Below are 116713 nucleotides of genomic sequence, written 5' to 3'. Positions count from 1 at the left end.
ATTTCCACACAGGGAAAACACCTGGCCATTCACCTTCAAATCTATCTGGAAACAGCTCCCCAACAGGTCCGAACCGTCATCAGTCAGTCCAAACTTTCAAAGCCTAATGCCATGAACATCCACTGAGATCAGGAAAAATGTACAAGTCAGTGACAACCACACATCCTAACATCCACACAGGACATGTATATATGTATATGACGACATCCTAGGTATGATTCAGTGATGAACAATTATGTTGAATAACATGGCGATACTAGCCGCCATGCTCATGAGAATCTTGCAGGATATCACCAACACATGAACAAGCGTAAAGGTTTGAAGTCATGTTTAGTGTCCGGAGGCGTCTGTGAAATGAAGCTAAGGGCTGCAATATGTGACGTTCTTCCAACAGCTAAATGCAATATTCTTAAAGATTCCAGTCCATGGATGGGACAATGGATCGCCAAAGTCACAAAGATTAAAGTGTCCTGAGTCAATAAAAAGTTCAAGTTCAAAAATGTAACTTGACACAATCCTATAACATTCATGGTTTGTGGAACACGTGTAACTTCATGACAACATCAATGTTGTTTCAAAAAGCTGAGCGTCTGAGGCAGTTTGAGTTTAGTTACATGATGTTGTTCAGAATCTGAGAGTATTCTCAAACAATGATTTGTGAAGCGTATAAGATTCAACATCTGTGGTATGAGTAATCTTCCTTTAAGCATCTTGTGAGTTATCTCCCTTGATACCAGTCTCTCATAAGAGTTCTTCATAACGATGTGTGCTAGCTCCCTCTACAGGAGTGGCAGCACTTGCTTCCGTAGAACTCATGCCCACAGATCTTGTGTATAGGAACTCTGTAACACCATGTGAACTCATCCTGACAGGCAGGGTCTGAAACAAGGCATATGATGTAAATCATGGTGTTTGTTGGATGCATCATAATTATGTTTTCATGATATTTGAAACCACATGCATCTATATATGTCTCACTCACACACACACACACACACACACACACACACACACACACACACACACACACACACACACACACACACACACACACACACACACACACACACACACACACACACACACACACACACACACACACACACACACACACACACACACACACACACACACACACACACACACACACACACACACACACACCTAATGAAACATTCTAGCCATATCATGGTGGAAAGTCAATAAATTGAGGCTGGACCATACAAACTCGTGACTTAAATTAACAGCAACAAAACACTCCATCAAGGCACAATGGCACACAATCAGCTGAGTTACCATGCCTCAGCATCTGATTCTCTTTAGTCATGCTCTGGGTTCTGATGTGATATGAAAAGTGAAACAGTACCTGGTGTTGGGCAGGGATGTTTGTGACACTGCCTCCTGACCAACGGTTTCTGGCCAGTGTCGCATCCGGTCGACAGTTTCCTGAGGTGGCGGTTGATGCAGTGCACCAGTCGAGTCTCCTCCCCGCTACCACAAGTCACCGAGCACTGAAACATGCCACCAGTATGTTTAAGAAGATCCCAAATTGATGACTTTCATGGTTTCAGTCTGTATTGCTCAAAGGCAATCATGGATTATCAGATTTATCTGCCCCTACCTGTGACCATGACGATGAGTGCCACTCTGGCGAGGATTGTCGTACACAGTCCCCCACCTGACAGTCGTTGTGCAGGGTGATGTTGGGGCGGGCAAGGTGTCGGCACTGGTGGAAGTCTACAGTGTGGAACCTCCCGACCCTATTACTCTTGCTGCAGCGCAGTTCTCGACGCTTTGTGCCGCTACCGCACGTCACCGAACACTGCAAGAGGAGAGACTCTGGGATAACAATCTTGAAACATAAAATACTTCTGGTTTTTGATAGTTAGTCTTCGTCATGTGATCTTCACCCTTATTACTCTTGATACTGCTACTGTTCTGGACTGTCCTGTATGAGAATTAAGGGCGGTCGGGTAGCCAAGTGGTTAAAGCATTCGCTTGTCACACCGAAGACCCGGGTTTGATTCCCGACATGGGTACAATGTGTGAAGCCCATTCCTGGTGTCCCCCGCCGTGATGTTGCTGGAATATGGCTAAAAGCAGCGTTAAACAATACTCACTCACTCACTCACTGTATGAGAATTATATAATTATAAAAAGTAGGGTCAATTTCAATGAATATTTTCTTATATTATCCACTGGCAACAAGATCAGTTTTTGATACTGTTAATACTAGTTAAATCTAGATATTTTTATATTTGTATACTTATCCTGCATTACTCCTTAATGCATTGACAGCTCATCTTTGACAATATAGTGAAAGCTGTGATTGATCCTGCTTGAAGAAATAAAGATGTTGTTCCGAAGCTGGACCCCCCAATCACTAGCTGCCACATCATACCAGAAGTGGTAGACATATGATGATTTCATATTACTGTTGGCCCCAGTAAATTGACTGAGGATATTCTAGTGGGGAGGCAGGTCTGTGACAGGTGGACCCTTAGACGTAGTAATGCAGGATAAGTATACAAATATAAAAAATGTCTAGATTTTTTTAACTTATCCTGCATTACTCCTTAATGCATCTGTATCCAATGGTATAGAGGCAGGAATACCTTCAGATCTATACTCGATAAAACTCTCGACTAAATGCCGTGTCAGCCGTAATTGCAATTCTTCTGCGCAGATCGGGAACTGATCGGCCAATCCTGTCCATGGACAGGTAACGAGAGTATGACTACGTCGGGGTAAACAAACAGTAAAAGCCAATAGCGTGCCCTAGGGTCTGGAACTGAGTCACCAAGCCATGATAGTGGTACAATTATCCAAACAAACGAGTGGACATATACTGGCTCTGGACATGATTCAACTGTTTTTATGGCGTCGTGAATGGGAAAATCATCCCTTCTAAATCTTGGCGCCTTAAAAGCTGGAGAGAGGGTTGAGAGAAATCCTTGTCCAGCGCTCTGACCATATCCTTTAACATCCGGTCAGGTGGGATGGATGTAGGGTGCGACCAGATCGTATCCCTCTTGTCGACATCTGAAACAGGGGACGGTGCTACCGCTGAGAGTCGGCCAGCCATTCAATCTGGCATCTGATTGAGGCCTAAGTGTGTACTGCACTCCGAGGGGTTGTCAAGCGACTCAGCTGTTGACACTTTGGAGGAGTCAGAACGGTGGACAGGCAAATGGCTCTTGGACCACCGGAGGTATTTAGACGCTCTGGATAGTCCTGCCAAGAGACAATGAGTCCCGTGACGTGGCCCCAGACCCAAGCTCATCCCTGGCATTGCCCTATCCATTGATGGGACCTTAAGAGTCACCGAAGATGCTATCAGTGCTTAGGGTATCGTACGAGCTTGGGTCAATGTATTCGTCTGAAGCTTAGGTGGTGCATAAGCCACCGAAGACGCTAAGACATTGTGCTTGATAAGCATGCGCAGGCGTCTGAACAAAGGGAGGCCTATGCACCTGTTGATACATGTATGATGTGGCAGCTAGTGATTGAGGGTCCTGCTACGGAACAACATCTTTATTTCTTCAAGCAGGATCAATCACAGCTTTCACTACTGTCAAAGGTGAGCAGTGAATGCATGAAAGAGTAATGCAGGATAAGTTAAAAAATTTAACCCATATGGTTGACTATGAACATGACCTGTCCCCATTGATCAACTATTTCAATACCAAATTATGAGAAAAGCCATGTATAATTGTGACAAGAACTGTCCAGATCTACTCATGTTGACTGATTTAACGGATATGTGAGATTTTCAGAAAACAATTTTTGTTTACACCAATTGTACAGAAAACAATGTGTAATTATAGAAAACCCAAATATCATAATCATTTGAACAAATATTGGTTCATATTGGTCTCAATTCTAATTGAAAAAAGAATCTGACATCTGTGACAACTAACCTGACCCCATGACGTGACAGCCCACTGAAGTTGAGGCACCACTGGACATTCAGAACGACGACACCTTTTGGAGCTCCGTGGCCGAGGGTTCTGCTGACACATACTGTCTGGCAGTAGCACCTGGCCTTGTAGTGTCTTGCTGCGACAAGTTATCTCCCTCTTCTTGACACCAATGCCACAAGTCGCTGAACACTGTGGACAAAATATGATCACCTCATTGACATGATGCCTGCTTCTATGGTGCATCAGTAAACTAATGCCAGCACTCAAGCGAGTGAATGTCAGCAATGTGGCGATTTCACGGTGATATGTAAGTGGCAAGTCTACACCAAACTTTCACGTATAGGGTACTGGGGACCCAATTTGCCCTGTATTCCCCACAGGAAATAAGCATTGGGTACTGGGGGCCTATTTTGCCCTGGAATCCCCACAGGGAGAAAAGCATGGGGTACTGGGGACCCAATTTGCCCTGTATTCCCCACAGGAAATAAGCATTGGGTACTGGGGGCCTATTCTGCCCTTGAATCCCCACAGAGAGAAAAGCATGGGGTACTGGGGACAGACATGTCTGGTTATGGTCACATCTATGTGTGAATAATTTGAAACATTTGAGTCTAAAGATTGGTTTCCATGCTATAACCTCAATGAAGTGGTAGGATGTGTTTAAGATTAAAATTATCCACAAGGATTTTACACAAATGTGTCAATATGTTTTTTATCTCAAACCTATTTTGATCAATGCGTCATACTGCAAAGCAAAACAATGTTGGAATATACACTTACAAAGGACCACTTGCCCTTCTTCCATTTTGGAGGACATTCCTGAGTATTACAACGCTGTCTGCGGGCTGGTTTAGAGGACCGAGTACAGAGACGGGGTTTGATCTTCTTGTCCAGGGTAGCAGACATCTTCTGTTTACAGACAACCTTCCTCTTGTGAACTCCACCACCACAGCTCTTGCTGCACTTGCCCCATGGGCCGTCTTCCCACCTAGGACAACACATTCATTTAGTATACTATTACTACATGACAAGCATAGGTTGGGGCGCCTATTCCAACCTGGAGACACCACAAGATTTGGCAGTTTTGTAAGTGAATGATGTTTTATGCTGCTGTCAAAAATTTTAGCAGCTATGTCTGTCTAACCAGTGGTTCCTGATTGATCATAAACAGCGTCAAGAATAATCCTTGCTTTCAGCATATGATGAAAAAATCACACATTGCAACTCACATTGACAAACACAGGTTCAACTAAATCTGCTGGATGAGTCCATGGATATTTCTGTGGTAACCTACACAACAATGATCCCTCCAGGACCACAAGCAAGAGTACCTTGGTGCACGTGGCTGGGAGTTGTGGGGGACAATAACATGAACAGACTGACAGTACCTTGGTGCACACGGCTGGGTGTTGTGGGGGACAATATCATGAACAGACTGACAGTACCTTGGCGCACACAGCTGGGTGTTGTGGGGGACAATAACATGAACAGACTGACAGTACCTTGGTGCACACGGCTGGGTGTTGTGGGGGACAATATCATGAACAGACTGACAGTACCTTGGTGCACACGGCTGGGTGTTGTGGGGGACAATATCATGAACAGACTGACAGTACCTTGGTGCACACGGCTGGGTGTTGTGGGGGACAATAACATGAACAGACTGACAGTACCTTGGTGCACACGGCTGGGTGTTGTGGGGGACAATATCATGAACAGACTGACAGTACCTTGGTGCACACGGCTGGGTGTTGTGGGGGACAATAACATGAACAGACTGACAGTACCTTGGTGCACACGGCTGGGTGTTGTGGGGGACAATAACATGAACAGACTGACAGTACCTTGGTGCACACGGCTGGGTGTTGTGGGGGACAATAACATGAACAGACTGACAGTACCTTGGTGCACACGGCTGGGTGTTGTGGGGGACAATATCATGAACAGACTGACAGTACCTTGGTGCACACGGCTGGGTGTTGTGGGGGACAATAACATGAACAGACTGACAGTACCTTGGTGCACACGGCTGGGTGTTGTGGGGGACAATAACATGAACAGACTGACAGTACCTTGGTGCACACGGCTGGGTGTTGTGGGGGACAATATCATGAACAGACTGACAGTACCTTGGTGCACACAGCTGGGAGTTGTGGGGGACAATAACATGAACAGACTGACAGTACCTTGGTGCACACGGCTGGGAGTTGTGGGGGACAATAACATGAACAGACTGACAGTACCTTGGCGCACACAGCTGGGAGTTGTGGGGGACAATATCATGAACAGACTGACAGTACCTTGGTGCACACGGCTGGGTGTTGTGGGGGACAATATCATGAACAGACTGACAGTACCTTGGCGCACACAGCTGGGTGTTGTGGGGGACAATATCATGAACAGACTGACAGTACCTTGGCGCACACAGCTGGGAGTTGTGGGGGACAATAACATGAACAGACTGACGGTACCTTGGCGCACACAGCTGGGAGTTGTGGGGGACAATATCATGAACAGACTGACAGTACCTTGGCGCACACAGCTGGGAGTTGTGGGGGACAATATCATGAACAGACTGACAGTACCTTGGCGCACACAGCTGGGTGTTGTGGGGGACAATATCATGAACAGACTGACAGTACCTTGGCGCACACGGCTGGGAGTTGTGGGGGACAATAACATGAACAGACTGACAGTACCTTGGCGCACACAGCTGGGAGTTGTGGGGGACAATAACATGAACAGACTGACGGTACCTTGGCGCACACAGCTGGGAGTTGTGGGGGACAATATCATGAACAGACTGACAGTACCTTGGCGCACACAGCTGGGAGTTGTGGGGGACAATATCATGAACAGACTGACAGTACCTTGGCGCACACAGCTGGGAGTTGTGGGGGACAATAACATGAACAGACTGACGGTACCTTGGCGCACACAGCTGGGAGTTGTGGGGGACAATATCATGAACAGACTGACAGTACCTTGGCGCACACAGCTGGGAGTTGTGGGGGACAATATCATGAACAGACTGACAGTACCTTGGCGCACACGGCTGGGTGTTGCAGGGGAAGGTTCCTGTGCGGGGTTTCCCCCGAGTGTCACAGTATCGAGGGTTCACTTCTTCCTGATCATTGCGGTTGCACTTGGCTGATGCAGTCTGCTCACCTTAGAACAAATGTACACGTGAAAAAAGAAAAAAGGCACTGTGTTTAACCAGAGCTGGATGTTTTATTTAGTAATTTTCATCTCAACCTAAGTAAGTGTGGCTAGATAAAATAGTCTTGTTGATGTGAGAGGACACAAGAATCTCAGTGTAATATGTTTGTTCTTCTTATGGCTGCTAGACTCATTCTTGATCAGTTTACTATCGAAATGTACCCTGGGTTCAAAACAATCTATCAAGTTAAACCTAGATTTCCATTGCCGTATCATTTTGTACTCAGATCAGTTTACCCCGATTTTTGTTACGACATCAAATGATTTTTCACCATTAGAGGAGATAACATTTTACACAAGGTCAATGTTGTTCACATAGACATAAATGATATTAAACACATCAGTAGACCTATGCCAAACTATATATTGTCTCCTGTGCAGAAAGCCATAATAATTGTATCTTGTGTCGAATGAACTAGTCAGTGACATTACATTGTTTAATAGAAAGTTCTCTTTGGGAAATTCTGGTGGCCATGTTGTTGAATGCCGTAAACCAATCATGGATTCATTTACGACATAGATTATAGCGAGATTTCCAAAATCAGGATACGCATAGATATAGTCTGGGTACAAAATGATACAGCAATGAAAATCTGGATACAACTTTGGCCTGTGACGGGTAACTCAGTTCTCAGGTTGGATGGGTACTGACTAGGATCTGTGTATCCACAGGACTACCCGGCCCGTGGTTAGTCACATGATATATTGTTTAATGACCAAAATTGACCATAACTTCAAGGTTACACTGCAAGCCACTAATGTTCCCATTTCTTTCTGACTATGCACATATACTGCTCAAAACAAACTAAGGACCACCCAAGTCTTGCATATTATTGTAGTTAATCTATCATGGCATGGCATTAAATATAGTAATATGAAAGAATGGGATGGTCCTTAACTTTCTTTGAGTAGTATATTCCTTCTGATATGTTCAACTTCAGCATATGCATGACCAGATTGTTTTATATGTGAGTCTAACTACTTCTTGCCAGGGCTCCATTATAACAATTCCCAATCGGGGCTTTTTCACCCAACTCTTGAGACCTACAGAGGGTACTGGGTAGTAAACATCTGTTTAGTACCAACGATACATTTTGATGGTAAACTGATCAAGAGTGACCCAAACTGGTTTATTATGCGGCACCAAGCAGTCACGGATTAGTGTCACTGCATTTGATGAAGCAGTTTCTGCTGTTGTGGTTTTGAATAACAGTACCTCCTGCACACTGCTGGTTGCAGTACGTCAGCACCACGGTCCAAGTGTAGTTGTGGGAGGGGGGTGCTGGGGTGGGCCGCGCCACCTTCTTGGGCATGGTGTACTCATACCGCACTCCTGTGTTTTGACCCTGCACCAGGATCTGAAATAAGGAGACAGGCTTAATATTCCTTTTCTAAATTGTTTTTCCAGCTACAACCTATTGTTTGCTTTTGGATATTCATATTGCAATGAAAAATGTGCTTCCTAAGGTTGTGAATTTACCTTTTACTATGAAAAAGAATGAGTGACATGTGTTTAGCAATAGTAATATCACATTTATGGTGCCTTCTTCAGATGCAAACCTAAGAGCCAGATAATAATTTTGCTTCATGTTACAGGTACATATGAAACATCAATTTTACTACATGTATTCGTACTTCAGACTATGTATATCTATTTCATGTGGAGTTTCCCTTGTGACTTGGGTCCAGGGCTGAATGTTCTACATACAGATGGCAAACCATATCACCTTGACATCAAAAAGCAGGATGAGGTGTTTCCTCCCCTCCCCTCCCCTACAACCTACCTCCAGTACAGAGAACACCCTACCCTCCCCTACAGCCTGCCTCCAGCACAGAGAACACCCTACCCTACCCTACCATACCCTCCCCTACAACCTACATCCAGTACAGAGAACACCCTACCCTACCCTACCCTACAACCTACATCCAGTACAGAGAACACCCTACCCTACCCTACCATACCCTCCCCTACAACCTACATCCAGTACAGAGAACACCCTACCCTACCCTACCCTCCCCTACAACCTACATCCAGTACAGAGGACACCCTACCCTCCCCTACAACCTACCTCCAGCACAGAGAACACCCTACCCTACCCTACCATACCCTCCCCTACAACCTACATCCAGTACAGAGAACACCCTACCCTCCCCTACAGCCTACCTCCAGCACAGAGAACACCCTACCCTCCCCTACAACCTACCTCCAGTAGAGAGAACACCCTACCCTCCCCTACAGCCTGCCTCCAGCACAGAGAACACCCTACCCTACCCTACCCTACCCTCCCCTACAGCCTACCTCCAGCACAGAGAACACCCTACCCTCCCCTACAGCCTACCTCCAGTACAGAGAACACCCTACCCTCCCCTACAGCCTACCTCCAGTACAGAGAACACCCTACCCTCCCCTTCAGCCTACCTCCAGCACAGAGAACACCCTACCCTCCCCTACAACCTACCTCCAGTACAGAGAACACCCTACCCTCCCCTACAGCCTACCTCCAGTACAGAGAACACCCTACGTTCCCCTACAGCCTACCTCCAGCACCTGATTCTCCCTACCCTCCGCTACAGCCTGCCTCCAGCACAGAGAACACCCTACCCTCCGCTACAGCCTGCCTCCAGCACAGAGAACACCCTACCCTCCCCTACAGCCTACCCCCAGCAACATATTCCCCCTACCCTCCCCTACAACCAACCTCCAACACCAGATCCTCTTGGAGCGGTCCCTGGCTGTAGAGACTTTCTGGGCGGTCATAGGGTCGTTTGTAGGTGAAGCGTGTTCCACCAATCTTGTGTATCCCAGCCCAGTCCAGCTTCCACTTGCCATTGAGGTAGTATCGGCCATAGATGTTCTTCAGAGAAAGGTAGTTGGGGGAGACCTCCTCCTCCTGGATGCTGATGCTCCGGGCCCCTTTAGGGAGAACCACGATCGGGTAGTAGGCTGAGGGAACAATTCAGGGGCGTTACAAATGATAGAATTGTTGAAGCACCAAACATCAATTAATAATATCAACACCATCCTACAACTAATTATCTAGTTTTCAGGTCATATTTATCCAAAATACACTTGTTTCAAGGGACATATTGATATCCACACCTTCATAACTCTACAAAAACTAACCAGTGGTAAAATGCAAACTTTGATAAAAAAAATATATTTGCAATCAGCAATGAGCACTTATTGAAGCATTTACAAATATCAAGAACAAAAGTTATGCAGTGAAAATTCTTAAATTATTTGGTTGGGTAGTTGATGAATAAAAAAGGCATCCTTACTATTGTGTTTTGGCTGCTCCTTGAATGATCCAGTCATGAGTTCACAAGTTGAGTTATCTCCCTTGCACACACCACATCGGTCCAACCTGGCTGGCGACTTGACAACCAGATCACAACCTACCGGCTGAAGTTATACATTGTGATGTTAATGTGCAATATCTAACTTCAGTGTTGCAAATATGATAAACACAGTGACATGACTCCTTAGGTCACCAGGTAACATAAAATTACATATTCTACAACAGCCAACAATGGCAACATATCACAAACATAAGTTTACAATGTGTAATTATTTTAAGGTAATTAATTTCACACAATAAGGCTTTACTGCATATGGCCATTTTCTTATTACCAAATACAAGTGGGTACATTTCATTATATCGATATCAAAATGATACTGACGAATAAGAAATCTTCTGTTGGCTCAGTACACAGATGAACAACGTGAACATCACTGACCTGGCAGCTGCCCTTGACACAGATGTCGTCGGTGTCGTCGCTGCATGGGGTGCCGTCCTTCACCTCATCACTCATGGCAAAGAAGAAGTTGTAATCCTTGGCCTGGCAGTAGAGCTTGCACTGGTCATCAACTGTGTACAGACAGACACACAGTTTGACTATATTGCTCATTAACTGTGTACAGATATACCACATACCATAGGTGGGTCCAGAAGGGGGTGCAGTATTCTTTCCCCCCTCCCCCCCAACATTCTTTAAACAGCAAGATTGAATTTCATGTTGTTTATTTTCAGAGTAAACGTATGACCATTAGAGCAATGTCTTGCCTTGTAACTCTGAACAGTGGGAACACTCCCACCTCAAATTTAAGAATTGAGATTTTTAATCATCCATTGAACTGCTCCCTTCCAGGCACACAGGAATCCAACTCACTGTTCTTGACGTCCTTGTAGGGCACCCACTGGTAGTAGTGTCCGCGGAACAACTCATGGTTGTACACCTCACACTGCTCTGTGCGGAAGTCTTTGCTGCCACGCCCACACGCCTGCAGACTGCACATCTTGGACATCTCCCGCTCACCACCACATGTCTTCCCACCATACTGGGGCCTGAGGAGGATAGAAGCTGTGGTTAGTGTCTTACCACCATACTGGGGCCTGAGGAGGATAGACGCTGTGGTTAGTGTCTTACCACCATACTGGGGCCTGAGGGGGATAGAAGCTGTGGTTAGTGTCTTACCACCATACTGGGGCCTGAGGAGGATAGAAGCTGTGGGTTAGTGTCTTACCACCATACTGGGGCCTGAGGGGGATAGAAGCTGTGGGTTAGTGTCTTACCACCATACTGGGGCCTGAGGAGGATAGAAGCTGTGGTTAGTGTCTTACCACCATACTGCGGCCTGAGGGGGATAGAAGCTGTGGGTTAGTGTCTTACCACCATACTGGGGCCTGAGGGGGATAGAAGCTGTGGGTTAGTGTCTTACCACCATACTGGGGCCTGAGGAGGATAGACGCTGTGGTTAGTGTCTTACCACCATACTGGGGCCTGAGGAGGATAGAAGCTGTGGGTTAGTGTCTTACCACCATACTGGGGCCTGAGGAGGATAGACGCTGTGGTTAGTGTCTTACCACCATACTGCGGCCTGAGGGGGATAGAAGCTGTGGGTTAGTGTCTTACCACCATACTGGGGCCTGAGGGGGATAGAAGCTGTGGGTTAGTGTCTTACCACCATACTGGGGCCTGAGGAGGATAGAAGCTGTGGTTAGTGTCTTACCACCATACTGCGGCCTGAGGGGGATAGAAGCTGTGGGTTAGTGTCTTACCACCATACTGGGGCCTGAGGGGGATAGAAGCTGTGGGTTAGTGTCTTACCACCATACTGCGGCCTGAGGGGGATAGAAGCTGTGGTTAGTGTCTTACCACCATACTGCGGCCTGAGGGGGATAGAAGCTGTGGTTAGTGTCTTACCACCATACTGGGGCCTGAGGAGGATAGAAGCTGTGGGTTAGTGTCTTACCACCATACTGGGGCCTGAGGAGGATAGAAGCTGTGGGTTAGTGTCTTACAACCATACTGGGGCCTGAGGGGGATAGAAGCTGTGGGTTAGTGTCTTACCACCATACTGGGGCCTGAGGAGGATAGAAGCTGTGGGTTAGTGTCTTACCACCATACTGGGGCCTGAGGGGGATAGAAGCTGTGGTTAGTGTCTTACCACCATACTGGGGCCTGAGGAGGATAGACGCTGTGGTTAGTGTCTTCCCACCATACTGGGGCCTGAGGGGGATAGAAGCTGTGGGTTAGTGTCTTCCCACCATACTGCGGCCTGAGGAGGATAGAAGCTGTGGTGAGTGTCTTACCACCATACTGGGGCCTGAAGGGGATAGAAGCTGTGGGTGAGTGTCTTACCACCATACTGGGGCCTGAGGGGGATAGAAGCTGTGGGTTAGTGTCTTACCACCATACTGGGGCCTGAGGGGGATACAAGCTGTGGTTAGTGTCTTCCCACCATACTGGGGCCTGAGGGGGATACAAGCTGTGGGTTAGTGTCTTACCACCATACTGGGGCCTGAAGGGGATACAAGCTGTGGTTAGTGTCTTACCACCATACTGGGGCCTGAGGGGGATAGAAGCTGTGGGTTATTGTCTTCCCACCATACTGCGGCCTGAGGGGGATAGAAGCTGTGGGTGAGTGTCTTACCACCATACTGGGGCCTGAGGGGGATAGACGCTGTGGGTTAGTGTCTTACCACCATACTGGGGCCTGAGGGGGATAGAAGCTGTGGTTAGTGTCTTCCCACCATACTGGGGCCTGAGGGGCATAGAAGCTGTGGGTTAGTGTCTTACCACCATACTGGGGCCTGAGGGGGATAGAAGCTGTGGTTAGTGTCTTACCACCATACGGGGGCCTGAGGGGGATAGAAGCTGTGGGTGAGTGTCTCCCACCATACTGGGGCCTGAGGGGGATACAAGCTGTGGGTGAGTGTCTCCCACCATACTGGGGCCTGAGGGGGATAGAAGCTGTGGGTTAGTGTCTTACCACCATACGGGGGCCTGAGGGGGATAGAAGCTGTGGGTGAGTGTCTCCCACCATACTGGGGCCTGAGGGGATACAAGCTGTGGGTGAGTGTCTCCCATCCTACTGGGGCCTGAGGGCAAGGCTAGCTGTATATTAGTGTTTTGCACCTTATTGTGGTATAGGGAAGCTGTAGCTTAGTGTCCAAGTCAGAGCAGGGAGATCCCTTGCACAGTCCATTTCTTGCCTCCAAACTGGAGACAAGGGGGCAAGGGCGACCACTGAACATTTTGGCCTGGGTAGTAGGGTAGTTGTGACATAGGTAATGAAGAGTGATGGTCAACACTTCCCATTCTAGTCTGCAGTACATTTGCTCGTCAGGACACAACACATATGTCCATAGTATCTGAATATAGATATATCAAATCCAAAACACAGATATCAGTTTTGTATAAAACACTATGGATTCTCAGGCAATCAACATTTAAAAACTGGTGCAAATGGGACAATTTAGGGAGAAAATGAATGTGTACAGTTTTATCCAAACATGCTTCTTCTGATCAGCATTTTCAACACCTGAAACCTGATCCATCACCTACTCACAGAGGATTATTACACTGCCTGGACCGATGCTTGATGCCACCCCCACAGCTGCGAGTACATGTAGTCCACTCACTCCATGTTGACCAGTCGCCATCAACCTGCTGCGGCCCTTCATTGCCATACTTCACACACTTGCCATGGCGGCACCACTAGATACACAACAGAGGCATGTCTCAACACAAGGACAACATCTCGCCAGTAAACAGACTCATTAAGTCATCATCATCCTTGTTACAACACAAAGTGAACCTTATTAATCAGTCTGACATATTGTTGCAGACAATCCTTATCGGTGCATTAGTCTAAAACCAGTTTTCCACTTGTTATATACACTGATACAGGTAATTCAATATATCTTCAATGTTCCTTGGACGTCAAGTTAGTGAGATTTCACTTTATCATCCAAAACTGGCTCCCACAGGAGATATCGCTTGGGAGAGATCATGCGATATCTACACTGTAGATATCGCTGCAATGAAATTGGATCACAATGCTTTGCAGACCATTGTGACATCATTGGTTACTATGACGTCACAATCAAATGACATCACTAATGGCTCTGCTACTGAAGCTGTAAGCATTACTTTTTACACTGAAGACACTGCTTATTACTGTCTACAAACTGAAAAAGTTGGAAAAATGATGTTGGATGATGAACAAAATCTCACCCTCTTGTCTTTTGATATCAACTATATCAACACTCGTTGATAAAAGTAGAAAACCTCCTCGTCAAGCCTTGGTGTTTTTTCACTTTTATCAACTCGTGTTGATGTATTTGATATGAAAAGACAAGAGGGTGAGATTCTCTATGTATATATGAATTGTAACTTTAATATTAATTACATTGATATGAGGAACAAGTTCCTCAGGGCAAGATTATCTTAATTTCCACTGCTTATGTAAAATGTTTTTTGGGGCTTGTAGACATACCTTTTCAGAGCCACATGATGTTCCTTCAGCAGCAGGAAGGAACTTGGTCTCACACAGGGTATCGCCCTTGAAGCACCACAGGCTCTTGCAGATCTCTCTCTGAAATGCAAAAGAGTGGTTAATGTATGTTACCTTTTCAGACTGAATACTTACAGGTGGGAGAATGAAAATATTATTTCCAGCAACATGTTAACTCTTCCCAACGAGTGTACAATCATTCAGTTATTGATCGTGTAGATGATACAGTCAATTCAGTATATACTTCTCAACTTCAGACAGGGATAATCAGATGTCATTTAATTATACACTTGACACTTGAGAATAATTATTGTGCATCATGGAAAGACAGAAATAACCCTATCAAAAGTGGAGTAGTATAATTAATTTCAAAGATATAATACTGTTTTTAAAAAAGAACAATTTGTTTTGAGCTTAATAATTTCAGTTGATATACTATATACATGTATAAATTGAGAAGAAAACAAAATTAAAGTGTTGGCTTTAATTAGACGAAAAACAGTCAAGCTGCCCAGAGGCTTATCACTTAAGGTGTTAGATTTGAAAGACATTTCAGTAGGAACAGAACGCCCTCACCTTGCCAAAGTCAAATGTGCATACTCGGGCACTGAGACCAAACTGCCACTTGCACTGGATGTCTGCGTTGAACAGCTGACCAGGCAATTTTTCTGGGAATTTGAGCTCTGCTACTCGCTGAGGTTCATTAGTCAGACACTGTGACTGAACTGTGCTACCAACAAACAACACAACATCATCAGTTGACATACACTTGGGCAGCAGGATATATGAGATATATTGAAACAGTGTATATCTCTGGCATGGACTAGGCCATAGAAGGACATCTCTGGGTTGGGCCCTAGGACATGGGACATCTCTCGGTTGGGCCCTGGGACACAAGGCATCTCTGGGTTGGGCCCTAGGACATGGGACATCTCTGGGTTGGGCCCTGGGATGTGGGGCTTCTCTGGGTTGGGCCCTGGGACGTGGGGCATCTCTGGGTTGGGCCCTGGGACATAGGACATCTGTTTTTTGGGCCCTAGGACATTGGGCATCTCTCGGTTGGGCCCTGGGACATGGAACATCTCTGGGTTGGTCCCTGGGAAAACCCTGGGTTGGGCCCTAGGACATGGGGCATCTCTGGGTTGGGGCCTGGGACGTGGGGCATCTCTGGGTTGGGCCCTGAGACACAGGACATATCTGGGTTGGGCCCTAGGACATGGGGCATCTCTGGGTTGGGCCCTGGGACATGGGGCATCTCTGGGTTGGGCCCTGGGATGTGGGGCTTCTCTGGGTTGGGCCCTAGGACATGGGGCATCTCTGGGTTGGGCCCTGGGACATGGGGCATCTCTGGGTTGGGCCCTGGGACATGGGGCATCTCTGGGTTGGGCCCTGGGACATGGGGCATCTCTGGGTTGGGCCCTGGGACATGGGGCATCTCTGGGTTGGGCCCTGGGACATGGGGCATCTCTGGGTTGGGCCCTTGGACATGGGGCATCTCTGGGTTGGGCCCTGGGACATGGGGCATCTCTGGGTTGGGCCCTGGGACATGGGGCATCTCTGGGTTGGGCCCTGGGACATGGGGCATCTCTGGGTTGGGCCCTAGGACATGGGGCATCTCTGGGTTGGGCCCTGGGACATGGGGCATCTCTGGGTTGGGCCCTGGGGCATCTCTGGGTTGGGCCCTGGGACATGGGGCATCTCTGGGTTGGGCCCTAGGACATGGGGCATCTCTGGGTTGGGCCCTGGGACATGGGGCATCTCTGGGTTGGGCCCATGGACATGGGGCATCTCTGGGTTGGGCCCTGGGACATGGGGCATCTCTGGGTTGGGCCCTTGGACATGGGGCATCTCTGGGTTGGGCCCTGGGACATGGGGCATCTCTGGGTTGGGCCCTGGGACATGGGGCATCTCTGGGTTGGGCCCTGGGACATGGGGCATCTCTGGGTTGGGCCCTAGGACATGGGGCATCTCTGGGTTGGGCCCTGGGACATGGGGCATCTCTGGGTTGGGCCCTGGGGCATCTCTGGGTTGGGCCCTGGGACATGGGGCATCTCTGGGTTGGGCCCTGGGACATGGGGCATCTCTGGGTTGGGCCCTGGGACATGGGGCATCTCTGGGTTGGGCCCTGGGACATGGGGCATCTCTGGGTTGGGCCCATGGACATGGGGCATCTCTGGGTTGGGCCCTGGGACATGGGGCATCTCTGGGTTGGGCCCTAGGACATGGGGCATCTCTGGGTTGGGCCCTGGGACATGGGGCATCTCTGGGTTGGGCCCTAGGACATGGGGCATCTCTGGGTTGGGCCCTGGGACATGGGGCATCACTGGGTTGGGCCCTAGGACATGGGGCATCTCTGGGTTGGGCCCTGGGACATGGGGCATCTCTGGGTTGGGCCCTGGGACATGGGGCATCTCTGGGTTGGGCCCTGGGACATGGGGCATCTCTGGGTTGGGCCCTGGGATGTGGGGCTTCTCTGGGTTTGGCCTTGGGACATGGGGCATCTCTGGGTTGGGCCCTAGGACATGGGACATCTCTGGGTTGGGCCCTGGGACATTTGGCATCTCTCGGTTGGGCCCTAGGACATGGAACATCTCTGGGTTGGTCCCTGGGAAAACCCTGGGTTGGGCCCTAGGACATGGGGCATCTCTGGGTTGGGCCCTGGGACGTGGGGCATCTCTGGGTTGGGCCCTGGGACATGGGACATCTCTGGGTTGGTCCCTGGGACATGGGGCATCTCTGGGTTGGTCCCAGTATCCCAGCAGGGACAAAAAGACTAGGGGTGTCAAGATAAATCGAAATATCAATATATTGCTATTGATAAGCACTTAAAGTTAATAAATCGATTGTTAAATCAGTTTCCGATCAATAGTATCGATTTCAGTTAGGAATATCAATAGTTTAGATTGTATTTACCATATCAATAAAATACATACATGTTCAAATTTGTTTTTCTTTTGATCATGAGTGGTAGTTATTTACACATGGTAATGTGGAAGTTCCTTTTTCTTAAATTATTTGGGTAAAGAAAAAACAAATCAGTCATATCTCAAACGTTACTTTTTATTTGTTGTTATGGTTATCACATTCAAAGGAAGCTTCAGTTCCAAGGTTTAATTCAACTCTAAAATCCATCTAAAATGATACACTGAAAACTATCGATATTTATCGCAATAGTTGCTTGCAATATCAATAGTTATCGCAATAGTTGCTTGCAATATCAATAGTTATCGCAATAGTTTCTTTCATTATCAATAGTTATCGCAATAGCGATTTCCAGACCAATAGTCACCCCTAAAAAAGACCAGTATTTCATTGGTTGCCACCACTTCCTCAGGTAGGTGGGCTCTCGCTGTAATATCATGCAATAATCAAGGCAATTCTGGGATTTGAAACCACAATCACACACAGCTGATGGGTACAAGGTATATAATAGGTATATCCTACTTTAGGAATTTATGGAGATAACCTCTGCTACAAGATGACCATTGGAAGAGTCCATTCTGACCAGTGAGGGTGGGAGACATGATGTTACCAGCTGTCCTCTTGCAGAAGTTGCCCTCCCCATCATGGAACATTCCAAAGCTATAAAATATAATAAAAATGTAAGAAGCAGAGAAAAGAAGATTTATATTCTTTGTTGTTTCCTGTTAATATGCTTTCAATAACTTTCCAACCAGAGACACACCAATGCTCAGCTCTTGAATAGCAGTGACATGATAACAATTAACAACCTCTCAATCTTAGTGCTTGTTATTGATATGCAAAGAGTGAGTGAGTATGGTGTTACGCCGCTTTTAGCAATATTCCAGCAATATCACGGCGAGGGACACCAGAAATGGGCTTCACACATTGTACCCATGTGGGAAATCGAACCCGGGTCTTCAGCGTGATGACTGAATGCTTTAACCACAAAGCTACCCGACCGCCCCGATATGCATAATAGTCATGCAGTTGTAAAGATGTCTGCCACCTTGGGGAAACCTACAAACACTGGTATGGTACTGACAAACCTGGAAACAATCAACCAGTATTGGAAGCAATCATAGGTTTCCAGCATACCTAATTGCAACTATGCACAGTGAATTGCGTCGCCTAAGACTGCTCCGACACAGAAATATGAATACGCTATTCACATTTGCATAAATAATAACACTTACAGGGTTTTAATTCAAATGAAAAGCTATGCTATTGAAGCTATATTTTCCCCACAAACAAAGAGCAAGGTAATAGCTGTTGGTGAAACTACCACCACTTAAAGACCCACTCGAGCTGTTTATAACAATTTGTCTAAAAGTATGACCTGCTAGAGAGCGGCATGTTCAAAGAGTTCACATTCTGAAGCGGCCACAAGAAAGGAGAAGGGAGGTCTCGTATAAGGAAAAACTTAAAGATACTTTATTATTTTTTATCATATGCCCCAGGGAATGATAAATAGAAAGGCACTCTATGTTCAATACCTCACACACACAGCTGTAGTCCACATTAAACAGTTCCAAGGAGCATGTCAGTAGCTGTCAACCATTACTATAACAGGTCAGATAAACTAAGGGGACAGGTGCTCACTTAATGCTTTTATTTGCATAGGCATCCAACACTTCATGACAGCAAATACCTGACACTGTGGGTAGTAACAGTGGTAGTAACAGTACAACCAAGCGAATGAGCCCCTTGAAGTAGTCACATAACAGACTGCATGGTTGTTATACTACGTACCACATATAACTGATATTGCAGATGTGTTCGGTTAGTATTGGTTACATTATTTATCACATACCTATCAAAGATATGAGGCAATTTGCATGTGTGATAGAGCCAACATAGAGACGGTCATATCACTGGGGGTGTAATAACCACACCCATATCACTCTCTACTGGACTGATATGGCTTGTTTATATTGGATTTTATTGGAGTTTCTTCCCTTTGTGTGTTGTCTACTTGTCTGCTCGGCTAGCTTCCCTTTGACAATATCTTCCAAACAAGGTGAAAATGTATCGCATTCACTTGCAAATAGATACATTTCATAATTTGAGTTTATGGTATATGACAAAATGTTTATTATGCGCCAGTTTTTAAATCATACCAGATATCAGCCTCTGGCCTTCAACACTTGGGCTGATCTGGGGGTCTCAGATTGATATGGAAACCGCAGTAAAATAACCTCTAAATATCACATACAGATGATATTGCATACTTGTATATATATTATTTATGTGCCACTGGCCTAAAGTGGAAATAAGAACTGAATATATATTATGTATTACACAAAATCATTTAAATTTTTTTTGAATTGCTAATGGACCTACTTGTGTCCAATCTCATGTGCAATGGTGAAGGCTGTGGCAAGTCCTGTGTCTTCATTGACCACACAGCTACGCAAGGGGTTACACATCCCTTTGATAGGAGCAAAACCTGTTGGAAAAGAATATCACAATATAAAGTCGTGGTTTAAAATTGAACCACAGCCACTATATCAATTGTTTTTCAGTAACATGAAATCACTTGGAGCCCTTGCAAGGGACACCACACAGAGCATAACCCTGCTAAGGAGACACCAACCCCAGCAACACATGGAGCCCCTGCTAAGGACACCTACCCCAGTAACACATGGAGCTCCTGCTGAAGGACACCTACCCCAGTAACACATGGAACCGCTGCTAAGGACACCTACCCCAGTAACACATGGAGCTCCTGCTGAAGGACACCTACCCCAGTAACACATGGAGCCCCTGCTAAGGAGATACCAACCCCAGTATTATATGGAGCCCCTGCTAAGGACACCTACCCCAGCAACACATGGAGCCCCTGCTAAGGAGATACCAACCCCAGTAATATATGGAGCCCCTGCTAAGGACACCTACCCCAGTAACACATGGAGCTCCTGCTGAAGGACACCTACCCCAGTAACACATGGAACCGCTGCTGAGGTGACACCAACCCCTTTATGACATGGGGCCCCTGCTAAGGAGAAACCTACCCCAGTAACACATGGAGCCCCTGCTGAAAGACACCTACCCCAGTAACACATGGAGCCCCTGCTGAAAGACACCTACCCCAGTAACACATTGAACCCCTGCTGAAGGACACCTACCCCAGTAACACATTGAACCCCTGCTGAAGGACACCTACCCCAGCAACACATGGAGCCCCTGCTAAGGAGACACCTACCCCAGTAACACATGGAGCCCCTGCTGAAAGACACCTACCCCAGTAACACATTGAACCCCTGCTGAAGGACACCTACCCCAGTAACACATTGAACCCCTGCTGAAGGACACCTACCCCAGTAACCCATTGAACCCCTGCTGAAGGACACCTACCCCAGCAACACATGGAACCACTGCTAAAGGACACCTACCCCGGTAACACATGGAACCCCTGCTAAAAGACACCTACCCCAGCAACACATGAAGCTCCTGCTAAGGAGACACCAATCCCTTTATGACATGGGGCCCCTACTAAGGAGACACCTACCCCTTTATAACATGGGGCCCCTGCTAAGGAGACACCTACCCCTTTATAACATGGGGCCCCTGCTAGGGAGACACCTACCCCTTTATGACATGGGGTCCCTGCTAGGGAGACACCTACCCCAGTAACACATTGAACCCCTGCTGAAGGACACCTACCCCAGTAACCCATTGAACCCCTGCTGAAGGACACCTACCCCAGCAACACATGGAACCACTGCTAAAGGACACCTACCCCGGTAACACATGGAACCCCTGCTAAAAGACACCTACCCTAGCAACACATGAAGCTCCTGCTAAGGAGACACCAATCCCTTTATGACATGGGGCCCCTACTAAGGAGACACCTACCCCTTTATGACATGGGGACCCTGCTAGGGAGACACCTACCCCAGTAACATATGGGGCCCCTGCTAGGGAGACACCTACCCCTTTATGACATGGGGACCCTGCTAGGGAGACACCTACCCCAGTAACATATGGGGCCCCTGCTAGGGAGACACCTACCCCTTTATAACATGGGGCCCCTGCTAGGGAGACACCTACCCCTTTATGACATGGGGACCCTGCTAGGAAGACACCTATCCCTTTATGACATGGGGCCCCTGCTAGGAAGACACCTACCCCAGTAACATATGGGGCCCCTGCTAGGGAGACACCTACCCCTTTATGACATGGGGACCCTGCTAGGGAGACACCTACCCCTTTATGACATGGGGACCCTGCTAGGGAGACACCTACCCCTTTATGACATGGGGACCCTGCTAAGGAGACACCTACCCCTTTATGACATGGGGCCCCTGCTAGGGAGGCACCTACCCCTTTATGACATGGGGACCCTGCTAAGGAGACACCTACCCCTTTATGACATGGGGCCCCTGCTAGGGAGGCACCTACCCCTTTATGACATGGGGACCCTGCTAGGGAGACACCTACCCCTTTATGACATGGGGACCCTGCTAGGGAGACACCTACCCCTTTATGACATGGGGACCCTGCTAGGGAGACACCTACCCCTTTATGACATGGGGTCCCTGCTAAGGAGACACCTACCCCTTTATGACATGGGGACCCTGCTAAGGAGACACCTACCCCTTTATGACATGGGGTCCCTGCTAAGGAGACACCTACCCCTTTATGACATGGGGCCCCTGCTAGGGAGACACCTACCCCTTTATGACATGGGGCCCCTGCTAGGGAGACACCTACCCCTTTATGACATGGGGACCCTGCTAGGGAGACACCTACCCCTTTATGACATGGGGACCCTGCTAAGGAGACACCTACCCCTTTATGACATGGGGACCCTGCTAGGGAGACACCTACCCCTTTATGACATGGGGACCCTGCTAAGGAGACACCTACCCCTTTATGACATGGGGACCCTGCTAAGGAGACACCTACCCCTTTATGACATGGAGCCCCTGCTAAGGAGACACCTACCCCTTTATGACATGGGGACCCTGCTAGGGAGACACCTACCCCAGTAACATAGATACCTACCAAGAGTATCACATGGAGCATTCTTGTAGGAGCAGATATCCATGCCAGTGAGGAGAATGGCATGGTCGTGATTACTACCGCTGGAGCTGATGAGAACTGACTGCCACTGACAGAAGCTGTTAAGGGTGTGGTCAGCATGGAAGTTGACTTGCAGGCCAGGCTAGATGGAGGGAATAGAATTAAATATCAATGTGAAAGACAATTGTGAAAAACATGAGTTAGGTGAGGTGAAATGGGGTTTTCATGTCTCTCAAGTATATTGCACTTATATAGTGACGTGGTTGCATATGTGTGTTTGGCTGCTTGTGTAAGTCAGGACTTAGGCTGGTTTTATAGTGCCAGCGGCCTAAGACATCCAACTCAGACACAGTATATAATGACCCTGAGTCGACAAGTCCTCATTCCCATATAATACTGCACGCCCAGCGGGATATATTCATGGACCATCTTTTAGTGTCTTTTGGTATGACACGGCCAGAGGATCAAACTACTGGCCTTATGCTCTCCAGGCAGATGCTCTATCCACTAGACCACAGAGGTGGTCCTCTTCAATGAAAAACAGAAGTAGCAGAATTTGTTCAGATAAATGGATGAAGCACTTGTAAAATATTACATGACTCCACTGGATGTTCAGTGATCTTGCATCGTAACAATGCCAAACAATCAGCTACATTGTTTGATACCTTTCTTACATATTACAATAAAGAACATTGTTTGATGCATGTCATTCATGATATAACAATAAAGAACATTGTTTTATGAATTTCCTCACATATTACAATAAACAACTTTGTTTGATGCATGTCATTCATGATATAACAATAAAGAACATTGTTTTATGAATTTCCTCACATATTACAATAAACAACATTGTTTGATGCATGTCATTCATGATATAATGTCATCCTTGATATAACAATCAAGAACATTGTTTTATGCCTTTCCTCACATATTACAATAAGCAACATTGTCATATCATGGATGACATGCATCAAACAATCAAGAACATTATTTTATATCTTTCGTCACATTCTACAATAAGCAACATTGCTTGATGCTTGTTATCGCTGTTATATCAAGAACATTGTAGAATGTGAGGAAAGGCACAAAGCAATCAGCAACACCGAGTTACGTACCTCATCCCCCTCCAGCAGTACTAGGCCGACCAGCACGATGTCCACCTGGTTGCCGATACTGGTGTCCTGGAACAACTCTGACACCTGCGGAGGGGAGCTTAGATAAATACATAATATTCACATGCATCTCATCCTGCCACGCGTATGTGTTATTATTTGGATTTTCTGATCCTGTAGAGGTTGTATGTAGTGAAGAAATTACCTACAATTTCAAACATATAGTCAGCAAAGAAAATGTAGGATGTACCATATATCATGGGGTACATATCAAGGTGTAAAGACCAAACTTCCAACAGAGAAGAAGAGGCATATGCCCCATACAAAAATTCACCAATATTCACTGTGTTTCTTTTTGTTAATGTGACATAAACATCTACCATGACAAATTATCACAATGATTCAGAGGGGCGGTCGGGTAGACTAGTGGTTAAAGCATTCACTTGTCACGCTGAAGACCTGTTTTTGATTCCTGACATGGGTACTATGTGTGAAGCCCATTTCTGGTGTCCCCTGCGGGGATATTGCTGGAATATTGCTAAAAGCGGCGTAAAACCATACTCACTCGCTCTCTCCCCGAACGCCTGCCCGCCCGCCCGCCCACCCGCCCGCCCACCCACTCACCTACTCACTCACACTGTTTCAGGCTTTGAACACAATAACAATCTCAGCCACTCAAAACAAACAATAAGTTTTTGGGTGGCCTTGGCAGAAGTATGTCTTAGGTCACATCTCAAGAGTGGGTCTTTCTCTTACTTCATTAATAATGACCATCATGGCCACCCAATCAACAATTACATTGGCTCTTATGTCAAAAATGGGGTTATTGGGAACCTGAGGACAAATTTTTCCAGTTTTTTGAGAAACAGATTAATCCCAAATGGTCAGCCGTTCATATCCAAAGATGACTGTATTCTTTGTCCATGACACACTTACAATATTGAAGATGCTGAGGACGTAGGTAGTGATGTTGTCTCGGCCATGCTTCCAGAACATGGCCTTGTCCACCACCACCAGGGTCTCCACCGTTCGGTCATGTGGGCTGCCGTACACATGGTGGGGGGAGCGACGTTCACGATGCTGCTGTTTCTCGGGGTCTTGTCTAGAGAATGGGTAGAAGTCAGCAATGTCATCTATGGAATCTGTGTCTGCATAAACAAGTTTGAACAGTCACATGATGAAATGACAGCTTGACTGACAATGTTAGAAGAAATATTAACTCAAGATATTTTAAACCATTGGGTTTTCTTAAATGTGTTCCTGACAAGCAGCAATAGATAGGTATCTGTGACTGACCTGCTACATCATAAATTGCAAAATACTTTCTTCATGGTTTATCCTTAAATTTGAGATTTCATTTGCTGTGTTAAACAACTGACAATCTATTCTTACTTCTTAAATATATACAATAACCTTAGCTGCACCAAATGATCTAGTCTGTCTCACAGTCCCTGAGCCATATTATTTTCCCCTCTGCCAAGCCCCTACTGTAATGCTGTAGCTTTAAATGAAGCAAGTCTAGATTTTCCACAGGCTCTGAATCTCCTATGTTACTAGGCCTCTTTACAAATTATCTATTTTCAGAGACAAACAATTAGTCTACAAATGAACATGAACATTTAATTACATAAGAAACATGTCATATCTTCTTGAATCAAGCACCTGCTTTCTTTTCATGTTTCAATTCCCATCCATCATAGATTTGTATAATCTCATAACTACTCATTAACATGTGTGATGAACCAACAAAAATATTTCAAATGTATATCTAGTCTGACAACACCCACAACAGGATTTGTAACAGAATCTTCAAACTGAACTGTCCAAACTTGAGGTACAGCTGAGCAAACATGCCTTTTATCATGTAATGCTAATTACAAAAAGTTAAACAGAAGCTTCAGAATCTGTGTTCATCTTTTGAACTAGCAAATAACCTAGTAAAGAGCAAAAATTAAAATGCAAAAATTTAAACATGCTTTAAAATCAACCAAATATCCTGAGAATTATTCCCAGAAATATCCACCTTTGAAGATATTGCATATATGTGAAAAAAACTAATTAAATCATGAATTGGTTTAAAAACATGATGAAAGTTAAACATATGTCAGACTTGTCATGGGTGGGCCAACCTTATTCCTGGATGTCATGGGGACGTATGGGAGGTGTTACTGATGAAAATATTTCAAAAGGGGAAATGATGGGGAAATGATCTGAAATGTTAACAAGTGCGAAGGAAGAGTACAGGCTTCCCCTCTCTATTGAGGTCCCACCCACCTGTATGGTACACACTGTACTAAATCACTCTATGATTAGATTTGCCTTAACTTTATGGCCAACCAATTGCCTATTTAGAGCTCTTTGCAAAAGAATATTAGCTCATCTTTGACAAAGAGGGTGGAACAAGATGGAAGTCATTGGAGGGTGGCGAAGAAATACCTCAATTATTAAAATCAATTCTTGCTAAACAGTGGCAGAATTCCCCTTAAACTTCCTGAAACGGGACAATGTAATGAATGACTTCTTATGAGTGTAACCTTCACTGGGCACTGAGTCGTGGTCTCTCTTACAGTCAGGTAACAGGATGATGTGTCATTAAATTCTGGTTATATATGATTGTTATCACCTGTTTCACAGGCATAATGCATTACGGATATTAGTTAATTCTCAAGCAAGACATCTGAAATATGCATGTTCTAAAGGTGAACAAATTTTGCCATTTGGGATCAGAATTTTCAGTTTTGGATATCTAAATAATAGTAATGTGCTTTCATGAAATGTGTTTTTTACATATGTCTGAGGTTATTTTTTGCTGTGTTATTACAAATACTTTTTGAACAATTTTGGAGGAATATCAGTAGAACAGTAAATAATAAAACATATTATTAAAACCAAATCTCAATATCCCTTAAGATATTTACTTACAAAATATTTATCTCGATACACCCAAGGATGATATGCTTCTAAGACCTCTTCATGTATCTATCTCATATCTGTCATTCAGTAACAAACCAATAAAGTTCGTACTCAACTTTTCAAAGCTGTACTTTGAAAAGGTCAAAAGTATATATTTAGTTTATCATGTATAAAATGTCTGATAACAAATATTAATTTTAGGAGCTGACAAGGCTAATGACTTAAAGATATCTGCGAGGTAGTTTCCTCAATATTATGTCCAGATAAACTAGATGGTGGATACAAAGTCATACAAACTGATGTTGGTGTTAATTCTATTTTCTTTAACAAATTGCATTTGAAGACAAACAACACTTCCATATGAGTATGTCTTGGGGTTTGGGCCACTTGCAGCAATATCGATCTGGGGTACACAAGAAAAGGGCTTCACATATTGTACCCATTTGGGAAATCAAACTTGGACCTTTGGCATAAAGAGCAAACGCTTTAACCACTAGGCTATCTCACCACCCCATATGTCTCAGAAACATATCTACACAACTAACATGTGAAACTATTATCCTTTGGTGACCATATTCTGCAGTAACCATTCTCATCAAAGGCCTGACAAACTTATCTTCATAAATGTTATTTCAGTAGCAGTTTCTTGATATCTAATAATGATAAGTGCCTTAACGGGACCTAATTTGGGAATCATTTAATCTGAAAACGCGATTTTACCTTTTGAAAATGAACATAATCATCATCACTCACTAATGACAAAACCCAATGTTGAACTCCCATTACTACTGGTTGATATGAGATTTATTCCCTAGCTTATAAATATATCAGGACTGAATCTCAGGAGTAATGAATTACGAGTCTCATCAAATAGTCCCAGTTTCCATCAGTGGAGAGAAAATGATTAGAAGATTGATGAGGTTAGGGCAACCTAGTCATGTCTTAAGCAACGTATGCTGTGATGTGGAATTAATGAAAATGTGGTACTCAAATAGCGCTTCAGTGCACCAAGAGAGAGGTCAGCACACTGAATGTATGGAGGGAGGATTAATATTAATCAATGTCAAATACTACAAACAAATAGAGAGAATCACAATAAGCACATTTGAAGACATGTTCTACAATTTCATTAATTAAACAGGGATACACAGGAAACTGGACATACATTTCAATTTATGCTGAAAATGAAGATTTGTTGAAGAATAACAGAGATGCCACTTTCGGCAATATTCCAGTAACATCACATGGGGGGGGGGGGGGGGAGGAGAGACACCTGAAATGGACTTCACATATAGTAATCGAACCAATGCCTTCAACACTTTACTACAACTTGTACAAGGCTAGCCCACTGCACAGCATAGGTAGAATATTATACAATCTTATATCATTTCTACAAGGCAGTCCCCCAATTGTGTGGATAGATGCTCATGATATCAATCACTGGATGGTCTGGTCCTGACTCGATTATTTACAGACCGCTGTCATATAGCTGGCATATTGCTGAGTGCGGCGTTAAACAACACACAACAAGGCAGTCCAAACCCTGATGGTGCTATGAGAATTCATGAACTACTCTGAAAAGCCTGGTCTACTGAGGCAGTACCATCTTGGTGAGCAATGTATGTGGGCACAGCTCTTAGAGTGAGTGAGTGAGTTGGGTTTAACGCCAATTTTAACAGTATTCCAGTTATATCGCGGCATGTCAGCTTAATGTGGGAGGAAAGCCCGAAGTGATGCAGGTCTCAGACGTTTACCACTTCGGTGAAACCCACGAGCACGGGTATGGTGCTGACAAACCTAGAAACATAATCGGGGCGAACCGGGATTTGAACTCACAATCTGGCGTGCCCAAGGGACGCAACTCTGCACAGCGAATCATGGTGCTTCAGACAACTGGGCCACCCGTGCCCCCCACAGCTCTTAGAGAAGGAGAGGTGCATGATACCATGTCAACATGTAACTACCAGGCAACATGTAACTACCTGTGTTATTTGTATCAAAAAAAATTACATCAAATGAATTGGGTAAATTTTTGAAATATGTTAACACTTATACTAGCCAAATATTCCATATATCCTTTAATGTGCCAATGTAAAAAGCTTCGAAAAAAGCAACAATTAGAGTTCCCCCAAAAATCCAGTCTCTTCAAATACCAAGGTCCATGTGATGCTGATTTCAAGATCTAATAATGAGAATGGTTGCCATATTAAGACCTGGTATGTTAGTAGAACCAGTTGTTAGTACTCACAGTCTCTGGCCTGGTGGTTGTGCAGATTATGATGAGGGAGATGGTCAGTCTTGTAGATGATGTGAGGTAGTTTGGTCCCTGAGTTATCTCCCTTCCTGATGGCTGCAGGCATAGGCTCAACCACATAGTCTTCCTCAGGCAGGCGCAGGATTCCAGTCTGGAGGAGAACAGTTCATGTCAGGGGTTGCAGATTAGGAGTGAGTGAGTGAGTGAGTGAGTGGGCTTGAGTTTTACACAGCTTTGAACCAGGGATCCAAAATTATTTTTGGCCAATTGGACACTTGTATTTTGGTCATGCCCACCTCATATTTGACAGTTACTGGTGGACTTTCATGTATGGAAACAATGAGTTTTGATGTTTTTTTCCCAATGCAAACTAATGCAATGAACATGTAACACCCGAAATGCCATGTCAACAAATCCGTACTGAGTTTTATCCTGGTATTGCACTTTCTGGTCATAAAAAGTATTCATTGAATACCGTAGATGGACTTATGTTTGTAATCTATTTTATTACATTTATTCAAAATTCCATTTAATATTGATTCCACATTTTATGCGAAGTGACTCACTGTTATTTACAGCAACCATGGTCAGATTACTGATATCGATGCCTTGAAATGAACTTAGTTGCCAGAGAATGGACACATACCATATTTGACATAATAAGCGCCCTGCTCTAATAAGCGCCCACGGCAACATTTGCTAAGATATTGGCTAGTGAACAATCCCAATTAGCACCCCTTCCAATTGATCAATGTACACAAGACTTATTTATTCGTGTATAATACACACACGTGTGTTATATGCACCCTTAATTATGGGCATTTAATTCTGGAAAATATATCTGTTGTACATAAACATTTCAGGCTGTCAGCATAAACCACAAAATTTATCTTTCAACTCTGTTTTTTTCACCAAAATAACATTCTAATAAGAGCCCCCTATTTCTAATTTTGAGAGCACCCTGGGCGCTTATTACGTTGAATACGGTATATCATAAATGCCACACTTTGACTCATTCAGTCATTTCGGCAATAGCAATCAGTTGTTCCAAAGTGCTACTCTTATGGTTATTATTATTTTAAATACATAGGGTAAAAGTTGCAATTATTGTGTGTTTATCAACCAAATCTCTGGTAGATTGGTAGAAAATGTGTGTACACTACTTCCGGCTTAGTCTACAAGAAAATAAACATGGTAATCTTAATTTTGTTGCATATAAAACAATGCCTAGCAGAACAGGAAATACAATTTAAATGGTAAGTCATCTCGTCTATAGATATTGTATCTCAAATTTCTCATTTTATTTTTTATCGGTTTCCAGATCCCTGCTTTGAACAAAATTTCAGTAATTTCACGGCATGTCGGCTAAATGTGGGAGGAAAGTGGAAGTGATGCAGGTCATCGATGCTTACCACTTTGCTCAAACCCATGGGGTATGAAGCTACAAAATCATAATCAGGGATAACTAAATCCTGGCAAAAGGAAGGGACAGAACTCTGCGCAGCAAACTATGGTTCCACAGGCTACGTTCAACTATTTGATCCTCAATTGGCAGATTGCAAAAATATTACCTGGATTTAGGATTTTTAATAGTAAATATGAAAGGTATGAAATATCTCCAGCCTAACTGACCAGTTCCAAACCATAAACAATTTGTTGCATTTACCATGCTCTCTTTATGCACTGTTCATTCAAGTCAAGAGTCAACAGTCAGCCAAATGTTAACCTACCCTATGCCTGAGTAGGTCTATTACTACAACCAGTGACTGGGGGTCTGGCTGCCTGTCACTGGGGTAGGCCTGTATTGTATCAAGACAGCCCAAGGCTAATGTTTCTATAACCTGCCCTGACTTCACAACAACATATTCCACTGGCTTCATTAGTCAATATCACTGCATGACCTGCAGCAGACTGACCTGTAGTCATCAGACTGGTACTTTGTTGAGAAGCTTTACATGGAGGTGGAGGTGGACCTGTACAGTCAGACTGGTACTTTGTTGAAAAGCTTTACATGGAGGTGGACCTGTACAGTCAGACTGGTACTTTGTTGAGAAGCTTTACATGGAGGTGGACCTGTAAAGTCAGACTGGTACTTTGTTGAGAAGCTTTACATGGAGGTGGACCTGTACATCTGGGCGGTACTTTGTTGATAAGCTTTAAAAGGAGTTGGACCTGAAGTGTTCAGACCGATACTTTGTTGATAAGCTTAACATGGAGGTGGAGGTGGAGGTGGACCTGTACAGTCAGACTGGTACTTTGTTGATAAGCTTTACATGGAGGTGGAGGTGGACCTGTACAGTCAGACTGGTACTTTGTTGATAAGCTTTACATGGAGGTGGAGGTGGACCTGTACAGTCAGACTGGTACTTTGTTGATAAGCTTTACATGGAGGTGAACCTGTACATTCACATCGGTACTTTGTTGATAAGCTTTACATGGAGGTGGACCTGTACAGTCAGACTGGTACTTTGTTGAGAAGCTTTACATGGAGGTGCACCTGTACAGTCAGACCGGTACTTTGTTGAGAAGGTTTAAAAGGAGTTGGACCTGAAGTATTCAGACCGATACTTTGTTGAGAAACTTTACATGGAGGTGGACCTGTACAGTCAGACTGGTACTTTGTTGAGAAGCTTTACATGGAGGTGGACCTGTACATTCAGACCGATACTTTGTTGAGAAGCTTTACATGGAGGTGGACCTGTACATTCAGACCGATACTTTGTTGAGTAGCTTTACATGGGGGTGGAGGCGGACCTGTACATTCAGACCGGTACTTTGTTGAGAAGCTTTACATGGAGGTGGACCTGTACAGTCAGACTGGTACTTTGTTGAGAAGCTTTACATGGAGGTGGACCTGTACAGTCAGACCGGTACTTTGTTGATAAGCTTTACACGGAGGTGGACCCGTACAGTCAGACCGATACTTTGTTGATAAGCTTTAGAAGGAGTTGGACCTGCATCAACTTTGTAACAAGGGAAAAATAACTGTCCAGAAGTCTTTAATGAGCACATATTACTTTACTGATACAAGACATGAACAATTGTAATTCATCTTATATGTTACAGGACCTGTGGGGAGTCCAGGACAGGATATAGGTCCCCATGCTTGTCGTAAGAGGTGCATCGGATGGTCAGATTTAGTGCCTTGGTTGATGGCATGTCATTGTATCCCACTTGTGAGGATCGATGCTCATGTTGTCAATCACTGGATTGTCCGGGACAGATTCAAATATTTACATACTACTATCATAGACCTGGAACATTGCTGAGTGCAGCAATAAAGAACAAACAAAACAAAAATATATGTAACTGGCATGGGTGCTGACAGAGTTTTATGGCATTGTCCCAATTTCTTCAGGATAGAACATTCAAAAGCTCCCTTCTTTAGTATAAATATTCTAGGAGACCACAGGGTAGGCACACTATCTACCGGAACAACAAAACCCCACAGGGTTAAATTTTGATGACACAAACAATTTCACAAATATCCTCTTTCAGTCTGTCATGCCATCTTAGAACACACAAGATATGATCACCATACCAACTAAAGCATGCCCAAATTAATCTTCATTAGACCCAATCGACCAATGCCTGAGTCTTAATTACGCTAATCAAGTCACGAAATTCTGCCGCCTCAGCAGATTCCATGAAAGCACCCAGTGAAGGTAGAAATGTTGTTCAGTGTGTAACGGTTGGATCAGCTGGGAAGTGAACCAGGTACTGACCCTGTCTGGAAACAGTGTGGCACTCATGAATCATTTGGCAGATTTAGATGTTACACAGGTCCCGTTGGAGGTGCCACAGGGAAGTGACTACTGTCGGTTAAGTTACTATTTGGATGATACCCAGGTTTCCCATGCTACACATGGGGTATGTTGCATGTCAGGTAACCAGACATGTCATTCATAAAGCATATGGAAAACTACCCTGACTTGAAGCAGGGGTCACTGAAAGACATAATTTGTATCAACACACTCATTATTAGTAAGTTGTCGGGGAGAAAAGTCACTGATACAGAAGAAAGCCTAGCCTGAATTCCAGTCTGAGGTTCATTTCAGAACAAATGTGTGTTAACATTGATGCTAACACTGTAGCGTGCAGCATGCTCACATGGCATTCAGGTCATATTGTCTTATTGTCATTGTGTATTAAGCGAATACATCTATGATCCATGTTCACAATGACTGGATTAAAATAACATCTGTGTCAACTGAGTGAGTGATTTGGATTTAACGCCGCTTTTAACAGTATTCCAGTTATATCATGGCGTGTCAGCTTAATGTGGGAGGAAAGCCCGAAGACGTTTACCACTTTGCTGAAACCCACAAGCACGGGTATGGTGCTGACAAACCTAGAAACATTAATCAGGGGGAACTGGGATTTGAACCCACAATCATAGGTTTCTGACGTGCCCAAGGGACACAACTCTGCACAGCGAATCGCGGCGCCTTAGACGACTGGGCCACAATTCTGGAAACTAGTCAGGCACATGTGTCCATTTCTTAATTCACAAATGTGAATTCAATTTTTCAAAAACTACTTTTGGCAGTATAAAACAGGAAGGGATGATAGTTCCACATTAAACAGCTCAGAAGCATTGTTCTCACAAATAACAGCCCACAGTGTCAGTATTAAGTATCTGCCCCCACATGTATTCAGCCAGGCAGGGCCCTTAATGCCCCCTGATCCAGTAGTTACAGAGTGTTTGTTTCCTTTTGTCCACAGTGGACATTGCCCTGTCATCTCTTCCAATCCTCTCCATCATTCTTCAGCACCTTTCTGTTTTCACAACAGAGCCTCAATCAGTTTCAACACCAAACACTATTTGTAATTTGAAGCTGCACTGACATTGTGTAAAACCAGATAAGTTCCAGAGAAGAGCAAATGTTCCTTAGTATAAATGTTATATCCTTATAGTATCTGCTAAGTTTTAATATAATAATTAGACCCACAGCAAGTGATTTTATAAGTTATCATGATAATACACTGATGGTTTTGTGAATTGGTACAGCTGTACTCAGATTCCAAGGCCAAACACAAATATGGCCAGGTGAAGTTGATACAATAATTGAGCCTTAAAAAATACATTCCTGTAGATGTAGTGACCAAGATGACAATAACAGTCACCACTGTGTCCCACAGTCTGGTCATATAAGTATATAGTTTACATGTTTCCTTCTCCACCTTATCAAGGCGATGTTAATGATGGAGGTGGTTTTGCCACCTATTCTCTAAAGCAGCTGAGATGACAGTTTATGCTGAATAGGTAATCAGAGACACTGAGAAATGAGCACATATGGAAAAGAAATGAGACACCTTTAACTGACCATGTCATTCGTGTCCACTCTCACATGGTGATTCTGGAGCAATAGGTCCTAAATACCTTGTAAGCAGATCCCTCCAGTCCTCCCACTCAATGGTCATTGATACAAGAATGAGTTTTGAATACACAATACCACTTAGAAAGTGGTCAAATGTAACAAATGTCATATTTGGGATAACACTTTCTTTGTAAAGAACAGATTCTAGTACTTTTGGGGATTGTGTCCAGACTGGGATTCGAAGCCACACTGCCACAAAGTCAGCAATTCAACAGACTCAGCCACCGAGACTTTCACAAAAATGAAAGTATGACAACTGGTAGTCTAGATCACATACTTTGTGTACCCCTCTGACAAGTATATATTGGCATGGCTCCCATGGTCGAAAGCTATGAATACACAATGCCATTTAGAAAATGGTAAAACGTTACAAATGTTATATTTGGGATAACACTTTTGTAGTAAAGTACAGATTTCTAGTACTCTTTTGGGTTGAGTCCCTACTGGGAATCAGAGGGGTACACAAAGTATGTGATCTAGACTACCAGTTGTTGGACTTTCATTTTTGTGGAAGCCTTGGTACCTGAGTGGGTTAAATCGCCGTCGGTAAGAAACAAGACCTATATATAAGCTCTACTGGTCTATGACATGTGTACTCAAAATATTTTCACATGACCAAATGAAAAATAAACTTCTTTTGGATAAAATGTTATAATCATAAGGCTACAATATATGATTTTTTAATATATTTTTTAACCCAAATTTTCACAAATATCAGAAGTGAGGCAATTTTCTTTATATACATTTCATTTTAGACTGTTCAAAGCATCAGTGGCCATAAACTTTTGACATATGTAATTCATTAATTCCTGTGAATGTTTGGTAGGTCCTGCATATGTAGCAATATTGCCATTATTATGGAAATGTTTGCCAGGATTGCTGTTAACCCTTGACCTGTACTTCACCTGGTCAATTGGGCACCATTCAGTGCCAGGATCTAGAAGTGGCAGTAACTCAGGTGCACAGCATCCTATTAGACTTTACCATGCTTCATTGGACATGGTCAAACACTGAATGAGTGAGTGAGTATGGTTTTATGCGCTTTTAGCAATATTCCAGCAATATCACGGCGTGGGGACACCAGAAATGGGCTTCACACATTGTACCCATGTCGGGAATCGAACCCGGGTCTTCGACATGACGAGCGAACGCTTTAACCACTAGGCTTAAGGTCGATATGATGTTATATCTCCTACATCTTGTCTTTCCTATCTGTATTGTCGCAATGTGAAAGAAATTATGACTTCACTCCTTTACAATAGCATTACTGACACTTCATAAATCTTTGTATTTACTCATTAGGTCTGTTTATGTAAGTATGTTGGCTTTAAAGTCTGCTGCAGATCAGGGGCCATTATGATAGATTGATGGCATTTCTAAATAAATAGATAAACCAAATACTGGCACAGTTTTCTACAAAGAGATGTTTTCTTCACATAATTTATCGTTGAATAATAACATTTTATCATTCTTTCGTTTATTAATAGACTTATTCCACATAATACATTAAATTTCTTATCGTACAAATACTAATAACATTTCTACAACACGTTTTAAACTAGGGGGTTTAATCAGATCAATTTTGAAATGTGCAGACATTATTACTAAGTTGTGAAAGATTATACCACATTGTAAGTTCTATTCAAACAGGGTGACTGTCTCTAGAGCCATTGGATAAACGTTATCTGAACCAGCTTTCATCTTGTTGAACATGATTATCGCTTGTAGGGAGATTAGTGCTGGCAACACTCAGCAGTATCTACTATAATAAGGGAAGCACTTGCATATGACATCCTCAAGAGATAGGTGGTGGGGTAGCCTAGTGGCTAGAGTATTAACTTGTCACACCAACTACCTGGATTCTATTCTCCACATGGGTGCATGGTGAGGCCATTTACTTTTATCTCATGCCAAAGTGGCATTAAGCCTTTTTTACTCCTTAGCATAATAAAGATAAAGACCTATTATTTAAGTTTTTTAAACAGTGTTTGCAATCAACTATTCCATTAGCACAACTGAAAGATATTGGTATATTCTTTCACTGCCATAATGTAAGTGCTGAATATTATAATCGCACATTTACTAGTCTGGAGTTGATTGCTAAACAACACACACATCAATTTTTCAGCTATATCACATATCACTCTGTAATTAATTTAGTCTGGACCAGATAAAACAGTAATTGATATTATTATTATTGTTGTTGTTATTTTTGTTATTATTATTATTAATTATTAATATTATTGATTATTATTGATTATGATTAATTATTATTTATTATTCTACCATGAATTTGGAATTTACTCGATTCTGATTGGTGAATCAGAGGCTATTAAATCACAATAAACCCCCTCTGATTGAAACAGCTGGTTTGACGACCTCATCACCGCAGAAGCTGATATTCACAGAATAGTACTTTTTTTCAGTCATTGTCGGTAGGCATATTTTATTATTTATATCTACAATTACAGGTTACAAAATGCACAGGTGCGGTTACTACAATATTCAAAGGATGTGTGGCAATGCATTTCGTGCAGAAAACACGATAGAAATCTACAAAGGGAATGTATTTACGTTTTGGTGACAACAGAGAGCTTGGAATTTTGGCGCTTTTCTATATACAATTGTGACGTCATAGCTTTTGCGTCACAATGAGCAATATGACGTCATAATGGTGACGTGCGATGTAGAGTGAAAGCCTTGCAAAACTTGCTTTGTTTTCTTTACGGATGCCCACCTCATGTTAGCTTACCAAGTTGCCGTGCTTATATGCTTTCAATGCCTGTCATATGTTCGAGTGAAGTATTACGGTGTAAACAAACTGCTTGAGTATACACAGCGCCATATTTTGTTCTGTGATTCCGTAATTCAGATCGATAACCCACTCAAAACACTGGACTCAACCCATGTCGCTTCACTCAGTATATTTGCTAACATCAAAGAGTTCGCGTTTTATTTAGTCATTGTAGAATGGAGATAAACATACTGTGTGGATTGATGCTCATGATATCAATCACTAGACTGTCTAGTCCAGACTATTTACAGAGCACCATCATATAGCTGGAATATTGCTGAGTGCGGCGTTAAACAACAAACAAACAAACAAGTACTATGTGATGTTTGTTTAATTTCATCTGTTACATATTTTCATTGTATTTTTCAGAGTTAGAACCAACTAGTGTATGTGTATTTTAGAATGATTTTGGATGTTAAATAGAACCTCACCCTCATGTTGTTTTTATGTCAAATATAAACACACTCTTTGAAAATGTTTAAATCTCCTTGGCAAGCCTCAGAGTTTTAAATTTTTATTGACACGTATATTCCACATCAAAGACATATGGGCGAGATTCCCTGGTAATATGACTGTAGAACAGTCGCCAGTATACAGGAGAGGCTCCACTGATAAAGCAAGTGGTTTGTAGGAGGGCTATATTATCCAGGGCTGTTGAATGTAACGGTCAGTTCCCCAACATGACCTGGGGCCATGATGTCTGTGGGGGCGGAACAAGCACAAATACAGTTAAAACTGGTATCAATACAATCATGGGGGCCAGTGTCCACAGCATGACACCACAGACATTACCATTGAACAGGGAAGTCACCCCTTAAATTGACCTTAATAATTATTAGTTGAAATAAATAATCGCCACTTTAGTGGTCAGCAAGAGGTAAAGAGTAGAATGTGGATTGACAATGATATTGTGCAGACATGCTTCAACAGATTGGCCTGCCAGCAAGACTTTGGGTCCTCCTCAGATAGAAGCTAGCAAGTCTTCAGTGTTGTAGCACTTGTTCACAATACCCTTAAAGCTCTGTAAGGCCAACATTATTGTACTGTTTCAAGCAGACCTCAGGTTATACAGCTGGGTTGGATAGTAGATAAATATAAAATTTTACACAAAAATTAAATTAAAACGAATAACTGTAACTGTACATTAAAATTATTAGTCCCCTGGTGTTAAACCTAGACAGGTATCAAAAGGCTTTTAGGTACACTAATTGTGCCACCATCAAGGTTATTATCACTAGAGATGTCACACTTTGAAAACTTTTACTAGTTCTACTGAAGCTAATTTGTATCTGTTAAATGCTTTCCATGATTTCAAAATATTAAAAAATTCTAAAGACAGAAAATTCACTCCACAATAATTCCTGGCTGATTTTCATTGCATTTCCTGTTTCACACAGACTTGATTATTTTGAATAATTGATAAGACTCTTGCAAACTGTGGATTCAATATTTGTATGTAACTATCTTATAGCTAAATCAGATTGTGACAATATTAATATTGATAGTTTTAACATTATTATTTTTAATGATTATTAAAAATATCAAGATAGGAAATAGAATCCCATTTTGCACACTTTTGAACTGGTTCAAGGAATACGAATCAAACCGTGGTAACTGGTTATCTGAGAATTCATAACGGGCCTATACTTATTTGAACATATAGACCAGGTCCCTGTTCCACAAGGCACACATGGTCCTATGACTGTCATAAGTTAGAGTTAAATGTATGGGAGTTGAGATCATCTTATTGCCAACATCGTTTTGGGGATTTGAGTCCTGCAGGTTGGTAAAAATAATCTCAGCTGAATATTTGCTTTACACAAATTAATAGTGATGTTCTCATTAAAAATAATCTAGAACTTGTGATTAGATTTAAGAGGTAAGTGAATATCATTCTACTTCAGAAAATTGTAGAATGATGCCTCAACCTCATCAACCAGTGACTTCAAAGTTTAACATTCAATTTATCAAAGTAACAAAAATTTCTCATACTTAGACATAAAAAAATCAGTAAAATATACCCATCACCATGCAAGAACTGGAGAATGACCCTCTGCTGTGAACCATACCTTCATATCTCCAGCCACTCAGGGGACTATCAGACATGTATTTAAAGGGCGGGGCAGAGCCCTCCCCCTCCCCAGCTAATGAAGAGTATGTGTGTATGTGTGTATGTGTGTATGTGTGTACAGCCCTCACCAGGGACTGTCACCTAGGGGCCAGTCTCCAGCTCGCTGCCCTTTTGACCCTGGTCTCAGGCAATGATTGCCCTTTTGAGTGTGTGCGAAGTCAACACCTGTATGTAAGTCTCTGACAACAGGTATACATTGTCCAGCCCAGGCAGGCTTTGTCTCAGCCAGGAGCTTGATTAGGGCAGGTTGCTGGTTATGTTATCATTGGTTTGGGTGTCAAACACTCCAGGAGTATAAGAGTATTAGGGATGCATGAGAACCAACTGGAGGATGTTTACTGACAAATATGTCACTTGTTTCCAATTTTGACTTGCATTTTGTTTGCAATGCCTAGACACTGTTGATGTTTTACTCTGCTGAACACATTGAATGTGTATTATGCAATTTATCTGTAAAGATTTTAGTCACAGATGTAATGTCTTCGAATGTTCAAGCACACAAGAGTGAGAAAGAATTTTACTCCATGCCGTACACACACACAGTCATATATTCTTCTCTATGAATGAGAGAATCTTACCCAAGTATCTTTTGATATCAACATGTGTTTGTATATTTGATATCAATAGACGTGAGGTCCAGATGACAATTTATTTCAATTGAAAATCAAGATAATGTTTGTGACCATCTTAAATTAACAGGGTGCAAGAACATATCTTTCGTTATCACTTTTAAATAAAATCTTATTTCCATTTGAAACAGGAAGTAACACTATCTTTCCTCAGTACTAAATGTAAATTATCAAGAGACACTTAATACTATAACTAACATAAATTCAAGTTCACCATGAAGAGTTTGATATCGTGATGGTTATTTTATAAAATTATGTGAATATACTTAATGAAAATATCATTTCAAGTAACAGGTACTTATAGCCTAAAATAGATTTTGTAGGATAATTTTGAACATTAACACCTCATACTAATGCTTATTCAAATCGACCAATCAGTGGTAAGGGCAGCAAAAATTAGAAAAACATAATTGGAGATATGTAAAAAAGATCTGACCAAGACCATTTATTGTATTGACCTGAACACAGTGACACAAACAACTGTCACTGGACTTTCACATGACATTAACATGATTCCACATCAGATTTGTGCACGTGTAGGCTGAGCGTGCAGCATATAAGAGTTGCTAGCAATATTGCATCAGCAGCAATATACACCTTATCCATGTTGGCAACAAATAGGGGAATGAATGTTTTGTTTGTTTGTTGTTTAACACCACACTCAGCAATATTCCAGCTATATGATGGCGCTCTGTAAATAATCGTGTTTGGACCAGACAATCCAGTGATTGACATCATGTGCATCGATCTACGCAACTGCAATATGATGACATGCATCAACCAGGTTAGCAAGCCTCAGCTTAATCACATCAATGCATATATGTAAAATACACCCCAAATATTGTCCCATGTATCCTTTTGGCCTCATGGGTCAATATTTTTTTCATGTGGGTACAGCTATGTATTCCTATGATTTAAGGTATGCAAATTGACAAGCTACATAAAGGCGTTATGCCTCGATCTGGAGCTGGGAATAGAACCAACCTAAGTATGTGTAACCAATACCTTCTTTAGTTACACTGTTTCCTATCTCTATTACCCCCGGTACTGCTCTTGACGAGGTTACTGTGTCTTCACTTATTATAGGACTTAAGGACTTACTCCCCCATACTTACTCGTAGGCTCCTTGTGGGGTTTGGCCACTACTACCGGTAATACCATGTTTTCAGGTGGGAATACGGGGACTTGTAATTACTGGGTATCTATGGTATAAACCTAGAATCTTTACATTCAATTATACGGGTTTGAAACTGTTTTCCTGTTGTACGTCCTGACTTAGATGTGGTCAGCATAATGTTTTGATGGATGGAGGTATCACATTGTGCTGTGTTCACATACCCTGTTATCTGTCCGCACATAATTCTGGTATTGTTGGAAAACAAGCTCCTACAGACTAACTGTTTGGTACAAATGAAATGACAAAAGGCTTCTTGGTGCAGAGAGTAAAACTGAACCAAATAACTTAAACTTCAAACAGACAAAATCAGATGACAGAATATAACTGAAAATGAACAAAATAATAATCCTGTTTTTGTTGCATTTCCTCAATGTGCATGTGGGGGGCACGGGTGGCCCAGTCGTCTCAGGCATCAAAATTCACTGTGCAGAGTTGCATCACTTGGGCATGCCAGAAACCTATGATGGTGGATTATAATCCCTGATTATGTTTCTAGGCTTTCCTCCCACAGTAAGCTGACTTGCCGTGATATAACTAGAATACTGTTAAAAGCATCAAGCATTATTGCAAGTAACTGTCATTTATGTTCTAAATTGTCTTGTCAAAATTGGGTTCAGAAATGTCTTTGACATAATGGATCTGTACTAGTGTACTGATTATAATAAAAAGGCTTCAATAAATCTGTCGACAAATGTTAATTCCATTATTAAAGTAGCAGAACTCTGCCATTGGTGATTTGATTAGGGACTTATGAAGTATAGTAGTAGTAATAGTGGTGGTCAAAACGAGGATAAGTGTTGGATACGTCCAAAAGACTAAGAATAAAAGAAACCAAACTGCACATGCCAAAGGTTTCTGGAAAGACATAACATCCCAATGTCGCAATTACAAACATATGTATTCCTTCCTTATTGAAACATCTATAAATAGACTTATTCTCAAATGAGGTGTCTCCCTGGAGTTGTTTACAACCCCCTATTCCCACACTTGCATCGTGGGTAAGAGGCAGGGTGTCTGATAAAGTCATGTCTGTGTTCATAAATATGACATTAGCAGGGTCTTGTGTAGTGGCCGAAACCATGCCCACCTGGAACTGCCCACCTGGACAAGCTCGTTTGACCCTTTGATCTACAGGTTGTAAATCAGGTGTGTTTGCGGTCAGGTAGGGGAATGTTTGTCACCTGTCTTCTTGCAGAGGAGAACATGCCCAAGCATTTCAATGTTAATGTGCATGCGTTATTAGAGGTCATCTCAAGTGACTATTACAGAATAGTCTTCTTATCAAGTGAGTGAGTGAGTGAATATTGTTTAATGGCAGTCAGTATTCCAGCTATAATCACAATAATCAAAACTGCCAGGAACACGAGCACTGGGATTTCCTGGGTCTATCTATTTAGTATACGGGACTCTCAGTAATATATTTCAAGTTTAAGGCATGAAGTCTAAGGCTGGTGGCCTGTGGCACACTTCAATTTATTTCAGTTTTTCATAAACTTGACGGGGGCACGGGTGGCCCAGTCATCTAAGGCCCCGTGATTCGCTGTGCAGAGTTGCGTCCCTTGGGCACGCCAGAAACCTATGATTGTGGGTTAGAATCCCGGTTCGCCCAATTATGTTTCTAGGTTTGTCAGCACCATACCCGTGCTCGTGGGTTTCATCGAAGTGGTAAACATCTGAGATCTGCATCACTTCGGGCTTTCCTCCCACATTAAGCTGGTAAACTGACCATGGTTGCTGTAAATAACGGCGAGTTATGCAATCTCCCGATCACTTCACATTTGATTTCGCGAAAGTAATGTAAACATTATTGAATGATTAGCTGATAATGTTTTTTGAGATGGGGAAGATATCGTGTCATTGGAAAACTTAGGTTTTTTAAAAATGTAAGTAAATTTGGGGAGCCATGCTTTACGGTGCACAATAACTGATTTAGCTCTATATTGAAGAGAGCAATAGTGAGGGGACACTGTAATTGCTGCATTGACTTGTGTTGGCAATGTTTAACAGACAAGATTAGTCCAATTACATGGACAGGTAAGATTAACTTAACGCAAGTTTAACAAGGTTGAATCGTCACAAGTGATTGTGCTGATTCGCCGCTGATTGCGTACAGCCAATTGTCAGTGACACTTGACACTGAGTGAGATTTCTCAGTTCGCTGTACACGTCACAAATTAGTGGTATTTGGGCTTGTCGGGGATCAGATATCAGTTTGCTATATACGTTAGTTCACAGTAGATAGTTTGTTATGTATGTATATTTTAAATGATAATATATCGGAGATAAATTTGGGATTTTTTAACAGTTCGTTATATCTGTTTGTTAGCTCTTTCCGTGTTCGTTATATCCCTGTTCTTCTGTAACTACTTTAATACATATTTCACTTCTTGGTATAATATGTACATGTAATGTCTCTTGAAAGCCAGTTCAAGTTTTAAAGTTCAAATGAATGGATTTCGCTGTCAAGTGAGCAGCTTCCTGAATGTAAACAAACGCACTTGTAGATTTGAATTTATCATCCAACACAGCCCAACAACAACATCAAGATATATATCACATTTCTGTTATCTGAATACACTGTGGTGTGGAACTGATAAATCTACAATTTACAACATTTTTTTTAACAAACGCATATTGCCAAAATGCCCTGACGCGCATTCTGATTGGCTTTCGCCATTTCAACAGATGGCGGCCCTTGAGAAGGGGGACAACTCTTGTAGGTTATGGAAACATGTCTGTGGTGACGAATGAACTGGACTATTTACTTGATTTTAATGAATGAAATGGCTTACTGACCTTATCTGACCCTTAGAATAAAAGTATATTTATTCAATTTCATTTCATCTTTTAACATAATTATATTTGTTTTAGTTGAAATACATCTTTCTAGCTTATCAAAAGCCCTTTTATTATTAATCCAAAGGTTCTAAAGAGAGATTTTTTTAGACAAAGGAATTTTATGTGCACACACTCATACCATTAAAAAAGTGAAAATGAAAAAACAAGAACTCAAGTTTGTTACGAGAAGAAGAGAAAATACTTAGACATGTTCTAACAATTTCAGATTTCACTTTTGAGATGGTCCCTACGAGCAGCCAAGTGGTGGCAACTGTGGGTAATTGTCTATAAGACAGTGGGAATATGGAAGCATGTATGAGTGTGTTCCGCTTGTGATAAGCTATAGGTATTAGGAGTTGCTTCTCATTATACCCTAGAATGACTGTCTGGACACAGTGGCGATAACCGATAATGTGGCATTCAGGATTGTTTGTTACTGGTCTACGTTTACTTACCTCTGCCAACTCTATACAAATAAATGTGTAAGCTAATCTGGTAAATGTTTAATCTTTTACATCTAATATCTGGTATGAAACTTGGAGTGGGTGGCAGTAATAAAACACTCTGCTTATAGTGCTGTGAAGGTACTTACTTAACTTCATAAGGGAACTTTGTCAGAAATCTTTTAGTTGTCAAAATAATCTTTGTTATGAAAACTTTTTAATTATGCAAAAATGACTTTCCAATTCAAACCATAGTTTGCATAACGGATCTATTTAAAACTGAGCCTGAAATGAAGAAAAATTGAATTCAAAAACAGTTAATAATGTCTATGTTCCAATATATATCCTGTAAACAAAGTCTTTACATTATCTTGGTTCTGGTTTGTTGTTTCATGACACACTCAGCAATACTTCAACCATATGGCCTTGGCTTGCAAATAATTGAGTATGGATAAGACAAACCAGTGATTGATATTATGAATAACAATCCATCACATCATACAGCCAACAGTATTTCAGTTATATCATGGGGTGCCAGCTTGATGTTGGAGGAAGGCCTAGAAACCAACAAGCATGTGCAAGGTCTTGACAACTTAAAAACATATTCAGGGCATGATCACAGGTTTCCGGCATGCTTAAGTGACGCAACTCTGCATAGCTGGGCTCCCCTGTGCACCCTGACATAGTGGTAAAGTGAGTGAGTGAGTTGGGCTTAACGCCGCTTTTAACATTATTCCAGTTATATCACGGCGTGTCAGCTTAATGTGGGAGGAAAGCCCGAAGTGATGCAGGTCTCAGACGTTTACCACTTCGGTGAAACCCATGAGCACGGGTATGGTGCTGACAAACCTACAAACATAATCGGAGCAACTTGGGATTTGAACCCACAATCACAGGTTTCTGGCGTGTTCAAGGGACGCAACTCTGCACAGCGAATCGCGACACCTCAGACGACTGGGCCACCCGTGCCCCCCATAGTGGTAAAGATATGCAAAGTAACAGTGACCATCTTGTGCATCTTTCCCTCCAGAACATGGCCTTTCCTTCCCAATTCCTGTATTATTTACACCTCTACAGCAATCTCCACAACAGGCTCACAATCTGGCCTACAGCACACAAGGGGACTCGGAGATCCCACCGGCCTGGCTATATGGGGGGTAGAGATTGCGCATTGCAATAAAACATATCCCTCCAGCTATGGTTACATCAAACAGCACCTGGGAATTCCTCTGTGATTAAACTGGCCAAGTAGCGATCACCTAGCTCAAATAAAATTGTCATAAACATGTGACCACTTGACTCATATGGCATATCAACAACACATGCGATGGCTGCTTTCTAAGAAAAACTGTATACTTTTGTTGAAATGTTTACTTCAAAGAATTCAAAGAATCAGATTAAATGAGAGAGTACTCTTTGTTTTCGATGAGAAAGTAAAAACAATTTCTTTGGAAAAACATCTTTTAAAAAAAATGTTCAGCAAAACTGAGTGAATGGTTTTGATACGATCCCTGGCTAGACCTCTCTACTTCAACCAGTCTGATCTCAATGGACCATGGATTTTAATTTGCTGTGAAATACTGATTAAATGTCCTCAAATATCTGCCAAGTCTGCAATGGAGAACCAGATTGTGCCAATGATTGGTTGTTAAACCTGTATATCTTCCATGAAAGTGGCTTCCACTATAAACCCATTTACAAAATTGATTTGACTAACATGCTAAGCTACCAGTATTGTAAAACGTGTGAGGGTTGAGTATAGCAGCCTCTTATCAGAGCAAGAACGTTTATTCCATATCAAAGCAAGTAGTATATACATGTATACATGAATAGCAATACTTTACATCTCTGTGCAAGTTATCCACAGCAATTGGAAATTTATTTGTCCAACATTAAGAGGGAATAACAGTACAACTTGAAATCTGCATGATACTATAAAATTAAAGCTACTTCAATTAAGTATTGACTTTCATTTTGTGTCTGAGATCATTGGAGTATGAACCTTCAAAAGGGAGGATCAACCTGACAACCAAACAACCTGTGTTGATGTGTTGGTCATCATGATCAATTGGCTCTTCATTCAAAGGTAATTGGTAATATGTGTCAAACAGATACTGAAGTGAATTCATAGATTGATTATGAATGTTATTGACTGTCACTGTCTGTCTTAATTAAGGCATGGATCAAGTCTATAAGCCTCATTAGGGGTGTGTGAGTACATCTCTTCGTTTTGTTCACATAGACCATGGGGATGCAATCAAACAGATTTTTTCCAATGTATGCAAAAAAAGGGTGAGTTAAAATTCAAGTTTCTAAATGAGTGAGCTTTTAGCAATATTCCAGCAATATCACGGCAGGGGGGCACCAAAAATGGGCTTCACACACTGTACCCGGGTCTTTGGCGTGACGAGTGAACGCTTTAACCACTAGGCTACCCGCCCCGCCCCAGTTTCTAAATGATCAGAAACAACGCTTCAGTATTTACTTGTGCATGGGAATTCCCAGGGGTTTTCCCAGGAATGTGAAAACAGTCCGTCAGTGTTTGTCATTTCAAGGATACAGTTTTATGAAAAACGTATGAACGTCAAAATGTGTCGTTCACATGTTTAGGAAAATCGGTATCACTTCATGGTCACGTGACTGGCCTCTTGGTCAAAAGAAAAAGCTGTATTTTGCGAGAAATGACCTTAGTTAAGCACCTCCAACACAATCAATGTTTCTCCATTTACTGTAGTAAGTTGTGAAGGTAACAGTATATACGTTCCAGTAGAGTAGTTGTGAAGATAATAGAACATATGTTCCAGTTGAGTAGCATTAAGGTGTCAGAATAAGAACACAGGGGATTTTATTTCTCTTTAAGATCACAATATTTGTGTCAATAAAGCTCTATTTCTGGTGGCAGTGACTAAACAATTGATCAAATCTTTATACAAACACACTGACAGAGGTCAATAACCTGGTAATACTCAACTGCTATCATTTACAAATATGTATTTTCCAAAGAAACAAAAATAAAAATATTTTGAAATGTTATATTCTTACTGGTCAACTTCAAAAGGGTAGGCATTTAACATTAGTTACACATTTATAACTCTTCACACTTATAAAATATTTACAGTTTGCTTTCGTATTATAAAGACAAAATAGTTAATTATATGGTATTTAATCTGACACATACCAAGATGATGCATGATTCTCAATCACTTATAAATGTCTTTATTTAACGGAGTACAAGAACTCAGCCAAGTGCTGGCAAGTGTCAATGAACTCAAAGTGTGTTCAATAACACTTTACTTCACATAGGGCAAATACAGATTTGGGAACCTTCTGTGACATCATCTTGGGTAATTGGTGATTTCTTGTATTCGTATGAATACTCTCATAATGGATTCAACTGTACTCGTTGATGTGGGTCTTTTATAAACTTTATAACAATGTGTACCTCCACTGAAGTAGGTTTCTCCAAACATTATAATAACCTGCTTCTTCTCTGGTAGGCCTTTACAAACCATGTCCCTTCAACAGTATCCTGTCATACATGGATTAAAGTTTCTTAAAATATTTCTGAATCTGGGAACCGTTGACAAATCACGAATACTGTATATCATTTCATTTTATTGATTCCGCAAACCATGCAAGTATATATTTGTGTTTTTTTCGCTTGACGTTTGACATTTTCTTAATTTATTCCGACATGTTTAATCATTTTTTGTTGGTATCTAAGCTAGATAATACAGCTGGCTTGTCCTAAAGAAGTCACAAGATAGTATATTTACTCAGCGATCTGTTTGTGTTTATTTGTGCTCCTTGTAGAACCACCTCAAGGCTCACCTCTGCCACTCCGGCTTGTATGAAGCATTTAGGTTTTTACACATTAACACCATTTAAACCTTAAATCTTTCAAAACGTCTCCTAAATGTAAGCTCTATTATCTATGTTGTGTAAAGCAAGGCATACTTGGCAAATATAAAACTGACTCCAGCTGGAGCATGTCCATCTTGTCCTTCCAATCAGTGTTTTACACTCACTTAATCGGCTGTTGCCGACATAACATGCATGTATGTCTGGTCCTACATGAGACAGTTTACAAAACTATAAATCAACAGTTGGGGGTTACCTGACATCAAGTTTATTAGACCACAGAAACAATTTTCAGGCGTTTTTGAAGCAAAAAAAGACTTGTCCAAATAATTAAATATATGATTGACTGATTGGGATCTCATGTTTCAGCATCAGCTTTATCTTTTTCTGGTCAAATGGCAGTTCTATCATAGCAAGGATACAATAAAACCTTTATACTTTATAATAACTTCAACTGCAAAAATACATTCATTGAAAGAAAAGCACTGAAAAAGGATTCTAGGAGCTCTGAACAATGACCCTTAGTCACGTGATAACAAATAGTGACATACATTCACTTATGCACTGTATATGCTAGACCCATATACGAATGATTAACAAACTATTAATTGGCAGCAAAGCAATTAATCATTTGTGCTTAACCCAAACCAAAAACGTCATGTAGAACAGCAAACGCAAAACGAGAATTTATTCTGAAGCCTAAGTCAACTAAATATATTTGTGTAAAGCTTTTTCCCATGATTAAGTCCTATTAACCAGTCAAAGACCGGAGTGATAAGGGTTTCTACAGATAGGGAGAAAGTGGGAAGCAAACATTTTAACTTCCTTGAGGGGATTTGCTATTGTTGCTATGCTAGATCTGGTGCATGTTAAGAGCCCTTCTACCTATGTTGGTCGGTCTTAGTCTGACAGAACATAATGATGAGTACATGTTAATAAGAGCTGCACTGACAAAAGATGGCTGGAGAGGGTTACTCCTAGGCACTGTGGACAGTGGTGGACACCGTTATGTACAAGTGCTTCTAGGTTGAAGTATCTGGGAAAGTGTAGGTCAGTAGTGGCTGACTACTGCTCACTCATCAGGTAGGAAGGGTTGAGGGCTGAGGGGGAAGCATCTCAGGGTTGAGGGAGGAAGCATCTCAGGGTTGAGGGAGGAAGCATTCCCAACTCACTACATGATGATTATTTGTTCACATCAACACTAACATGAAACACATGGCTCTTGACATTGCTGATATCATCCGTATCTGACAGCACCAATAGTCTTAATATTCGCCAACTCCCTTCACCAGCTTTGTCTGTTTCTCCGTGTGTACTTGCTGACCGATATGGCCGCAAATATCCCTATCAATCTAAACATGCAGTCACAATGCTTTTATTAATGAATTAGAAAGATAAATGTCAGTTAACTAGATACAAACAGATGGGCCGATATCCAGCTATGGAAACAATTGGAAGAGGGTGAGGATCAACATGTGAAAGGTAGCAATCGGCTAGCGTGTCATGGTTGACAACAAAGCCGATTCTCCCTCGCTTACAGGCCACCCCTCTACACCTGTGAAGCGACCTCAAATAAATACCAAAGTGCAGCTTGAGAGAAATTTGTTTGTGTTTATACAGCATTGCTTGCATGTTGGGGCAATATGGGGATGTTGGTCTGCTTTAGGGCTGGTAGAACACAGATCGGTAGCGCCAACAGTGGCACATAGCGCCAACGGTTGGACTGCAGGTGGGGGTCGTATCTCACATCACTGTTCAGATGCAAGGAGGAAAGGATATATCTGCTGCTAATTGTTGTTAAGGGGAAGGATTGTGTCTGTTTAGATACAGAATCCACTTGATAATCATCTTGTAAGGTTTACTGTTGCTGCTTTTGATGTGATGAATGTGGTACAGCAGATTCAGATGTACATGCTGTAAACATTGTCCAGACTGATTACTTAGTCCGGGACACAAATACTTAGGTTCAGTCTAAGTGAAAGTAAAACCTATTGCAGAAAACTCCAGTGTCTTCAAAATAGATAATGTTAGGATCTTTAGAACTATTTGCAACAGATGAAAAGGACTGTGATACATAATCACAGCAAATTCTAATGTAACTAATTCAAGTTAAAAGTGTGAAATGTATGTTTTGTTTAATGTCACACTCAGCAATATTCCAGCTTATGATGGCAGTTTGTCAATAATGGCATCTGGACCAGACAATCTAGTGATTAATATCATGAGCAACAACACACACCGTTGGGGGAAGATGACATGAAATCAACCAAGTCACCGAGTGGGGCCACCAGATCTATAAGTAGCCTCTGGGAACCAATTTTAACCTGAAATCCACACGGAGATAGTAAATGCATGTTTAACAAAGAAGTCCTTAAATGTTTCTGTTACACATGATGTTCTTATGTAAATAAATTCCTTCAAAGCAGTTTGGTAAAAAATGTCAGGCTAAAACATCCAATTTCTGGTAAATTAATACAGGGTTTTAACTTGGACTTTCGTATCCCATGTTGTTGAAACAGGAATGTAGTCCATGAAGGAGTTCCATGCATAGAAAGACTCTGTCCAAAAGCATATGGTATCTGGGATATATAGCCTGTATCTTATACCACAGGTGTATTATCATGTTACATCGGGGTATAAGACCAACTATCCACTACCAGTAAACAATCAGACACGCACACATATCTGCCACATTGTTCAAACCCCAGACACTACTTGACTCTTAGGTGATGGAGTAAATTCAAGCAAGAATTCAAAGTTTTTAGATTTGAAAGTTCACTGTGCATTATTTGTCAACATAACTTCAAGGCTACAAATATCTGAGATTGTGAACTTTATCATGAAAATATCAGCCGAGTAGGATTGCCATGGCTATTTTGTGAAAAAGCATTAACAGAAAGATTACCTAAACATTGCAATACATTGCAGGCTTCTAAAACATCATAATGATCAACACATTTGTCAGTTTAACCCTGGTTCTCATAGCCACCCCATTGATGCCGACATAGCTATGCCTTCTTGAACTTCTACACTTATCACCTAATGTCAAACAAGTTTTCAATATATTTTTTTTCCATACAAATCCTTAACACAATTGAAAACATCATGACAACCTGCAACATTTAACACTGGTTAAACTTGGATAAAGGATAAACTTGGTTGGAGGTTTAGGAGCATGACTTTTATATTCTAATATAATAAGATAAGGAGGAGGGTGAGAGAAAAAAAAGAGAAAAGAATACCATGTATTAAACTAATTTCGTAACAATGGGATATTGATGGACTTTTCTAGTTTCTTTCATGAGCAGTGACCTTATCAAATATATTTTTAGGCAGTATAGGTAAACATTATTCAGTATCTGTTAACCCTTTATGCTTCAGTAGGATAACCAACCAGTGTTATCTTTCAATAATTTGTTCTTTTCCCCTGATAACTGTCCCTCATTATGACAATTTCTGAAAACAAGATGGTCACAGACAAGTATAAGGACTACCCACCCCTCAGTAACCATTCTAACTAACCTTTGTGACAAGCATGGCTCTTTGGAGAGTGAGTGAGTATGGTTTTAAGCGGCTTTTTGCAATATTCCAGTAGTATCATGGTTGGGGACACCAGAAATGGGCTTCACACATAGTACCGATGTCGGGAATCAAACCTGGGTCTTCGGCGTGACAAACGAACGCTTTAACCACTAGGCTACCCAAACGCCCCGGTTTTTTGGAGAACAATCATTAGGTAACCTAAATCTTGATGGCAGACTCTCCATCAACATGTATTCTACCTGTTCCACTTTCCCCTGTCAGAGCAGGTACTCCATGTTAGTTCTTGTAAGGTTTGCTGTAACTACCAATTGCTAGGTAGGGCACAATCTCAGCGAGACATGACATGACATGACATGACATGACTGACAGTCGTACATCTGATATGGAGGTAGTTTTCACCCAAGTGATGTCCTAGATGCCAACATGCCTTGTCAGTCTGACACTGATGAAGCAGCATGTATTGGGAATAGGTCTTCATCCAGGGTCTACTTTACACAACAAGTTTTGCTTCAATGTCTACTTCAGTGAGTGAGTTGGAGCAAAATGCCAATGTTGGTTGACATTACTTTCAGAATCCCAAAGTCATGAAACTAAAGATAGCTGCTAACAGTTGCCACCCAAGTGACTTAATGGGTTGGGGTTAATACCACACTCAGCAATGTTTCAGTTATATGAATGTGGCCTGTAGATAATCCAATCTGGACCAGACAATCCAGTGATTCATATTCCAAATAACGATCCACACTCTCTGGGTAAGATGACTTGCCATGAAACAGGTCACCTGGCCATCCAATCCATTTGATTGCCTCTTACGACCAGCACAGGTTGCTTAAAGGGGGAATTACAGGGAGAGTGTGCACTATGATTCAGTGCCCATTTCAGTCTAAGTCTAATTGCTGTATGTAGTGACTTGTGTCCAATAAAGTCATTGTATGTATGACCACCGTCACATTGCTGGACTATTGTTGAGTGTTATGATCTGAGAACAGATCTGAGAACAGATCCCAGATCCCCGATTGAAAAAGTGTTTAATAAAGAAGGATGTATGTGTCATGTTTGTGATAACAATTCTTTATTCTAGTTCACTCAACAAGCATGATACACCTGTGGAATCAACATATGGCTACTGTTATCAGGCCTGTATGACACAAAATAGTTGTGTATAATATGTGCACATCATTGGCAGATGCTACTGTTAACCAACTTCTAAAATTCATCCAGTAATGGCTGATAAAAATATAATTTAACTGAGACAGAATGAGCCATTTCTTTCGACCTGATCCCAAATGTTTAGATTTGATTGAGTGAAAAGAAGAAGATCCCATGAACATCACTGGTTAATGGAAAACAATTTGAACTATTTACCTACATTCCGATCCAAAATCGTGTTTACTAGGATCGAAGTAGTGTAGAGCTAATTGGTATGCAGGAATAGCAGTCCTAATCTGTCATACAAGTGTCGGTATAATCCTGGACTACCGCATCGTGGCGCGGTCCTCCTCCCATACTGAAGCCACAGGGACGGTCTGTTGTTTACTTGAGCTTTACTCCAAAGCCATTTCAAGCCAAACTCATTCCACAAACAATTACATCAAAGACAATACAGAGTTGCTGGTTAATTAACCGTGGTTATCACTTCGTGAAATGCATGTCTGGACAATACCTCCCTGGCAGGCTTACTCCAGTCTAATCCATGTCCAGTGTATTGGCATTTTGGACATGGTCATCACTGGCCCTGTAGGTGTAGAGGTCTTCAGACACACATCCAATGAGTTCATCATAACAAGGTGACAATGAATGAAAGTTATTACAAGTTGTAACGGAATCACGAGGGGTACATGGGGTTTTATGTGTCCCGCATTAGGTTTAACACCACGAGCCGGAGGTAACAGTGGTCAAGCTTCCGAGACAGGCCTAAGCTGGGAATCTGGGGTTATAAGTGATCTTCACACAAAAGCTGGGAATCTGGGGTTATAAGTGATCTTCACACAAAAGCTGGTCTTGATGCAATGTCAGATGAATTGTGAGTTGAGACAGACTATATAAGTGGAGCGGGCACATGCGTAACTAGCTTCCAACACTTTCGTCAGTGCTAGACCAGTTCAATTTCACTTGGACATCACAAAATTCTCCACTTGTTTCTGTAATGCTTGACATCCATCCATGCTATTTCGGAAGTTTACAGATAATTCAAGCATCTAAATATTATTACTTCCTCACCACTGCTTACATTAAATAATACTGCATTCCTAACAACTAATCATTGTCCAAATACAATGAAATGAACTTTCTCAACAGAAACAATTTAATACGGTTACAATCATTGTTTAACAATATATACAAACTGCCAAATGACGGAATGGTGGTGTTAAAGCATAAACAGTTGGACACAATATCCTGTTTGTAGTGTGTAATTGGTGTAAGCATGGACTGACAGCTCACATACATCCTTAATGCATTACTGCAGACACTGTATGCAAGGCCATAATAAACTAATTATTAGATTTTATTCACCACCACCACCAAACACTTTGCCTCACATTTTGTCTGTCCCTAAAAATGTACAGAACTGGATTCTCTCTACTTGATCAAATACCCATGCTTTTAGTGAATCACATTTGTCAGTAAATCACTGGATTGTCTGGTCCAAACTCGATTATTTACAGACCACCATCATACAGCTGGAATACTGCTGACAGCGGCATTAAACAACAAATAAACACAACAAAAAATTAAACACATTCGTCAACAGCTGATGAACACTTGAATAATTTGTATTAAAAAGATGAAACAGAAAAGATAAAACGTCTCAAGTCTAAGTTATTTCTTAAAATTTGGATGAAAATTAAATAATTAATTAAGAGTGGCCTAATAGAGATATGGTATAATTTGTACTCACCACACCATTACAGAGCGATAATGCTGCCATGGAGTCGTCATGTGACAGAACCTTCCCCCGATACATGCAGTCCGACTCAGCACCAGACACGCTGTCAGTGTCCACATGACTCAAGTTGGAGGGTTTCCGGTGATATACCTTGAACCCTGGCGCTAGCAGCTTCCTGTTGAGACTGAGTTTGAGATGAAAATGGATGCTATCTCCTGTGAGGTTGAGGTACAGGTCTCGGACTGTCCCAGGATCAGCACTGCGACGATGGCGGACAGTTTGGGCAGGATCATCAGACAGTAGGTTTCCGTTCACATCAACCTGGGATGGATACACCACAGAGTAGTCTGCAAGAAATAAAAAATATGATCAGACAATACAACAGAACCATGGACAATGTAACTCAACTGGTCTCACTGAAACCCTGCGCACTTGTCCTGATGGTCCCATCCCACTTGTCCTGATGGTCCTGATGGTCCCACCCCACTTGTCCTGATGGTCCCATCCCACTTGTCCTGATGGTCCCATCCCACTTGTCCTGATGGTCCCACCCCACTTGTCCTGATGGTCCCATCCCACTTGTCCTGATGGTCCCACCCCACCCCACCTGTCCTGATGGTCCCATCCCACCTGTCCTGATGGTCCCATCCTACTTGTCCTGATGGTCCCACCCCACTTGTCCTGATGGTCCCATCCCACTTGTCCTGATGGTCCCACCCCAATTGTCCTGATGGTCCCACCCGACTTGTCCTGATGGTCCCATCCCACTTGTCCTGATGGTCCCATCCCACTTGTCCTGATGGTCCCACCCCACTTGTCCTGATGGTCCCACCCCACCTGTCCTGATGGTCCCATCCCACCTGTCCTGATGGTCCCATCCTACTTGTCCTGATGGTCCCACCCCACTTGTCCTGATGGTCCCATCCCACTTGTCCTGATGGTCCCACCCCACCTGTCCTGATGGTCCCATCCCACTTGTCCTGATGGTCCCACCCCACTTGTCCTGATGGTCCCGACCGACTTGTCCTGATGGTCCCACCCCAATTGTCCTGATGGTCCCACCCCACTTGTCCTGATGGTCCCACCCCACTTGTCCTGATGGTCCCACCCGACTTGTCCTGATGGTCCCACCCGACTTGTCCTGATGGTCCCACCCGACTTGTCCTGATGGTCCCACCCCAATTGTCCTGATGGTCCCACCCGACTTGTCCTGATGGTCCCACCCCAATTGTCCTGATGGTCCCACCCCAATTGTCCTGATGGTCCCACCCAAATTGTCCTGATGGTCCCACCCCAATTGTCCTGATGGTCCCACCCGACTTGTCCTGATGGTCCCACCCCAATTGTCCTGATGGTCCCACCCCAATTGTCCTGATGGTCCCACCCAAATTGTCCTGATGGTCCCACCCCAATTGTCCTGATGGTCCCACCCGACTTGTCCTGATGGTCCCACCCCAATTGTCCTGATGGTCCCACCCCAATTGTCCTGATGGTCCCACCCCAATTGTCCTGATGGTCCCACCCAAATTGTCCTGATGGTCCCACCCCAATTGTCCTGATGGTCCCACCCCACTTGTCCTGATGGTCCCGACCGACTTGTCCTGATGGTCCCACCCCAATTGTCCTGATGGTCCCGACCGACTTGTCCTGATGGTCCCACCCCACCTGTCCTGATGGTCCCACCCCACTTGTCCTGATGGTCCCACCCCAATTGTCCTGATGGTCCCACCCCAATTGTCCTGATGGTCCCACCCCAATTGTCCTGATGGTCCCACCCCAATTGTCCTGATGGTCCCGACCGACTTGTCCTGATGGTCCCACCCCACCTGTCCTGATGGTCCCACCCCACTTGTCCTGATGGTCCCACCCCAATTGTCCTGATGGTCCCACCCCACTTGTCCTGATGGTCCCGACCGACTTGTCCTGATGGTCCCACCCCAATTGTCCTGATGGTCCCGACCGACTTGTCCTGATGGTCCCACCCCAATTGTCCTGATGGTCCCGACCGACTTGTCCTGATGGTCCCACCCCAATTGTCCTGATGGTCCCATCCGACTTGTCCTGATGGTCCCACCCCACTTGTCCTGATGGTCCCTTCCGACTTGTCCTGATGGTCCCACCGCACTTGCCCTAATGGTTTCACTGAAGCCCACCTCACTTGCCCTAATGGTTTCACTGAAGCCCACCTCACTTGCCCTAATGGTTTCACTGAAGCCCACCTCACTTGTCCTCATGACCACACAAGACCATCCTTTTCCATCTTGCCATAGGTGTCATAGGGGGAAAGTGAATTACCAGTATCCAAAAAGTAAAGTTAAATGTCAAAGTCACAGAGGAATATTTTCACTTGTATCTGTCACATAAAAATGGGAGCATCAAATTTGTGAGACTCGTTAGTAACGATTGGATACAGATATCATAAATGCTGTACCATGACTCGCTAAAAGTCATATTTGAGGCAGTTTGACTATTAAATGTCAACATAACATTTTCGCAATCGAAATACATGAAGTCCCTACGGTGACTGGTCAAATTGTTCCATATGTCAAAAAATATCCTGCATACCACCTGTCCCAAAGTGCTACGCTTATGGTTCTTATAATTTTTAGTATATATGGTGGAAGCTGCAACTAAAATAACACGATATTGGAATATATTATTCCTGATAAAATAATAATTTCAGATACAATTTCTTCCGACCATTGCATCAAAATTCTTTGAAGTTGTATCATTGGGTACGTTTTAACTAAATCACCGGCAGATTGGTAGGAAACATGTGCACAGCTGATTGCTATTTCCGGCTTAGTTTCAGTAATCTTAATCTCTGCATATAAAACAATGCCTTGGAGAGCAGGAAATACATTTTAAATGATAAATTATCATGTCTAGTGATGTTTTATATCAAATTTCATACTTTTATTGACCAAGTTTGTTATACCTGTTTATTCACCTGAATTCGCTGAAGGGATACTATAAAGCTCATCAATTGTTTGGACCCCGAAGGTAACGTTGTTTGTTTTTTAAAATGTCTGGACAGAAAAAATTTAAATGTCCGGTAAGCAATATTTTAAACCAGACATTTGAGATTCCCAATGGGACGTGTCTGGCGCATATGACCGTTTCCGGATCCCTGCTCGTTACTACATATTTCTGCTATCATTCACCAAAATTCTCAGTCAGATGGTCTTTGTACTTTTGGGCAAGTCTGTCACTGGTCTGATTTGGTCATATGATCATATCTGCAGCTGGTAAGTTAATCTGTCAAATTGTAAACTATGCTTCAGTTTGAAAGGTATTGCAGTTTAGAGACAATAATTATTTTTATAATAAATCAGTTAAGGCAAAGCAACTAATTTCATTTTGAATAATGTTTGCAAAAGTGGACACCCTAATGAAATTTGTTCAAAAACTCTTTCTTGTTCATTATATACAATATGATGATGCCTTAAACAAGCTTAACTCTTTGAATCACACACTGCCTGTGTATGATTTTATTGAAATAAATTTACACTACACAGGTAGCAAAACACTATTATATATAAAATTGTACCAGTGAAAACTTTTTCAATTTACACGTGTATGACAGATGGATGACTGGAAAGCCAACTCCTTGATTGAAGTTAAAATTATTCTAACATGGTGTCAGTTCACTTGAAATTGAATGCCACACTGTCATAAAACAAAGGAATGGCTTCTGCCGTGATATAAGGGAATTGGAACCTTTCTAGGTACATATGGTCCTCAATAAATGTCACATGACATGGAAGTGGAACAGATTACCCAGTGTTCCGATTCAAATTACCACACAAATACACCTCACAAGGATCCTGACATTATCCAATATTCAACAGAACTTTTGCAGGTGCACATTTTGTAAACATTTAACAGAAAACAACATATTTTAAAACTGCATTTGCGTTCGTCATACATTGGACAGTAGATGTGATCTAAGCCATGTTACAGCACAAAAGGTCAGGGAAATCTACAGGGCAGGTGGAGGGTTGGAAGGATGAGCTCTCAAGGTTTTTGTGATTTTCTGTATCATATGCAACCAGCTTGGGAGGTGGGCCTTATACAGGGCTATATTAGTTAATGTGTTCCATGTCAGAAAAAATATTGAGAGCCATATTGTTTTTCAATATCTTTCTGCATCCTTAATGATTGGCTGACTGTTTTGTCATTTCCCACTTTTCTCATGGTGATGTAAATCATCATATCACTGGGGATGAACATTTGTGAGAGTTGGGTTTTATGCTGCTTTTAGAAACATACCAGCAATATCACACAAGCTAGGGGACACCATAAATGGGCTTCACACATTGTACCGATGTGGGGAATCAAACCAGGGCCTATGGTGTGACAAGTAACTGCTTTAACAACTAGGCCACCCCACCACCGGAATGAACATTTTGAAATTTATGTTAAATTGTTAGCATAACTATCTCATGGATATTATTGCCCAAACATTACGAAATAGTTGGAATACAACATCACCACTGTATACAACACGTAAACAGATCCTAACAAATACCATGTGGGCATACAGATATATATTTTGATATGGACAAAAAGGTGTGAAAAATACTGCATCAAGGAAGGGAACAAGGTAGCAGGATTCAAAATCATGTCTAATATGTACAAGATCACAATCCTGAGTTCAGCTAATGAACACTGATAATTTCCTAACACCTCGTAACTTATTCTCTCAGTGTTTCATCAGCACAACTACATTGGCTAGAGAAGTGAAAGAATTTCATGTACCATGTAGGAGGCATCAAGATCAGTGACCTTATTTACCAGTTCTATGACGACGGCCTGGACATAGACGATCAAGTCAGGTACACGTAATCCAGTGAGTGATACGAGTCCTATAAAGTCTGGGTACAAGACATCAAGTTTGAAGACCTGATCCATTTTGTCAACTTTTACTACGAACATAGGTCGCTGGGGTCTATTCTAACCCTTGAATACCCATCGAGATGGAGATTAAAAAATGTTGGTTTGTTTGTTGTTAAACGCTGCACTAAAAACGAAGTACTAAAACAATTCAAACCTTGGTCAATGAGATCTCTTGTAAATCCATTTCAAGCACAGATTCGTTTGTCATAAAAACATACAACACTTAACCCCTCCTGATATGCTATCACAAAGTCGACAGCTCATATCATTATCAAATGTATTTCATACACTGAGAAACACTTATGAGGCTTTTATAGCCAAGATGGTTTGTCCTGCACAGTCTAGCATCCCCTTATCATCACAGAGGATGGCCTGTCTGGAAACTTGGATCCACATACAGTCCCATCATTATAATATCTGCTGTGGAATTGACATACTGTAATCCTCAATATGTGACCTTGATGATAGAAGATGTAACAGCCCACTTAAATGTAAAAACCTTTATATATACACTAAATTTGAAGTGTGAAAACTGAAATCTTACAACAAAAAAAAGGTCATAAATCAATGAGAATAGGTAACCTCCAATGAACAAACCCATTCAGTTAATTTTCACCTGATGACCTTAATGATAGTATGTAGTGTTGGGAATTGGTCAAAATTTCAAGACCGTCACTAGTTTGAAGACGCAATGAAAGCTAACGACTGTTCGTAAATGGAAATTCCCACATATATTCTCTGTCACCTTCATAAATAACAATAAATGAAATAGCGAAAGTCTGAAATAATATTTTTCTTTACCCTGCGACACAAATATATATATACCAGGCCATGGCAAACCATTATAATTCGATCAGTATTACAATTTGTCATGAGCATGGTCTCTGCCTTAGGTCACATGTCACCGAGTTGGCTTTTGAATATCTGAGTAAATTTAGTGGCTTGAGTGGAAGTTCATTGACAGTTTCTTCTCGCCATGATATTTGACACCAAAAACATTCATCCGACTCTTGCCTTTTTTGTGTTGAGGATAAATGCAACTGAAACTGTGGAAACAATAAAATGAACAAGAATACCTTGACAAGTGCATTTGTTTTCACGCTTTGATGCTTCGGTTTCCATGTTGTACACAGCTCTTATTCATCCTTTCATTACAAACTTCACTTAATCATTGCAAAACGTGTCCCACGGTCGATAGATGTCTAAACATCACCAGTCTGAACACAAGTGCAACTACACACTTGTGCCTAAAAATTACATTTAGTACTAGTTACTAAATGTCTTTATTGCATGTGTACAATTTGGTTACAATTTGACCTTCTCCCGGGAAGTTACCATTACGTCATCAATGCTTCTACAATAACTTCACTATCTCTTCTTTTGCGAGGGCCTTCCACCGCATGGGACGAACCATTTTCCCCATTCTCTCTCCTCACTTTCCTGCCCTGTTTGCCTACATCTATCTCATTTCCTTTGCACATCACATTTTATTTGCCATTACAGGTACCAGGCATAACAAATTGCACATAACTATCACTCCAGCATGTTGTACATATATTATCACTTCTGGAATAAACCTTGTCATGGGGTGGCATGGTTCAACCTCCATCATCATAATTTATAATGTATGTTTAATGTATAAATATGTTTACTGATTAGGTTTTCCAATTGCCCGTTTTACAGCAGTACCTAGGCTGGGTTACCTTCTTACCAGCAGTACCTAGGCTGGGTTACCTTCTTACCAGCAGTACCTAGGCTGGGTTACCTTCTTACTAGCAGTACCTAGGCTGGGTTACCTTCTTACTAGCAGTACCTAGGCTGGGTTACCTTCTTACTAGCAGTACCTAGGCTGGGTTACCGTCTTACTAGAAGTACCTAGGCTGGGTTACCTTCTTACTAGCAGTACCTAGGCTGGGTTACCTTCTTACCAGCAGTACCTAGGCTTGGTTACCTTCTTACCAGTAGCAGCTCAGTCTTTTCTGGGTTTTCACTCGGGGGAATCTATTAACAATTATGTCTGTCAACACAAGTTGCCACATTATAAGCAGGGGCCTGGCAGCGATTGCTCCCACTTAGACTCACAGCATTGGTCTGGTTGCCATGTTTTTGTTATTTGGGTCTCAGCATTAATCCTTTGGTAGCTATTAACATTTATGTTTTGCAACACAAGTTGCCACATACCTAGGCCTGGCAGTGTCAGCTTCCATTTAGGTCCACCAAAGACAATATTTGGCAAACAAATTTTGAAAACTCTCAATATATCGCTGATCTCAGTGAGATGTGTGTAGAGAAGACAGATCACTGAGGGAAGTTAATGCAGATATCCATAAGATAAAGGTTTTCCTCAAGTTTTTGACCGTCTCCGTCGTCTAGTGGTAGAGCGTCCGCCCAGAGACACAGACAGACAGACACACAGACACAGACACAGACACAGACACAGACACACACACACACACACACACACACACGTCGCTATATAAGTGCAATAATCTTGGACGCGACGTTAAACCCAATTTCACCTCACCTCCTCAAGTTTATACAACAAATGAAAAATTAAACAACAACCACTGAACAAGGTTATTTAATGAAATATTATTTAATAAAAAACAATGATCATAATTATTGGTGTTCTAACTACTTTATCCATTTAAAATCGTTATTGAAAATATTATATATTACATTTTCACCAATCAGCATTTGAAAGGGTGTCAAAACACTGGCGCTAAGTTACATATTCAGTAATCACTTGATAAGATTAAAAAATAGTTATGATTTAGAGCGTACACATATATATATATATTTGTCTCCACATCCAAACCGACACTACATGCTTCGAAGATCAGCTAACTGATTGTGGCGTCTGTCAATTGGCAGCTAACATATTAATGTTTTTTAAATCTGCTATCACGTTTTAGTTGATTGCAGCAGGTTGACAGGATGCGTAATCTATCCCATAATGCAACAGGTGATTCCTAAGTGTCTTCTTCCCCTGCGCCTCGAATCTGTCAAACTGTGTGAGATGGTCATCCATGTAAAACACACTACCGAAATATAGTAGCTTATCCAGGCTAATTATACAACAAATGAATCTGCAAGAGGCAAGAGGCATGCCCACACATACATCAGCTATATCTCATTCCAGTCATAGGTGAAAACGAGGTGAGAAAATAAGATCACGTGTCAAACTGTGTAATAATTATACAAAAACCATGTGTGGTGAGATTGCGTGATGGAGACTGCTACTTGTGAGGTTGAGTCAGAATGATGAGAAGAGCACCTCACTTCAACACTGCCGGAAGAAGGAGAAAACATGCTGATGTCAGCAATGATGTGATGATGCGACTGAATGTGTGAATATATCTTAACTCTTTTTCACAGGATGAGATTAAAGGAGTTGAGCTGCTCAAGTTTGAGTCAGTGAGAAATACTGCTGCATTTTACATAGGCCTGTAATGATTTTGTTGTTTTTGGTGTTTCAGTACACACTGGGCAATATTCCCCACTGTATGATGGCAGCCTGACAATAATGGGGTTTGGATGAGACAATCTGGTGATTGATCCCATGCCGCCCCCAACCTTGTGAGTGAGTCTGAACATCCGAATGACTTGTAGGACAAGCATAGGTTCCTGACCTGACCGGACCTGTTATAACCTGGAATTCCCATAGGGGGCCTGGAGAGTACCAAACCAGATGAACCAGTGTGAGCAGAGATATACATTTGTTTAATATAACCACAACATATTCAGTGAGATTGTGGCCAATTGTAGATCTTATGGTCAGCTTTATACTACTAACCAGCTCTGGAATTCCACGGGGAACAGAGTGTTTTAACTTAACCAGTAATATTCGAGGGGGTCAGTCTTGAAAAATTATGGGCGGCCCGAGATTAAATACAGACTTTGTGTGTTGTTTGTTTGTTGTTTAATGCCACACTCAGCAATATTCCACCTATGTGATGGCGTTCTGTAAAAAATCAAATCTAGACCAGACAATCAAGTCATTGATATCATGAGCATTAATCTACATAATTGGGACACAATGACATAGCAAGTCAGCAAGCCTGATCACCCGATCCCGTTTGCCGCCTCTTGCGACAAGCATGGGTTGCTGAAGACCTGGATCTTCATGGGATGACATGTATGTTATGTTACAGTTGAATGATCATGTTGCTTTAATCATTATAAAACTGCCCCATATATTTTATATCTAATTTTAATAGAGAGATCAGGGGAACACATATTACCTGAAAATAGGTGCCATTAAGAAAATCCTCCATATAATTATAATAATACAGTAGACTACGTTCATAACAAATACGCTTATAACAAACTGACCGATTTAATAAACTTGTTTTTTTGTCTCGGACATTTATGTATATATGCTTATAACGAACTACAGTTATTACAAACTATAATTAGTGGTCCCTTTATACAGAAGAATAATCTCAACAATAAGGTAATCTCCGTCATCTTTAAACAGCTTTCCTGTTAGTCAAAAACTATCTTTATAATAAATTTCAACTAATCCTCCCAAACCAAAAACAGCAATACCTAAGGTTAAAAATTTTACAGAAGCAAAAAACACAAACTGTCTGAGAATGATTACTTCTATTTGAGAAATCAAGCATCAATTGGGTTTAAAAAGCTTTTAAGAAAATTACAGGTTGTGAACAGAGCCTGCCCAAGGTGGAGAGAAGATTACCCGCAAGTTGGCACACTATAATCAGGAGAGCACCACTCCATGCCCCGGACTTGCCTCCCCTCAAATTAGCGTCGATTAAGACGTAACCTATCCTGAGCTTAAGTTACTGGGAAGTAGACACACTCTTACACAGGTCACCAAGGAAACAGAGCATCTCTGCTCAGAGAATCACATAATAACCATTGTTCCCGAATCCATTCAATATTTTCAAAGTGAATATTCGCTCAACTAAACCAATATTAGGGACTTTAGTTAATCTCCTCATTTCTCAAACACTTCACTTGACTTACTTTCTTTCAAATTTGGAAAAAATGAACAATCTTACCATGAAGCATTATTATTTCAAATTCATAAGAAGAAAACATTGATAGCGTCTACTTTTCGTTACAAGAATGGGCTATTTTGTCTGATATTCTGTAAATGAGATTTATCAACGCTTCACACTGATTCATGTCCACTGTATGCATCAACATCAAGCTGGAGGAATCTGTGCACATTTCTACACACATTCTGCATCTTTATTGGATTTGAAGAGCTGTCATTTCTTCCTGACTGCTGTTTGACAGCTGATGGTAGTGCTCATACAGAGATACCAGGTTTAGGGACAGTTACAATATCATCTTCTTTTTTAAATAACTTATGCCCTTAACTGTTGAAAAAGACTGTCGTGATAATTTACACAAAATACATTTCATTGTTGAATGAAAACAAACAACAATTCCTATATTCCACATGTTCTTCTTCTTTTGTGGCCCCAAATCTGGAAACAACTCCAAAAGCATGAGCAGGGCGGTCTCTCTGGTTGTCAGTGTTTTGAACTGATGACTTAGTATGTGAGACAGAGAATTTATCAGTTTGGAAGTTCATAAATTTGGGAGTTCATCTGGGAATTATTCACTTCAAAATGACTCATCCAGTAGGGAATATGATGATAGGGTGACAATGTTGTGTCAAGTTTGCTGCTTAATGACTAAATAAAACTTTGAGCCACAAGGTCTAACTCACCTGAACTTTTCTGGAATATATATTTAATTAAGGCTTGACTGTGTATTTTTTTCGGTTCATTGAGGTATGAATCGAAAAACCAAGGTGCTAACTGTATGAATCCGCGTAGCGTATTCTTACAAAAGTTTGCACATTGGTTTTTCATAGTCAATGCTTATAATTAGATTTGACAACATAAAACATGTTTTATCTACACTAGTTTACCCCAAAACAGTTGTATATATCAAAACAGACAAAAATGAAAAGATTGATAAACATTCCAGGTGTAGGAATACATACTGTGGCGTGACATGAATCAGGCGATCGTTTAATTTATGCACATAACTTGACACGCCTACACAGTCAGTAGCCAATCAATGGAGAGCAGGATCAAAACAATGTTCATTGGACCTGTCAATTAAGGCAAGAGGCGAAAAGAACTGCAACAGTCAGACTGTAATGAACCGGAAGAAATATGTCCGGGAGAAGGCGGCTGTTTCAAATTACATGGTCAGTTACTGCCAGATTCAAACATTACTTCCCTGATTACGGTAAAACACAGTTGGAAAAATGCTAGTTAGAAATGAAACCCGAAGACATGAAAGCTGAACCGAGGCGAGCAGAAAAAAAACAGGTGAGCGAGCTGTTTCATTCATTCTCGGCCTTCGGTTTTAAAGGTTTGTTTAGACAATGAATATGCATGAAAGTCGCTAAATGTCCTGTGCATGACGATACACGTGAGCAGAAAGGGAATTCCCTCGACTGTAATATTGGAATTCCCCGACATTCCGAAGTAATAAAAGTAGTGTGCCTCGGTGGGCGTGGCTTAATGTTTTACATTCATTGGGAAATGAATGTAATAACATGTGACCAATTCACCTAATCAGAATACAGGAATTTCAATGAACACAACGAAAATTTAATTATTAGACCATACAGGTCATAATAAAGTGTTAAATACATTTGATTGCTCTGTGAGCACCTTACATAATAAATTGTGGTTTCTGAAGTTTCAAAGCTTATGTGCAAATGAAAGTAGAACTTTGGCCAAGAATATGCTGATGCAACATCAACATCAAATAGCCAACATTTTTGTCTAGAAGTAAAAAATTAACATCAGCATAAATAGTTTAGAATGAAAATAATATATCAGAAAAATAATTCAACCTCCAAGTGAAAAACAATCATATTTTGAGCAGACTACATGCATGTTATCTAAAAAAGGCATCGCACCGGAGCCAAGGAGGGTGTATAGCAGTAGGTGCTGCAGACACTTGATGCATTAGCTGCCTCCTGATATGTGCATAGCAACATGTGCATGTGCAGTATACAGGTGCAGCCCAAGCACATGCATATCATCCTGCATGTCTATTTCCCACTTTCCTATCTGCAACATTAAAGTGTTTCAGCATTATCACATCACCTGTGACCTTGGGAGACAACCTAGATATGAAATCAAAGTGAAGCGTATACTTGGACTAGAAGATTGAAAAACATTCTACATTTCTTTTGCACTCAAACAATTTCTTTTAAAAGTTTGAGAAACACAGACAGGAACATTTGCATGTGTCTCAATAACCCAAGTCTGTCAGTTTACGCCCAATATCTGAAGTTCAAATTTCATAACCTACATTGATAGTCTTGCCACATGTTTATCATGAAATGTACACACATTTGTTTGTTTGTGTGTTGTTTAACGCCACACTCAGCAATATTCCAGCTATATGATGGTGGTCTGTAAATAATGAAATCTGAACCAGACAATCCAGTGATTGACATCATGAGCATCAACCCACACAATTTGACATTGCTTCCTGTGTCATGGAAAGAAACAAATTTTAGATAGAATATACAATGTAACAATTTCTTTGTTCATACATAATATTCATCCATCAATTATGAGGAATACCAAATACATATACGAAAAAAACCCACAACATTTCTAGTATAATAAAATACCATGTACTCATTATATACTACTTAAAAGAAATTAAAGAACACCCCATTCTTTCATATTACTATAGTCAATCTGTCATGCCATGTCATGCCAAGTCGGGTGTTTTTAAACTCCGTTTGAGTTTAGAGGGGTATATACACAAAATAAACCTAACCTAGCCTTCAAAGCTTGTGACTCGATACTGACTGTTGTTTAACACTACACTCGGCAATATTCCAGCTATATGATGTCAGGCCTGTATATAACTGAATCTGGACAATTCAGTGGATGATATGAGCAACGATCAACTCCATGACAAACTGTCAACCATGTCAATGAGCCTGACCAGATCCATTAAGTCGACTCTTACGACCAGAATAGGTTGCTTTGGACCAATTCTAAAATGAAATCCAATTTTGATTTGAATGAAATGAATACTGACATGTACTTTCCGGAGAGACGTGTATGTCCTGATAATGTTCACATCTTTTGTCAGTCATACCAGTCACATCTCCCCGAGGCAAGAGAGTTAACTGACTATAAAAGTCCAGTTTCCACCCTTGCCGAACTAGGCTGGTTTTATAGAGTTACATATTGGCTGGACTAACTAGTCTATGCATAGTCCAATCAAAATCGCGCAACGAAATCCGGTTAGTAAAGTTTCCTGCAGATTTCGTCGATTGCAGGATTGCGAAACATGTGCACCGCCAACTCCTTGTATACAGATATTTTCCTAGTCTTTTTCTTGTTTTTAATCAAGGTGCTCACATGATTTGATGCACTTCGCATTTTATCACGTTATCGGTCTTGATTATCGATCAGATCTTCTTGACTGGGCACCGCTATTTTGTTTGAAACAAATACAAGTGATACGAGAGGTAGAATCTGATTGGTCCATAGGAGAGGCTTTGAAGGGACATAACTCGTAATAACCAATGGTGCTGCAACGATCGAGCCCAGGAATTCCAGCCTAGTTCGGCAAGGGTGGAAACTAGACTTTTAAAGTCAGATAACTCCCTTGCCTCGGGAAGATGTACCAGTCAGTGTCTTTACTCCTGAACAGGCCCTTCAATATGGCTGCCATGGTGTCAGTGCTGAATGTTGTTTATATTATTAATTTGAGAACTGTCATTGTTCAGAACAAATACACAAAATGTTGATTTCTTTGATTTTAGAGGAGATGTTGAAAATGTGAAGTCATTATAGGGGTATGTGAGAATGAAATTGTAGCTGGGTCACAATTAGTCTAAAAAAAACTGCATACAGAATTCAGTGATGTATACAAGAAATAAGAAAACATATATTTTATATATGGCTGCTGTATTGGTCATGTTTAAATATGATTCAAATTCTGTGAGCAATATTTAGAGACATTATTTCTGGAATCATCCATGCAAAGCTTTATTTAGTATCTTAGGATACTTGTTGGAAATGTAATATAAGGATAGTTTTCCAGCAAACTGCAGTCAACATAGTACACATTACTATGAGATAATGAACTAAAATAGATGATGTTAGGATCTGAGTATATATGCAATAAAATCCATATCCTCTAGCGATTCTAAAAATATATATTTCAAAGCTAACTTTAATCAGACTTGTCAGAGTGTTAGGTTTTTATTAAGACAAACTTTTCTGATGCATAAATAATGTTTCTACATATCATAGTGGTTACTAAAACATTGTGATGGTCGTAACACCAACATTTCCAGCCCACAACTCTCTCAAAGTAGCTTTCAAGGATCGGTTTAATACTACAACAATACTCTCATTCTTTCCATCTAAAAAAGCTACATTTGTCTTCCACGTCACACAAGAATCCAATTCTCATAAAAGTTAATCAAGTCCACTTGGCAAATTAACAAAAGCATAGACAGTTTTTCAGTATCTTTTCTAATTAAAAAAAACTCCTGACACAGGGAATGGCAATCATTGAGCACGAGACAAAATGGGAACTTTCTAAATGTTGTGATGCATCCTGACTTTGTATTGATTCTATGAGGCTGGTCTTTCTCAAACAACTATCTCCACAAGACCACTTCATTCAGCCCCCATAATACCAGATGGGAAAGAAATTCAAAAACCATTAATTCCTCAACGAGACACTTGTGGAAATGAAATTGATTGGAAGTGTGATCTTTTAATATCAGTAAAAAGGCATTGCTTTTGCTAAACAAATAAAAACATGAAAAACATAATGAACTTAAGATTAAAAATGTCTTTCAGGTCAAAAATCATCTTTCAGACGAAAGGATATTGTTTCAATCTTAATAATATACAAAAAAACAGATCATGAAGTCTTGGAAGTAGTTGCATTATTCATTTTGTTTAGTTATCAAAATGTGCTCCAATGTACAAATAAATAACCGATTCATGAAAATTAGTTCCTATTTGTTTATGGTTTTCATATACAAATAAAATACACAGTTCCCAGCAGGAAACAATGATTCAGTTTCAGATCTCCTACAAAAACATTTACACAGATAAAAATCTCAGCTTGAAAATCTTAAGTGATACTCAAATATAAAACAATACACATTATATCAGAACTGAATATGTGATGTTGTGAGGTTATTAGCTTCTCGCTAAGACATCCAACCGATAGGGAGCACTATTCTACAGACAATTTTATCCCCCAGGCAGATTCCCATGGTGAGGGTCATGTGGGTGACACTACTATCATTGGTCTTTAAGGCAATGGGTGTGACAAGGGACTATCTTTATCACCTCACATCTTGAACATGTGATTGTTCATGAATATAGATACAAGTACATAGATACATGTATGCAATTTCAAAAATTACTTTCTACAAAAAGGCATTAAAATGGGTTTTTATCATGGGTTTTGCTAATTGCAGTAATAGATTTTATAGAATCCAACAACAAAAATAGAATATTACCTAAGTATGTAAACTCAATCCTCCCCATCAAGCACAATACCTTTTCAAGATATGTTCAAGGGTATCTGTTTACATTCAACTTCTCAAAAACATTAATATGAAGGGAGTAAAACTCTTCAGATTTCCTACAATAAATCACCATTCTTGGCAACTTGGCTATTGTCAGTTTCCCTTTCTTCTGAGAAGAATCAGCCAAGCCACTTCACTGAGGAAGGTATTCATCAACTTGTGTATCAGTTATATGAAACACCAAATTTTGGGCTTTTCAGCATCTGTACAAGACAATCTGTACATAAACACATAGTACTCTGGCAATTCACTGAATCAGGACACTTTACACCACAATGTGTGTCAAATTAACACTTGTATCTGTACAAAACACTACATGTAGCATATCTAAAGGTGACTGCTACATAGATGGATGGAATGTCAACACATTAAGTCGAACATTAAGTTACTTTTGATGAGGTCTCTTTAGCAAGTCATTAGCAGTGACGTTGGGATTGAGTGAAGGAATGGTGTTGATGTCAGTCAGCAACATTACAAACCTGACTCAAATGAGAAAAGAAAATTACAACCAAATCATGATTCCTCAAAGGAATTGAGCCTGAAATAGTCAAACGGGTGAGGACAGAGCACCAGTACATGCTGTTGAGGTGCAATGGTTGTTGACACACAGTCTGGTCATGGCTGGCAGTTGGTCTGCTCATGTGGTCCCCCAAGTACTCATCACACACAACAGCCATTGTGGCCATCTGATCCTCACTTTAGTCAGCTCTTGTAACCGGAGATCTATTCAGCCCCAAAACACCCATGGTATAGTCTGCTTGAACACATCTTTATAGAATCCATTTTGAGTGTATTGCCTTGTTTGTTGTTTAGCTCATACTCAGCAATATTCCAGCTCCATGACACTGGTCAGTAAATAAATGAATCTGGACCAGACATTACAGTGATTGACATGAACATTGATCTATGCAATTGGGATACAATGGCAAGCATCAAGTTGACGAGCCTGACCACCAGATCCAATCAGATCTTACAAACACAGGTTGCTGAAGACCCATTCTAATACCAGCATCATGAAGGCATTCATCAGTGTGGTTGGTGTACGATGACAGCAGATCAGTGTGGGCTTTCCCAGCTAGCAGTCACCATTGTGTCCACCTGATCCTTAATTTACTGGCCTCAAATGTCAAGGGTGCAGTATTTGTCACCTACTCTGGAATGTCTACTGATGTGTGTAATGTCTGGGTTTATGCCATTTTTAGCACTATTCCCGCAACATAAACCCTGTAAAGAGTGAGAATGGTTTAATTCCATAATATTCCAGCAATATCACAGCAGGGGATTTAAACTCAGACCTGGATGAGTGAATGCTTTAAATATCAGTCTATCCCACTACCAACCCTTAGGATGAGGAAATGCTTCAATAACCCATGCTTGTCGTAAGAAGAACCTCATGTAAACAGGACTGGGTGGTAAGACTCTGACTTGGTTGATGCATATCATTGTATCCCAATTACGTAGATGGATGCTCATGATGTCCATCACTGGATTGTCTGGTTCAGACTCGAATATATACAGACTGCCATCATATAGCTGGAATATTGCTGAGTGCAGCGTCAAACAACAAACAAACAAACCAAACTACAAGTCTATCCCACAACCTCTAACACTAGCTAGACTACCAAGTGTGATGAACTGACCTGCAGGCAGATGGACAAGGGCTTCACAGTGGCCACTATGCAACAGCAGACATATCTGGAAGAAAGGAAGAGATAGTTGCTCAAAGTCAGGAAACAACAGTTGGTATACAATATCTACACAACTGTGCAGGAAAAACATAAAGGGGTCCTCATCTTAAAAAAAGGGTATTATGTCTGATGTTTTGTATCATATAAAGGCTGTTCCCCAATAAATTGCTGGAGGACAAGTCATGCATGTTGAAATACTGTACTGCCAACTTCATTGCAGGCCAAACAAACTTTATTTCTTGTTTTAAATATTTTCAAGGCCAATTTGAAAAACTGTATGATGCAAAACAATAAGGAAAATTGACACAGGCAATTTACAAGAAAACAGTTACAAGAAAGAAAATTTAAAATTGATAGAAAGGGAGTTCAGAAAATCATTTAGAAAACATGTTATAATTGGTAAACATACATATTTGAAACAAGCATACTTCCCAAACTACTTCCAAACAAATAATATTGGTTTTCAGTTCTCTCTCACTTGTCCAAACTTTAGGTAAAAACAGATGACTGTTAAACTTTCACCTGTTTTTGGGGTGCCTGATATTTTCAATAAGTTTCACATGTAGTTGTAAAAATTGGTTATGACTAAGAATACATGTCTGTTTATAAGGGAATCTAAACAAATCACATAATTTCTGCTCTATCTGACGTATTCTACCTACTGACCACATTTCACAATACTCGACTTGGATACCCGAAAGAGACATTTCGAGAGGGGCTCAAATGTCGTCCATGGATAGCTCATGGGATATTAATATCAGTAACTGATAGCAGGCCCAATGGATTCAGACAATACTGATCCCAGATAGGAAGTGTCTTGGATGGAGAACTGTATCTCCCTTGCATTGACCCACTGATACTATTGTGTGTTTACACACATATTGTGGAGACTTATCAAGGCATTTGACTTAATTGAAGCAAGGAGATTGATATATTCATATGGTCTATCACTATCCAATATATCATATCTAAAACTTTCATTTCACCCTTGCACATTTAGATAGCTGTATTACCATGCTTAGTTCACACAACTAATGGTACCTGTGACAACCACACCCACCAGCCTTGAGTATACTGATGGAATGAACTTATTTGTGAAAAGTTTATTTGTTGTTCAACACTGCTCTCAACAATATATCAGCTATATGATGGGGAGGATTTTAAATAATTGAGTCTGGACCAGGCAATCCAGTAATTGACACCATGAACATCAACTAAGTCAACGAGTCTGACCACTCGATCTCACTAGTCACCTCTTCCAAGCATAGTCGCCTCTTACGGCAAACATGGGTTGCTGATGATCTATTCTCTATCGGGATCTTCACGGATCTTTGTGAACAGTGGGACATTTTCCTAATTTCCACCAACCACAAAATGATCGTCCTAAAATATTAGTGTCACTGACATTATCAAGGAGGAGTTTATGCATGTTATTTTAAACTATTTATCTACAATTTTCAACTTCCCATTCACTCATCATCCCTATCTTTCATTTCTTTTCGCAATCCATAAATTAAATAGAAAACTTTGCAAGAAATTATTAAATACAAATTGTTTTTCCAAAAGGTATCTAGAGGATGGTCTTGCCTGCCACCTGTTGGTACATTCAAAAGCCTGATAGATTAATGTTTTTACATGCTGTTAAATGCTGTAAGATTTGCTGAACATGTGTGTTTACAGTTAACCACAGACCTTAGCTCTTCTGTGTCAGTTTCTTTTCCATAGAAGTTGTGATCGGTTTGATTACCTGAATGAGTTTTAAGTCTGCAATGTTCTGGTAGAAATAGTATGGTGATTGAGTACGATCATATGCTGACTTAGCAATATTAGCATGATTTGTCATGGTGGTTTACACCAGTATAGGCTCCACACATTGTACCCATTTATGAAATCAAACAGTTCTTTGATATGACAGTCAAACACTTTAACCACTAGGCTACCCCCTGCCTTTCAACAGTATGAAACTTATTCTTTGGCACAGTAATGTACAGACCGGTACAAAACAATGAAATCATAAAACATAAAGAGACACATGTGGAGAGACAATATAGTTCTTGAAATTTGACATTTTGTACAATTATACAACTTTAGATTCCAAACCAAGTACTTAAATAATCCATGCCTTGCTTTAGACCTTATGTATCATGCATGTGTCAATCAACAAGCAATCTACTACTTGTAGAATGAAACTGAAGGTAATTTTTAAGAGAGAGTGCCCAAGTACCCCACTGTGATGAAACTCACGAGAACAGGTATAGTGCTGACAAATCAAGGGTCACAATCAGAGCAAATCTGGGGTTTGAACCCGCAACCAGCAGATCCTGGCATGGTTAAGGGACAATACTGCACAGCACCTTAGACCTTTGGACAAACTATTCTACAAGTAGGGAGAATGGGTGGACAAGGAACACAGTTTGCACATACTGAATTCAATGGACACCTGTATGTATTGACAGTGCTCTCCAATGTATATATTCAGGTCAAGTAGCAGGTTCTGTTATTTTTTTAAAGTGTTCCCCAAACCAGGTCAGTATTGTGACAATCTTCAGAAACCAGATGACATGATAACCGCCAATCAAACATCCAATTAAGTGGGTGTACAATTCTCATGTTCCTACCCCCACTTAAGTAGCATGCATGTCATATCAGTCCTCCTCACCACAGACAATCTTGAGATCGGCACTAATGCCCTACAAAAGAGTGAAAAAAGGAAAACATTTTTAGAACTCTTTCATGTCTTTTTTCTGTGCCATAACCCACAATCATAAAGGTGATGAAGAAACCTGTTGTATCTCCAGGGCCGACATGGTGATCTGCTCCCTTCTACAGTCCAGGAATTTAATCTACAGGTGGATCGTCCGTTTCTCACAAATGTGTACACCTTCCACTGCAGTGGTTATCTGAGCACACACTTTCAGGTAGGTCATAGTCATTAGTGCTACATGGGTCCTTCCCTCGCCCTGGACTGAGGCGGGGCACCATGTTTCCGGCTGTCAGATATCTCGCAGAACACATGCCTGCCTGGGTCATCAGTCCTTAGCTATATTCTCCAGCTTCAGTATCTGATGATCTCACCCATAAAATTCCATTTATAACGTATCTTTAATTGAAGATGCAGACAAGGCTGGGTCTCCTTTCTATCTCTCTTTATCACGCCCATTCTAAAACACATTTTTCCCAGTTGAAGTACGGTCAGCATTTCTTAGCATTCAGATGATAAATGTTCTTCAGCTACATCTTTCAGATTCCATATTTTTTTCCTGTAACCTGTCATTACATATTGAAACCAGTGCATCAGATCCCTGTCTGTTGTTTAATGCCACACTGAACAATATTTCAGCTATAGGACGGCGGTCTGTAAGTAATCGAGTCTGGACCAGACAATCCAATGATTGACATCATGAGCATCACTTCACAATTTGGCAGATGCCTGTGTTCGGCATGACAAGTCAATACTTGAGAACTAAGGCCACCCCATAAACCCTGTGATGTATCCACATTCCCATGTTCCCATGACCTTATCCAAACCGCCATATTATCCCCCTAATAAACACAAACAGTATTTCTTCACACACAGATTTCTCATCGTTTTCATTTTGTCAAACCTTGTAACTGTATGAGGGAGTTCCAAATGAACATCATATTAAATTACTTGACCCTTAGGTTAAAGAAAATATTTAGTGTCACCAGTACCAGTATCCTAAAACTATATACCATTCATCATTTCTTTTGATTTCTTTTATATACAGAATTGTCCCTATTTCTTACCTACCTTTTCAAATATTGGAGTAACATAATGCAAGTATTAAGAAAAGAAGGGCTTTACGGGTATATAACATGTGGGAACTATCATATCCACACAGGAAATGGTATGGGCGACTATTTGAGGCATTTTACATAGCATTGCAATAGTATAATGAGTGCCTTCCCTTCACACCATGTATTTTTTCTGGCATTATTTGACATGAAGCCTATAAGTGACAAACAAATGATTGATAACATGAGCACCAATTTGGATCCAATGAAAAGTCGTCTTCAACCATGGCAGCTCATTTTGTTTCATCTTTATAAAAATAAATGTATCCATTAATAGGAAAACTAGAGAAAAAGTAATTTTATTTGAAAAAACACCTCATTGGAAACATCAACTTAACTTCCTTAAATCTGATTCATTAAAAACAGTATCTCAAGTTCAGAGCCTAACAAAGGAAATATGATACAACAATCCTCCTCTTTATGTACTGTGTTTCAGGGAGGATGTTTTCCCCCATCTGGATATAAGGTACAGTGTAATATATGGCATACCTGTCTCTAATGCTACATGCACCTGCACCATTGTTCCATTGGGAGATCACAATTATCACATAAGTATTCTCATGTTGAAAACTTACACCAATTTGTTAGAGGGCTGGGGATAGTTTATTTGATGCATCCACTCAGTCTCTACAGGGCTGTTAGCATCTTTTGCTTTTTGTTAATTGGGATTTATGGTAGAAAAAACGGGCATGGTGTACAGTTGGTGATGTTTTTCCATGATAAGGTTGGTGTTGGTTGTATATGAAGACATGCAGGGAGAGATATGATAGGTAATATATTGCAAAAATAGTCCAAGTAAGACGACAACCAGTCTTATCAAATTGCAGGGAAATAAGAATCATTAATGTCTATATTATGAAGCAAAACATATCAGATTTGGTTAACTTAATGCGATGTAATGTTACAATTTGCAAGCCAGATTATTTCAACATTGCTGTGTTGTCATATCACTACCTATAAATTTTGGCCCCACCACGGCACCTCTACCCCTCCAACTACCATTGGTACACCATCAGATGAGGCCGTCACGGCACCTCTACCCCTCCAACTACCAGTGGTACACCATCAGATGAGGCCACCACGGCACCTCTACCCCTCCAACTACCAGTGGTACACCATCAGATGAGGCCATCACGGCACCTCTACCCCTCCAACTACCAGTGGTACACCATCAGATGAGGCCATCACGGCACCTCTACCCCTCCAACTACCATTGGTACACCATCAGATGAGGCCGTCACGGCACCTCTGCCCCTCCAACTACCATTGGTACACCATCAGATGTGGCCATCCATGCACCTCCACCCCTCCAACTACCTTTGGTACACCATCAGATGTGGCTATCCATGCACCTCTACCCCTCCAACTACCAGTGGTACACCATCAGATGAGGCCATCACGGCACCTCTACCCCTCCAACTACCAGTGGTACACCATCAGATGAGGCCGTCACGGCACCTCTACCCCTCCAACTACCAGTGGAACACCATCAGATGAGGCCGTCGAGGCACCTCTACCCCTCCAACTACCAGTGGTACACCATCAGATGAGGCCATCACGGCACCTCTACCCCTCCAACTACCATTGGTACACCATCAGATGAGGCCGTCACGGCACCTCTACCCCTCCAACTACCAGTGGAACACCATCAGATGAGGCCGTCGAGGCACCTCTACCCCTCCAACTACCAGTGGTACACCATCAGATGAGGCCGTCACGGCACCTCTACCCCTCCAACTACCAGTGGTACACCATCAGATGAGGCCACCACGGCACCTCTACCCCTCCAACTACCATTGGTACACCATCAAATGTGGCCACCACGGCACCTCTACCCCTCCAACTACCAGTGGTACACCATCAGATGAGGCCGTCACGGCACCTCTACCCCTCCAACTACCAGTGGTACACCATCAGATGAGGCCACCACGGCACCTCTACCCCTCCAACTACCATTGGTTCACCATCAGATGTGGCCATCCATGCACCTCTACCCCTCCAACTACCATTGGTACACCATCAGATGAGGCCACCACGGCACCTCTACCCCTCCAACTACCATTGGTACACCATCAAATGTGGCTATCCATGCACCTCTACCCCTCCAACTACCATTGGTACACCATCAGATGAGGCCGTCACGGCACCTCTACCCCTCCAACTACCATTGGTACACCATCAGATGAGGCCGTCACGGCACCTCTACCCCTCCAACTACCAGTGGTACACCATCAGATGAGGCCACCACGGCACCTCTACCCCTCCAACTACCATTGGTTCACCATCAGATGTGGCCATCCATGCACCTCTACCCCTCCAACTACCATTGGTACACCATCAGATGAGGCCGTCACGGCACCTCTACCCCTCCAACTACCATTGGTACACCATCAGATGAAGCCACCACGGCACCTCTACCCCTCCAACTACCATTGGTACACCATCAGATGTGGCCATCCATGCACCTCTACCCCTCCAACTACCAGTGGTACACCATCAGATGAGGCCCCATATTCCAGGAACTACTGGTCATATTAATGAAGCTGATTTTGATCTTGACCCTTCTGTCGTCCATTGTTACTCCATGATGATCCAAATCATTCCAAAACCCTGACAGTCAGATCATATTCATGCACTGACTGTACCAGATCCTTGAAACCAAACAATACAGCCTGCACAGAATGCATACCTCCCAAAGAGTATCTAATAGCCATTTGGAAATATGCATTCCACATTCATGTTCAAGCAAACAATACAAAAACATATCTGGTATAGATTTAATATGCACGATACATGCAAATGTCAAAATAGCTGCCAAAATCTTTTGAAAGGTTTCCAGGTATGTCATATATTGTAACATTCAGCTTTCATGGCTTCATAATTCAAGTATATGTTTGCCACCTGACAGATTGCTGTTCCCATTTAACATATGCCATACTAAGTTGAGTTGCAAAAGTTTCTGATGGGTGTAGGGGGTGGGAAGGCTGAGAAACATATATTTCTCATTTCCTTCTAGCTTTTTGTTTAAAAACATTTTTTACATTATCTTATCCTGCCTGTAGATCTTGTGGTGCTGAAAACCGAACTTGTAATAAACATAAATACTTAAGTGAAACTGATTCATTAATGGCTTAGACGTGTATATATTGTATGGATGACCCAACTCACTTGGTTGGGTTTCTCTGTACATCAATGTTTGGTTTGTTTGTTTAATGCTGCACTCAGCAATAGTCCATGACTGTGGACTGTAAATAATCAAGTCTGGACCAGACAATCCAGTGATTGAAATCATGAGCATCGATCCAGGCAAATTGGATACAATGACATGCATCAACCAAGTCAAAGAGTCTGACCACCCAATCCCATTAGTTGCCTCTAATGACGAGCATAGTCGCTTTTCACGGCAAGCATGGGTTGCTGAAGACTTGTTCTACCCCGGATCTTCACGGGTCAGCTTGGTTTGGTAAAGTGGCACTCAAAGTACAGCTAAGGGAAGACATGAATGATTTTCACAAACTATAGCCATAATGGGAAACACCAAGAGTTCCATGTAGCCATTTAGTGAAACAGGTTTTATGCAACTTGTCGCAATATTCATGCAATATCATGGTGAGGAGACAAAAAATGAGCTTCATGCTTTGTGTCCGTGGAGGAGAAATCACTTGCATCAGTTCATTCTGAAGGGATTATTGTATTTCCTGAATCAACAGATTAAAGTGACATCTCCATCTTAAATGATGTTGTGGTGGATATATAATTTCTATTAAAAAACATGGAAAAACTTTTAAATGAAATAGGTAATTTCCAAAGTGCATGTTAGAAGTAACCCTGTGTCACCGATTTTATAAGTACCTTCTTGGTCGAGGATTATCACTTGCCCTGACCACACGCACCTTTCAACCAGGTTAATATCCTCAGTTAATATCGTCTATACTGACCACCCAATATTCCCGTATCACATAGAGGGGAAACAAACAGAGTGACCATTGGATATACCTCGGCAGTATCAGATGAGTAAATAGTACGAGGAGGATTTGACCTTCTGCTTATCGGGCTTGGGTTCCACTGTCCCCAGATACTGAGTCTGTTTTGTCAATAAATGGCAGGTGGATTAGGGAGGGAGAAACTACATGGAGAGAGGTGGAGCGAAACAGTACATGGAAGGACTTGAAACTTCTATATGGGGAGGGGGGATCATGGAGGGAGGTGCAAGGAGGAGGGGGTGCAAGGCAGTGGGGAAGTGAAACAAATAGTTGAGAGAGTGGAAGTATTGGGGGAGGGGGTGTACATGGAGGGGTGGGTTATGAGTGTCTATATGGAGGGTTGGGGGAGGTGTGACAGTACATGGAGGGGTGGGGAGGTATGAGTGTATACATGGAGGGGTGGAGAGGTATGAGTGTATACATGGAGGGGTGGGGAGGTATGAGTGTATACATGGAGGGGTGGGGAGGTATGAGTGTATACATGGAGGGGTGGGAGGTATTAGTGTATACATGGAGGGGTGGGGAGGTGTGACAGTACATGGAGGGGTGGGAAAGTATGAGTGTATACATGGAGGGGTGGGGAGGCATGAGTGTATACGTGGAGGGGTGGGGAGGTATGAGTGTATACATACATGGAGGGGTGGGGAGGTATGAATGTATACATGGAGGGGTGGGGAGGTATGAGTGTATACATGGAGGGGTGGGGAGTAATGAGTGTATACATGGAGGGGTGGGGAGGTATGAATGTATACATGGAGGGGTGGGGAGGTATGAGTGTATACGTGGAGGGGTGGGGAGTAATGAGTGTATACATACATGGAGGGGTGGGGAGGTATGAGTGTATACATGGAGGGGTGGGGAGGTATGAGTGTATACATGGAGGGGTGGGGAGGTATGAGTGTATTCATGTAGGGGTGGGGAGGTATGAGTGTATTCATGTAGGGGTGGGGAGGTATGAGTGTATACATGGAGGTGTGGGGAGGTATGAGTGTATACATGGAGGGGTGGGGAGGTATGAGTGTATTCATGGAGGGGTGGGGAGGTATGAGTGTATACATCAGGGGGGGGGGGAGGTATGATTATCCATGGAGGGGTGGGGAGGTATGAGTGTATTCATGGAGGGGTGGGGAGGTATGAGTGTATACATGGAGGGCTGGGGAGGTATGAGTGTATACATTGAGGGGTGGGGAGCTATGAGTATCCATGGAGGGGAGTTGTGGGGAGGTATGAGTGTATACATGGAGGGGTGGGGAGGTATGAGTGTATACATGGAGGGGTGGGGAGGTATGAGTGTGAGTATATACATGGAAGGTGGGATGGGGCGGTGGGTTTCAAAAGGGACTATATGGGATACTATCAGACAACGTATATACTATCACTATCACTATCAGTATCAGTATCAACATGGAACTGATCCACAGATTCTCCAACATTAAGCCCAATATTAAGCCGACCTGCTTCAGTCAGGGATGAGGTTACCAATCCAAGCCATATGGACAGTTCTCAAGGGGATGATGTAGAAGAGATAGGGAAATGATTGATATAGAATCTGGACAAGTGAGGCTAGGAGTGTCTCATATTGTGTCAAGGCTCAACAAAGGGATTAAGGGTTATGACACTTGGTGCCAGATAGGGGCTGCTCCTCTGACCTGCCTCAAAGTTCCCCAAGGGACTAAATCAAAGTCTTGGAGTGTCTGAAACATGTTATGATTCTTGTTCTGTGCAAATCTACAAAATGATTTGAAAACAAATATTATTCACTATGTTCAGGCTCACACTGTTTGACAAATTAGTGTGTGAGTGAGTTGGGTTTAACGCCGCTTTTAACAGTATTCAAGTTATATTGCGGCGTGTCAGCTTGGTGTGGGAGGAAAGCCCGAAGTGATGCAGGTCTCGGATGTTTACCACTTCGGTGAAAGCCAGGAGCACGGGTATGGTGCTGACAAACCTAGAAACATAATCGGGGCGAACCGGGATTCGAACTCACAATCATAGGTTAGGGGTGGTGTGGGGTGGGGTGGGGTGGGTGTGTGTTTGTGGTGCAGTGTAAACATATTTGTTGGGAATTACCCCTTTCACACAAGTAAAATGGATCCAGAAAACTCTTACAAAGCCTTGAATATATGCACTTCTGAAATTAGGTCCTCTCAGGTCTATGACTTGTTTGTAGTCTTCAGTCTTAAGAGTTGTGGATAGCACTTAACACCAATGATAGCATGGAATATAAAAACAAACTTTAAAATCAATTGTGTGATATTATTGTAAGAATATCATCTTCAATTTATATTAACAAATATAAGATATAATTCATTAAAGTATAAAGATTTCATTTTTGATTGCTTCCTGACAGAGTGGGAGAGAGAGTCACTACTTCACTTATATCATGGCCTGTCAGCTTGATGTCGGAGGGAAGTCACAGTGTAGACACTGACCACAGGTATCAGTTATGTCTTGGAAATCAGCGGTCGATACAGTCCCAATAGAAGGTTTCAAAGAACAAGCAGAGTTTGAATTCATAGTGAAATGGATTCAATATTAATGTATTTCTTTCTTATTTTAACTTCAGTGAGTCAGTGAGTATGGTTTTACGCCGCTTTTAGCAATATTCCAGCAATATCACGGCGGGGGACACCAGAAATGGGCTTCACACATTGTACCCATGTCGGGAATCGAACGTGACGACCCGTGACGACCCGTGATGACCCGTGACGAGCGAACGCTTTAAATTTTAACTTCAGAAAAAAGGAACTAAATCTTATCAAACAGATGCATAAATGTATATCTTACATACAAACTCACCAACCATTTAAATCAACATTTCAATCCATATTAATTAAAGTAATCTGGCTATGGGACACAGCTATGGGATTGGAGCAATCGCTTTCACAACAAGCTGAAGATTCTATCTGTAATGTTTAATCTCCTCCTCTACAACAACCATTGCCAACTCTATTAACTGCAGAGCACAGCAGTCAGAATTATATCTCCCCAGCTAACACTGAGGTTTGTAGTAAATCCTAGTTGTATTACTAGCCTATAAAAGAGCTATATCTTAACGCTGCTATGTTTGATGTTAGTACACACACAATAGATTAACCATATCAGCTGGTAAAAAAATAGCAGGTCGTGACTGTCCAAATATATTAGATATCCGGTGCAATGATTGACAGTTATCTCTACCTAAAGGGGCACCTGCTCATAATGGGGGGTAAGGGAGTGACACCTGCTTATTAGTGGGGAGGGTACCTGCTTTTAGAAGGCAGGGGGCACCTGCAGGGAGGAATGAAGGGGGCAGGGATCACATATCAACTAGATCTGTAAACATTCATGAGTAATATACTGAAATAAAATAAATCACAACAGCAAACAAGAAGTTTGGCCCCACATATTCAACTGGATAGCCAGCCCTATATAACTGAATGGCATTGGATGTTCATCTGCCAGCCTGCCTCTCAGACTGATGCCAGCAATAATATCATGGCGGTGAACAACAGAAATGGGCTTCACACACTGCAACATATGTTAGGAGTAATGATATCAAGGGTATTATTATTGTCTTAGATGTGCTTAAAATATTAAAAATTGTTACTGGTCACTGACCAGTAATCGCTATTTTGTTCATGTTATTTCTGACATATTCTGTGTACAAAGTTGACTACCAATAACTTTAATTTTTGTGAAACTATGAGCAAATGTGCTTGTTTCTGTCTGTGGAAAAAGATTCAGTTGATTTCTGTTATAATGCTACGAAAGGGAATCAAAACAGTGGAAATAGAATTTACCAGTTATCATCATCATGTTAACAGCACGTGCCACGTGATCACGCGCACTGCGTCAGTTATACAAATTACATTTTTTTGTATCACGGATATCACACTCAATTTTTTTATTCATCAAAATGAGTGAGTGAGTATGGTTTTATGCCGCTTTTAGCAATATTCCAGTAATATCAAGGCGGGGACGCCAGAAAAGGGCTTCACACATTGTACCCATGTCGGGATTCGAACCCAGGTCTTCTGTGTGACGAGCGAATGCTTTAACCGCTAGGCCACCTGTGTGTCTTTTCTAAAGTTGTACTTGAGGAAGGTGATTATGGTGTTTATTTTCAAATATTTCCTCACACGAGTCCATTTCGCTTATCATTTTCGGATAAATATTTCTCTCCCCTTATGATAACTAGCCAAAATAAAATGAGATGCGATAACGTGCACGCTATAACAGGGAGTTGGCGATAATTGATCCTTGGCGATAACTGGTCACTAGCCAGTACATATTAGTAATTATGTTTTTACACGAAACTGCTAACAGGGTAAACTGATTTTCCTACAAGCCGTGCAATAGATCACAATAACCAGTGGACCTAGCACAACGAAATTCACACCAAACCCTTCTCTTTTCAAACTGACAGATAATAAAGATCATCCAAAAGTTTTAACATGTTGACATTTCCCCAAAAAATTTAAGTTAAATGTTATGAAATATTTCATTTTACATATTACAGGTACAGACCTTTAAAATCATTGTGTTTCTCGATAGCAGAGTAATTACTCAGCACAATGACAACTTGACATGATCTTATAGTCTCTGCCAATGCACATTGTATATATAATGTATGTATGTCTTTGGCCAATGTTACTCAGGGGAGCCGGATGATGGGCTCTGAGCACGGATTTAGTCCACTAGAAATAGTGTAATGACATTGGTAGTCACACCTGAGCACTGACAGTTCTGTACACAGGTCTGAGGACATCATCACAAAACAGTGTGTGTGGTTCCCACCTCCGGATGTGTTCGATTAGCCTCACTTTCACCTCTAGGGCTCTCAGTTTAGGGGTTCAGGGGACTATCTCAACATTCAAAAGTGCAATTTCCAAAGGTATCATTTCTTGCGGTTGATCACCTGTATGTCATAATTCATGAGTGGCGGATGTATATCATTTCAATACATTGTGCCTGTTATTGTATTCTCACTTCACAAAAAGCAAATAATTTGGTTGATTATCTTATACAATTTGACCTAAATTGTGTTCATTGCTTCTTTGGTGTCCCTTTTCGCTTACTGGGGTGATTCTGGGTAGCCATGGGTAGCCATTTTCACTACTCAAATAACACATACACATAACTTTTATTGTCACTGCTTCTCCAACTGACACCCATTGAAACCAACGGAATGCAAATAGCAATTACGTCCTGTGCGAGGTGCTAATAAAATAGTAAGTTAAGGTTTGTGCAGGTGATAATATGGAGGGGGCGACAAAGGTGACTACCTGGATGGGAGGGGGTGATCACTGACAGGGTGGGGCATGATCCAAGATCAACGTCTGGTCGACATGGGACCTTTTGTTGATCCCTGATTATGTTCTATTAGCACATTCATGTCCTCGAATGAGGCAATTAATATGGTGAGTGAGTGTGGTTTTATGCTGCTTACAGCAATATAACAGTGAGAGCCAGTAAGAATGGGCTTCACACATTGCGCACCTGGTGGGAATCAAACCTGGTTCTTTACATGACAGGACAATGCTTTAACCACTGGCCTAGCTACCAGTGCTCTATTGTTTATTGATGGACTGACAGGATTTTCATATCATCAGTAATTGAGTAATTGTTGCCAGAGTCTGCAGATCTAAGGGCAAAACAAGAAGGCAGATCTAAGGGCAAAACAAGAAGGCAGATCTAAGGGCAAAACAAGAAGGCAGATCTAAGGGCAAAACAAGAAGGCAGATCTTAGGGCAAAACAAGAAGGCAGATCTTAGGGCAAAACAAAAAAGGCACTGTTAATTTGGGCAAAACAAAAAGGCAGGGGTAGGGGCAGAACCAAGAGACTGTCTTTCCCAGTGTTCACCCAAGACTATTGGATGTACATTCTAAATTTCTAAACTCGAAGGAATTCAAATGGAAACATTATTGGAAAAAAATTTCAGCTTCAAATATTGTTATTTTCACCTTGGCTCAATGTTTCCCTATAAGTCACCATTTTAACCTACAACACTGACCTTGTGAAGATGTCACACACACACATGGAGAAGCATAAGATGATGGCCGACTTGTGAATGAATGTACTCTAGTAATTATGCACAGTCAGTTTCCAGAGGTGAATGAAGACTAAACAGTGTAAAACCTTTGTATAAGGACCAATATTGTTAAGACCTCCACATAATTCAGGATCCAAATTATATATTTACCAATAATTAACTTTCTACGAACACTGAACACTACACCACAAATGCCAAGAAACACAAAACTTCTTTGACAAAAAGTTACACACAAGAAGCGTAAAGTTTCTCTTATTAAGTTTCCTTTCTGCATGAAATACATCTATTGTGGAGAGAATCATCCTAACTACAGCCTTAGGAAGTTCACCAAGTGCAGTATTCATCGTTGGAGTCTGGCCGGTATTGATAGTATTGTAACTGGTAGGACAGTGGGTTCACTCAGTTAGGTCTGTCTCACCGTTGTCTGGGTGTCAAGGCCTGTCCAGTCAGTCAACCATCAGACAACATGACCGAGTGCATTGTTGGAAGTACCCACCTGTTAAACTGTCATGCGTCTCTTGTTTGCTTGAACAACAGAACATTGGAAACCAACCTTTGATTACTTGTAGCATGAAACAGTGAGTGGTATTAATGCTGCTCGCCAGCCCAGTCATAGGACATGTTCACAGGTATGCAATCCTGAGAGGTTAACGATCCAGTTCACCTGGACAGATTCATTGACTGATTATACATGTTGTGCTCCTTCTCCCTAAATTTGAGTTGACAAAGTCAAACATGACAACAATAGAACAACTTCCCTACAACTGCCACCCTGATACATTCAAGGGGCCGCGCTGCGTATCAATTGACAATTCCACTTGAAGGTTCTTATTGACATTTGAACTGTTCAATAAAGGCAGAACAATCACTGCATGCATCACCCATCACTGAGGTTAATATGAGTGGCAGCAAAGTAAGACAATGTCACAAATCCCAAACCTTCTCAATACCTATCCATATACTTAGGCAAGACATTATAAAAAAGCCCAAGTTCATGTAGGAGTAAGATGAATAGCACTTTGGTGAAACCCGTGCTGACATTTCCACGAACCAATCCCGGAATGGAACACATGACAATTCATTTCTTGCATGCCTAGGGGAGGCAACGATGTAGCAAATTACAGTGCCTTAGACAGATCATTATCGCAAAACAGTTGGCAACCTGTAAATAATGATACATGTGAGTGTTACAGTAATCTTGTGTGTACCAACCAGCATTTATAAGAGCAATTCTTACATAGTGTGTACGAGTTTGATGAATATATGACTATGAAAAAAATGTTTTGTTCCCGAGTCTGACTGCCTTGAAAAGTAATGTCTTGGAATCCTCTTGAACCAGTCGATAGATTGATGGAGTCCACTCCAAGAAACCTTCTTGGTGACAGATACAGTTTACAGGCACGGAATTATGGTGTGTTGGCCGTGTTATCATTAAATAGAAATTTGATATGAAGGTTCCTAAAGCATATGCTATGATCATGGCACTGTTACAAACCATCGTTCTTGAGGAGATTTACCCTCTTGAAACACATGTGAAGTACAAATGTTTCATGAAAGACTTGCAACTTAACATATCTCAAGTAGCTGAACATGAGGATGAGGAAGAAAGATGGACATAATTGGTAACAATTCAGGCTAAGTTTGGATCACCTGCTTCACATTGCTACATGAGAGTTAGTAACCTGTTATGAACAACTATCAGCATACCTGACTTGACTAGCCACATGATCCGGAATATATTTTCATGTTATAATGTGGAATGATAATAGAAGTTGACTTGGCTGACAAATAAAGACCATGAGTGAGTGGTTGAGCAGGGTTTAACACTGCTTTGAGGGAGCACGGGTGGCCCAGTCGTCTAAGGCGCTGCGATTTGCTGTGCAGAGTTGCGTCCCTTGGGCACGCCAGAAACCTATGATTGTGGGTCCGAATCCCGGTTCGCCCCGATTATGTTTCTAGGTTTGTCAGCACCATACCCGTGCTCGTGGGTTTCACCGAAGTGGTAAACGTCTGAGACCTGCATCACTTCGGGCTTTCCTCCCACATTAAGCTGACAAGCCGTGATGTAACTGAAATACTGTTAAAAGTGGTGTTAAATCCAACTCTCTAACACCACTTTGAACAGTATTCCAGTTACATCACAGTGTGGCAGTTTGTTGTCGGAGGAAAGCCTGAAGTGATGCAGGTCTCAGACGATTATCACTTTGGTGAAACCAACTAGCACATGTATGGTGATGACAAACCTAGAAACACATTTGGAGTTAGTTGATTGATTCGAACCCAATATGATAGTTTTTTTGGTGTGCCCAAGTGATGCAACTCTGCACAGCGGATTGTTGCTCACAGGGCTGGGCCACCTGGGCTTTACAAATAAAGACAACAAATAATTCATGTTTACAGCTCAGAATTTCATCTGTGTGTGTATGCATGGGGGTGTAGTAGCTATGATATGAATTCTTCCTCATTGAAAGTCACTATTTTCTTGAAAGCATTGGGAAGCATCAGGCAAATTGCAGTTTCCAAGATGTATTTGAAATTTGTCATTTCCATAATGTAGAAGCATTTGTCGGAAACAATGGTATGTTTTGAATGTAGGTTTAGAACACTTTACAAGATTAGAACACTTTAAAAGTGTTCTAACAGTGTTACATCATCAGAACGTGTGGAAATGTTCTTAATATGTTTGTGGAAATGTTCTTAATATGTTTGTTGAACGCTATTATTCTGGATCTTTCAGAACACATGGACATTCTAAAAGTTTTACATTCATGTGTTCTGTCCAGTGTTCAGAAGTGATTTTAGAGTGTTACACTAGGTCAACTTGTAATTCAGACACCAAGGTACAACAACAGCCACTCTGATCTACTACAGGAACACAAGACAACATCGTACAACAAAATTAAAGTCCCCTTGCTTCACTAATCGAACAAAGTACACCCTTAGGTCCTCATAGCATCAGGTGTCTAAATCCCCCCTACTACTGTGTATGCTCTTGCACAAGAGAATGAACCTGGTGACAGCTCAAAGTCTTCAACTGTTATCAGCGATAAATGTCATAGCTGTCAATTCTAATAAAATATCCACTGAACCGTGACATAACTTCGCATCATAAACTGCACAGGAGGATGGTGAATACATACAGGTGCAGGATTGTGTCAAACACCGAACACATCACTGACTTCCAAGTGAAGCTGCTTTCATTGCTTCTCTCTGCCAAGTGAGTTGATATAACAGAATGTAACACTTCACTGCATACCCTATACCTAATGATGGAGACACATCTAATTACTTGGATATATGACTTTATATTTCCCCATATCCCCATACCTTCCTTATCCTTTCATAGTGATAAACGACCATAGAAGGCTGCTGGAGTTTGAACTGGACTGAAGTTGCACTTGGATACACCCCTTCAACATTGTTGCAATAGGGTAGGAGGTGTATTTCCGAATGAGTAAGTGATATAGGTTTGACACTGCTTCAGACAGTGTTTCTGTTATATCATGGTGGCAGCCTGTTATGTAGACATGATTTGATTTTATTTGGAGGAAGAAGGCAGAATTATTTACTAAAACAAACTACATATGCTTCTCATTGTAGGAAACATGGTGTGCCCTTTTCTTGCAGACAGGTGTCCTAACAATACAGTTCATTATTTGTATATACATTATATGTATTTTTAAAAACATAATTGAGCAACTTTTTGGTTGGAAAAAAACATAATTGAGCAACTTTTTTGGTTGGACAAAATAATTGAGCTCCTGAACATCATAACTTATGGCAGTATCACACGAGTGGTATAAACCCTTATGAGTGACGCATAAAACCACACATTCCATGTGTGATACTGCCACAACAAACTGCCTATGTTTCAACCTGCCATTGTAAGAATTAATACAAATAAAAATTGATAGAAAACAGCTGATGTTAACTTGCACTATGTCACGTGATTTGCTTCGAAGCAGGGTACAAGGGAATAATTCTCCTGCTCAGAAATATGGTGGGATACATATTTTTTTATCAAGATCATGTGAACCAATCAGATCAACAATTTGACATGGAGGCAAGATAATAAAAAAATAACTTCTCATCTCAAAACAAATCCCCATGCCTGCTCCCCCTCCCCCCCGAAAACCAAATGGTTGCTCCCTTTAATGTGGGACAAAGCCAAAAAAGATGCAGATGGTAGACATTTACTGCCTTTAAATCCAGAAGCACTGGCAAGGTGCTGATAAACCATGAATAATAATCTGGAACAAATTTGTCATTTAGTGAATGAACTGGGTTTAAAACTGCTTTGAACAGTATTTTCAGTTATATTACTGCATCTCAGCATTTTGGTATCACGGAGTCAGGGGCTCGAACCAGCAACCTTCCTCTCTTTGGGCAGACACTCTACCCACTAGACCACAGAGACAGTCTGATCAGGGTGAATTGTGAAAAGAATCCATTATCATTGGTTTCTGGAATACAACTCTGCACAGATATTGTGGCACCTCAGATGACAGGGCCACTTGTGCCCACGCTCTGGCATTTGAACCCACGACCAACAGCTTCAGGGTCTTGTGTCACAAGGCAATTGCAGCTCCTTGAGTGTCGCAACTCCCTTAGTATAACACTAACTTAGGAGGGTCGTAATGCTACAATTGCTTTGTGTAACAGGAACCAGGCCATTACTCTGCAGTGCCTGAACTCATAGGGCCACCCATTCACATAAGTATTTGAGAAGTCCTGATCCTAATTATCACCCATGATCTCACTCCTTTCATTTATGGCATGCTTCATTCCAATTGATTGTCATTTTCATCGGAAAATGTTCATTTGATCTGTTTTCCACATAAAAGAACACAAGTAAGGGACAGATATATAGACTGCAGTAAGTGAGAAGGGAATCATATGCTGTGATGGTATCCAGTCTGAGACAGGCGAGATGCTGGTTAAAGGATATATAGTCTGCTGCGGAAACTGGATAATGTATGTAAACTTACCTCAGGTGCCCCCTCATTATAACACATATACATTTGGACATGCATTGATTGCTTTATAGTGAGGATAATCTGCATGAATGTGACAGAAGTTTTCATAGTAATGTCAGATTCATAGTAATATTTTTTAAATAAACTTCTAAGTTATTAAAGGGCAATAAAGAGGAGATACATTTAGCGTTATAATGAGGGGACATCAAAGTAGGTAATCTCAGGTACCATTGTGATTTTGTTGAGGCTACGCAGTTTCAGGTATACTACAAATAAATTGCTATCAGAAATCATTTTATTTACAACATACTTATTTTGGGACATCCTTCTAACATTAATTCATTTCCTTTTCATCACTTAAGTGTTTCATCAGGGAGTAAAAACATGAAACTTTTCTTGATACTCCAAAAGCCATATACATAGTTTGAGCAGACAGTAAATTAAAAATGGCTTAACTGCTACGGGGGTCATAGATAATGACAACATCAGGGAAGGCTTGTGGCATGTTTTGACAATACAGTGCTCTGTGGCTATGAAGTTGGCAGATAGCCTGTCGACAGTGTGCAAATGATCAAAGGACATTTAACACTTAAGAGAAGGGGAAATGCACTCTTTGTGTTAAAGTAAGCATATCGGTCCACAGAACATGGTCGATTCACTATTATGTACCCTGACACAGGTTTTATCATATCTAAAGAAAGGATTTCACACCATTAATGGGGCCTCTGTGTGTTTCATTTTACTCACCACTTCTTAATGTTATTCCCCACAGGGTAAACAGGCCATTTTTTAACTAATATAATTCTAAACTGAATGGGAGAACATAATTTATTACGTAAAATATGACAACTACCTCTTCATAAACCAAAGCATTGTATGCAACCATATCAATGACAACACACAATTTCTTTACATGATTTTCCTTGGCCTATGAAATAAATAGATTTAAGAATTTGCTGTAAAATAGAAATACCAAAATGTATTCTATTGACTCATTACACTTCAATGAAAAATATTCTGTTCATTAATATAGAAAAACTTAACTGTTCTTGATGTTTTTGCATTTATTTTGGTTCTTGCTAATTCCAAAATATGATTGCTTTAAATTAAAAGATTCAGAGTTAAAATAAGAAAAGAAAATATCAACATATCAAGACAAACATTAATTAACAGAAATAATTTTCCTTGAAGTGTCATTCTGAGAAAAAGAAAAAATAATTTTACCAGTTCCAAGAGCAGAAAACTGAAGGTAAGCCAGGAGATGGACTCCATCCCTTGATTGGCAGATACTTTACACATCCACTGTCGTCACTGTCGAAGCTCACACATACACATCCATCGAATGACAATCCCTGTGTTCCAGAATAGAGACCAGTCATCCCCTGGGGTAGAGGTGTGAGGGACAGAGGGTGGGGGAGGCAGGGGGACACAAGAAATTGGAAAGCTGTTAAACACAGGTTTACTTCACGAGTTGTCCCATTCAATCAGTCCTCATCACACCCTTGCACATCCACTCTCCTGAACCAGAAAAACACCCTCTGCCAACATGCTTTTAACCAGACAGGATCAACACTAAAACTCAACCATCATTTCTTATAAGAATCTGATCAAAAGATAAAATGCCTATATCACAAGGTACATAGGACTTTTTTTATCATACAAGGTGTTATAAGTTTTATCAACCAGGTGCATTATGATCTATATCACACGGTGGAGGATGAGTTAAGGTGTGTTATCCATCTGACCAGTCTCTCTGTCCCACACCCTTCTTGACCACTGGCCACCTGTCCAGGTGTCTGAACCACCCCTGAGCATGCCTGTCTGCAAGAGTCCAGCTCTGACCACTGGTGAAGCACGAGACTTGACAGACATGGTTCTAACACACACAGCTAAAAACTACTGACCAATCAGGTAGCCTCATATCCAAAAGACCCGTTGTGAGTAGATGAAATGGTGAGCAGCCAGTGTTGAATCTCACAGCATTAAGGGGGCTCGAGACTATGGGAGAGGCTGAAGAGACTCGACACACTCTTTGGATCAGTCAGTCACTGCAATGAAGCAGGCCGGGATGGCTCTCATACCTATAATAGGCCTATATAGTTACACACAGGCATCCAGGAGGTGTAATTTAGAGGGTAGTTTTAACATCTCTTATGGAGTCATTTCACGTCAGATATATCTAAAAAGAGATGGATATATCCAATGCAAAGAAATATTGCAGTAAAAACTTATTTGATTCATTTCAACATGAAAAAGATATCAATTCAGAACTGTGTATACTCATAACAAAGTAAAGTGTTATTTAAGACTATTCTGGGATAGTTTATGCAAAAAATTAAGCAAAGGAGCAAATTATAAATACAAAATGAATACAACATAAGAAATGAAAGGTTTTAATTCAGATTTTTTGGTCTTGTTTCAGCAACATCTTTTTTGCAGATATGCTATCACTTCATGCCCGATTTATTTCAATTACAAAAAGACATTGTTATCAGTAGGCAATACCCTATTCCAGTCAAACAAGGCTGAAACTTCAGTATTACATTTTTAAACTGAACCCTGTCTCAAATCACTATTATTCATCTTCCACTAGTCTTTCGTTATGCCCTTAAAAACAGAAACTAAATAGAATTACACCACCCATCTCAAGTTGTAAATTGTATTTACAATACAAAATGTCTTCTATCATCAACTCAAAAAATATTTGTCAATCCTTTTATGTCAACAGTGGTACCTAATTAATGCTGCCACATTTGAACAGGCGTTCTATTTTGATAACGAACCTTTAGCCCATCTATATTAAACGGGGATCTCAATATCATTTTCAGTTTATCTTGAGACCAATTTCTCCGCATATTAAATTGTCTTTGGTTATAGCTTCAAACTCAATCACTGTAAAGGACTCAAAGCCAATGATAAGTTAGTAACATACATAAGGAACCCATTGACTAAAGTCAAAGACCAGAGGTCAACACTGACCCTGGGAAAGGGTTCAACGAATAAATATATTCAGCCCTTGTACTAATTGTCAGCACACCAATTCAGTTCTAGCAACTTGTGAATGTGAGTCTTCCTTATGACCTGTGGGACCTGGACTGTTACATAACTGCCCTTATCTACACACAACTCTGTGGTAGTGACCTCTTGTACTGGAAGTCACCACAGACATGTCCTTGTTGCTCTGCAATTCTTCTCCTTCCAGTAACACAGCTTCAGATTTAACAACTTCAACGTATCACATTTCCTAATGACATCGGCCTTCAGAAGAATCATTTTGAAATATAATCGATTTATAATTTCTGGCTCAATACATAAGTTAAAGAACACCCAATTCTTTCCATATCACTATAGGTAATCTGTTGTGGCAGATAAACTATAGTAGTATAAAAAAAATAGGGTGTTCTTTTACTTCTTTTGAGTAGTATATATTTATGACTAAGTGTAAAACGGTGTTAAGTTATTTTCTTTCAAGAGTTGCAGAAAAAAGTGATGAAAGAAAAGTGAGAAACATATTTAAACCACATTGCTTCCTTTCATATGTCTAGTAAATTCCCTGAAACTCTGTATCTGTCGGAGTTATTTGGTTGAGAGCTGTCATAACCTATGGTAGCTGACTGTTGTATTAAACAGAGTATGGCATGTCAATAAACACCTGCATATTCAGCTTGACAGAAGTTTCCATTTTAGTTTGTGAACATGGAACATTCTGAATGGCACTGTCTGCTTTCATTTTTAAAAAGAATTTCACCATTGGTCACACAGATGTGTTAAGAGTACAAGGGAAGACTTTTCTTTCAGTTGGGTCACAGATTCCACTGACCCTTTACATGAAGAGTGGGAAAAAACTAAACATGCTAAAACTGAAAAGCAGAATTATTTTTATTCCTTCACATGTTAACATATGTGTTCATCACATAACAATTAATTGCGCAAAACAATACTTAATCTACAAGACAATATGTTACGATGGGTTAAACAAGTTTAACTACTACTTAATTAACACTGCACAATTAGAAACATACGGTTTATTTGGGGAGAACAAAAACAAATATCTCTAAGTATTAAATACCTGGTATATTATGTTTTTGTCCCACCTACCAAGCAATATAAAACTCTGGCCTAACTACACTTGTGATGTGTAATATGCATTAGGGCTGAAACTATTCTGACAGGAAGATGAACAATCATGGACAAAAAAAATATACTCACTGCCAAAAGAAACATGAATACTATACATGTTCGTTAATAAATGAGGGGAGGTGAAATGGGGTTTAACGTTGCGTCCAAGATTATTGCACTTATATAGCGACGTGCATGCACGTGTGTGTGTGTGTGTCTGCTTGTACTAGTCCGGACCAATGGCAATTTATAGTGCTAGCTCACTGAGATACCATGTCGCAGTTTAACATGAATATCCCACTCAGACACAGTATACTGACTCCGAGCCGACCAGTCCTTGTTTTAGCCCCTTAATGCCGAGCGCCATACAGGGTAACAACAAGTACCATCTTTTAACGTCTTTTGGTATGACACGGTCGGGGATTGAACCCCGGACCTTCCGCTCTCCGGGCAGACGCTCTACCACTAGACCATGGAGGCTGTTTGTTAATAAATGAAGAATTACTTATATTCAAGAGATATTAGACTGGTTCAATGTACAAACGAACAAACTGTTATGTTGCGTGAACGACGCTCATGAGCATCACATGCGACGTCATAGATCCATGACTCGACATACACCATTTGTCTTGTACAGGATTAGGGTGTAAAGGTTGGAAATCATGTGCAGCTTATCATAAGAATAAAGACACTTTGTGGTAAGATTTGAGTGATTGTTAGTTTTGTTATTAAGCAGTACACATTAGAAACATCTCTTCTTAACAAACATACTTCTCTGTAAGATAAGATGAGATAAGATGAGATAAGATTTATTGCAGAAACATTCCATTATGGGACAGATGCAAATTTTGAAAATGACAAAACATTATGATTTATATGTACATATATAGATATACATAATTTACATTCCTGTAGACACAAAAAACAATCGTTATGACATATTTGATGATATTATTATACATAAAATGCCAACATTTGATCAAGATCAAAGGGTATTTATTTGATGGCTTCATTATTTGACAGGATGTAGTGAAATAATTTGTTTTCATGACTGGACATTTACATTTTGTGTGGATAATTTTCCAAAGAGTATTTTTCTTTCTTGAGTGTGTTTTGTACGGTGAAGTAGGTAGTGTTTTTCATCATCAGTGGTTGAACATGTAGAGCATAGTCTCTGATGTAGTGGGGTTGGTGGCTTTGTATGTCTTCCAAGTTCAATATTTAATTTATGGTTACTTAATCTTAGTTAAGAAAGGCGCACTTGATATTTTCTTATTTTACAGTGACTGAGATTTTAATGAGATTTTTTTGTTTCATTTTTAACTATCCTGTATGTCCTTAGTTTGTTTCCTGTGCCTCGAGTTGTGTGTTGCTTTGCTGACACCTAACATGGATTTTAGAAATCTGAGCTGCAATTGTTCAGGAGGATTGATGCCATACCCCATATTTCACTATTATATAAGATTACTGGCTCGATTAATGTTTTAAATATTTTGCAAGCAAGAGCTATAGGTATATCTTGGTTGAAAATAGTAGAATGAAGCTTGTGTCAGGCCCCTAGGCCTTTTTTCAGAGAGGTTTAGCACTATTTTAAAGTTTTTACCATTTGCTATAATACTAATATTTACGGCCTGGTAGCCCCAAATGTCTTTGGCACAGACTATTAGTAACCAGCTACCAAAATTGTTAAAATATGTCACGTTCCTGGACCCAAAATTGGTGGCTAACATATGTGATTGGTTGCAGAAAGAGGGAATGACTTCACAATTGCATCACAGTAGGCAGGTAAATGAGCCTGGACAAACCAGTGGTCGATAGAGTGAACACTTCAGCAGTGAGTACTCCAGTGAGTGGTGGTGTGAACACTTCAGTGGGTGATGGAGTGAACACTTCAGTGGTAGACGGAGTGAACACTTCAGTGGGTGATGAAGTGAACACTTCAGTGGGTGATGAAGTGAACACTTCAGTGGGTGATGGAGTGAACACTTCAGTGGGTGATGAAGTGAACACTTCAGTGGGTGATGGAGTGAACACTTCAGTGGGTGATGGAGTGAACACTTCAGTGGGTGATGAAGTGAACACTTCAGTGGGTGATGGAGTGAACACTTCAGTGGGTGATGAAGTGAACACTTCAGTGAGTGATGGAGTGAACACTTCAGTGGGTGATGAAGTGAACACTTCAGTGGGTGATTCAGTTAAAACTTCAGTGGTAGACGGAGTGAACACTTCAGTGGGTGATGAAGTGAACACTTCAGTGGGTGATGAAGTGAACACTTCAGTGGGTGATGGAGTGAACACTTCAGTGGGTGATGAAGTGAACACTTCAGTGGGTGATGGAGTGAACACTTCAGTGGGTGATGAAGTGAACACTTCAGTGGTAGACGGAGTGAACACTTCAGTGGGTGATGAAGTGAACACTTCAGTGGGTGATGGAGTGAACACTTCAGTGGGTGATGAAGTGAACACTTCAGTGGGTGATGAAGTGAACACTTCAGTGGGTGATGGAGTGAACACTTCAGTGGGTGATGGAGTGAACACTTCAGTGGGTGATGGAGTGAACACTTCAGTGGGTGATGAAGTGAACACTTCAGTGGGTGATTCAGTTAAAACTTCAGTGGGTGATGGAGTGAACACTTCAGTGGTAGACGGAGTGAACACTTCAGTGGGTGATGAAGTGAACTCTTCAGTGGTAGATGGAGTGAACACTTCAGTGGTCGATAGAGTGAGAGTGACTGTTTAACAGTATTCCAGTTATATCAAGGCATGTCAACTTAATGTAGGACGAAGCTTGGTCTTATATGTTCACCAGTTTGGTTAAACCCACTCCCCTTGGCGATAGTCTGAATAATACAGTATCAGGATATATGTTGCATTGATGTCAGAAATGTCGACCTTTCAAATAACAGTATGAGCTTTTATAATGGTGATATTTCTGCTGATGCAGTAATTCTTAAGTGAATATTGTCCATATCACCTGATGTCATTTTAGAAAAACTTTCACTTTGAGTCTTGATAATCAGCTGAATACACTTTGGTTACACAAACTGTTGCATGGTGAATTTGATAAATTATAACAGCATAAAATGTATAATCAACAAAACAAGAGTGAATTTAAGTACCTGGATGGCTGCCAACAGAGTGGGGAGTCCAGGTTGAAAACTTTCTTGTTGCAATTGGATTAAACTGGTTTAATATGTAATGTATGAACCTCTTGGAAACAAGCATCCATCAATTACATGTCTAATGCAGCAAATGCTTAACATTCACCCGATGCTCGTCTCGCTGTACAGTTTATCACCTCACTAATTGACTTTTCCATATTCATGCTTTCAACTTCAGCGTATAAACCTATTCTGCAAGTAATGGTCTGTCTGGCTGTAATTATGCGCTAATGATTCTCTGTATGTAGATAATAAATGAACTGCTACGGAACTCCTTTGTCTTGGGGGCTGTCAGCAGGCCTACAAGCCACTGAACATGCACCAGACTTCATTGAGTGAGCCAGTGCAGATACCGAAGGACCACCATCGGATCACACATCTGTCGAGAAATTGAAAAACTCAAGGTCACATAAATTCTCACACTGTTCTTAAAATTAAGCATGTGAAAGAATCTAAATAAGTTGAGCCGGTGAGTATGTTTTTATTAATTAATAAAATAAGTCAATGCTCAGTGTTTAGGTTAAAGTGAAAGCTTGTAATAAAAAGGATGACTTGATAAATGTTTTAGTATTACAAAAGTTTATCAAAATACTAAACTGAAATAATAAACATTTACTTAAGCTTTCACACTTGTGAACATAATATACTTTAAAAAGATGGATATTTGGAAATAATTTCATACTTTAAAGTTTACACTGTTTCTTTCATGCTGATTGGCTGAATGGGTAGTCTTGTGATCTGATATTGGAGTTCACACACCTGTGAACAGACAAGAAAGTTCTGAAGAAAGAACATTTTGTTGTGTCATTGATCGTGTGAACTTTTGATGGAACTACTTTCCGGGGTTTCCCCAAACTCTCGATAGGTGTTTACGATCAACTCGTTTTTCTATTTTTTAATCCCTGCATTTATCAGCAATATAATTAATTTAGTATTTTTGCCTGGTCTTGTAACATTTTATCTGACTTTAAAACAAATAAATGCTTTGGTTCTGGTGTTCGATGTCGTCTGCTACATAAAACAACATGGATTGTCCTCACAGTGATTTGGATATGGAATGGCTATCTATGAATACTAGTAACGCAGGAGAAGAAAATGAAATCAGCAAAATTACTGAAGTAACAGAAACTGATGTATTGAGCGATATTGACTTTGACGCCTTGTTGTCAGAAATGACAGGAATCTAGCAGTGTGAAGTCAATTGCGAATGACAACAATGTTGGAAGCCCTATGTTGTACCCTGCTCAGATGTGGCCACCGACACAGATCAAAGTGACTGCTCCTGATCAATCCCAAACTAAAACCCGATTCACTATTGTATCGAAAAAAACACTAAAATAGCTCAGAAAATGTTCCATGGTAAGCCAAATAAACTTAACCTACTAGCTCTAAAAAAATATGACATAAAAAGATAAGGAAAGAAACTTAAGTTCTTAAAAAACAAACATGTCTCCCTGTTTCACCGATTGATCATCGGAGACGAGAAAATCTCCGTAGACTGGATTACTATTCTGGTTTCTGAGTTGGCCGATCTTCTAGGCAGAGAAGTGGCGGCACTTGAAGGATGGGGCACAGAACTCAAGCTAGCATCAGGTCATACGCATCTCAACGGACAAGAAACACCAGCTAAGCAAAGTATTACAGCAAACACAACAAATCCCAAACTCCAAATATCACACACACTGACGTTAAAAATTAACACAAAAAACACAAGTTTCGGAGCAATCCATTCAATCCCCACCAGTCCATTCCACATCATCCGAATTGGTTTGCAATTATCCAAACACAAGCAACACCTTCACAAATCAGTCATATTCCCAATTTGCTAGTGCCATGGGAAGGTTCATGCCTCAGGGTGTTTTCCATAACTCTGCCATAAACTTTCATCCTCATGCTCCCGTTTGAGTCGAAATGCACCTTAGTCCTAGCAATCTAGGCCATTTTTTCACTCCACTTGGAACAAATTGCAACAGAATTTATTTTACCACAATGCATTTCTACAAGGTCCCGAAAACAACATACTAAAAGTCCCAAGCAATCCTATTTGGGGAAATATCTCTATTTGTATAATCCAATATGGCCACCAATTATCAATTTATCTTCCATATTTCAGATGAGGTTCAATGTTTTGATGAAAAAAGCATGTGTTGTGTTGTGAAATAGACATATCATGTTTCTAAAAAGATATTCACAACAACTGAACGTTTTCGACCATTGACAAATCTGCAAAAGTTCAAGATGGCCGCCAATTTCAAGATGGCCTCCAGGTTTCCTAAATGTGTGTTCACTGTTGAATCTTTTAACTCAAAAACAGTGTGCTAGGACTTATATGCATATAACTTGGCACACTAACTCACTGAAGTATAGTTAACATTTTTAGATAGAAACTCCGTCACCAGCGCCCCCTGGTGGCCCAAAATTCCAAGATGGCTGCCAAGAGTTTGATGGCTAGATGCAGAATATCAATATGGTTTCTGATGACATATTTCAGTGATTTGAACTTGGGAATGGTCGTAGATATTGCCGTCGACGCAGCTGATTCTTCGATACCCCGAGCGGGGCCCGTCGTACTCTCTGGTGTTTATCACCTCAGATTAGATGGCTCTACTGCGTTACGCTTTCGTTCTATTTCGGTTACCTATTCAGGCGTTTCCTTTTTGCATCGACTCTTGTTTCCTGAAGACAGGAATGGTCGTAGATGTTCCGGTCATCACTTGTATGCGGTGCGGATTTATCTGACCTTGAGGGTTTATTATGGATCACATCTGAAGGTATGCTCACCGGCCATGCCGTCTGATAAAGATGCAAAATGGAGAGTAATGCAGGATAAGTTAGAAAATAAAAGTAAAATCTAAAAATGTTTTACATTTCTATACTTATCCTGCATTACGAAGTCTAAGTGCCCTCCCTTCGCTACGCTGCCTCCCCACGAAGTTTCAGATGTTATGTTTAAAGCAGTTATGTGTTTTGATGTGACGTCATGACTTACGGGTCAAATGCCGACTGTGAGAGGGCGCTGCTTCCTGTACTGGTTGGGACAACTTTCTTCAGTAGCTTGATGTCACACAGTTCGTCTCTCTGTCAAAAGACAGCAGTAAATGCAATACGGAATAATGCAGGATAAGTAAGAAGTTTATGTTGATGTTTACATATTTTCAGGTAATGTTGCATATATTCAAAGAACTATTTTTCTTTGCATAACGGAGTATGAGTGGGGAAATGTAATTGACCGAGAGCCAGCAAATACTGTCAAAATAACATTGTAGCAATGTTCTTCAGCAAAACCAGAGAACTTCAAAGTAGGAAATCATTGTTACAATGTCACCCTCCCCTCCCCCCCATACTTGATGAGTATGTCACCCTCCCCCCTACTTGGCGAGTGTCACCCTCCCCACTACTTGGTGAGTGTCACCCTCCCCACTACTTGGTGAGTATGTCACCCCCTCTCTACTTGGTGAGAATGTTGCCCTTCCCTCCCCACTACTTGGTGAGTGTCACCCTCCCCACTACTTGGTGAGTGTCACCCTCCCCACTACTTGGTGAGTATGTCACCCCCCCTCTACTTGGTGAGAATGTTGCCCACCCCTCCCCCCTGCTTGGTTAGTATGTCACCCTCCCCCCTACTTGGTGAGTATGTCACCCTCCCCACTACTTGGTGAGTATGTCACCCTCCCCACTACTTGGTGAGTATGTCACCCCCTCTCTACTTGGTGAGAATGTTGCCCTTCCCTCCCCCCTACTTGGTTAGTATGTCACCCTCCCCACTACTTGGTGAGTGTCACCCTCCCCACTACTTGGTGAGTATGTCGCCATTCCCTCCCCCCTACTTGGTGAGTATGTCACCATCCCCACTACTTGGTGAGTATGTCACCCTCCCCCCTACTTGGTGAGTATGTCACCCTCCCTCTACTTGGTGAGAATGTCACCTCCCCACTACTTTGTGAGTATTTCACCATCCCCACTACTTGGTGAGTATGTCACCCTCCCCACTACTTGGTGAGTGTCACCCTCCCCACTACTTGGTGAGTGTCACCCTCCCCACTACTTGGTGAGTATGTCGCCCTCTCCTCCCCACTACTTGATGAGTATGTCACCCTTCCCTCCCCCTACCTGGTGAGTATGTCACCCTCCCCACTACTTGGTGAGTATGTCACCCTCCCCACTACTTGGTGAGTATGTCACCCTCCCCCCTACTTGGTGAGTATGTCACCCTCCCCACTACTTGGTGAGTTTGTCACCCCTCCTCTACTTGGTGAGAATGTTGCCCACCCCTCCCCCCCTACTTGGTTAGTATGTCACCCTCCCCCCTACTTGGCGAGTATGTCACCCTCCCCACTACTTGGCGAGTATGTCACCCTCCCCTCTACTTGGTGGTGAGTATGTCGCCCTTCCCTCCCTCCTACTTGACGAGTATGTCGCCCTCCTCTCCCCCCTACTTGGTGAGTATGTCGCCCTTCCCTCCCTCCTACTTGACGAGTATGTCGCCCTCCTCTCCCCCCTACTTGGTGAGTATGTCACCCTCCCCACTACTTGGTGAGTTTGTCACCCTCCCCACTTCTTGGTGAGTATGTCACCATCCCCACTACTTGGTGAGTATATCGCCCTCCCCTCCCCCCTACCTGATGAACATGTTCCCCTTACATTCCTTTTGAACATGTCCCCCCCACCCCCCCCACCACCATTTGGTGAAAATGTCACCCTCCCCACAACTGGTAAATACTGTTAATTAAGTCATCAGTGAATAAATTTAAGAAGCTTTAACTAAAAGAGGTTAAAGACAATTTTATTTCTACAATGGATGACTCAGGGATCAAATATCAGGGATTAAATATCAAGGACAACAAACTGAAGTCTTAATTTCACACAAGAAATTACATTTAGCATTTGAATCCCATCACACAAATTCATTCATACCAATCTGATTCAATCAGACATGTTGAATTCACAGTAATAAATTAAATTTATCTGTTCCTTTAAAACTCAATAATCTGATGTCACTGAGAAAAAGAAATCATAACTCATTGGAATTGACAATTCATTGGACATAGACAGTGAATGATCATTTTCATGATCAACCAAATTAAGTTATCTGCATTAAATTAGACAAAACCTATTTTACAGGACAGGCTACTAAGAATTTTGGTCAGCTACTTGGATACATTTGACATAACACAGCTAAGAGAATTTTGTAAACCTCTGAGGTGGTGAGGGGTAGATGTAAGCAAGGGCTGGGGGTGGTGGGGTGGGGTGGGGGGTTAAGGTAAGGGATGAGAATGAGGGGTGGGTGTGAGGGTTGGGTGTGAGGGTTGGGTGTGAGGGCTGGGTGTGAGGGCTGGGTGTGAGGGCTGGGTGTGAGGGCTGGGTGTGGGGGCTGGGTGTGAGGGCTGGGTGTGAGGGCTGGGTGTGAGGGCTGGGTGTGAGGGCTGGATGTGAGGGCTGGGTGTGAGGGCTGGGTGTGAGGGCTGGGTATGAGGGCTGTGTTAGGGCTGGATGTGAGGGCTGGGTGTGAGGGCTGGGTGTGAGGGCTGGGTGTGAGGGTTGGGTGTGAGGGCTGGATGTGAGGGCTGGGTGTGATGGCTGGATGTGAGGGCTGGATGTGAGGGCTGGGTGTGAGGGTTGGGTGTGAGGGCTGGATGTGAGGGCTGGGTGTGATGGCTGGATGTGAGGGCTGGGTGTGAGGGCTGGATGTGAGGGCTGGGTGTGAGGGCTGGGTGTGATGGCTGGATGTGATGGCTGGGTGTGAGGGCTGGATGTGAGGGCTGGGTGTGAGGGCTGGGTGTGAGGGCTGGGTGTGAGGGCTGGATGTGAGGGCTGGGTGTGAGGGCTGGTTGTGAGGGCTGGATGTGAGGGCTGGGTGTGAGGGCTGGTTGTGAGGGCTGGGTGTGAGGGCTGGGTGTGAGGGCTGGTTGTGAGGGCTGGATGTGAGGGCTGGGTGTGAGGGCTGGGTGTGAGGGTTGGGTGTGAGGGCTGGATGTGAGGGCTGGGTGTGATGGCTGGATGTGAGGGCTGGGTGTGAGGGCTGGTTGTGAGGGCTGGATGTGAGGGCTGGGTGTGAGGGCTGGGTGTGAGGGCTGGGTGTGATGGCTGGGTGTGAGGGCTGGATGTGATGGCTGGGTGTGAGGGCTGGATGTGAGGGCTGGGTGTGAGGGCTGGATGTGAGGGCTGGGTGTGAGGGTTGGGTGTGAGGGCTGGGTGTGATGGCTGGGTGTGAGGGCTGGATGTGAGGGCTGGATGTGAGGGCTGGGTGTGATGGCTGGATGTGATGGCTGGGTGTGAGGGCTGGGTGTGATGGCTGGGTGTGAGGGCTGGATGTGAGGGCTGGGTGTGAGGGCTGGGTGTGAGGGCTGGGTGTGAGGGCTGGATGTGATGGCTGGTTGTGAGGGCTGGATGTGAGGGCTGGGTGTGAGGGCTGGGTGTGAGGGTTGGATGTGAGGGCTGGGTGTGAGGGCTGGATGTGAGGGCTGGTTGTGAGGGCTGGGTGTGAGGGTTGGATGTGAAACATTTCCTGCAATCAACACGAATGTCACTGACCCACTTTTACAAATATGGAAATGTCATAAAACAAAAAAGATGACATCAGACGACGTGATAATGGCCCATTGTTAAGCAATATGAGGGCATTATCAAGTTAAGTGGCCCTCTCATTTCTGGTACCGGTCCGGTTTAATGATAATTCTATCCATTTTAGCTTTAAGAACCCAACAGACATGGATCAGATGGTGGAGGTTTGTTATTTGTATATTTTATGTTTAGCACAGATAACTTGTTAATAACTGAAAGTGGTTGCAATGTTTCTTGAATTTTTGTGCCAAAAATAGCTACAAAATGCGGAAACATGCACAATTAATGGTACCTGATGAAATGCTATTAGTGAACAATGTGTTTGTTTGTTTGTTGTTGAACACCTCACTCAGCAATATTTCAATACATGATGGGGAGGACTTTAAATACTTGAGTCTGGACCAGACAATGCAGTCAACCAAGTAAGTGGGCCTGACCACCCGATCCTCTCAGTCACCTCTTCCTGGATCAAGGATATATGGAATAATGGGTTGGTCAGGTAACCGGAAACAAGGAGGGAGGGATTCATCACACCCGGGTGCACTGTGTGAAACTCTACTCACTCACTGCCATTTACACAGCATGGACAGCAGGACAGCATGGCATTTTAACCAGCTTGGTTCAGTTCCCTAAAGGGCTAAAAGTTCAGTTCATTCTCAGTGTTTCCTACCATTTGGTATTGTTTCAATATTACGTTTGTTTGTTTGTTTTTTAATGCCGCACTCAGCAATATTCCAGATATATGACTGCAGTCTGTAAATAATCGAGTCTGGACCAGACAATCCAGTGATTAACATCATAAGCATTGATCCATGCAATTGGGATACGATGACATGTATCAACGAAGTCAGCGAGCCTGACGACCCGATCCCGTTAGTCGCCTCTTACAACAAGCATTGTGACCTTGTACAGCAAGCATGGGCGGCTGAAGAACTATTCTACCCCGGATCTTCACGGGTCTCAACATTATGTAAATCAGTGTACAGCAAACAAGCAGTGCACCTCTTACTCATAGCATATGAAAGAACAGGACAGCAAAACATGAAGATTAAATTTCATCTACGTTACCCCACCAGGCCAAATGAGCTAAGGGAATGGAATATTCTTGAATGGTCTCCACCAGGAGACTGATCTTCCTGACATGGCCTCCATGACCCTTGATCTGCACCATGAGGGAAACCAATCTTGCCAGCCAATCGGGAGACAATGAATGAAAATAGCACAGGTCCTCACTCCTGCTGAGCTGAAGTCTTCGGGATTAATCCCTTCAATTGTCTCTTAATGACTGTCAACTGTGCCACACACACAAGTTATTTCCCCCAAGAAGGATTACAATGATGACTTACTCGACCTACAGAGATTGAGAGACACTGAGTTCAGTTCTTAACTCCCCTGTGATAATCGAAGAGCTTATATCTGTTATTTTAATATATAACTTTTTGTCAGGCAATGTTGTCAAAATATATGTATAGTATCATTGAGCTATAAGGGCAGTCATGTAGGATATTCTACTTCATGTATATTTACATTCACTTTTTATAAAGTATTTTTCTGGTCAAACATTCAAAACAATGTAATCTAAACTAGTATTTAATTTATTTTTAAACTAATATTCAACTTGTTCCTACTTTTTAAGATGTTGATTTGACTATTCATATAACAGAATACCTTATAGTACTATACCAGTAACTACTCAACAATTAACTGGGATACTGACATTTCATATTGAGACATAACAATTACATTATTGAACTGTGTATCTGTGTTAAATCAGCTTGAATAAGGTTGCTCATGCTCTAGTTCCATTGTATATATGAATACTATTTGTAAAACATATTGGAGCAATCAGTCAGATCCAAGGCCCCACCTGGATACCTCCAAGCCCTATCAAAAGTTTAGTACATACTGAATCTGGTATGTGTATGTCAGAATGACCTTAAAAAAGCTCCCTATTACAAACATGGATTTAAGAAGTAAAATGTCCAAGCCAAACAAGACTATGTAAGAGATCCACATAAGTCCCCTCTTTGCCTTGTGGGACTGACCATTTAATATTTAGGGCACTGACAGTTTTTAAGAAAGGAACTTGTTCCTGAAAATACTGGAAACATTTTTTGTTGCCATTGGTTGTGAACCCCACCTCTGAAAAATAATATTTTTTTAAATTAATTGATCAGAGGAAGAATTTGCGTGTCCCCCCCCCCCCCCCAACACAAATTAGTGAGTGAGTTGGGGTTAACGCCGCTTTTAACAGTATTCCAGTCATATCACGGCGTGTCAGCTTAATGTGGGAGGAAAGCCCCAAGTGATGCAGGTCTTCGACGTTTACCACTTTGGTGAAACCCACCAGCACGGGTATGGTGCTGACAAACCTAGAAACATAATCGGGGCGAACCGGGATTCGAACCCACAATCATAGATTTCTGGCGTGCCCAAGGGACGCAACTCTGCACAGCGAATCGCGGTGCCTTAGACGACTGGGCCAACCGTGCCCCCCAAACACAAATTAAGTCCTATTACTTTGGTGCCAAGGGTGCTTATTGGATTACAGTATATACATACTTGAGTACACTTTTTTGCTTTCAACTTAGAAGCTTCACATACTCACATGTTCCTGACCACCCCGATAGAGGATTAGTCTAGGAATACAAGTCATTCTTAACATGAAGAACCGGGTAAAAGGGTAAGATCTAATTCTAAGACAAATCTACCGGTTAACAAAGCTTGAGTGAGCAAGAGCAACAGTTTACAAAAAAATTGTTTCGCCATTGAAACTGTCCGTCAAATCCTGACAATCTGCTGTTCACTTCTGTGGGTATCATGGACATCACTAGAAGAATGCCAGATCAAACGAGGAGCATGTTCGGTGACAGTGACTTCTGATGTTGCCGATAAACAGTATCAGGGGGGCTCTCAATTAGGCCCCACATGGCAAACTGCACACTATCTCTATCAATCTAGGGGAGAAATCTCTCAAGTTACAAATGTCCGTCAAATCACACACAAGTACCCCTTTGAAGTAATTAAATCACAAGCCATGTAATACCTAGACTTTTCCTTATGCAGACAAAAGAACAGTTTTGTACAGCTATCTGCATTTTTTCTTTCAGAGCATCATGAGGTTGCCATGCGGAGGGTGCAATGATATCATTGGGATATCAGGCATGTCATGTCACATTGTTGTCAGTGGTATCAGTCAGTCTCATCCCCTGTTTGATGTGGCTCAGTCGATTAACCATGAAACAGAATCCCCCACCCCGAATGCCAGGCCCGACCCCCTGCAGGCACAGGGCATGAGGGGACCATATGAACCTCCAGCTCTGCTTGTCAAGGAACTCAGTTGCTCCAAGGGGCGACTCGGTGACTCCAAACTTAACATGCTTGAAGAAGTCAAATTTACCAGAGTTGTACCCCAAGCCAATGTCCAATACAGCCCATGCAAGTCTATAATGTTTGGCAAGTCTAGATTCCTGCAGTATCTGAAAATGGAGAGTCTCAGGGCTCCTTTTTATTACATTTTTATGAAGATAATTTAACTGTTTTTTCTTTATGTAAGGTATGTTCATTTCAGAGACTAGATGTTAATCTACCTCAAACCACTTCCCTTCAAACCACTTATAAACTATACTCCAACCATTAGGACGTCTTTCTTAAATCACTAAGTTTACATACATACTGAAACACAGTAAAAATATTTTAAAAATGTCAAAATGTGTATCTTTTAAGTGATCAAATGAAATAATTATTTGCTGAGTGAAAGAAAAAGGATCATGCTGGATATTCTAAAATTATTTTGTTTTGAGTACCTAATTGTTCAGCTCCTCTTTTCATAGATAAAAAAAGTAAACAACACAAAAGAAGTTAATGAACACATTTTCAAATGACTACAGTTAATCTGTCATGTCAAGATTCCGGGGGAAAAACAACTGGTTCCTGTAGATTTTCAAAAATTGTTCACCTCCTCTTTTCATAGAGAAAAAAGTACCGATATACAAGACAAAAGAAGTTAATAAACACGTTTTCAAATGACTACAGTTAATCTATCATGTCCGTGGGAAAAACAACTGGTTCCTGTAGATTTTCAGCAGTCTCGGACAAACAGACCAGTGGCCTGTACAACCACTTGCACCTATCTGCAACTGTCTTCACCTGAATACAACTGTGCCAACATTGCTTTGTAAGGCCACTCAACTTTCGTACTTCTCAACAAGGCCAGAGAGCTGTTTTTCAGGTAATATTTATGTGCTGAAATGTTCCTGATACCATCTTTCTCAGGTTCTAAGTTCATCAGTGATCACTAGGTGTCAGAATTGCTGAATTTTACACAAAAAGGTTTTCAGACTGTAATGTAACTTGTAATCCTATTAAATTATTTTTCCCAGTTAAATCTCGAGCCATCTACTTATCCAGCACCACTGAAGACAGGTGAAGTTTGGACCTCAGTAAGAGCTTACTATCTCACAATCAACATTAGCGTCTATCTATTTCCCTTTCTGCATGAATCATTACTCATGCAAAATCTTGCCATAAAGCACACTTATCCCACCTCACGATCATTATAGAAACACAATTTATCTGAATTTATTTCAACATATAGGTGCAAATCATCTCACCAGGAATGCATGGAAGATAAAATCTTTGGATGAAATAAATTCCTCAAGAAGATAAAGATGAACAAATCAATTAAAACTGTGATAGACAAAGTGAGAAGAGATAGATAGGCTAGTGTTAAACCAGACTGCGACCTCGGCATCTACAGCGAAGCTCCTATTTCAGTATCATCGTAAAACTTATAGTGTCATAACTGTGGAATTCTGATAATGGAATTATGCAGTTATGCCATATCTTGTATTTCCTATTCCATAATTTTGCAACTGGTACATTTGTAAAGCTTCCAAGAAATATTTGTATCAAGTGAGCAGATAGGGGTATATTTTCATCAAAAACCAATTCAAGTTAAATAGATGTTTTACAGCAACAAACAACTGAAATATAATAACTGTTCTGTTATTGAACATATGTCTTGAGAGCCTTGGTGCATGTCCAGGTTGCAATCATTGACCAAACCAGGCGGATGCAGGAATTAAATAACAAAAAGAAAAAGAAAAAAAGAAAAGAAAAAGAAACTGGATGGGGACAATCTCTGCCTGGGGTTTATTTGATTTTCAAAGGGGCAGTGTGGGTCTGGGGTCTGGGGTCTGAACTCCTCTGCAAGCGTCCCCCCCCCCCCCCCCCCCCACACACACACACGCACGCATAAAAAATATATTATAAATACATATACACCCAGGATTCATAGTGTTCATCTTGCAACTGGTTAAATAATGAATATAACAAGAAGATGATCTGGCCTCTAAGCTCTAACATGTTCAATCATGTCACATTTTCCTGCAAAATGGCTTAGAAACATTAAAAATAGATAATAAGTAGAATACAGATGAATAAATAAATTGCAAGTTATTCCATGCCATTTGATTAGCTAACCTAACAATTATTTTTGTGTTCGTTTAAGCTTCCCTAAACCAAATGAATAACTACAGCTGCACTTATGAGCAGACTACTATAGAGATTTACACGGTGTGGTCATCAATTTAATAGTTATAAGCACAAAAAATATGGAAATCTATTCTTAAATAGTGTGTCTTGCATTAGCCTTGCTCCAAGGCTGTACTGAAAGAAAAATCCATGGATGTTCCGTTTTTTCTGTCCTAGGCAAGTCTAGATATGTATACAGTCTAAGGACTTGTCTCTTATAGTGACAACTTGTTCGTATTATTTACATAATCTAGAACTTATGATTTAAACTAACAATTATTGCCTTAGAGACTTGTGCAAGTCTAGTCTTGTTTATAGAAGTCCCAATGGTCGATGTTGGTTCTTTCCATAGGGACTGCCAACAGCTGGCACTTTCTCTAACTGAACAACTGATGGGCACAGCCCCCAGAGAATAGACAAGGCAGCTGTCAGTCTCCTTCTGCTTGATTCAGTCCCCCCAAGAGGTCATTGTCATCCAAGAACTCGCTACAACCAGCAAAAAGTTAGTTTTCGAATCTCCAAATGCTACATTTATCACTCACAAAAGAATTTAAATGGATAATGACAGTGAAGGGCTCTTTTAAGGTTTGGGGCTTGTGGAGTAATGATCCATACAGACCTTCTGTTAAAACTGGGCTTATCGGATAAGACCCCACGTAACAAAAGGTCCCCCTCCACATCTCTGATCAGGACTATTTTGGCTTTGAAGTTCTCCGTCAAGACCCTAAAATGGCCGTCCCATAGAGTGGTAAGTTGTCACAAGGTAATCTCTCAGCACAGAATAAAGATTTTACATACTTGAATAATGAGTCTGAACTTATTAACTCCACCACATGAATTCACACCGTAACTGGTACAAATAGACACAATTGTAAGAACTGTGATAAAGTAGAAATAACAGTGGAGTAAGTCGTGTGTGCCAATCTGACTATGAAGTCACAGACATTTAGGTATTGATATTTACATACTTAGGTGGAGTTAATACACCATGAATGACCCTATCAGGCGATAGTCCAGCGTACGGTTAAAGTAGTCGATTCTTCAAATACCTCTATCAAATAGCGGCAGTCCAGCTGAGAAATTCACCATGATATCATTTGACGACTATATTAACTCTCCCATTCAATTATATACATTTCCCACAATCATAAAATGAAGAATTAATGAACAATGTACAAATATGACATTATTATTATATATTCTCCCAAGAACCTGAGCAATCCATTTAATGTGCCAAACATAATTTTTAATGAACATTTTTAATCACACATAAACACACAACCTATTTTGAAAAACAGAAATTGGAGCCACAACAGTTTATATTTCTTAAGACCTATATATAATGAGGTTTTCAAGTCTCAACATTATCAGCAAATGATTAGCATGTGAAGAAACAGATTTAAAAAAGACAGTCTAAGACTTTGTGGTCAAAGTTCAGTGCTTATTTCAACACAAGATGCATGTGTTACCCCTGAAGTTGAAGCTGTTGGCAAGATATGACCTGGGAGTATGTGGAGTCTGTAGACAACGACAAGTGGCTCGTTAAGGTGAAAACGTCACTGTTTTATTGCTCCAGGTGTACAGACAGGTACAGGGTTAACGTTCGAAAACAAGACGAGCAATAAACATTCAGACTCATCTGCCAATCGAGGGACTAGCAAATGGAAACATTAGAATTCTTGGAACTATCTTGTCCATAAAGAAAGGACGCACACATGTCTACATGCACTACTCATAAACATTACCTGCACAAAGGGCAGCGATCTTTAGTGGGGTGCTCGAGAGGGGGTAACATATTTTGAGTGATTCCAGGAGCAACATTGCACAAATGTCAAACCCTTCTCTTAAAAAAAATTGCACTTTGGAAAACGTTTTTATGACTCAAATAAATCTTGTCTCTTTGTTACGTAAGAAAAAACAGAACAAAAATAATTGATTTATAATTGTTGGCTAATGGAACAGGAATAGTATATAAGTGTAATGTATAGTGACTTGAGGTTCCTATTTATGTATGGATGTTTCGTAATTGTTTTCACACCCTTTAAGGCCACTCATTTGATGCCTCAATGGGTGAGGATCATAACAGCGTAACGATCAGTTAACTTGATCAATTTCTACATCTTACACAAACAAAAGAAGGTAGATGGAATTCTGTTGTTCAAAGATTTTCAAGAATGTAGAATTACATTTAAGTTTGTATACATGTAAGTTAAACAGCAAACAGCTTTCAAAGCAGAAAGATCATCTCAAATACTCTTGTAAAAACTGGTCATTCAGTAATATATACATATAATAAAACTTTAAAAAATCACTCTGATTATTTGCTGTTTATAATAGGTCTTATTAAAACTTATCCACAAATTCCATGAATGGTAATTGTTGTACTCAGCAATATTCCAGCTGTATGGCGGCTGTCTGCAAATAAATCGAGTCTGGACCAGACAATCCAGTGATTGATGTCATGAGCATCAATGCACACAACTGGGATACGATGACATGCATCAACCAAGTCATTGAGCCTGACCAGCCTGACCAGCCTGACCACCCTAACCCCTAAGTCACCTCTTACGATAAGCATAGTCACCTCTTACGACAAGCATGGCTTGCTGAAGACCTATTCTAACCCAGATCTTCACTGGTTGAAAGCCCAAAGCGATGCATGTGTAAGATGTTACTGTGGAACCAATGAGCATGGTTATAGTACCAACAAACAGAAACAATCAGGGTGAATCAGGATTCAAACCCATGGACAGAGGTTTCTGGCATGCCTAAGGGACAGCTCTGCACTACAAATTTACTCATGCCCACAGTAAATCCCTGGAATCCTGTGATAAATTGATAACACACACACATATATAAATCATGATAGATTGAACAAAAAAATGATCAGCAATTGGCTCCTTTGCTATGTTTTTCCCTTTGTACAATGTCTACTTGAACAGTAAGGTACAACACAGTTGTCTTCTATTCTGTAGCACTATAACCTTCATATTCATATATTTCATAACTTAATTCAGATTGCATTGAGCACTTAGATACCTTGACCAATTAAACCTTCAATGATAACAATTTGCCTCGTCTTAAAACATATGGCCACTTGATTAAACAAGTAATCATTTTCTGCAGAGAAAACCAAATACTGAACTGTTTCTGTGAGTGATACGAATGTTTATCCTGGGTAATTCTACACACACCAATCTGCACCAACTCTTCATGAACAGAAGCAAAAATGAAATCTTATCATTTACACTGTAAAAAAGAATATTAAAAATATATGTTCAGAAAACGGTACTCGATTCACATGTCTGAGTCTTAAATCTTATAGTTAATAGAAACTGTAACAAATGTAACCAACATAAACGATTAAATTATTTACACTTTTCACAAAAAGGCAATTTATCAAAAGGAGCTGTATTAACAAAATGAAAAAAAATAGGCGTTTATACATCTGAGGAATTCAATGGCTACATGTTTGCACATAATATGTCATGTGAACAAGCAAAAAAATGTCGACGATTTAAGTTCAAGATTTACATTATGAGACAAGAAGTCCACATTTTTAAACGACCCTACTTCGGTTGAAATATGATGCAGTTGAAGTCTTTCCTCTAGTGAGACTTTTCAAATCTCCAAAAGGGCCAGGTCAGAAGGTCCATTGGGTGGGGTCACATTCGACACCTGCCCACGTCACATGATCACCATCTTGTCACATGATCACAGTTATGGCGCACTGGTGAATACTATTCATCACTTGTAGACATTGCAGAAAGCTCAAGTGTACACACATAAAATGCAATTTAGGGTTGTCCTTTTACTAACTGTGTTTCAGGGATTAACCTAGTGTTTAACTTCTTCAGTAGCACTGAACACAGCCTTATCAAGTTTAAGCAATTATATCTTATCCTGGTGAATAAAAAGTAATTTCATGTGCAAAAGGTAGTTAAAGAAAGATTAGTACGTTCCCCTGCCATGCCCCAAAACTTGACTTAATAAACTTGGAGGTTGGTCTCCACGCACGAACTCTTCCTCCTGAAAAAGAAATTTACATTCCAACTTACCATAATTACTGTATTTAGTGCCCCATCCCTAGTAAGTGATACAACCCCCAATAAGAGTTTCATGTAATAAAATATAAAGTATTGATACCTATATAAAGCATGTACTTTACCATTTTATTTAATTCACTTTTTTATCTTTTCATATTTATTTTTTTGTTTGACTCAGGACTGAGCAATATTCCAATTATATCATGGCAGTCTGTAAATAAAAGAGTCTGGACCAGAAAATCCAGTGGTTGACATCAGCATCAATCCTCGCAATTGGGATACAATGACATGCATCAACCAATTCAGTGAGCCTGACCACCCAAACCCGTTAGTCCCCTTTTACGACTAGCGAGTATTCTAACTCGGATCTTCTCTTCTTTTTTCCCCCATATTTTATTTTATATCACAAATTGTCTGTAGTCATACTACATATCAGACCATAAGCAGTGCTACCCTGGCCAAAACGGAATTAAGAAAATGGCAGACATGTTTGACTTTGACAAGATAACCCTCACACAATTGCAATAATACTTTACCATCAACATCTGGTGGCACTGGTGGGTACCTGCAAGACCCTTATAATGAGGGGTGTCCACATGACGCATTTCATGGTGTCCACAGGGCCCTTTTAATGGGGGTGTCCACTCATCCTTTGTATTGAGGGTGTCCACACAATCCTTATAATGAGGGTGTCCACAACACCCTTTATAATGAGGGTGTCCACATGACTCTCATAATCAGGGTGTCCACACAACCGTCATAATTAGGGTGTCCACACATCCCTTATGAGGGTGTCTACATGCTTGTAAGGAGGGTGTCCACACAACCCTCATAATGAGGGTGTCCACAAGACCTTCACAATTAGGGTGTCCACACGACCCTTGTAATGAGGGATGTCCACATGACATTTGTATTGAGGGTGTCAACATGACCCTTATAATGAAGGTGTCTGCAACACCACTGTCATGACTGACGGGTGCCTTATAACCAAACATTGGGAGTGTCCACACAACCATTGCTGTGGGTGTTCACAAGATCAAGCAGTTTCTGATAAGGCCAAGATAGGAGATACAAGTTAATAGATAGCTGGAATGAGAAACCAAATGACTTTAACAATTTAATTGAATTGTAATGGTGCACGCAGCAAGGATATTCAGTGATGAAATGAAACACAATTGTAACAGGAAATAGGCACTCCTGTGATCTGGTTATTACTCAATAAACTCAAGACAAGTTGCCAAGAAATGTTAAATTTGATAAAATTTCAATTTGTACTTTGGATTCCCAAGGTGACGCTCAAGGCGTAGTGGTGGGGAATCTGTCGGGGTAACTAAGCTAATAATGATGTTTGCCCTTGGCAGCTTCTCTGCTCTTTTGATACAGATGGGTGCATGTCGGGGCACCAGCATTACGTGGATATATACAGCACTCCATATCAGTACACTCCAAACTTAAACATTCGCAAATAAAAATACTGTGAAACTAACCCTTGAATAACTGTATAATGTAGAATGAAAACATTAAATTTGATATGGAAAATATGTTTGACATCAGTCGACAAGTACAGGATGAATAATGCACTAAAGGAAATATCACATTGGCTTCATGTTGACCTTATGTAATCACTTGATACTTTTCTAATTGGAAACACACATAGCGAATTTGAAAGTAATTGTTATGTCCTGAAAATGCCAGTGCATTTACAATATCACTGGATACAGGCTGATGGAAGCATATGTCGCTTTTGGAATCTGTAAGGAAAGGTGATATGGAATTATGTGTACTGTGTAAAGGAGATCAAATGGATTATGGAAATAACAGGATAGACTCAATTGATTTTGATTCAGATAAATTAGACTTAATGAAAGACATATTGGCTAAACCAGAACACATTCACACATTACATCAAGTGACATGTCCTGAGTACAGTGAGTGAGTGAGTGAGTGAGTGAGTGAGTGAGTGAGTGAGTGAGATTTTACGCCGCTTTTAGCAATATTCCAGCAATATCACGGCGGGAGACACCAGAAATGGGCTTCACACATTGCACCCATGTCGGGAATCGAACCCAATCTTCGGCGTGACGGGCGAACGCTTAAACCACTAGGCTACCCGACCGCCCCCAGAGAGGAAGAGAGAATTGTTCATTAACGTGTCACCAGTTGTACATAGTGTATAACATAGGTATCAAAAATTGCTGACTAAAAGGTACAACTTTCAGCCATATTTGACCAAGGAGACACTTGTAAAAACAATGTTCAAAATCGATGACATGACATACAATGAAATGTGTGGATGGAGGTACAATAAGTCAATCCAGACAATACATTGATACTGTGAACAATGACTGACTGACACTGTCAGGGTATGAGGACATGCTATCAACCAAGTCACCAAGTCTGACCAC

General features: G+C 41.3%; 2 protein-coding genes across 2 annotated transcripts; both read right to left on the bottom strand.

Annotated features, from left to right (window-relative positions):
- Nucleotides 1-313: 313 nt before the first annotated feature.
- Nucleotides 314-92793, bottom strand: LOC124142594 (A disintegrin and metalloproteinase with thrombospondin motifs 16-like). The gene is made up of 23 exons (XM_048397879.1): nt 92111-92793; nt 72029-72083; nt 54911-55245; nt 29209-29365; nt 24984-25195; nt 24051-24134; nt 22915-23074; nt 20248-20353; nt 18388-18525; nt 15520-15673; nt 14926-15024; nt 13996-14144; nt 11313-11488; nt 10881-11011; nt 10422-10545; nt 9842-10086; nt 8359-8500; nt 6965-7091; nt 4704-4911; nt 3921-4112; nt 1622-1822; nt 1367-1511; nt 314-879 (listed from the first exon to the last, which is right to left on the bottom strand). The coding sequence occupies exons 1-23, from the start codon at nt 92183-92185 to the stop codon at nt 770-772; spliced, it is 3525 nt and encodes a 1174-aa protein (XP_048253836.1). The 5' UTR covers nt 92186-92793; the 3' UTR covers nt 314-769.
- Nucleotides 92794-98870: 6077 nt separating this feature from the next.
- LOC125381074 (soluble scavenger receptor cysteine-rich domain-containing protein SSC5D-like) lies at nt 98871-105898 on the bottom strand. Its single transcript, XM_048397266.1, has 4 exons — nt 105791-105898; nt 103361-104671; nt 101156-101244; nt 98871-98925 (listed from the first exon to the last, which is right to left on the bottom strand). Exons 1-4 carry the CDS (start codon nt 105896-105898, stop codon nt 98871-98873), a joined length of 1563 nt encoding a protein of 520 aa, XP_048253223.1.
- Between the last annotated feature and the right edge of the window lie 10815 nt (nt 105899-116713).

Source organism: Haliotis rufescens, unplaced genomic scaffold, assembly GCF_023055435.1.
Source record: "Haliotis rufescens isolate VD_foot unplaced genomic scaffold, xgHalRufe1.0.p SCAF_17, whole genome shotgun sequence".
In the NCBI taxonomy this organism is placed as follows: Eukaryota; Metazoa; Mollusca; class Gastropoda; order Lepetellida; family Haliotidae; genus Haliotis; species Haliotis rufescens.
This window is presented reverse-complemented; position numbering and strand designations above follow the sequence as displayed.

Bases quoted from the DNA above. Each gene is read 5' to 3' on its own strand.
- LOC125381074 (XM_048397266.1), bottom strand. From the start codon at position 105,898: ATGGTGCAGATCAAGGGTCATGGAGGCCATGTCAGGAAGATCAGTCTC. The intron at 101,245-103,360 runs GTTTACAAAATT...GTCTTTTGACAG, and splicing joins TACCCCTCACCACCTCAGAG to AGAGACGAACTGTGTGACAT. The intron at 98,926-101,155 runs GTAAGTCATGAC...GTCTGTTCACAG, and splicing joins TCACAGTCGGCATTTGACCC to GTGTGTGAACTCCAATATCA.
- LOC124142594 (XM_048397879.1), bottom strand. From the start codon at position 92,185: ATGTGTAAAGTATCTGCCAATCAAGGGATGGAGTCCATCTCCTGGCTT. The intron at 10,087-10,421 runs GTAAGGATGCCT...TTGTTCCCTCAG, and splicing joins GGAGCAGCCAAAACACAATA to CCTACTACCCGATCGTGGTT. The intron at 1,512-1,621 runs GTAGGGGCAGAT...GGCATGTTTCAG, and splicing joins ACTCATCGTCATGGTCACAG to TGCTCGGTGACTTGTGGTAG.